Raw genomic sequence first — 136973 nt, 5'->3', positions numbered from 1 at the left:
GTCATCTGCTGTATAACCGCCGTGTTTGTGCACACGTAACTCTGCGCGTGTGATGCGGCTCTCGAACTATTTGGCTCAGACTAAAAAAATGGCCCTTAGTTGAAAGGTTGCCAATCCCCTGGTAATACCAAATACTAGTGCCATCTATTGTTCGACATTATCTCGTTAGTGGCCGTCCATAAATGACATCACTCACCTGGGGGGGGGGGGGGGGTCAGACATTTGTGACGATATGTGACGAGTGGGGGGGGGGGGGGTTTGAGAAATCTGACGTCGCATCAAAATGCGCAATTTTAAATAAATATAGACAACACGTTCTACTTAATTAAATAGACTTTTTAATAAATGTTTTCTCCAACATCAGAGTGCAGCGCCACATTAAATACGCACTACATTACTACAATGACAATAGTTTAAAGCGATTTGAAGCATGTTTTTTTGGGGGGAGGGGGGGCAGAGCTTTGTGACGTCATATTTGAGGGGGGGTCTGACTTTGTGTGATGCCGTGTGACGAAGGGGGGGGGGGGGTGGAGGTAAAAAATCGTCCAAAATCGCGTGACGTCATTTATGGACGGCCCCTTAAGATATGAACTTAATTCTCGTTCGGGGCTTTTTATTTGCCGTCGGCCGAAACGAGAATTGTCGTCGGCTTAACGGTGTCCGACGTTTGTCCCGATTTGTCCCGAGACCCACAAATGTATCGTTTGCGACCGTCCCACCCATGGATCCTGATTTACGTCTTGGCCACCGCCGCTGTAGAGTTCAGTGTGGAGAGGTCTTCCGTGCCACCTCTGTCTCAAACGCTGGTGGGCCCTGCAGCATCACGGGTGGGGCATTGTGCCAGACAGAGGGAGTCACGTTTATAAAGTTTATTCCACTCCCCCTGCCTCCAATTGAGCTACGCTGCTCTTCTCCAAGGGTCAACTCAGCCGGCAGACAACAACAGCGGCGGCAGCGGCGTCTTTAAATAGAATCTAGCCGCGGGGAAAATGAGAGCATTTGGAAGATCTACCTCGTAAGCAGCAGCTGTAGCTAATTATTCGGAAAAGCTCCCCATTTCAAAATAGGAAAAAGAAAAATTCCATGGCGAGTTCCGCACATTATCTGGCGTCGGTAGAGCGCGAGCTCCGAGTGAATGGCCGCGGCGATGTCACGCTGGTAAGATGCAGCGGGGCAACGTTTGGCGCGGTGAAGTGTTGGTGAGTTGCAGCGAACGCCGCGTGCGACGGGATCGGGTCGACCGGCGGAGCGATCGCTCTCCGCTCGCCGTGCGCCCTTGCGTCGTGTGTCCATCTCCCTCTCGGCGATTACCGTGCCAACTACCTCTTCCACTATGTCTGGCGTTCTGGATGGTGTTTCGTTTTAACGTCTTTTTATTGCTGAAACAATCGAATGTTTTAAAGTGCAATTGATGTACACGTTATTCTGGGGGGGTGGGATGTCAGAGACCATGTGTGACGGTAGTTACCTCCTTACGACGAACTGCTCGCGGACCTGCGAAAGATGTCGCTGCCGCTTTAATGCCCCCCCTTGGGCGTTCACTCAAAATAGGTCTCGTGACGATTTGAACCAGGCCTTTGAAGAAAAATGTATCCATCATCCCCGGGTACTTGGACCATTGGTATTTTTTTATGGGGGTGGGGTGGGAGGGGATCTCCAAGTGAAATGCTAAAATCAACTTCACACAGATTGCAGTGTATTTTTATAGAACGCCGTGATCACGATTGAACGATTGTTGCCCACGGGGCCACCGACGTACCACGGATGTCTCGATAATCTCACGCGCGGGAGAATGTGTTGCCGCAGCTACTGGGCTCGTTGTAAACGGAGTGCCGTCAAATGCGCAGTTCGTAATATTCGAGGTAACGCTGCATCACGGGAAGGTCCGTTCGGCGTCAAGAATGTGCAGTGGCGAGTTCCGTTGCTTGTAAATTAGCGTAGGGACGATGTGAAAGGTGTCAAAAATCACGGTTTCGGTGCATCCTGTTACTACTTGCAGTAATTGTCGTGTTGTGCTTTCTGTAAATGCACGTCGTGCTGGTTTGTCCTTCCATAAGACTTTTTTTTGGGGCGGGGGGGGTGTTAGATCGCGTAAATATAAATGTGCTGTTAAACCCGCCACCACCTGAGTTACGACGTTTCGCCGGTAATTACGTAACAACCCTTACCGATTGGCTGTGTCGGGTGGTGGTGGAGGGTTTAACGGGACATTTTTATTTACGCGATCGAACCCAAAGCAAACTCTATTGTGGATAATATCGGTCGCGAAAGCCCTACGTGTGTTTTAACTGGTTTGCTCTTCTCTGCGTGATGTCGATCGAAACACGTGTGCAGTCACGACCTTGAATGGCCTGCATTGAATGGATCGACAAGTATTAACTGTTAGCATTTGTACTCTTTAACCCGTGACTGGCACTTCATTAGGGTACTGTAAAAGGCACTGTGGTTTGAACATCGTTGTTTTAATTACTGAAATTGTAATTTGTTCATAATCAACGTTTTTGGGTTTAGATCGCGTTATTTATAAATGTGTCGTGACCCTCCACCACCCGACACGGCCAATTAGTAAAAAAGTGTCACGTTGACAAAAGACAACGTGACACTTTTTTACTGATTGGCCGTGTCGGGTGGTGGAGGGTCACGACACATTTATAAATAACGCGATCTAAACCCAAAAACGTTGATTATGAATAATATTGGTCAAGAAAAGCGTACGTGTTAAACTGATTGTAATTTGTGTCGATGTGGGCAATTTAAATAACACAACAGCAGGATGATACATCCCACTTCATAAATCTGTGTCTATAGACGTCAGAGATTAGAAGTTTTCTTTACACAACCCATTAACCGCACGGGCTTCTGGGAGTGAATCGTTTCAGCGGCGATGATTCACTTCCGTACAAGCACACACCCTTGGACCATTTTCGACATGCAAAGTCTCATCAGCAGTCAGGCGTGCTTGGGATTAACTGTGATGAACTGGCAGATGTTAAATACAAGGACCATCTCTTTACGGATAAAATGAGTCCCTAGTCTGACGAAAAATCATACGATACTTATATCAAAACAATCATTACCGTCGTGGAGAATATAGATAATGTAATAAGTAGAGTATATTATTTCGTTCATTTTGCCATGTCACTGATCCAATGGGAATAATCCATATCAGGGCATGCGCTAGGTGTCTGCTGGGTTTGGGCCCTGCACCAACTTAATGACCCTTGGACACCACCCAAAGTCAAAATCCTTGGCGGCATGAATCACCACGGTGGCTATGAGATGTTAACTACCTCGCCTGGTGTACAGGAGGTCGTGGGTTCGATACTGACCCTGACGCCTGCTACATATTTGGTATCCGGGTCCTCCGGTTTTTCTCTCCACATTTAGAATCAACGTGCGTTTTAAAAGTATTTTCCAGCCGCTTCGTTGAACTTTCATTTGTGATAGCCAGTTCGCTTCTGAAAATGAGTTATATAGTAGATCAGTGGGCCTTGCCTTTTTAAATGTTTTATAGTTTTACCATCGCAGTGTGCCCCCCCCCCCTCCACGCACAATGGCTCGACTGGCCACACCACCCGTAAAGAGCAGGAGCCAAGTGCGATTTGGATAAAACTGCAACCGCCGCTGAAGTTCGTATTTTTCATTATTAAAAGCATAAACAATCAAAATACAAATAACACTTCACTTTTGCAAAGTGCCACCCTCTATAACCACCCTCTAAAACGTTTGAACATTTCCCCACAGCCCCCCCCCCCCCCCATTGCTGTGCCCGAGTTTTTTCTTCAATTGTTAACGCCTTTTGCAGCACTTTACTGTTGTGTATTGCCCGGCAATGTCACCAAAGTCACTGAAAGAGGTGTGTTTTAGCACTTGTGAACCCATGGCTTTTCCATGTGAACCATTCTCTATTTTGCGACGCAAATTCATATGATGTACTCAGATTTAGATGTCATCGTTGCTTCCTGCCCACAGCGTTTCTGCACAAAATCCCATGAATGTTTGTTACAGTTGGTATAATTGCTTAACGGTAGTAAAAAAAAAAACTGATTTTTCAATCGCTTAAAAAGGAATTCTGTTCAGCCGATTCGCAAAGCGCTGGGCGTTGTGCAGCAGCGATCGTGCTGCGTTCACAGCCGAGACTTTGCGGCGGTGCATACGTTATGCGACCTGATATTCGACTTGAAGCCAGTCTCTTGCCCATGCCTCCATTATCCCTTACTAAAGCGGTCGCTGCTGGGATTGGTGGTGTATTTGAATTGCACGGCGATAAAGGTCTGACCAAGCATTTTATTTTCCAATCGTCAAAAGCCACGAGTGGATTTTGACGATTGCCGGCTTTTAAATCGGTGTACAAGCCACAGCGGTGCGATTGTGGCCATGCAACCAAAACTTTGGAGCACTCATTCAACAGAGGAGGAACAGCAGAACGACACCAACTCTCTTTCCTGAAGGCTCTCGTGGTGGTGGTGGCTTACAGACCTAGACATTGGCGTTTAGCTGCCGAACATATCGCCATCGTGCGCAAGAATAGACCGCGTGCGAGGATGGTAGCCTTGCCTTTATTGATATTTACATTGAAATGCATTCATAATACGAATGACACTTTCATTTTATATAGTGTCATTCATGCTCATCGCATCCGATTAACCCTGTTGCCCGTGGAAAAGTCGGCGGCAATGCGGCCCCATCTCCTCGGATCTGGGGATCTCAACAGGGTTGAGCCTGGACAAGCGCTTTGATGGGCCACCACCGCTGCACGTGAAGCATGTTAGGTGTTATAGGCTGCTGCGGAGGGGGGGGGGGCGGCTACGTTGTGGGAAACGGTGCGGTCGAGTGGAGTCAATTCTATTGCTTTCCTCCATTGCAGCAGAGTTCGGTGCAGTACTTTGAAAGTTGAGAAAATGTATTTTGTAAAGGGCTAATATTCAAACTCAATTTATTGATACTAGAGGAATCCGATGAGCTATGAAGCTAATTTTTTCACACATGTCCAGGAGATGTGGCAGTAAGAACTGTAAAGCTCCATCTCTCTCAGCAGTATAATACAATGGGATCTTGCTTCGTTAAATGTGTGTTTCTCATCTTCTGCTCAATTGCAAAGTGCATACGATTTTTCTGGATTTGTGATGAGTTGTGATTACTTGATTAGAATCTGCCTTCCAAAGCACTGTTAGAAACTGTATAAGAGATTAAAAAGCAACTTAACAAGAACCATATTGCCTGGTGTAACTTTCACCCTTCCCGATGTAACAGTCCAGATCGGTAAAGTTCACAGTTTGGAACGTGACAAATGCACGCCGTGATTACTAAAGTCTGCATCTTGATGTCACTTTGCATTTTGAGGAGAAAAAAAAAACTAAGGTCTATGACAATTGTTGTACCAATCACAGGTCGAATACAACGTTTTAAATGTTCTGCAACATTTGCCAAGCCTTTGTTGTTTTTGAAGAAACTGTCGCTCTGATATTGTATGTATGCATGTGTTGAACATCTGTCGCACCGTGCATGGCCAACTGCTCTCCAATCGGTGTATGCTTGATAGAAATCTAATCTCAGTGGCCTTGGATGGGGACTTGTTGGTTACAGGGGCATCATCAACACTGGCAATGTATATGATCAAGAATTAACTGTTGTGCGAAATAAATTCAACATGCATAATTATATTAGCATGGTTGGCTACGTATGGTGCGAAAGAAGTTCAACATATGAGAATAGGTTTTCCCCTTTTTTCTGGCAACAAAACAGGTGTTAAGATGTTAAAACACCAAACTTAAACCTTTTACAAGGCATCATGTCTGCATTAACCACAATGTTTGTGGTCAGACCGCAAGCAAAAAAACACTGATAATATATGCATTGTCCTTGAAACTGATTGGTCCACACCAGAGACAGCTTTCTTTCAAGCCTAGTCTCAAACGTTGTTAGACCAGAGGACGCCAAAAGGCGTACAGCTCAAGTTCAACATACACACGTGTATTAGCACGGTTGGCTACGTATGGTGTGAAAGAAGTTCATCACGTACATAAGCGTAGTGTATTTAACGGTGACACACACACTTGATCTTGGAGGCAATACGTTCATTCGACAACCCCAACAGGGTAACTACATAACGCACCACGACAGTTAACTAGACCCCCACAGGGTAACTACATAACGCACCATGACCGTTAACTTGACCCCAACAGGGTAACTACATAATGCACCACGACCGTTAACTTGACCCCCACAGGGTAACTACATAACGACCACGACATTTAACGAGACCCCAACAGGGTAACTACATAACGCACCATGATAGTTAACGAGACCCCAACAGGGTAACTACATAATGCACCACGACCGTTAACGAGACCCCAACAGGGAAACTACATAACCGGGTCAGGCCAGTCACGTACTGCCTGACCCACGATCCTGAACGTGACGACCGAAGACCGAGGAGACGTCGCACGGCGGGTTGAGTCCAAGAAGACAGCCGCTATCGCTCTCGGGACCTCCCTTTTATGCTCTCAAGCGCGTGGCCTCGCTCCGCCTTTGGCCACGCCCCCTTCTGGCTCTCGCCGGAAGGTTCTCGACCGAGCATCACGTGTCCCTGGTGCCCCCCGGTCACGTGCCCTCTCGGGTTCACCCAGACTGTCACGTCCTCACTTGCCGTCTCTCTCAGACCGTCACCAGAACTTGTGCCCCCTAAGGCCCGCTTGCATGCTATACCCACGCTGGTGTCAGAGAGAGGTTCAAGGTGCACAGTTCAACTCTTGTGACAGTAGCTGGCGCTAAACACCATAGTGGCTCCAGTTATGTAACTACATATTTTCAGGGTGCTTCAAAAAAACGTTAACACTTATATGGGACTCGTTTTAAATGGAAAAAGAACGGTTAATACTACACTGTGACATGATAACAAATGTATGTTAATAGCTTCAAAAAGTCAGTCTCCACTTGTTCGCCATCGTTGTCAAAACACGCGCTTGAAATCTTCTCCAGGTGGTCCCCAGAGCCCAGAGGGCACATTTCTTGTGGTATCGTTACAAATTCTCAGAAGTGTTAACATTTTTTTGAAGCACCCTGCACATTGCATCCACATTGGTTTCCAAACTCTCGAGTCTCACGAGCCCCATGTCCGCTGCACGCGTTGGGAGCGTCCGAGTTGGTACTCGCGCGAGCTTGTGCCATGCCGTGCCAGGGGGGGGGGTGCGATTGAGGAGCCAGTCGAGACGGGCAAGAGGGGGTCAACAATTGAGGGTCACGGCCGCCGTGGAAAGCCGCAATTGGGGGGGCAAGGGGGGAACACCCTGGCAGGGATGTGTGTCCACCAAGGCCGTAGCCATGGAGTCAACATTGGGGGTAGCAAATCTGACTGTGACGGTCCCACCTGATGACGGAGACTTGTGTTGCCTCCGAAACGTCGTGATTTTATTGTTTTATTTTTATTAATTTTAATTTCATTTTTTTACCTACGTGACTTTACCGAAAGGACTAAGAGTGCACATCTTCCAGGGGGTCCCCCCTCCCTAATCTCTGCCATTACATACAATGAAACAAAAAAAGGTAAAAAAGTAAAAACAGAGCAATGTAATACAATACACTATTAGACATTATTGTAAAAAAAAAGTCCATCCCATGTGTTAGTGAATTTTTTTTTTATATTTTAGGCAGGAAATGGCAGGAAATTCTTTTTCAAACTTAGATTTTTTTTTTCTGGTTTGGGGACCCCAGAACCCCTGGAAGATTTGCTCCCCCCCAATGTTGACTCCATGGCTATGGCCTTGGGTCAGCCTATGGCTATTCCAACCCCAAATGTGGCTCATCGTTATCCACACGCGATGCTCGCCGAGCGGTGCAGAAATCGAATCTCAGTGGCTTGGGTGGGGACGGTATTTTTGGTTACAGCGGCGTAATCAAACACGAGCAATTTGCGTTATCGAGAACGAACCCTTGTGGCGAATCACTCTGCTGCAGCGGCAGCCAACCGGCCTCTCCCGAGCCGCATGTCCCTCTTTAGTCCACCGCATGCGTCTCTAAGGGGCATAACGTGAAACGTACCCCTATGGGGCCGTCCATAAATGACGTCACGCGATTTTGGACGATTTTTGACCCCCCCCCCCCTCGTCACACGGCGTCACAAAACGTCAGATCTCCCCTGAAATATGACGTTACAAAGCTCTGCCCCCCCCCCCCCAAAATAAAACATGCTTCAAATCGCTTTAAACTATTGTCATTGTAGTGCGTATTTAATGTGGCGCTGCACTCTGATGTTGTAGGAGAAAACATTTATTAAAAAGTCTATTTAATTAAGTAGAACGTGTTGTCTATATTTATTTAAAGTTGCGCATTTTGATGTGACGTCACATTTCGCAACCCCCCCTCCCTCGTCACACATCGTCACAAATATCTGACCCCCCCCCCCCCTAGGTGCGTGACGTCATTTATGGACGGCCCCTATCACGTAAGCTAAGAATAATGAATATCTCCCGTGCTGTGCCGAAAAATGTCAATGGATGCACACGTGGCTCCTTGCAGAACTTGTGGTGAATTTTTGGCTCTTTGGTCTGTGACACGTTGGCAACCCCTGCTCAACTCTCTTCCAGTTCTACGCGACGGCTGAAACTTGTCGCACGTCCACTGCGGAATTGTTGCACGCGGGCGACCTGATCTGCGTCAAGTCGTGAGGGTTTGACAGCCCCGCGTTGGTGCCACGTGGCAGGCGTCAGGGCCCAGAGAGAAGCTGATGGAGGGGGTCAGTGGTTGTCAGGACTCAGAGCTACAGAGAGAAGCTGGTGGAGGGGGTGAGTGGTTGTCAGGGCTCAGAGCTACAGAGAGAAGCTGGTGGAGGGGGTGAGTGGTTGTCAGGGCTCAGAGCTACAGAGGGAAGCTGGTGGAGGGGGTGAGTGGTTGTCAGGGTCCAGAGCTACAGAGGGAAGCTGGTGGAGGGGGTGAGTGGTTGTCAGGGTCCAGAGCTACAGAGAGAAGCTGGTGGAGGGGGTGAGTGGTTGTCAGGACCCAGAGCTACAGAGAGAAGCTGATGGAGGGGGTGAGTGGTTGTCAGGGTCCAGAGCTACAGAGAGAAGCTGGTGGAGGGGGTGAGTGGTTGTCAGGGCACAGAGCTACAGAGAGAAGCTGGTGGAGGGGGTGAGTGGTTGTCAGGGTCCAGAGCTACAGAGAGAAGCTGGTGGAGGGGGTGAGTGGTTGTCAGGACCCAGAGCTACAGAGAGAAGCTGATGGAGGGGGTGAGTGGTTGTCAGGGTCCAGAGCTACAGAGAGAAGCTGATGGAGGGGGTGAGTGGTTGTCAGGGCACAGAGCTACAGAGAGAAGCTGGTGGAGGGGGTGAGTGGTTGTCAGGGACCAGAGCTACAGAGAGAAGCTGGTGGAGGGGGTGAGTGGTTGTCAGGGACGAGAGCTACAGAGAGAAGCTGGTGGAGGGGGTGAGTGGTTGTCAGGGACCAGAGCTGGAGAGAGAAGCTGGTGGAGGGGGTGGGTGGTTGTCAGGGCTCAGATCTACAGAGAGAAGCTGGTGGAGGGGGTGGGTGGTTGTCAGGACCCAGAGCTACAGAGTGAAGCTGGTGGAGGGGATGAGTGGTTGTCAGGACCCAGAGCTACAGAGTGAAGCTGGTGGAGGGGGTGAGTGGTTGTCAGGGCCCAAAGCTACAGAGTGAAGCTGGTGGAGGGGGTGAGTGGTTGTCAGGACCCAGAGCTACAGAGTGAAGCTGGTGGAGGGGATGAGTGGTTGTCAGGGCCTAGAGCTACAGAGAGAAGCTGGTGGAGGGGGTGAGTGGTTGTCAGGGCCCAGAGCTACAGAGAGAAGCTAGTGGAGGGGGTGAGTGGTTGTCAGGACCCAGAGCTAACAGAGAGAAGCTGGTGGAGGGGATGAGTGGTTGTCAGGGCCTAGAGCTACAAAGTGAAGCTGGTTTAGGGGGTGAGTGGTTGTCAGGGACCAGAGCTACAGAGAGAAGCTGGTGGAGGGGGTAAGTGGCTGTCAGGGTCGAGAGCTACAGAGAGAAGCTGATGGAGGGGGTCAGTGGTTGTCAGGACTCAGAGCTACAGAGAGAAGCTGGTGGAGGGGGTGAGTGGTTGTCAGGGCTCAGAGCTACAGAGAGAAGCTGGTGGAGGGGGTGAGTGGTTGTCAGGGCTCAGAGCTACAGAGAGAAGCTGGTGGAGGGGGTGAGTGGTTGTCAGGACCCAGAGCTACAGAGAGAAGCTGATGGAGTGGGTGAGTGGTTGTCAGGGTCCAGAGCTACAGAGAGAAGCTGGTGGAGGGGGTGAGTGGTTGTCAGGGCACAGAGCTACAGAGAGAAGCTGGTGGAGGGGGTGAGTGGTTGTCAGGGTCCAGAGCTACAGAGAGAAGCTGGTGGAGGGGGTGAGTGGTTGTCAGGACCCAGAGCTACAGAGAGAAGCTGATGGAGGGGGTGAGTGGTTGTCAGGGTCCAGAGCTACAGAGAGAAGCTGATGGAGGGGGTGAGTGGTTGTCAGGGCACAGAGCTACAGAGAGAAGCTGGTGGAGGGGGTGAGTGGTTGTCAGGGACCAGAGCTACAGAGAGAAGCTGGTGGAGGGGGTGAGTGGTTATCAGGGACGAGAGCTACAGAGAGAAGCTGGTGGAGGGGGTGAGTGGTTGTCAGGGACCAGAGCTGGAGAGAGAAGCTGGTGGAGGGGGTGGGTGGTTGTCAGGGCTCAGAGCTACAGAGAGAAGCTGGTGGAGGGGGTGGGTGGTTGTCAGGACCCAGAGCTACAGAGTGAAGCTGGTGGAGGGGATGAGTGGTTGTCAGGACCCAGAGCTACAGAGTGAAGCTGGTGGAGGGGGTGAGTGGTTGTCAGGGCCCAAAGCTACAGAGTGCAGCTGGTGGAGGGGGTGAGTGGTTGTCAGGACCCAGAGCTACAGAGTGAAGCTGGTGGAGGGGATGAGTGGTTGTCAGGGCCTAGAGCTACAGAGAGAAGCTGGTGGAGGGGGTGAGTGGTTGTCAGGGCCCAGAGCTACAGAGAGAAGCTAGTGGAGGGGGTGAGTGGTTGTCAGGACCCAGAGCTAACAGAGAGAAGCTGGTGGAGGGGATGAGTGGTTGTCAGGGCCTAGAGCTACAAAGTGAAGCTGGTTTAGGGGGTGAGTGGTTGTCAGGGACCAGAGCTACAGAGAGAAGCTGGTGGAGGGGGTAAGTGGCTGTCAGGGTCGAGAGCTACAGAGAGAAGCTGGTGAAGGGGGTGAGTGGTTGTCAGGGACCAGAGCTACAGAGAGAAGCTGGTGGAGGGGGTGAGTGGTTGTCAGGGCCTAGAGCTACAGAGAGAAGCTGGTGGAGGGGATGAGTGGTTGTCAGGGCATAGAGCTACAAAGTGAAGCTGGTGGAGGGGGTGAGTGGTTGTCAAGGCTCAGAGCTACAGAGGGAAGCTGGTGGAGGTGGTGAGTGGTTGTCAGGGCACAGAGCTACAGAGAGAAGCTGGTGGAGGGGGTGAGTGGTTGTCAGGGCACAGAGCTACAGAGAGAAGCTGGTGGAGGGGGTGAGTGGTTGTCAGGGCACAGAGCTACAGAGAGAAGCTGGTGGAGGGGGTGAGTGGTTGTCAGGGACCAGAGCTACAGAGAGAAGCTGGTGGAGGGGGTGAGTGGTTGTCAGGGACCAGAGCTACAGAGAGAAGCTGGTGGAGGTGGTGAGTGGTTGTCAGGGCACAGAGCTACAGAGAGAAGCTGGTGGAGGGGGTGAGTGGTTGTCAGGGACCAGAGCTACAGAGAGAAGCTGGTGGAGGGGGTGAGTGGTTGTCAGGGACGAGAGCTACAGAGATAAGCTGGTGGAGGGGGTGAGTGGTTGTCAGGGACCAGAGCTGGAGAGAGAAGCTGGTGGAGGGGGTGGGTGGTTGTCAGGGCTCAGAGCTACAGAGAGAAGCTGGTGGAGGGGGTGAGTGGTTGTCAGGACCCAAAGCTACAGAGTGAAGCTGGTGGAGGGGGTGAGTGGTTGTCAGGACCCAGAGCTACAGAGTGAAGCTGGTGGAGGGGATGAGTGGTTGTCAGGGCCTAGAGCTACAGAGAGAAGCTGGTGGAGGGGGTGAGTGGTTGTCAGGGCCCAGAGCTACAGAGAGAAGCTAGTGGAGGGGGTGAGTGGTTGTCAGGACCCAGAGCTACAGAGAGAAGCTGGTGGAGGGGATGAGTGGTTGTCAGGGCCTCGAGCTACAAAGTGAAGCTGGTGGAGGGGGTGAGTGGTTGTCAGGGCTCAGAGCTACAGAGGGAAGCTGGTGGAGGTGGTGAGTGGTTGTCAGGGACCAGAGCTACAGAGAGAAGCTGGTGGAGGGGGTAAGTGGTTGTCAGGGTCGAAAGCTACAGAGAGAAGCTGGTGGAGGGGGTGAGTGGTTGTCAGCGACCAGAGCTACAGAGAGAAGCTGGTGGAGGGGGTAAGTGGTTGTCAGGGTCGAGAGCTGCAGAGAGAAGCTGGTGGAGGGGTTGAGTGGTTGTCAGGTCCAGAGCTACAGAGAGAAGCTGGTGGAGGTGGTGAGTGGTTGTCAGGGCCCAGAGCTACAGAGAGACGCTAGTGGAGGGGGTGAGTGGTTGTCAGGACCCAGAGCTACAGAGAGAAGCTGGTGGAGGGGATGAGTGGTTGTCAGGGCCTCGAGCTACAAAGTGAAGCTGGTGGAGGGGGTGAGTGGTTGTCAGGGCTCAGAGCTACAGAGGGAAGCTGGTGGAGGTGGTGAGTGGTTGTCAGGGACCAGAGCTACAGAGAGAAGCTGGTGGAGGGGGTAAGTGGTTGTCAGGGTCGAAAGCTACAGAGAGAAGCTGGTGGAGGGGGTGAGTGGTTGTCAGCGACCAGAGCTACAGAGAGAAGCTGGTGGAGGGGGTAAGTGGTTGTCAGGGTCTAGAGCTACAGAGAGAAGCTGGTGGAGGGGGTGAGTGGTTGTCAGGGGCCAGAGCTACAGAGGGAAGCTGGTGGAGGTGGTGCGTGGTTGTCAGGGTCCAGAGCTGCAGAGAGAAGCTGGTGGAGGGGGTGAGTGGTTGTCAGGGTCCAGAGCTACAGAGAGAAGCTGGTGGAGGGGGTGAGTGGTTGTCAGGACCCAGAGCTACAGAGAGAAGCTGATGGAGGGGGTGAGTGGTTGTCAGGGTCCAGAGCTACAGAGAGAAGCTGATGGAGGGGGTGAGTGGTTGTCAGGGCACAGAGCTACAGAGAGAAGCTGGTGGAGGGGGTGAGTGGTTGTCAGGGACCAGAGCTACAGAGAGAAGCTGGTGGAGGGGGTGAGTGGTTGTCAGGGACGAGAGCTACAGAGAGAAGCTGGTGGAGGGGGTGAGTGGTTGTCAGGGACCAGAGCTGGAGAGAGCAGCTGGTGGAGGGGGTGGGTGGTTGTCAGGGCTCAGAGCTACAGAGAGAAGCTGGTGGAGGGGGTGGGTGGTTGTCAGGACCCAGAGCTACAGAGTGAAGCTGGTGGAGGGGATGAGTGGTTGTCAGGACCCAGAGCTACAGAGTGAAGCTGGTGGAGGGGGTGAGTGGTTGTCAGGGCCCAAAGCTACAGAGTGCAGCTGGTGGAGGGGGTGAGTGGTTGTCAGGACCCAGAGCTACAGAGTGAAGCTGGTGGAGGGGATGAGTGGTTGTCAGGGCCTAGAGCTACAGAGAGAAGCTGGTGGAGGGGGTGAGTGGTTGTCAGGGCCCAGAGCTACAGAGAGAAGCTAGTGGAGGGGGTGAGTGGTTGTCAGGACCCAGAGCTAACAGAGAGAAGCTGGTGGAGGGGATGAGTGGTTGTCAGGGCCTAGAGCTACAAAGTGAAGCTGGTTTAGGGGGTGAGTGGTTGTCAGGGACCAGAGCTACAGAGAGAAGCTGGTGGAGGGGGTAAGTGGCTGTCAGGGTCGAGAGCTACAGAGAGAAGCTGGTGAAGGGGGTGAGTGGTTGTCAGGGACCAGAGCTACAGAGAGAAGCTGGTGGAGGGGGTGAGTGGTTGTCAGGGCCTAGAGCTACAGAGAGAAGCTGGTGGAGGGGATGAGTAGTTGTCAGGGCCTAGAGCTACAAAGTGAAGCTGGTGGAGGGGGTGAGTGGTTGTCAAGGCTCAGAGCTACAGAGGGAAGCTGGTGGAGGTGGTGAGTGGTTGTCAGGGCACAGAGCTACAGAGAGAAGCTGGTGGAGGGGGTGAGTGGTTGTCAGGGCACAGAGCTACAGAGAGAAGCTGGTGGAGGGGGTGAGTGGTTGTCAGGGCACAGAGCTACAGAGAGAAGCTGGTGGAGGGGGTGAGTGGTTGTCAGGGACCAGAGCTACAGAGAGAAGCTGGTGGAGGGGGTGAGTGGTTGTCAGGGACCAGAGCTACAGAGAGAAGCTGGTGGAGGTGGTGAGTGGTTGTCAGGGCACAGAGCTACAGAGAGAAGCTGGTGGAGGGGGTGAGTGGTTATCAGGGACCAGAGCTACAGAGAGAAGCTGGTGGAGGGGGTGAGTGGTTGTCAGGGACGAGAGCTACAGAGAGAAGCTGGTGGAGGGGGTGAGTGGTTGTCAGGGACCAGAGCTGGAGAGAGAAGCTGGTGGAGGGGGTGGGTGGTTGTCAGGGCTCAGAGCTACAGAGAGAAGCTGGTGGAGGGGGTGAGTGGTTGTCAGGACCCAAAGCTACAGAGTGAAGCTGGTGGAGGGGGTGAGTGGTTGTCAGGACCCAGAGCTACAGAGTGAAGCTGGTGGAGGGGATGAGTGGTTGTCAGGGCCTAGAGCTACAGAGAGAAGCTGGTGGAGGGGGTGAGTGGTTGTCAGGGCCCAGAGCTACAGAGAGAAGCTAGTGGAGGGGGTGAGTGGTTGTCAGGACCCAGAGCTACAGAGAGAAGCTGGTGGAGGGGATGAGTGGTTGTCAGGGCCTCGAGCTACAAAGTGAAGCTGGTGGAGGGGGTGAGTGGTTGTCAGGGCTCAGAGCTACAGAGGGAAGCTGGTGGAGGTGGTGAGTGGTTGTCAGGGACCAGAGCTACAGAGAGAAGCTGGTGGAGGGGGTAAGTGGTTGTCAGGGTCGAAAGCTACAGAGAGAAGCTGGTGGAGGGGGTGAGTGGTTGTCAGCGACCAGAGCTACAGAGAGAAGCTGGTGGAGGGGGTAAGTGGTTGTCAGGGTCGAGAGCTGCAGAGAGAAGCTGGTGGAGGGGTTGAGTGGTTGTCAGGTCCAGAGCTACAGAGAGAAGCTGGTGGAGGTGGTGAGTGGTTGTCAGGGACCAGAGCTACAGAGAGAAGCTGGTGAAGGGGGTGAGTGGTTGTCAGGGACCAGAGCTACAGAGAGAAGCTGATGGAGGGGGTGAGTGGTTGTCAGGGTCTAGAGCTACAGAGAGAAGCTGGTGGAGGGGGTGAGTGGTTGTCAGGGGCCAGAGCTACAGAGGGAAGCTGGTGGAGGTGGTGCGTGGTTGTCAGGGTCCAGAGCTGCAGAGAGAAGCTGGTGGAGGGGGTGAGTGGTTGTCAGGGACCAGAGCTACAGAGAGAAGCTGGTGGAGAGGGTGAGTGGTTGTCAAGGACCAGAGCTACAGAGAGAAGCTGGTGGAGAGGGTGAGTGGTTGTCAAGGACCAGAGCTACAGAGAGAAGCTGGTGAAGAGGGTGAGTGGTTGTCAGGGACCAGAGCTACAGAGAGAAGCTGGTGGAGAGGGTGAGTGGTTGTCAAGGACCAGAGCTACAGAGAGAAGCTGGTGGAGAGGGTGAGTGGTTGTCAGGGACCAGAGCTCCAGAGGGAAGCTGGTGGAGGGGGTGAGTGGTTGTCAGGGATCACAGCTGCAGAGAGAAGCTGGTGGAGGGGTGAGTGGTTGTCAGGGCTCAGAGCCACAGAGAGAAGCTGGTGGAGGGGGTGAGTGGTTGTCAGGGTCGAGAGCTACAGAGAGAAGCTGGTGGAGGGGGTGAGTGGTTGTCAGGGACCAGAGCTACAGAGAGAAGCTGGTGGAGGTGGTGAGTGGTTGTCAGGGCCCAGCTCACTCTGCAAATCCTTTGGGTCGACCTCCGTGTCGTCATAGTCGCCGTATGTTCACCGCTGCTCTTAAGATTAAGTTGGTCAACAGGCCAGAACCACGAAATCACGCTTCTGTGAGTCGCAATGCTCGCGCTCGATGCGATGTCAAAACACGATTGGCACTTTGTAAATCAAGGTGAATGCAGTTGCACCCAGCATCACGTTTAGTTCTCCGTGTAAGTTGACGGCATCATTCATTTTGTGGGGGGCACTTGCTTGCTTTGTTTGGAAGTGTGCAGCGCACAGTGGGAATTGCAAAAACAAAGATCCCCCGTATGGTCTTGAACAGGCTTTTTTGGGGCAAGTTGCTGTTATGGCACACGAGGGGGTGGGGTGTCCAGCACCACGCTCGGCCGCCTTTGTCTCTCCAGTGGCGATGTGCGTACACACGCACGAGGGCAAATGCTGCTAGCGAACACAGACACACAATCTCTTTCAATCCTTCCACTTGCTCTTTCTCAAAAGTCTCCACAGCAAACCACTCTCTCCTTTTTTTGTTACGATCAGAGGAAACAAGAACATGCTCGGTGTAGTCGGCACTTTGCTTCGTTCATCATTTAGTTTTTTTTATGCTTTGCTTTATGTAACCCCCCCTCCCTGCCATTACCTCCCATGGCCACTAGTCCACTCGGACTGCAGGCTGACTCCCCTGTCATTACCTCCCATGGCCACCAGTCCCATCTCACTCACAACTTATACCCCTGCCATTACCTCCCGTGGCCACTAGTCCACTCGCACTGTAGGCTGACACCTCTGTCATTACCTCCCATGGCCACCAGTCCCATCTCACTCATAACTTATACCCCTGCCATTACCTCCCGTGGCCACTAGTCCATTCGTACTGCAGGCTGACTCCCCTGGCATTACCTTCCATGGCCACCAGTCCTGTCTCACTCACAACTTATACCCGTCCCATTACCTACCGTAGACATCAGTCCCTTCGCACTACCAGCTGATACCCCTGTCATTACCTCCCATGGCCACCAGTCCCTTCTCACTCACAACTTATACCCCTGCCATTACCTCCCGTGGCCACTAGTCCACTCACACTGCAGGCTGACACCCCTGTCATTACCTCCCGTGGCCACTAGTCCATTCGTACTGCAGGCTGACTCCCCTGTCATTACATATTTGTGGATACACTTACATTTTTCGATCATCCGACTGCGATATGAAACATTGCAGTGCAGCCGCAAACGTGTCGGTGTATTTATATCGCCAAATAGCCGTGCGTAGCTTATGCTCATTCTCATATACATATTTTAAGCCGTTAATACAGACCATTTTATTTATTAGTGGAGATATTTTTCAAAAGTGTCATATATTGCTTGCTGTCTAAAGTAAGGCGTTACATTCTGAACGTGTGTGTCTATTTTCTGTCATACAGTGCAGGACAATACAGTTATTTCCCCGTACCTCTCTCTCTTGATAAATTAGCAATGAATTATTAATGTCAGGAAAGTCGTGGCCAGGTGCCTAAGAGAGCTCGTAACATGTCAAACAATTAGCTTCACTTGCCGTTTTTCCTTCTTCCCCTTAAAACACTCGCTTATTTTACCTTGCTTACACGAACTCCTCGCCCTCCTTTCCCCCTCGTTAACACCGTGATCCCCTTTTCCCAACTTCCCCTACCCATTTATCACACTCACTCCAGCATCATCATCATCAACCGCTCGCTGTCACTTTCCCCATCTTTTATTTCACGAATCCTCGTCAACTTATCTTATCAATCACAACTGCTACTGTAAACTTAGCTAATTATTTGTTACGCGCCTGAGTCAAGACGCGAAAATTTAAAATAATATGTTGCCCCAACCGGCACTTGATGAGTTTCTCCTTCCAAACCAAAATATGATTATCCCCAAACACTTTCCCTGCTCAGCCTGGAGTTCTGTTCACAATTTTCTTGGTGACTTATAACCGCACGAGGAGTTGTGTGTGTGTGTATATACAGGGTGTTTCAAAAAGCAGTACTGCTTTGAAATTGGGTCGATTTAAAATCAGTACTGGTCTGAAATTGGGTCCATCTTTTTGAAACACCCCGTATATTAAAACGTGGGTTGTTCACAATTTGGATAGTACAATTCATATGAAAACGGATTTGGTCAGGAAGAATAAAGAGCCGATCAAAGTGTTTTTTATTGCGTTGCTAATGGGACAAGTTCTTAAAAGCTCAGTGTATTGGTTCCCATGAATCGTGAAATGTGCTCATTACTGAAGGAAAAGCGTATGCAGTCATTGGCCCCACCTACACCGTATCCTTCACTCAAAACTGCTCTAGAGGAGTTTTACACCCCTAGCTGCCACTGCTATTCAGTGGCCTAAAATGAAATGTTTTCGTTCCGGATGACCGCTGCAACGTATGATCTTGTGTTTTGAGTGAGTGTGCTGATCTTTGAAGGTGCATTTGAAATATTTTGATACTCCTACTGATGCTCCTGCTGTTGTGGAGTGACTCATGCAGCCAGCTATGGCTATAGGGTTTTGTGGTACATGTTGTTTGTGTCGTTTATTGTGAAATTTCGGTCACAGTTCCTATGATCACTGTTACATTGCTTATGGATTTATTTTGGTGATTTCGAAAACGTTTTTTGGTTTGGCCATGTTTGTTTGTTGTAGTACGGAGTTAGACTGATGGCTTTAATCTAAGTTGTCTTGTAGTTGTTGTCGTTTGACTTGCATCCCACTGGGATTTTTTGCACAGCGTTGGTGTACGGTGCTTTTTTTTCTGGAAGACTTTGCAGTTTTTTCCTGGATTTTTCTGTTTGCGCATAGTCACTTTAAGATGTTTTCTTGTTCATGTTTTAGTTTTTTGTTTGTTGCGGTTGCACCCGATTCAAGAGCCGAATGGCTCACAGGGCTATACCAAATAAATGAAACTGAATCCGCAAGACTCCGTGACGTTACATATAATCAATGAAATATTCATAAGCAATTAAGTATTTTTTTTTAAGTTGCTTCAACTATTATTTGTATGACTGTTTAATGAGGTACAGAGAATTGTATGCTATTATGTTTGATTTTTATTATTTTATTATATTCCCTTCTACGTGACTTTACCGAAAGAACCAAGAAGATGCTTGTAAACATGTTTGTTCCCTACCCCTGTCTCTGTTGGTGTTGGTTACATGGCGTGTTTAGTTCATCATCATCATCAAAAACACGTGCTCACAATGGAGCAAATTGTTTCGGCCGCATCACCAGGCCCTGGAAAAAGACACGGGTCGCGTCGCCCTTGCTTCTTACCTTAATGCTGCTTTGCTCGGGGAAACGAACTTCTGATTCTGACACCATGCGTGTGATTCCAGTGTGATTAACTGGGGTCAATGTTCGACCTCAGCCTGCACGGGGAATACTTCGTCAGCCCAAAAGCACGGACTTAGAGGACTGAACGCAGCTTCTCAAGACATCCAAACAAAAACAAAAAACTCGACGCTTTAGTCACAAACATTGTGGACTTTAAGGAAAATATGTATATAATGGGTGACGTTGTGCACATATGCTATGAATAAGGCTCATTGGCCGAAACGTCGCCTATGATATACGTTTCCTTGTAAGGCCATGGTGTTATTGACGGATGTGTTGAGTTTTTGTTTGTGGATTGTAACTCGAGCACCGCTGAAAATGCTGCAACGGCATCACCAGATAATTAGTTTGAATTCTCAGACACCGGTTTGGTCCCGTAACCACGTAACTTTGTAACCCCTAAAATATCCCTCATCAGATATTTCCTATGTTTGAAACTAAGCCGTAATTATAATATGTTTGGGGGTGACACACATCTCCCCCAACATTCAAATATGCTCAAAATGTCCCCCCAACATATTGCTATAAAATAGATTTCTGTTTATATGATTGTGGTTATGGTTGCACTTTATTAATCCCTAATCTCTGCCATTACATACAATGAAACAAGAAAAGGTAAAAATTCGAGTTAAAGCTTTCATGACTGCAGGAATGCATATTCTTGGTTATTTCGGTAAAGTCACGTAGAAGGGAAATAATAAAATAATAAAAATTTAACATAATAAAATACAATTCTCACGACGTTTCGGCCACAACGCAAGCAGCCGTCTTCAGGTGAAGAAACAGAGCCGTCGGAAAGACAGCGTCTTAATGACGCCATTTTCAAATTTAGATTTTTTTTTCTCATTAAGAATCTGTCTTTCCGACAGCTGTTTCTTCACCTGAGGACGGCTGCTTGCGTTGTGGCAGAAACGTCGTGGGAATTTTATTGTATTATGTTTTAGTTTTATTATTTTATTATTTCCCTTCTACGTGACTTTACCGAAAGAACTAAGAATAAGAAAAGGTAAAAGAGAAAAAAAAACAGAACAATGTAATATAATACACTATTAGACATTATTGTAAAAAATTAATAAAAAGTCCATCTCATGTGTAAGTGAATTTTTTTTATATTTTAGGCAGGAAATGGCAGGAAATTAGTTTTCTGGGGGGGGGGGACCCTAGACCCCCTGGAAGATTTGGTCCCCCCCAATGTTGACTCCATGGCTACGGCCTTGCCCTGCAGTCACGAAAGTGTCATGTCAAAATGTAACCTACACAACCGGCCTCGACATCGCCTCGTGGCCACTGTGCGTACTGCATCTCGTGGTGGTGGTGGTGCGCAACCCAGCTGGCGGCACGAGTTAATAGGCGCTGCTAGCTGACAGCACTTGCCACCGACAGTCTGTTAAGGCTACACGGGGGATCTGTGTCTTTATTTTGTTGTTGTTTGTGGTTAAGCGGTAGTGCAATGGTTCGTGCGTTGCCCTGCGAACCCGGCGACCCGGGTTCGATTCCAGCTCACGGTCACCACCGCCGGCGACGATTCTCTCTGAACCGGTCCTGGGCCTCCCCACTAGGTCGACTCAGCCTCAAAATGAGTACTGGGGGAGACAAACGCGGCCGGGAGTGGCGTTGGCCACCCACCCCCTCGTGCGCCGTGCCGGCCTTCATAGGGTTGCTAAATAGGGCAGCTGAACGATTCGGGGAAAATATCTACAATATCATCTTGGTTCTTTCGGTAAAGTCACGTAGAAGGGAAGTAATACAATAATAAAAATAAAACATAATAAAATACAATTCTCACGACGTTTCGGCCACAACGCAAGCAGCCGTCCTCAGGTGAAGAACAGGGCTTTGAAATCGAAAAATATCTACAGTAATTGAGATTTTTCTGACAGATATTGCGATTTGATTTGCGATTAAATTTGTTACAGTCAAGCTTCAGTTCAATATTCACTGTGTAATAGATTTAAAACACGCGATGGAGCATTACCACATGATACCATCACAATATGAACTGCTCTATATATTCTAATGCGATGAGAACTTACAATATATTAATTGCTTCCGGCATGTATTTATTTTAAAAAAAAGTATTGAAATACTGTACAACAATCAAACATAGAACAATTGTTAAGGTAAATAAGTAAAATTATAATAATACAAAATAAAATAAATCCAGTAAGTAATAGGACTTTTCAAATAGCAAAAAAATCGCAGCCTTTGCGATTTGCTAACCGCATTGCTTCAAATTGCAATTTCGATTTGAAATCGATCAATCGTTCAGCCCCCAGTTGCTACACGCTGACAGCACTTGCCCCGACAGTCCGTCACAGGCTACACGGGGGGCCTTTGTCTTTAGTGTTTTTCTCGGTGGGCGGAGTCCGACGTCACGGGGGAGGGGCCACCGGCTTCAAGGTGACTCGGCCAGCTCCATCCTCCTCCTCCTCTCTCTGTCGTCGCTTCCTCGCCATCGTCACCACCCTCTTCCATCCTCCTCCATCACCATCGTCGTCGTCTCTGGCTACAGCGCGCAAGGCAGTGGGAGCGAGAGACACAGACAGAGAGACAGAGACACAGAGAGAGAGACACAGAGAGAGAGACACAGAGCGGCTTCACGAAGCGAAGGAGGTTTCGCGACGCGAGATGTCTCTCAACAAGGTGACCATCGACAAGGTGGACGTGAAGGGGAAGCGCATCCTCATGCGGTGAGTGTCTCGCTGTGTGTGTCTGTCTCTGTGTGTCTGTCTCTGTGTGTCTGTCTGTGTGTGTCTGTCTGTGTGTGTCTGTCTGTGTGTGTCTCTGTGTGTGTCTGTCTGTGTGTGTCTGTCTCTGTCTGTGTGTCTCTGTGTCTCTGTGTGTGTCTCTGTGTGTGTCTCTGTGTCTCTGTCTGTGTCTCTGTGTGTCTGTCTGTGTCTCTGTGTGTCTGTGTTTCTGTGTATCTGTGTCTGTCTGTGTGCGTCTGTGTCTGTCTCTGTGTCTGTCTGTGTGTCTCTATGTCTGTCTGTCTGTGTCTGTCTGTCTCTGTGTGTGTCTGTCTCTGTCTGTGTGTCTCTGTGTGTGTCTCTGTGTGTGTCTGTGTATCTGTGTGTGTCTGTTTGTCTCTGTCTGTCTCTGTGTCTCTGTCTGTCTCTGTGTCTCTGTCTGTCTCTGTCTGTGTGTGTCTGTGTGTCTCTGTGTGTCTGCGTCTGTCTCTGTCTGTCTCTGTCTGTGTGTGTCTCTGTCTGTCTCTGTCTGTGTGTGTCTGTCTCTGTGTGTGTCTCTTTGTCTGTCTGTGTGTCTGCGTCTGTCTGTGTCTGTCTCTTTGTATGTCTGTGTGTTTCTGTGTGTCTGCGTCTGTCTCTGTCTGTCTGTGTCTGTCTCTGTGTCTGTCTGTGTGTGTCTGCGTCTGTCTCTGTGGCGGAGCGCTACGAACCCCGTGCCCCTCACCCCCCGCTGCTTCCATTTCTCGCTCCACGGCCACCCAACAACCACCCACAACGATCACCCGAACCGGTTCACGGGTCTCCCCCCCCCCTAGGTCGACTCGGCCTCAAACGAGCTACCCCGGTTACGGGTGCGGTGTAAAACGTCGCCACGGGGGGGTGGGAGGGGAGAGACAAAGGCGGTCCTGGCGTGGTGGGTGTTGGCCACCCCACGTGTGCCGACACTTCAATGGCCTTGCTGCTGCACAGTCTGGGCGAGTCGCTGGCAGCTGGGGGAGCTTTGTCTTTGTGACGTCATTGGGGAAGACAAAGGCGGACGGGGTGGGGCGTGGTGCCAGCCAAACCCATGGGACTTGATGGGCGATCGTCAACCGATCTCGCCCTCCAGGTTGACCTGATGCTTATTATGCGGTAACCAAATAATACAAAGTGGCAATTGAATTGTTTTATTTTATTTCAGGGACCACTGAGGGTCACCATAGAACGTCGGCCGAACGTTGCGTCAACGTCGCCCGAACGTTTGGCCCAACGTTGGGACACCACATAGCACACACAATGTCCGTGATGCTGTCCAATGTTTTAAGTCTTTTGATGGTTTGCCCCGGAGTGACCGCCATAAGCTTCAAGTGTCAAATCTGAGTGATGGGGTTTTACAGTAACAGTTCTTACATTACCCCCGTTAACGGCGCTGTCCCAACATTCTATGTAAAAATAGATCGATTCGCACTAATATTAACGGAGGCGCCTATTAATAAACATTGACATTTTAAAAGCGGAGAGCCGTGGAATGCGACGGTCAGCAACGAGGTCGCCGTCTCTGGAAGTTGACGGACCCCCCCCCCTCCCCCAGAAAATCCCCCTCTCGGTTATCGGTTCTCTCGACCGGTTACCGGTTCACAGCCCACGACCCGTGGCTGGTTTGTGAATAATGCGTCGAGCGGCGTTGCCATTCCTCGAGGGGATTGTTTCCCTTCGGTCCGTCCGCCCATTTCCGCATCGATGGCGATGATTTTTTTTATTTTTGAAAGCGTTTGAGGCTTTAGTATTAACGCGGCTTTAAAGAGGAGGAAGAATAAGAATGGGTGGTGGGGGGGGGGTGCAGACTTGTCTTCAATTCAGAAGGGAGGCGGGGCGTGGTGTTGGCGCGGCAACTCTGCAAAAAAAACATGAAACGTCGGGACGAACGTTGCGGCAACGTTGCCCGAACGTTGGGGCCCAACGTTGGGCAGGACGTTGGGCAGGACGTTGGGTCAACGTTGCATATTTGGTGGACGGCGCGCTCGCTACGTGGAAGGCGCATCCCAAATGAGCATGAAACGTTGGGGGGGAGGCACCAACGTTGGATGATTGAACAAGTGGGGGGCCCACCAACGTTGGATTAATTAACAAGGGGGGGGGGGGCAACGTTGGATGAATGAACACGTGGAGGGGGGCCCAACGTTGGATGTATGGACAAGTGAATGACTTTGCATGGCTGCTCGGCACCACTGCGCCAGTTGATTCACTTCCCCCCCCCGCCCCCCTCTGCACCCATTGCGCACGCGTGCGCCTATTTATTAAACAAACATACACACGCACACAGCAAGTAGCGACCTCGTCAATCCACTGCTGCTTGAGGACCTCCCAAGACCAAAGCCCGCACGAACCGCGCGTCAACCTCTCCGACAAGGCCGCCCGAGCATGAGACGTGGGCGCGAGCATAGAAGTGCAGCACAACGATGGATTTTTGCTGCGACCACGGCAGCCGATTTAACGCGTATTGCCATACCCTGGTGCAACGTCAAGGGTGGCACAGTCTGGTTTTTAAATCCTTTATATTAAGTTCACTTGCTTGCTTGCGCGCTTACGACCGTGCAAATCTTTCGGTCGTTTTTTAACCCACTTCCCGTGATCCAATCGAGCTGACATTTTGCACACAGACTCGTTGTGCGTGACAATTTATTTTCGTGGCCCCGAGTACGATAGCAGCACCGACGAGGAAGCAGCCTAAGCCTATCAGAGTTTCGTATTCATTAAACCAGGTTTTAATTCCCAGAAATCGGGTTTAATTGTAGTAAAGAAAAAACCCGATGCCTGCCGCTGGAAAAATCGGGTTTTTTCCACCCATGAGCTACATTAGTTATGGGCCGTCCATAAATGACGTCACGCACCTTGGGGGGGTGGGGGGTCAGACATTTGTGACGATGTGTGACGATGGGGGGGGTGGTTTGAGAAATGTGACGTCACATCAAAATGCGCAACTTTAAATAAATATAGACAACACGTTCTACTTAATTGAATAGACTTTTCAATAAAGGTTTTCTCCTACAACATCAGGGTACAGCGCCACATTAAATGCGCACTACAATGACAATAGTTTAAAGCGATTTGAAGCATGTTTTATTTTGGGGGGGGGGGCAGAGCTTTGTGACGTCATATTTGAGGGGGGGGTCTGACTTTTTGTGACGCCGTGTGACGAGGGGGGGGGTCAAAAATCGTCCAAAATCGCGTGATGTCTTTTATGGACGGCCCCTTATATAGCATGGCTTCACTGGGGTGTTGGGCGCCCATCAATCACTGTCCATGATCATCAACTCTGCCTAGGGTCCGAGATCTGACGAGATTGGGCACGTTTCAAAGTGATTCGGTCATGAATCAACCTGAAAATATTCCTACAGTGGGTGGCTTCGACAGGACACCCTCTGGACACCCGTTACCCCACTTGTGAAAAACCACATGCATCCCACGAGCATGTTGTACAGTCTGCAGCACCGGCATGGAATCGGCGTGTAGCCCCAGTGGGGGTCGGCTACCAAAAATGACAAGGAGGGGCATTTTTGTTTTCGGATTGGGTAAAAATTAGAAGAAAATCCGCAACATCTCAAGAGCCGCAATGCATGGTGGTGAATATGAGAGGGTGGTCCTTAATTAGCCGCGTGTGCGGCTACTGATTCGCAGGTTGCCGAACCCTGATCCATGGTAAACCGGATTCCCATGGTGAAACTGGTCTTTTATGGTAAACTGGACTCCTATGGTGAACTGGACTCCCATGGTGAACTGGACTCCCATGGTGAACTGGACTCCCATGGTGAACTGGACTCCCATGGTGAACTCGATCCCATGGTGAACTGGACTCCCATGGTGAACTGGACTCCCATAGTGAACTGGACTCCCATGGTAAACTCGATTCCCATGGTGAACTGGACTCCCATGGTGAACTGGACTCCACGGTCATGGATTGGCAACCAAAATAACAAAAAGAGACATTTTTTATTTTCGAATTTCCAGAGCCGCCACTGCAGTCCCTTAAAGAGTCACCGCACGCCACTTGGCTAAGCTGCCGCAGGCTGCTGACCCCCCGGCCACCGCCAGGAATGCGACAGAATTTGGAAGCTTGGCAGATTTTAAACTTGGATTTCATGTTTGGATGGGCAATCACCATGCATGGCTGGTTGATACAGAGTGGACAGTGTAGCAAATGGAATTGTTCTGTACTGTACTTCGATGCTCATCATATCAACGGTCCCCACCTTCAACTTACACTCACCAACGTCATGAAGCATGGCGAGAAATAACTCCCTCATCTAGTAGGGAAGGCTGTACATGTGTAGTGACACAGCGCCGACTGCTGCGGTGGACAGTGCACACGCCGTCGAGCACATACACGGCTGTGTGTGCCGGCAGGGCGGAGGAATTGGGGCAAGGGGAGGCCCCTGGAACCATCTAGTATGTTCGAGAAGGGAGGCGCGGCTAGGGCGGAGCCAGGCTGCGCCGAGTAGAATAAAAGCAGCGGAGAGCGAGAGTTCCGGCCTGCCGGTTCTGGGAGTGGACTCGTTCCGACGTCGCAGCAAAACAACAGCAACAAGAACAGTCCCAGACCAAACCAAGACAACGACACGCAGTCCGTCAATAAAATTGCACATGACGGTACTGCGTCATCCGCGGCCACCGCCGAAAAACCACGGGTCTTTAGCGAGCGCGGTGCCAATCTGCTGCGAGATGGAGGCCGTCCTCCCCACATCGTTTTGGTCGCGGGAGTTTCGCGACCATAGGCGTCGCCACACCCGCTCGTTCATTTTGTGTCCGTCGTTATCGACTTGGTCTGATCGTTGACGACCGTTCGTGTGCACTGGTCCACGCGCGGTCAGTCCACGGGTGTAAATTATCGGCTGTGCACGGCTCCTCGAGCAGTCCAACCACATATAAACATGCATCACTTTGCCGATGGGTAGACTGACCTTAAGCGATACTGTAACAAGTGACCTTGGATAACAAACAGTATTCAACCTTTGTCAATCGACTGCTGGAAAGAAGGCCTCTGCCACATCATTTCAGTCATCGTGGTCGCTTGACTACTGCACCACGCCAGTCAGTCAGCATTGAAGGTTGGGGGGGAGGTGGAGGGGTGGCAGAACTGATTCGGATGTCCACTCCGCCGCTGGCTGGGAATCAAAACTCAGATGGCCAGATTCAGAGTGCGGTGTGAGAAACCCGGGCGCTGCCACTGCACCATATGCGTATATGTCCAGACCAACGTAGGCTTGGCCTTATTGCTGAATTCAATGAACCTACTTCATAGTTCTCCGTAATATCACTTCACAACGTTAGCAAGGTGGCAGGTGGTTCGTTCCCCTTGTATGAACCGCTTGCCCTTGCGTTGTGCTGCGCTCGCATGACTGGAATAAATAAGTAAGGTCACCGGAGCTGCGTGTAGCGGTGCACGTCCTCAAACCGCAGGGGATTTCAGGGAGCCGCCCATCCCTGCCCTGCCGAGCCCTGCCCAGCCCAACTAGTTCTGCCCTGCCCTACCCTGCCAAGCCCTGTCCAGCCCTCCCTACTAGCCCTGCCTTGCATCTCGAGTAACTCGAGCCCGCGCAGGAATTTGCCCGCGTTGCTTTGGCGTGGAGCCGTTTTGGCAATAGCACGCGTGGGGACGTGGGTGCAAAGTACGGTCCTGTTTGCAGTGGATGCTCCCGGATAGGACGCATCACTGTGACCTCTTTTCCATGACTGGGCTAATGTCTCTGGAAGCACGAAGAAGTTGTCATTGGGCGATATTCATTTTTTATAAGGCAATTTACACAAAGGTCTGCACTTTTATCAGATTCTTAGATGTCGTAGCTGCGACAAAGTTGTGGAACCAACTGGTGATCGCGTCTCTGGCGATCACCACTGCCATCTCTCTACTCTTTTAAACATACATTATTGAGGTCGAAATAGCACAAATGCGAATCCATATAATTGTTTTGTAAGATCAATTGGTTTTATTTACTTTATTTTTATTTATATCGTGCCTAATAATTGTTGTATAACTCTTGTAACTGTGACTGTCTGCTGGCCGAGTCACCATTGAAAAATAACTGTGTACAGAAAGCTCAATGGGTAATCTCCTTGGATAATACATTTCTGATTCTGCGAGGCATCCCCGATGGCCAAATCGCCCAGAATGCGCCAGACAGCGGCAACTAGGCAGGCTGGAGGGCTGGATGGTGTTACAGGCTGCCGTAGGGGGTTGCGGTGTCAGCAGAAGGCAGTGCCGCAACCATTCATTGTCGTGCTGTACAATGCTGCCCACCTATACAGCCGTACTTACCTGCGTGGTGAAGTATTGTCAAATAACCTGCAGCACCTGCATGGCCTGAATCCAGCAGGGGATTGGCAAAGGGCTCAAAACCATTACTGTATCATGAAAGGGTGGAACAGTGTTAAATGTCAGCCTGCCCATTTGCTAAATTACACCTATATAATGAAAACTAAAAACGATGAAATATTTTGTGTCTTACCAGGTAAGGCCCACTGAGCTACGTGGCTCTTTTTCAGAAGCGACCTGGCCACAATTGATGACTCAACGAAGTGTGGAATTTGATAGCAGCCAAATACTCTTGAACGCACATTGATTCTAAATGTGGAGGGAAAAACCGCCAGAGGACGCGGAGAAAAATCCACGCGACCACGGGGAGAGAGACACGCAAACTCCAAATGTACAGGCGTCAAGGTTGCGATCGAACCCGCAAACTTATTTGCTTAGAAAGTGTGGCTGACATTGGAAAGTATCACCTCTCTATGACTCAACATTTCATGATTCATTTGCTCCAACGCATAGAATTAGCAGAATCAGTCGAATGATTCACTTCTGGCAGCACAAGAAGCGTTTTTTTATTTTACAGGAAATGCTGCTCGCTATAATTCGGCACACGGAGCGGGGGTCTTGAGTTGAGTCTTTCTGCGGCAAACAGAATTCATGAAACCATGGTGATTATCATCGATATCTCTTCTGGGCTTGGCTGGGATGTCCACCGTGTGTGTGGACTGGAGCATTGCTTTTCGGTTTGTGGGAAGGTGGCAGTGCAGTAGTTGTCGTTCATGGAGACCAGCCTGGGAATGTGGAACTTTCCACCTGTGCTTAATTTCTATTTTCGATTATTTACCTCCTAAAAAACCCTGCATTAAGTACTGGACTGCCGGCCAAGGGTGGGGGGCAATGTGTGGATGTTGAAAACCTAGCCTGGTACGGACCGCCACGCCGGATCGGCTGTGTTGTGATTTGACGGCGTTTGCCTGTTTTGCAGGGTGGACTTCAATGTTCCTATGAAGGGGAAGGAGATCACCAACAACCAAAGGTAACTATTGCCACGAAGAGCTGCGCTGTCGTCCTATCGGAGCTACCGCTACCCCTTGGCTCATTTCCCCTCTCCGGATGGCTGTGCGTCACTCGCTCGCACGCAGCACACACGCTCCCTGCTGCCGTTCCTTGGAATTCCCACCTACTCCTTACGATATGACACGGTAACAGTAAACTGCGATGCCTTTGCGATGAGCATGGCATCGAGGCTTTTGAATGGGTCGTGAGTGGCGTGAACGAGGTACGGACGTCGGCACCTACGAGTGAGATGGCAAAAGACAGAAAAGAAACTCGACACGTTCGTCAATAATAACGCTGTGCGTGCGCGGCCTGAAAAGGAAACAAAATACGCAAAGTGGGCAATGTTTCGTACAATGGCCTTTCTTCGTCGCACGATTGAGTTTGTCGTCTACGTTACTTGTGCTTGTTCACCACCAAGTCGCGCTCGTACCGCCGTCCGGCAATGTGCCCACGCGCCTTCGATCACCCGTCGTTGCACAGTTTATCCCGGCGTCAAACACCTGCCGCACTTTTGCCGCGGCGCTTAGCGCGTGAGTGCGATTTAACGCCGCGCGACGGGAAAGAAACCCTGAACGCGAAAGAAAAGCCCCAGACCATTCCGCTGTCAATATTCTTGTCATTGCTCGGCTTGTTTGCCCAGAAAACCCTCACCGAGTCTCATGACTGCTTTCCAGGAGGGTCCTGGCAGGGTTTCGCAGTAGCGGGGGTGGCAACAGTTTATAAATTAAAATTTAGTACTTTTCGGTGTAATTGTTTTTTGAAAATTGGCCAATTGTTCGAATGATCCCCACCCCCCCACCCCCATAGGTATTTTCAAACTGAAATAAAATGCGTTCCTATTCCCAGTTGTGCATGTCAAACTTCTTTCGCACCGTACGTAGCCAACCGTGCTAATCGGGGGTGCGAGGGAAGGACAACAAGCTAAACACTAAAAGCAGTTCGAAAGAATTTCGTTTCCAATCGAGATTTTAAAAGTGCATAGCTCCAGTGGCCTCCGTGTATCCGTACCGGAGGTTTCGGTTCGCTCGTGTTTGGGCACACACCGAGAAACTAACACCGTAGTCACGTCCGTGAAGTCGCCGCGTGTTTTGACTGGGATCTCTCTCGTCCAGGATTAAGGCGGCAGTGCCGAGCATCCAGTACTGCTTGGATCATGGGGCCAAGTCGGTGGTCCTCATGAGCCACCTTGGCCGTCCCGACGGGGTCCCCATGCCCGACAAGTACTCGCTGGGACCTGTTCAGCCCGAGCTGAAGAAGCTGCTGGGAAGGTGGGGTTCTGTGTGTGTGTGCGTGTGTCTTTGTGTGGCTGCGTTGGCTGGGTCATGTAGCCCGCATGCCCAGTCACCACATGCCTAAACAGCTTTTGTTCGGCCCGGATCGAGGGGGCTAAACGGGCGCGGCACGGGCTAGAGAAGAGATGGAGTGATGTGGTACAGGAGGACGTGGAGCTGAGTGGACTTGCCGATTACTGGTACCAGCGGTGTCAAGATCGGCCTCTGTGGAGGAGGCTCGTGAAGGACGCTACTGGGCAGTTGGAGGCAGTCGCCCTCCAACAACAACGGAGGGCGGAGGAGCGACGCCCACAACAACGAGCGGAGCGCCGGGTCTAAAGCACAGCAAGTTGGCACAGTAGGGGGCACAGGTGGTGCATCAGCCAGTCATCTCGGTCATCTCAGTCAGTCGACCCGTGGCACCTGGGTCTGCCCCGTGACCTCCTGCCAGCGGGCGTTCGACACTTCACGTGGCCTCAAGGTGCACATGGCCTGGCACAAGCGTCGTGGTGACGTCACCGCCACTTAGTGGCGCATGGCGGTTGTTGTTGTTGTTTGTTTTTTGGGGAGCGGTGGTGGCCCAGTTAGTGCAAACCTAGCGACTCGAATTCGATTCCCGCTCACGGCCAACACCAATGACGATTGTCTGAACCGGTCCTGAGCCTCCCCGAGGTCAACTCAGCCTCAAATGAGTACCTGGTGCATTGTGTAAACATCACCACTGGGAAGAAAAAGATGGTCGGGCGTGGTGCTGGCCACCCATCCGCTCGTGTGCCGTGCCGGCCTTCATAGGTGCTCGCTAACAGCACTTGCCCCAACAGCCTGTTAAGGCTATACGGGGGATCTCTATCTTTGTTTCTTTATTTGTGGGGAGCAGTAGTGCAATGGTTAGGGCGTTTCCCTACGAGCCCGGCGACCCGAGTTCGTTTCCCGCTCACGGCCAACACCAGCCAGTGACGATTATCTGAATGGGTTCTGGGCCTCCCTTGAAGTTCCTCGGCTGAATTACTGAAGTTGTCTTTCGAATTCGTCACCAGTGGATATTTTTTTTTTTATCATGCGACGGTTTCGGTGAACCAGGGAGCGGAGAAAATTCAGGGGGAGAGTTCACGTTGAATTAAAGGGTGATCACGGAGGGAATGTTCAATCGCTTCGATGAGACAGGGCGGCAGTGCAACGCCGGGCAGCGGACCGTAGCTAAGGCTGCGGCCGCGACTCTTTGTCCGTTTGCGATCGAGTGAGAGTTACGCGGCCGGTGCCGTACCTGTTTGCGACGGAACGCAGGGACGTGCAGTTCCTGTCGGACTGCGTGGGGCCCGAGGTGGAGGCGGCGTGCGCCAACCCGGCCACCGGCTCCGTCCTGCTGCTGGAGAACCTGCGCTTCCACGTGGAGGAGGAGGGAAAAGGCAAAGACGCCGCAGGGAACAAGGTGCGTGGGCTCCCCCCCCCCCCTCTCCTCCCCTGCAGTCTACGCCACTAGCCCATTGGCACCTCTCTGGCCTTGCTCAGTGAGTCGTGCGTGTCGGGGTAGCTCTGGGTTTGCAGTGTTGGAAATATGCCTTTTCTAAAAACTTATATTAAGAGGGATTGTGACGATTTTTAATGGAATCGGTTTTTTTTTAGATCTGCATTTAGCGCTGTGGCACCGACACGGGGGGGGGGGGGGGTGGCACCTGCCAAGGGCGGTGAATCATTACAAGCTGGCTGGGGTTTAAAGGTTCAGCAGTAGAGTTCCAAGCTTAGCTATATTTTCAACCTCAGGATATCAAAACATAACTTGAGCATAAGAAGCGCGGACCCTTGGCGACACAGACGGGGAATAAAGGTTAATAGGCCCTCGACTGAGTGTGTGTGCGGGCGACGCACGCCGCCCGCACACACACTCACGCAAGTCTCGAGCAGAAGGAAGAAGAGACCTACGACACTGAACTCCTACACACACACACATACACACATAGATCATAGACATACACTTTCACGTAATACTTTTAATCACACATTTAATCACACGTACGATTGATCATATTACACTTACAATTAATTAACATGAAACACACACGCACACGTTTAATTATTTTATTATTTTCGCATAATTTGCATACTTACATAATTTCAGTCGCGTGCGGGGAAAAAAATGACCTGAGGCGCCCTGCCACCGGACGTCACAAAGGAGCCGAGTGTCTCTCAGTTCCGTGGTCGGTGCAAGACGCATCTGTTCAGACTCGCATTCCCGTAAAATATTACTATTTTATTTACCGCTTATTTTTCTCGTGCTATTCGTTAGACCCGGTAGCACTTCATTTTGCGTGCGGCCGCAATCTACTTTGCTCAGTTGGTTATTAGCCGCTGAGGTCGTGGACGGGTTTCTGTCTTCACCCCTGTTGCTCCGTGTGCCCCCTGTGACCGTTTCCGTTCCGCTGTAGTGTGCACCGATGCCCACTGTATGGAGGGTGATATTGGCTCGTAAAATAAAGAACGATTGATCGACTGAACACATCACTTGAACTGAACCTGGTACGCTCCATCACCGTTAAGCCTTCGTGCAAAGGTTGTGAAGAAGCTACCGGCTGTTGCGTACAGAGGAAGAGACGGCCCCCCACCCAATACGGCAGTCATCCCTGTAATTGTGGTTCAGCTTGTGTGTACGTATGTATGTTGAACTTCTTTCGCACAGTACGTAGACAACCGTGCTAATCAGAGGTGCAGGGGAAGGACCTTGGTTTGGGTGTGCAGTGGTCAAATGTTTTCGCTGTTGTCTTATACAGGGTTGTGAGATGCAGTTTTGCATGAACGATGCTACGTAAAATGTGATTATGATTATAAGTTGTACATATCACTCGTGACTCATGTTCGCCATGGCCGGGAATCAAACTCAGTTTTCCGCGTTCATAATGCAGCATGGAAGCCACCCCTACACCTGGTCCAAGGGGTGCGATGTGATGGCTGATGGCGGACGGGTGAGCCCGTTAGATGTGAGTGTGTGGGTGGAGGATCTGTGGTGGGTGTTGTGTTAGAACGGTGTTCTTCATTGCAAGGCCCGGGGTCCCTGGTGGCCTCTTAGTGCGGCCCCTGACAATACACAAATGTGAAAACACCCCACCATCATCATCGTGCTGTCTAACCCAAAGGTTTCAATTCAAATGTGTGGCGGCCCTCGCACTGAGATGTCTTCTCGGCCAAAGTGGGCCCACCCCCCCCTCAAATTGAGTGAAGACCACCACGTTAGCAGCACCTTGTTTCCCCTCCCGCGCTCGCAGATCAAAGCGGACGCGGCCGCCGTTGCGAAGTTCCGAGCGTCGCTCTCCAAGCTTGGAGACATCTACGTGAACGACGCGTTCGGCACCGCCCATCGCGCGCACAGGTACGTCCGCACGTGCGCCCTGGTGAACGTGTGCCCGGGTGAACGCACACCCGGGTAAAGGCGGCGTGGCATGAGTCACGCGGGGGGGGGGGGGGGCCTCGATCACTGGCAGTGAGCGAGCCAGCGTCCGTGTCGTGTTAACATGTCGCGCGCGCAAGTCAAGATTATATCCGGGAGTTAATTTCACCGTTGATTTTCCTCGAAGTGTTGTAAACGTTGCATCCGACTTTGCAGCAGCAAGACCAATTGTGACACTGTACCGTGCTGATGAGTCCGACCTGAGGACGAAACCAGCCCGCAGTTGTGCATCACTGCTGCTGATGCTCAAATTTTATTTTGACGGTGATCTAAGACGCAGGACCACGATGCACCTCTTTGGGAAACGGTGATGGCGATCTTGTTGCAATAGGCGCCGTGTAAAATTAAATTACCGCTTGATTGACTGACACCAGGGATGCTGCCTTGCTGCGGTACAACGTACGATTCAAGATCCACGATAATCGTATCATCAGTTATGCAAAATATCATATTGTGATTTATAGTTGGTCATTTAATTTGTCTATTTCATTTTCTGACAGACTAGAAAATAGCAACAAAGATCGAAATAATAGTTTAACACATTGGATCGCAATAATAAAGTAAAAATATTACTTTCACCCATCAACTTAGTGCATGGAGAATTATTTTTAAGAGTAACAAACTGCCCCAATTATTATATTACATCACAATTTTCTGACAGCATGTGCGTTATAAACATAATTTTCACTCTTATTTGAAGCACCAGGCGAGGTAGTTAACATCTCGCCACCAAATTGCCCTTCCGCTGTAATCTTTTGCCTCGACTTCTGCTAGACGTCTCAGCATCGATATTGTGCGTAGTTCAAAACAAGAAGGACGACAACCGAAAGTGATTTTTTTTTCCCCCCTTTTCTCGTTCCCGCGCGGTCGCGGACAAAACGCGGGTGAAAGCCTCTCGGGCGAGTTTTGCGAATCGCGGTCTGCTCGTGTTTTCTCTCCCCCAGCTCCATGGTCGGCTGCGACTTGCCCATCAAGGCGGCCGGATTCCTGATGAAGAAGGAGCTTGACTACTTTGCCAAGGCTCTGGAGAAGCCCGAGAGACCGTTCTTGGCCATTCTCGGAGGGTAATGAGCCAGACCCGGCCATCGATTTGAGCGATGTGAATTGTGTGGTTGGTGACGGCGAACGATAACCTTTCGAGGAGCGGCGCGCTGATGCGAACGATCGATTAACGCGCTCCGTGGCTTAATTGGTGCACCATCTTCGCGCCTCTGAACACTTTGCGTGCATGATAATTGTTTTTTTACCCTTCTATCTGGCAACAAAACTGACACCTTTTTACAAGGAGTCATGTTTGCATAGACCGCAATACCTGCAGTCATAATACAAACAAAAGAACATAACTCTGATAATGTGCACTGTCCTTGAAGTTGATTGGTCCACACCCGAGACAGCTTTCCTTAGAGCCGAGTCTCACATGGGTTGGACCAGATGACGCCAAAAGGCGCACTACTCAAAGACAATGCACCACCAGAGTATGAGAGCTCGGGGCAAGCATCTTCACTATGGGAACCTCATTTGCCAGATAGAAGGGTAAAAAACCAATTATCATATTTTTACTGGCAAATGAGGTTCCCATAGTGTACTTTGCGTGCAGTTGTGAAACCGTAGATCAGAGCGGTGCACACGCTCGCCTATTCGCTCATCTATTTATTGCGTCCCCCTCGTGTTTAAACCGGCAAATGTGAAGCGTTTTGATGGGGAGAGTAACGCTTGCAATGCATCTGTTGCATGACCTGAGCAGGGCCAAGGTGAAGGACAAGATTCAGCTGATCAACAACTTGCTGGACAAGGTGGACGAGATGATTGTGGGTGGGGGCATGGCCTACACCTTCCTCAAAGTCCTGCACAACATGGAGGTGTGTGTGCACTCAGGCGTCTTTCTCTAACAAAGGATGAATGAATTTCGATTTAAAGCTTTCGTGACTGCAGGGATTCATCTTCTTGGTTCTTTCGGTAAGGTCACGTAGAAGGGAAGTAATAAAATAATAAAAATAAAACATAATAAAATAATTCTCACGACGTCGTAAAATAATAAAAATAAAACATAATAAAATAATTCTCACGACGTCGTAAAATAATAAAAATAAAACATAATAAGAACCAAGAAGATGAAAGGATTAATTATAATCATTTTGACTTGTTACGTGCGCACATTTGTGCTCGCCCTTGAAGAGAGTACTTGTGTGTACTCATGTTTAACTTCTTTCACGCCGTACGTAGCCAACCGTGCTCATCGCAGGTGCGGGGAAGGATAACTAAGCACAAAAAGGAGTTGTAAAAAAAAATGGGAACGAACGACTCGGAGGCACGAGGAGCCCCACCGCGCACGAGCGGGGAAGGCAGCGGCCAGGCAGCGAGACGGCACCAGCATTTGCACCCAAGCTCTGCGGTCCTCCGTATACGAAGATGTTTTCGGCCGAATAGTGTGAGCGTTTATATGCGTGGGAGGAAACCGGAGTACCCGGAGAAAACGAGATTGAGGGGTCCAGCTGGAAATCGCCAGGTCACCTTGGTTGACGTTACCCGCGGTGTAGCAACGGAGTGGTGAGGAAGGAGTGGTGAGGAAAGAGTGGTGAGGAAGGAGTGGTGAGGAAGGAGTGGTGAGGAAGGAGTGGTGAGGAAAGAGTGGTGAGGAAGGAGTGGTGAGGAAGGAGTGGTGAGGAAGGAGTGGTGAGGAAGGAGTGGTGAGGAAGGAGTGGTGAGGAAGGAGTGGTGTGGAAGGAGTGGTGAGGAAGGAGTGGTGTGGAAGGAGTGGTGAGGAAGGAGTGGTGAGGAAGGAGTGGTGAGGAAGGAGTGGTGAGGAAGGAGTGGTGAGGAAGGAGTGGTGAGGAAGGAGTGGTGAGGAAGGAGTGGTGAGGAAGGAGTGGTGAGGAAGGAGTGGTGAGGAAGGAGTGGTGAGGAAGGAGTGGTGAGGAAGGAGTGGTGAGGAAGGAGCGGTGAGGAAGGAGGGGCTATGTTCATGTATCGAGTCTCAAGCTGTGACACGCCCCGTGGCGTAAGTTTTTATAGTACGCACAGAACGTATGAATGACCGATGCATTCATTTATTTGTTTAATCAGCTTGACATACGGTTTGATTTGTTTTCCTATAATTGTACAATTCTCAACGATTGATTGCGGATTGTAAAATCCTTTCTTTTTTTATTTTCACTTGATCGAGGGTTGGCACGTATTCTTAAACGGCAGGGCACCATCTGCAGTTGCAACGTTGTGAATGAGCTCTCGTTGGAACTTCTTTCGCACCGTACGTAGCCGACCGCGCTCATCGAAGGCGCTTACCAGGCCTCTCCGCGTTGAGACTTGGGACGGGACGAGATCCGTCCTCCGAGCGGGAGAGCTCCAGCTCTCGTTGCCCGTGTGACTCGTCGCCCCCGCGTGCTTGCGCCAGATTGGCGGGTCGCTGTTCGACGAGGAGGGGGCGGGCATAGTGCGCGACCTCATGGCCAAGGCGGAGAAGAACAAGGTGACCATCACCCTGCCCACCGACTTCATCACGGCGGACAAGTTTGACGAGAACGCCACCACGGGCACCGCCACGCTGAAGACCGGCATCCCCGCGGGGTGGATGGTACGTCGCGAGCCTGCACCACAATCCGTGTGTAATGATGTTCCAGGAGACTGGACGCCAGGGTTTGGAGGCACACGTATTTATTCCGTGTCGGTACAGCACAACACTGACATACAACCCTGGAGGGGGTATCGGCCCCCTCACCCGTCTCACTGGGGATACACTCTCTAGCTACGCCTAGCCTACCCCTGGGTCCTCCACTAACGGGCTAGGGGAGGCTAGCTAGCCGACACTGGTAAGTCGGGCTCACGGTACCCGGAGTCCCAGACCAGCTCTTACAAGAGCACCGGCTCTGGCTCTCGGGACCACGCCGCTGGCTCGATCCTGTTCGGCCCTGATAAGGGCGGCGATCCAGGGGAGTCCAGGGCTCTATCTACGACGATCTTCAGCCTTCACTGGTTATCTTCAACATCTCTCCCTGAGCCCTCCGGCTCATCCCCTTTTATACCAAAACCCCCGCTGAGGGGTGGGGCCCCGGGGGATCCCAGCTCCGAGTCAGCCCCCCAGGCTGCCCGATGCGGACGTCGCTGGGAGCACCTCCCCGTGCACCGACATAGCCACGCCCACTGTGTTTCTTTCTGATCCCATTCTATAACAGCCCCTCCGTAACACCCCTACACGTGAAAGGGAGCGTCCATAGCTCATCGAATTCCTCCAGTATGAATAAAATAATCTGATTATGATGTGATGTCGGATCGTCGCTTGTCAAAACGGTTGTTGCGGAATTCCCAGAGCAGGGATTTTGCCAAAAAACAATTATTGGTGAGCGGGGGCTAAAACTCTCGACACTTGAGGATTCCCGGTTTCAATCGCAGGCAGTGGCCGAAACCATTTTGAACGCACGATCTCAGCGGTGCTGGGCTCAGTGCTCTGACCTCTGAGCCGCCCTGAGCAACCCCGTATAAAAAAACGTGTTCAATGGATAATTCATTCACCACAGAAGCATGCGTTCCGTACGTATGTGTCGCGCTTGCCGTCAAGTGTCCATAAAGTCGCTTGAAACTCTGCTAAGCTTTAGGCTACGAAGCTCGGGGGGGGGGGGGTGGGAGGAGCCCCTTTGGACAAATTCAACAATCCTGCCGTGTGTGTTGAACATTGCCAAGGTGTACTTGACAGCCGTGAAAGTTGGCGGCGTCACCGATCGGTGTGGGTTTTGTATTCAGGGCCTGGACTGCGGACCAGAGAGCGTGGCCAAGTTCACGGATGCGATTGGGCGAGCACGTCTAATCGTGTGGAACGGGCCCGTGGGCGTGTTCGAGTTCGCCAAGTTTGAGGGCGGCACCAAAGCCGTCATGGACAAGGTCGTGGAGGTCACCAAGTCTGGCTGCATCACCATCATCGGTGCGTTAGAAATAAACATTTCTCTCCCCCTGCCGCTCTCATTGACATGCTAATTTCTCTGCCCCCCCCTCTCTCTCTATATAATGCCTCGTCACAGAGTGTGGCTTTTTCTCCGGGTCCTCTGTTTTTTTCCCTCTATATTTAGAATAATAAGCCACTGAGTTGAGACATCATTAGTTGCCAGGTCGCTTCTGAAAGAGCTATACAGCTCAGTAGGCCTTACCTGGTAAAATAAAATAGTTTCATACATCAAGTCAAGTGAATGTTTTCTCATGCTTCCTCAAGTGACGCAAGTTTCAAGTTGATTTTGTTTCTCACCTGTTTAAAACAACATATTAAAATAAACTAATTGTGGTGTCATCGATAAGACATTTCCAATGTAGCCTCACGGCCTTACAGAACACCCCGTGTTCACATTGTTTGCTGCCCCCCGTGCCCCCCGCCTGTCCCCTCGCGCTCACCTGCTCTGCCGTTACCCGTGTTGATGGGCAGGTGGAGGTGACACGGCCACGTGCTGTGCCAAGTGGGACACGGAGGATAAGGTCAGCCATGTCAGCACCGGTGGAGGTGCAAGCTTGGAGCTGCTGGAAGGTGAGCTTGACAAGTGGAGAGGAGAGGACCCAAGGTCAATGCGAGATGAGGAAAGTCGGACAAAGTTTGGGTTTGGCTTTGGCTTGAGTGGACAGTGGACAAAGATGGTCATTCGAGGCTCGGTCCCAAGAAAGCGATGGCAAGACAGAACCCAGAAGAACTCGGACTCGATGTCGCTGTTGTTGCCTGGGCAGGGCTCGGGTGTGGGACGGCTCCTCGCAGGAACTGCCAGAAAACGGAGCCCTGTGGCGTAGGAGAGTCCATGCCGCAACCAGCCCTCGGGATCGAGGAAGGCTAGAAGCGGCGACAGACGATAGACTGTAGCCATACTTTTAGTTCTTTCGGTAAAGTCACGTAGGTAAAAAATGAAATTAAAATTAATAAAAAAAAATATATGTTTTTATTTTAATTCAATTTTTTACCTACGTGACTTTACCGAAAGAACTAAGAGTATGAATCATTGCAATCACGAAAGCTTCAAATCTAGAATTAAACTGTAGCCAGTTTGGAATTGGATGGGGTTCAGTGAAGGGAGAGCTGCTCAAAAGAGGTGCGTGAGTTGGCACATTTGCGATGGAGAATTTTAAGCCTTGAATGAAGGTGATGAAATTCCACCACCCTGAATAGGCACAAGCACGCTCTGGGTGGTAGCCGGGAGGAATGGCTGCATGGGAGCTCATTGGGTTTCTCAGGCAGACGATGGCCAAAAGGTGCCCTTCTTGCAGATTGTAGTGGGCGAGAAGTGGCTCAGCATTGACTGAGTGGACATTTAGCTGGGTGAAGTGAACAGGAGTTGACTTATGCTGCTCGAGGAGGATACCGTACAGCGGTGGAGGTTGTTGAGGTGAGATGGAGTGGTTGTGGCATAGGGGGCGTGGTGGAGATTGCCTTTGAGTCGTCGTCATTGAAGAGTGGGCAGGGGAAGAAGACATGGGGTTGTGTTAGTTGATGTGAGGCAGCATTGGATGTGGAGGTGATGGAGGATGTGTGGGGGGGTTTGGTTGGCTTCGTTTGTTCATTGAATCCTGGTAGACAGTTGTGGAAATACCCAAGTCTGAGCATGCAGGTTTTTTTTACACGCTTTTATTTAACTCGCTCTGTCTGTCGTTGTTGTATCCTCAAATCTTGTAACTCAATTTTATCCCACTTCTCAATGTGGTATCGACTGCAAACTTGGTATACTTATGTCATACTGATGACAATACTATATTCTATCATAAAAAAAACATTTTAAAACATTATTTATTATATGTTATGTTTCGGCTTGGGTCTAATTGTCCACGCTAAACTCACGTTGGCTGTAAATCACCACGGTCCCTTGCGTTATGGCAAGCTTCAGGGTCACTTCCTGGAGTCGTGGAGTTCCATTACTAGTACGGTACATTTCATTAAAGCGTGTTTTTTTTATATTACTAATTCCATTCCTGGTGGGACCAGGCCAACAAGATGCCTTGAGACATGCTTGTTTCAGCAAACGCTGCCTTTGGCAGTGCCCTGTTCGTGGTAACTCGACCATCTCCACCTCCACCGATTTTAGCTCTGGCATGGATCCCAATTGTCTGGATTACATGGCTAAAGATAGTAATTCGGAGAGAAAAAAATCAGTCCGATACAATTTCTTCTTTTGGGCAGTGGCTGTTCTTCAGACGAGTCCTTTTATGATCATTTGAATGATTCCAAGTCGTTAACTTTGACATTTGATCGAAGATATACTGGTAGGAACCTCCTGGTTACACCAGCCCACAGGGGATTATTGTGTCCGTCGTGCATCCAAAAATGGGAGGGGTGGAGAGGGGAGGGTGGGGAGGGGTTGGGTAGGGAGGGGCTGGGTGGGGAGGGGCTGGGTGGGGCTGGGTGGGGGGTGGGAGGGGTGGGGCTGGGTGGGGAGGGGCTGGTCACCCCGTGGTGCCCTTATAAAACTCAACGTTTAACCTACTCACGCCAGCTTGTACCCGCCCTCACAGTCAGCCATATTTGCGGAATACACCACGCCGCCGTTGACCCTGGCCATTGACCGAGCAACCCAACGTTCCTACCAGCTCCCTCCGCAGGAATGTGTTTAAACAATGTTAACCGTGAAACTATGAAGCTTTATAGCTTGCATTTCTGTGTGGTTATTTTTCAACAGGGGAGTGGCAGTGTTAGTGGTTAGCGCGCTGCGCTATGCACCCAGTAACCCGAGTTCAATTCCTGCTCACAACCAATGACAGTGGCGAATATTTGAACCAGTCCTGGGCCTCCCCTAGGTCTACTGAGCCTTTAATGAGTTCCCAGTGATCTTTTAACATCAGCACTGTGGGAGACAAAGGCGGCCGGGCATGGTGCTGGCTACCCACCCCTTCGTGTGCCGTACTGCCCTTCATAGATGCTCGCTTACAGCACTTGCCCAAGCGGTCTGCCGAAGGCTAATACGAAATGTCATTGTTTCTCTTTTGTCTGTATTTCTACAGGTAAAGTCCTTCCTGGTGTAGCTGCCCTAAGTGCTGCTTGAAAAGGGATCTCAAAAGATGCCTGCGATGCGCTTCGTCCCATCCAACATGCCGAGCAACGATGTCGTCTTGTCACTCGCCTGCCTTGACCACACGTGTTTTCTCTTCAGCGGTGCAAATGGTGTCGAGGCGTTTATTCCATTAACAACACGACGCCTGTGTCATTTTGACGTGAGGTTTGCTTGGTGTGCTTTTAGTTGCGTGCAATGCGGAGCGCTCGGAGCCAACTTTATCCCGCTGTCGATGCCACCGGTAATCTTGTGCAACGTTTCCTAGCATTTCAGTATATTTCGTGGTCTGACATTGTCGTATCATAGTTCGTGCGAGCACGTCGCCAATTAGAAAGTGCTCAATTCACGCCGCATCCTGTGCAAACACCGACCGTGTATTAAAAAAAAATATTCCGCTCGGATGCATTCAATACTTTGACCTAATGTCCTCTGCTGTGGTGCGCATTGACTGACCCTTGTGCAAAAGATGGGATGTACCTTGCTTGAGCTGCAGTAATGTCCACGTGGTTTGGTTTCACCAATCAGAGTTGTACGTGCTGTGTGATATCGCTCTGCCCATTTCAATCACACAATCACCCTTGCTTGAATTGGGAACGTTTGTTTGTTGTGTTGTCATGTTGTACGAATAAAGTGTGATGTGCAGTGCAGTATACCTACGTAATCTTTTTATAGGTTTGTTGATCGAATACTTTGTCTAGAAAGTTCAACTCCACATTTACAACACAAATAGAAAGGCCAGGTTATAATACATTAGGGGGCTTAATATGTTTCCAAAATCGTTTTTTATTGTTCCCCTTCAGAGAATTGTCAATCTGGTAACATCATTCTTAGCATTATGGAGGGACAAAATTCGAAATCCAATGCTTGTACTGCCAACTCCTTGCCATCCCGCAGACAGCCCCAACCGTCCACATTCTCGCGCTCGCCATGCAGTCTCGCATTCAAATACAAAGCAGGCTCAGCCCTGGCATTGTCAAACATCTTTAATCGGGGAAGACGACTGAAACGGTGACTTTTTCATAATATAGGTTTTTGGGTCAGATCGCGTTATTTATAAATGTGTCGTAACCCTCCACCACCCGACACGGCCAAATAGTAAAACATCTGTCACGTTTTTCAAAGGACAAAATAATTCACTTCTTTAGCCCACCGATGTGCTGAAGAGAGAATCAACAGCACCGTTGGGCTAAAGAAGTGAATTATTTTGTCCTTTGAAAAATGTGACACATTTTTTACTATTAGGCTGTGTCGGGTGGTGGAGGGTTACGACACACTTATAAATAACGCGATCTGACCCAAAAAACTATATGAATAATATTGGTCGCGAAAGCCTACGTGTTAAATTGACGGTGACTTATTGTCAAAGTTGTAACAGACATACGGGGGGGGGGCTCGATGTCTGTTAACTGCCTTGCCTGGTGTACAGGAGGTCGTGGGTTCCATCCCATGCCTGACGCCTGTGTATTTGGAGTTTGCATGTTCTCCCCGTGATCACGTGGATTTTTCTCCATTTACCAACGTGCGTTTAAGAGTATTTGGCTGCTATAAATTTCCACGTGGTAAGCCACTTCGTTGAGTTATTATTTGTGGCCCAGGTCACTTCTGAGAAGAGCTACAGAGTTCGGTGGGCCTTACTTGGTAAGATAGCTCCAGGGCCTTCAGGCGATATCTGTCACCAGGCTGGATACTGAGTAATGGTGCAGCGACATCAAGAAAATAATACTAGTAGGAACCTCCTGGTTGCACCAGCCCACATGGGATTATTGTGTCCGTCCGTCGTGCAGGGAGGGGCTGGGTAGGGAGGGAGGGGCTGGGTGGGGAGGGTGGGGGTGGGTGGGGAGGGGCTGGTCACCCCGTGGTGCCCTTATAAAACTCAACGTTTAACCTACTCACACCGGCTTGTGCCCGCCCTCACAGTCGGGCATATTTGCGGAATACACCACGCCGCCGTTGACCCTGGCCATTGACCGAGCAACCCAACGTTCCTACCAGCTCCCTCCGCAGGAATGTGTTATGTGGAGGAGGATATCTAGGCAGGAGCAGGATCGTGACATGGGCATCGCTTCTTCAAAGGAGGTGGACGTGGAAGGCGAGTGCTGTGTTCACGTGCGCAACTTCATCTTCGACTCGTGTTTATTCACTAAATTTCAGAGGGTGGGGAGGCGGGGGAGACTCACCAATAAGAAGACATCATCAGTGAGAGGGTTGCCACACCACTTGAAACAATTTGGGGGTTTGGACAGCAGCACGATGATGGTGGCCTCAAGAGGCCGTGGGGCCTTTCAATGAAGAACACTGTCCGAGACGTATCCACAACGTTTCATGTATGCGTAGTGGGTACAAACCAGAGGGAGACGTCTCTCTTGGAGGCAAGGCTGTAATTACAATATTCAAATATGCTCAAAATGTCCCACCAATATATTGCTATAAAGAAAATGATTGCTATGCTATGTAAATAAATACAACAATTTGCTAAACCTTGGCCACAATATCTGGACTTGTCTTCATATAAATCAATGCATGGATTTCTGTTTATATGATTGTGGTTATGGTTGTACTTTATTAATCCCTAATCTTTGCCATTACATACAATGAAACAAGAAATGGTAAAAAAGTAAAAACAGAGAAATGTAATACAATACACTATTAGACATTCTAAAAAATAAATAAAAAGTCCATCCCATGTGTTAGTGAATTTTTTCAAATATTTTATGCAGGAAATGAGTTTTCAAATTGAGATATTTTTCTGGGTTGGGACCCCCCTAGACACCCCGGAAGATTTGGTCCCCCCCAATGTTGACTCCATGGCTACGGCCTTGCTTGGAGGCAACACATTTATTTTCCAATAGCGATACAGAACACAGAGGGGTACAGCCCCTTCCACCCACTACACTAGGAAGGCGTATCCTCCTCACTGGCGTGCCCGAAACATTCGGGACTAATGTCTGTAGGGTCCTCCGCTATCGGGGTCTAGGGAGGCTATCTGACCCGACTCAGCCAAGGTCATTGGGTCCGGCTCTGCATCTGGTCTTCAGGGCCGTCTTCAGGGCACCCTCTTCATCTTCGAGTGATTTTCGAAAAGTTTATTGGTTTGGCCATGTTTTTCATAATCAACGTTTTTGGGTTTAGATCGCGTTATTTATAAATGTGTCGTAACCACCACCAATTAGCAAAAAAGTGTCACGTTGACAAAAGACAAATAGTTCACTGCTTTAGCCCACCTGGTGTGTTGAAGCGTGAAACGCGATCTAAACCCCAAAAACGTTGATTATGAATAATATTGGTCGCGAAAGTCTACGTGTTAAATTGGCCATGTTTGTTTGTTGTATGTCAGAGTTAGACTGATGGCCTTAATCTAAGTTGTCTTGTGGTTGTTGTTGTTTGACTTGCATCCCACTGGGATTTTTGCACACAGCGTTTGTGTACGGTGCTTTATCTGCAATATTTTGCTGTCTTTTCTTGGATTTTCTGTTTGCACATAGTTACATAGTCACTTTAAGATGTTTTCTTGTTCATGTTTTTGTTTTTTGTTTGTTGCGGTTGCACCCGATTCAAGAGCCGAATGGCTCACAGGGCTATACCTAATAAATGCAACTGAAATGAAACTGAATCCCATTCCCCCTCTGATCTCGGTCGACAACTGCCCGTCCCATTCAGGGGTCCGGCTTTTATACCCGTTCCCGGCTCACTCAGCCTCTAGCCACTCCTCCCTTCTGGAACCGTCTAGAGGTGCCTGGAGTGTGACGTCATCCCCCAGAACCCCCCCCCCCCCCTATTGGGGTCAGGGGTCAGTGCCCCTGAACCAGGGCTACCCTGGGGGGTGACCTTGGCCCAATGGCCTCACTAATCTCCATCAGCCTCCCTTCTGCCCCCTGTTGACCCGAAGCCTGTAAGTCGTGACAATTGCACACAGCGCTCAACGATGCCGCTACTACATCTGTATACATTAAATTACAAAAAAATTAACCCGTAAAAACAAAGTTTTTCACTATAAATCCTTTATATGCGTGGCGGCTAGAGTCCTCTCGTCCTCTGGCTTGAGATGGCTGTCACCTATGGGTCAGATGATTGCCTGCCACCATTAAGCAATTGGTAATTAAATATAATTATTTTTTCCTAAAAAGTGTAAAATTTAGGAAAAATTTTTTCACGAAAATAAATTGTCACGCACAACGAGTCGGTGTGCAAAATGTCAGCTCGATTGGATCACGGGAAGTGGGTTTAAAAACGACCGAAAGATTTGCACGGTCGTAAGCGCGCAAGCAAGCAAGCAAGTGAACGTAATACATATAAAGGATTTAAAAACAATGTTTACTGTACTCAACACGAGTCTACAGCAGTACTCTTCTAACACGAATTATACAGGGTGCAATGAAATGCAGTACACGAATAAATAAAACCGCCCACCAAAATATTGTACGTAAATTATATAGTATATACTATTTGTTTATTTCGGTAAAGTCATGTAGTTAGAAAAAATAACAAAAGGGCAGATAGGTTTATTAAATCCTTTATATTAAGTTCGCTTGCTTGCGTGCTTGCGTGCTTGCTTGCTTGCTTACGACCGTGCAAATCTTTCTGTCGTTTTTTAACCCACTTCCCGTGATCCAATCGAGCTGACATTTTCCACACAGACTCGTTGTGCGAGACATTTAATGTTCGTGAAAATTTTTTTCAAAAATGTTACACTTTTTAGGCAAAAAAAAATTATTTTACATTTATTCAAATACAACTCATTTATGGCTTTACGTCACAGTGTAAGAGCCCAGAGCGTAACCCCTCCACAGGCCGTGGCGGAGTAGCGCAGTTGGTAGCGCCCTCGCTTCCCATGCCAAAGGTCGCGGGATCGATCCCCGCGTCCTCCACAGGCGAATATATTTTTTAATCCTTTATATTAAGTTCGCTGCCACGCATATAAAGGATTTATAGTGAAAAACTTAGTTTTTAAATCCTTTATATTAAGTTCGCTTGCTTGCTTGCGTGCTTGCTTGCGTGCTTGCTTGCGTGCTTGCTTGCTTGCGTGCTTGCTTGCTTGCGTGCTTGCTTGCTTGCTTGCGTGCTTGCTTGCGTGCTTGCTTGCGTGCTTGCTTGCTTGCTTAGGACCGTGCAAATCTTTCGGTCGTTTTTTAACCCACTTCCCGTGATCCAATCGAGCTGACATTTTCCACACAGACTCGTTGTGCCAGACAATTATTGTTCGTGAAAAAAAATTCCCCAAATTTTACACTTTTTAGGCAAATTTTTTTTTATTTTACATATATTCAAATAGAACTTATTCATGGCTTTGGCTGAACGTCAGAGTGTAAGAGCCCAGAGCGTAACCCCTCCACAGGCCGTGGCGGAGTAGCGCAGTTGGTAGCGCCCTCGCTTCCCATGCCAAAGGTCCCGGGATCGATCCCCGCGTCCTCCACAGGCGAATATATTTTTAAATCCTTTATATTAAGTTCGCTTGCTTGCTTGCGTGCTTGCTTACGACCGTGCAAATCTTTCGGTCGTTTTTTAACCCACTTCCCGTGATCCAATCGAGCTGACATTTTCCACACAGACTCGTTGTGCGAAACAATTAATGTTCGTGAAAAAAAATTCCAAACATTTTACACTTTTTAGGCAAAACATTTTTATTTTACATATATTCTAATAGAACGCACAGTGTAAGAGCCCAGAGCGTAACCCCACCACAGGCCGTGGCGGAGTAGCGCAGTTGGTAGCGCCCTCGCTTCCCATGCCAAATGTAGCGGGATCGATCCCCGCGTCCTCCACAGGCGAATATATTTTTAAATCCTTTATATTAAGTTCGCTGCCACGCATATAAAGGATTTAGAGTGAAAAACTTTGTTTTTACGGGTTATACTTATTACGGGTTATACTTATTTTTCTATCTACGTGACAGAGACCTCTGTCTTCGTAACTGACAGAAGCAACTCGTGGCGGTAGCCTCTGTCTCGGTGACAGGAAGGGGACTTCGCAAAGACCCGAGGCTGTGTAAAACAGCGACCTCTGTCTTCATAATAGACAGAAGCAACTCGTGGCGGTAACCTCTGTCTCGGTGCCATGATGCTCAAGTGACCCGAAAACAGCGACTTCTGTTTCGGAGACGAGGGGAGCGGTGGCGCAGCGGTTAGCGACGTCGAGTTCGATTCCCGCACACGGTCAACACACACGAGTGACGATTATCCGAACTGGTCCTGGGCCTCCCCTAGGTCGACTCAGCGTCAAATCATCGCCGCTACTTAAACATGTTTTGTTAAATTGTCTTTGCATTTTATTTTAGTGGTACAATGTTGTGATAGGTTTGAAATAAATACGGTTTACTCGGGGAGACAAAGACAGCCGGGCGTGTGCCGTTCCGGCATTCAAGAGGCTCTGCTCGCTGAACAGCACTTGCCCCAAAAGTCCGCCACAGGCTACAACAACACCGGGTATCTTTGTCTTTGGTGGCTGTGTGAGTTGTGAAAACAGCGACCTCTGTATCCGGGGGGGGGGGGTTGTAACAGACAGAGGGAACTAAAGAGACGTTGCAACGTTACGCGATTTCCCGACAGCCTCCGCGCGCGCCCCTCGTTTAAAAAATCGCCGAGTTCGTTACCCCGCGAACATCGCAGCAGCAGCGGCGTTAACATCACAACAACAACGTTATTATTACAACAACAACAACAGCAGCAGAGTTACAACTTCTTCCTTGGCCGTCAACCTTCCGAGCGGGAACGCGAGCAGCCAAGTGAAGGTTCGTGTCCGCGTCGCTGACTTGGCCCACGACTGCCCGCCACTTGCACACACAACATACACACTACACACACACTACACTACACACATTACTACACTACACACACTACACACATTACTCACACCCTACACTACACACACTACAACAACAACAACCGCCATTCGCCACTAAGTGGCGGTGACGTCACCACGACGCTTGTGCCAGGCCATGTGCACCTTGAGGCCACGTGAAGTGTAGAACGCCCCCTGGCAGGAGGTCACGGGGCAGACCCAGGTGCCACGGGTCGACTGACTGAGATGACTGGCTGATGCACCACCTGTGCCCCCTACTGTGCCAACTTGCTGTGCTTTATCCACCCGGCGCTCCGCTCGTTGTGAGCGTCGCTCCTCCGCCCTCCGTTGTTGTTGGAGGGCGACTGCCTCCAACTGCCCAGTAGCGTCCTTCACGAGCCTCCTCCACAGAGGCCGATCTTGACACCGCTGGTACCAGTCATCGGCAAGTCCACTCAGCTCCACGTCCTCCTGTACCACATCACTCCATCTCTTCTCTAGCCCGTGCCGCGCCCGTTTAGCCCCCTTAATCCGGCCGAACAAAAGCTGTTTAGTCATGCGGTGGCTGGGCATGCGGGCTACATGACCCAGCCAACGCAGCCTTGCCTGCCGGAGGAGCTCACCGATGGGACTTTGCCCAGATCTTTCAAGGATTTGTGAGCTCCTCACACAATCCAGCCTGCAGGTTATACCCAGGATGGATCGTAGGCAGGCCAGCCTAAATGTTTCCAACCGGCGAAGATGCTCCATTAGGGGGGTCCACGTTTCGCAAGCGTAGAGAAGGGAGGGAATGACCGTGGCCGAGAAGACCTGAAGCTTTGTGCGGAGCGACAGACCAGGTAGCTTCCACACAGCGTTACGCAACCGATGAAAAGATATTGCCGCTCGACTGATTCGGAGTGAGACCTCTGCTGATAAACTGGAGCCGGTCATGAGCACACTGCCCAGGTATGGGAAACTCTCCACTCTCTCCACAACTGCCCCATCACTGATTGGGAGTTGTGGGGGTGGAGTGTCCGATGGTACAAAATACCCAGGCAGGTGCTTAGTTTTGGTGGGGCTAATGGTAAGGCCCCACCTCTTAGTGGCACGCTCCAGTCTCAGCAGCAGCGTCTCCAACTCCTCTTCTGAATGAGCAGCTATTACCAAATCATCGGCATACATAACGTGGTTGACCAATAGGGAGCCATCCCTTGATCGCACCCGGGCGTCGATCAGCCTCCCATTATATCTGTACCAAATGGAAATTCCCCCGGTACAGCTATTGAAGGCTTCACGAACTACGCAGTCGAAATAGATGTTAAATAATGTGGGAGCCAGAGGACATCCCTGTCGCACCCCAAGGTGTACAGGAAAAGGCTCCGACTCCCGGCCACGTAGTTTTACCCGGGCCCGCTCACCATCATGAAGGTCCTTAATGATCGTGAACAGAGGGTCAGGGACTCCGAAAGCACGAAGAACAACCCAGAGCCCAGGCCTACTGATGGTATCATAGGCCTTGACCAGGTCAATAAAGCAGAGATGTAGGTCTTGTTGGAATTCCCTACACCTCTGCTGTAGCAGACGGACAGAAAATATGGCATCTGTGCAGGACCGCCCTTTCCTGAAACCGCATTGGGGTTCCGCAAACCTCTCTTCTGCGTGCCTAGCAAGGCGATGTTGAATAATCCTTGCCAGGACCTTTCCCGGCACACTGAGGCGTGAGATGCCCCTGTAGTTGTTACAGTCTGTGCGGTCCCCCTTCTTAAAGAGGGGGACCACCAGGGCATTCTTCTAATCCTGCGGAACCCGTCCAGTGGTCCAGACTGTTGTTATGATGTCATATAGGGCAGTCTGTGCACAAACGCCACCCTCCACACACTACCCTACACACACACACTGCACACACACTATACACACACTGCACGCACGCACACACTGCACGCACAGTACTCGCACACAGTACTCACACACAGTACTAGCACACAGTACTCGCACACTACGCACACAGTACTCGCACACTACGCACACAGTATTCACACACACTACGCACACAGTATTCACACACTACGCACACAGTATTCACACACTACACACACACACGCTACACACACACACGCTACACACACACGCCACACACAGTATTCACAGACTACACACACAGACTACACACACACTACACACACAGTATTCCATAAGGAAACACCGCCACTACACGCGTGTGCCCTGTGCCAGGAGGACGCCTCGAGTCACCGTCACAATGTCCAAGTCTCTGGGACGTCGCACCTCCACGCTGCCGCAGCGGGTGAAGGCGGACGGCAGCATCAAGAGCCTGGCCACTCCGCAGAGGTGAGGCACCCGCCGCCATGACTCCAGCCGGGATGCCCCCGCCACCGCCAATTCCTGGCTCGCAGATTTTCTCCCTTCTCCACCTCCAATTCCTGGCACGCAGATTTTCTCATTTCTCCATCTCCAATGCCTCACTCACAGATTTTCTCCTTTCTCCACCCCAAATGCTTGGCTCGCAGATTTTCTCCTTTCTCCACCTCCAATACCTGTGTTGTGAGAGGCTCATCGTGTGAAATGTATTTTACCGTGTTATGTTTTCTTGTGTTGTCGACCTGTGGAAGTCTTCCTTAGTGCTGCTGGTTTAGCAGATGTGTATGATGATGTGCACGATGCTACATGCGATTGTCTCTGTGGGTCTGGTGTTTGTGTTGGCAGTGTGCGCAAGAATCGCCAAATGCCTCTTGGGAACTCGTCCGCTTCGAACCGCAAAATCAGCTTCTTTGGAAACAGGTAATGTGACACGATATGACACCACGACAATAAGATGACACTGTGACACGACATGGCACGAGAAGACAACGTGGCCTAACAAGACATGACACAATCACACGACATTACAAGAGATGAAACGATGACACAACATGGCATGTGATTACACCTTGACATGGTGCACGTATGCACGTTGAACTTCTTTCGCACCGTACGTAGCCAACCGTGTTAATCGGAGGTGCGATGTAATCTCATCTGACATGAGATGACATTGCCCCAAAGTGACATTAGATGACGTAGATTTGAAGTTTTCGTGACTGCAGGAATCAATACTCTTTAGTTCGGTAAAGTCACGTAGGTACAAAAAAAATAAATCACGACGTTTCGGGCGCAACACAAGTGCCCGTCATCAGGAAACAACCACAGGTTGTTTCCTACGTGACTTTAACGAAAGAACCAAAGAGTATTAGATTACGCGTTCAATTCTGTGACGCTGTTACATGATGTGACACGTGATGGCATGTGGCATGAGATTATATGATGAGCAGATTTTTCCTCAATTGTGATCTCTGCCCTGGATGAACTGAGTTTTCCAAGAGCAGTATGCGGAGCGAACTGCACGAGTACACAACGGTTTAATTTGGACGTAAGATGTAGAGCTACCCGACTCGCGTTCACTCATTATTGCACACACACCACTTGTCTCAAACGCCACGTTGTTAGCTGATGCGGGCAGCCGGTGGCTTACTTGCGGTGTCATTTCTCGATTGACGTTTTACCTTACTTAACGCGGGGGTTGCATTCCTGAAAATTTCTGCATAAAGCGAAGTATCATTAAGCGGGAGTAATTTTATTCTTTTTATTCTTTGGTTCTTTAGTTCTTTCGGTAAAGTCACGGTAAAGTCACGTATAAAGATCTTTATACGTGACTTTACCGAAAGAACCAAAGAATAATTCCTGCAGTCACGAAAGCTCCAAAACTAAGAGGGAGTAATTTTCCCAAAGAAATAATGGTGAAGGTGGGCGTGCCGTTGCAGGCCGTAATTCGATTATCATTGTTATCTGTATATATGTTCAACTTATTTCGCACCATATGTAGCCAACCGTGCTAATCGGAGGTGCTGGGGAAGGACAACAAGCTGAACACAATAAGCAGTTCTAAAGAAATTAGTTTTCAATCTAGATTTCAAAGTATATAGCTCCATACTCTTAGGTTTGATACAGTAAATTTAGCTGTGACGGTCCCACCTGATGACGGAGACTTGTGTTGCCTCCGAAACGTCGTGATTATTTTATTTTTATTATTTCTATTATATTTATTTATTATTTTTATTTTCCTACGTGACTTTACCAGAAAAAACCTAAGAGTATGAATCCTTGCAGTCACGAAAGCTTCAAATCTAGAATATATAGCTCCAGTGGCTTCCTAATATCGGAAGGAAGGACGTTCCAGACAGCCGCAGAAGTGCATATGAAAGCGCGCGATACAATGACCATCTTTCTTCGATGGTTAGCCAAAAGCCGCTGTTAGGATAACCGGAGTTTGCGTAATGGTTTAGGCTAGTCTGCTCTTGTGTCCGCGTTAGTTTGCTTGCCCATGTCTGTTTCTTTTTTCCCCATTTGTCGCTCTCTCTCCTGTTGTTGCTGCACTTCTCTTTTCTCTCTCTGTGCATCGTCCCTTCATTTCCTGTTTGATGAAATTCTGATATTGGGTCTATGTATTTAATGATATGAAAGCGTCACATGATTTCAACATTGACCGACACGCAAGATGATGTGTACATGAAGTACATGACGAGTATCGTAACGTCACCTACGATAATAACATTATATGACGCCTCAAGATAGCATGAGCTGTTACAACATTCCACCATAGCACGAGGCGGCGTGTGTTTGCATGCCCATGCCTGTCTTTTTTTCTCTATTTGTCTCTCTTTCCCCTTGTTCCTGCATTTATCTTGCCTCTCTCCGTACGTGTTCCTTCAATTCCCACGTGTTCTTGTGTCTCCACGTGTCTCCCTCTGTCGCTGTCCGTCCCTGCGTCTCCGAGTTTTCCGTCTGTTCCTCCGTGCGACCTTCATGTCTAGCGTCTCCACTTGTTTCGCAGCAATCCCCGATGCGCGTCTATGCATCTCTCCCCACGCCCCCCCCCCCCACTCCGTGTGCGTTTCTCCTCCCCTTGCCTTCCCACACATCTCAGTGTGACACGCCACTCGAGTCAATATGGAGCAGTTGGGGGATCTGAGAAGGTCAAGGACACACGCCCGCTCCATGACAAGGGCTTCCAGCAGAGGACGGTGAAGAGTCTGTGCGAGGTGAGGGTTGGGGGAGTGGGGGAGGGAACGGAGATATTGAGGAGGAGGAGGAGATGTGGCGGAGAGGCAAGACTGTTAAAGACGGAGAGACTGGGGAAGGGAAACGTGGAGGAGAATGAGAAAGGGGAGAGAGATTGAGGTGGGGAGAGGGCAAGGGAGGATATGTAATACAACAAACACATTCAGGTACTATTTTATTTTTTGAACGGAAACAGACATCAACCGTGGGGCTGTGTGAATCTCCTTCGATTCCTATCTGGCAGCCTCCTGCTCGATGTGCCACATCACCGCCTTTGAGCTCCCCTGCATGTACTGAGCCCGTTTTGCAACATGACCAAACTCCCACAAGGCACTGCACAACGTGATGTAGCTGTAGTACCAGAGCGATGGCATTGGCCACAGTGCGGAGGGCAGAGAGGGCTGCGGCCCAGCTGTGGGTCCGTGGTAGGGCCACACGGATGCCTATGTGACCAGCTGCAGTGCAGTCACAGCACGTGGAGGGCTGTTGGTCCCCCATGTCCAATCAGAGACCCTTATCTCAACCACGGTATTAGCTCTGACAAGGTAATCCGCGTGTGCCAGTCGTACGGTAGTATTGTCACTTGAGGGCACTATAATGCTGCTTCTAAATTCAGATTCTTCGAATTCGGGCTTATTTTTCTCATCAATAATGCATGAATGTCAGAGTAGGTATGTATCTACTGGGATTGTAAAAAAAATAAAAAATCCTTGCCACATGAAATATAAGTGTATGTATGTCTGCGTGTGTACGTGTGTCTGCGTGTGTACGTGTGCCTGCATGTGCCCGCGTGTGTGTACGTGTGCCCGCACGCGTGTTTGTGCTTAGTTCTTGAGCGAGCATGATTGCCCTTTGGTCGTGAGCCCCCGTGAGCTGCAGGCTCCGTCCACGAAGCTCTTCCTGCGCATCTTTGAGTTCATGTGCAGATTCCTGGACCCCGACTACAGCCTCCCCAGCAGTAAGGTTGACGAGGAGGTGCCTCGTCTCTTCAAAGAGTTCGGGTGAGGGGAAGGCACACACGTGTGCGCGTGCACGTGTGTGCCTGTCTGCCAACGCACGTGTCTCTGCATGCCATGTGTGTGTGCGTGTGTCTTTGTCCCACCGTATGCAACAGTTAGCGCACTGCGCTGCGAACTCGGCGACCCGAGTTCGATTCTCGCTCACGGCCAACGCCAGTGACGATTATCTGAATCGGTTCTGGGCCTCCCCTAGGTCGATTCGGCCTCAAATGAATACCTGGTGCGATGTGTAAATATCGCCACTGGGGAGACAAAGGCGGATCGACGTGGTGCTGGCCACCCACCCCCTCATGTGCCGTGCCTGCCTTCATAGATGCTCCCTAACAGCACTTGCCCTAAAAGTCTGTTAAGGATATCCAGGGGATCTTTATCTTTAGTGCTGTGTTGTGTGAAAACAGGGACCTCTGCCTCAGGGATTGACAGGAGTGACTCGTTTGAAGTAAATTTTGCTTGATTAGGCGAAAACTCAGATCGGCACGAGTCTCATTTGCAATTGCAAAAGCTAAATTACAAAAGAAAAACAAATATTAATTGGAACAAAACCGTTGTCTTTGTTCTGTGTCTGCAGGTACCCATTCACACTGTCGAAAAGCGCCATGTACACAGTGGGGGCACCGCACACCTGGCCTCACATCCTCGGTGCCACCCTGTGGCTCATGGAGCACATCAAGGTGCGCACGCACGCTATATACACACACACACACGCTATACACCCACACACGCTATACACCCACACGCACGCTATACACCCACACACACACATTGCTATACACATGCTATACACGCTATACACACACACATACACACGCTATACACCCACACATACACACGCACGCCACACACACACGCACGCCACACACACACGCACGCCACACACGCACGCTCTACACACACGCACGCTCTACACGCACGCTCTACACACACGCACGCTATACACACACACGCACGCTACACACACCCACGCACGCTACACACACCCACGCACGCTACACACACCCACGCACGCTACACACACCCACGCACGCTACACACACACCCACACACGCTACACACACGCTACACACACGCACACACGCTACACACGCACACGCTACACACACACACACACACACGCTATATACACACACACACGCTATACACACACACACACACGCTGTACACACACACACGCTATACACACACACACGCTATACACACACCCACACACACGCTATACACACACCCACACACACGCTATACACACACCCACACACACACACGCTATACGCACACACACACGCTATATACACACACACGCTATATACACACACACACGCTATATACACACACACGCTATATACACACACACACACGCTATACACACACACACACGCTATACACACACCCACACGCTATACACACACTACACACACACGCTATACACACACGCTACACACACACGCTATACACACACACACACGCTATACACCCCACACACGCTATACACCCCCACACACGCTATACACCCACACACGCTATACACACACACACACGCTATACACACACACACGCTATACACCCCCACACACGCTATACACCCCCACACACGCTATACACCCCCACACACGCTATACATACATACACACACACACGCTATACACACACACACACACGCTATACATACATACACACACACACGCTATACACACACACACACACGCTATACACCCACACACGCTATACACCCACACACGCTATACACCCACACACACTGTACACCCACACTATACACCCACACACACACACTATATACACACACACACGCTATACACCCACACACACGCTATACATTCTAGATTTGAAGCTTTCGTGACTGCAAAGATCCATACTCTTTGGTTTTTTCGGTAAAGTCACGGTGGCTAAAAAGAAAACAACTAAATTTAATCACGACGTTTCGGAGGCAACACAAGCCTCCATCTTCAGGTGGAACCGTCACAGCAAAATTACTGTATCAAGTGGAGGGAGCTGTAAGAGACACGACCTTACACACACGCTATACACACACACACACGCTATACACACACAAACGCTATATACACACACACGCTATATACACACACGCACGCTATACACCCACACACACGCACGCTACACACGCACGCTATACACACACGCACGCTATACACACACGCACGCTATACACACACGCACACTATACACACACACGCACGCTATACACACCCACGCACGCTACACACACCCACGCACGCTACATACACATCCACGCACGCTACAAACACACCCACGCACGCTACACACACACCCACGCACGCTACACGCACACACACGCTACACGCACACACGCTATACACACACCCACACACACGCTATACACACACCCACACACACGCGAAACACCCACACACACGCTACACACACACACACGCTACACACACACACACACGCTATACACACACACACACGCTATACACACACACACACGCTACACACACACACACACGCTATACACACACACACACGCTATACACACACACACGCTATACACACACACACACGCTATATACACACACACACGCTATACACACACACACACGCTATACACACACGCTATACACCCCCACACACGCTATACACACCCCCAAACACGCTATACATATGTAATAAACGACTGGACCACGATGTCTGGCTCAGTGTCCTTTATTATTCGGTTCGTGCTGTACACCCACACGGCTGTCTTTACTCTGTAGCTTCTCCACGGTGCTGACTCCAATGTCGGCCCGATCCACAACAGCAGCTCCGCTGCTGTTTCTCTCACACAGCCCCCCTTGGCTGTACTCTCTGCTGCTCTTCTCCCTCCGCAGCTCTCACAGCTTCTTGCTCTCTCTCTCTCTCTCCGCAGCTCCTCCTGGCAGCCACACCGCTGCCTCTAACAAGCAGCCCCCTCTCTCTCTCTCTCCGCAGCTCCTCCTGGCAGCCACACCGCTGCCTCTAACACGCAGCCCTCCTGGCTGTCTCCTCCCCAGCTGCACACCACTCCGCAGCTTCCTCTTATCTTCGGGGTTGGCTCCCGATCGCCGTCGGCGCCCCCCCTCTCCACACTTGCCCGCGTGGCCTCACTCTTTTCCGCTCACACCCCGACTACCTTCCCCTTCCGGTTTACCCGCTTAAAGCCCCGAACCTTACCCCCCACGTCACATGACTCCACCCCCCGTGACGTCACCTCCGGAAGGTCGCTTACGCCCGCATTACACCACCCTCCCCCGTAGAAAAATCCCAGCCGACCTCGGCTGACCAATAGCAAATCGTAATGCGGCGAACCGAGCTTCCCCCCCTAAAGGACACTAAGCATATAATGTAACAGCAAGAACAACAACAACGCAATCAACATCAACGATCGTACAAAAGCATGCAATAAATACAACTGTAAGAAGAAAATAACAAGACAGCAACAATCAACGAAACGTAAGCGATTTGGAACGTGTGCGGGTCGCCGGCCCGTCCCGGACGGTCGGCGGCCCACTCGCAGAACGGGAACGCGATGAAAGTCGAGGAACGACAGGGGGTAATCCCCCTCTCGCAGCTGGAAGTCCACCGCCGTCCCGTGTCTCTAAAGAGTTAGTCTTGGGCTCGTCCTGTGACCGTGCCCGCAGCTGGGTCGGAAGGGCTGCAGGGCTCGAAGGTCCCGCAGACCTGGCAGGCGTCCTCCGAGCAGGGCCCCTCGTCCCCCGCAATGTCACGGCCGGCCTGTCTGTTTCGGAGGATCTTTAGCCGACTTGACCGGTGCCGAGGCCTCCTGCTGCGGCGGAGCCGGGAAGCGGGCCCAGCAGTCTCTGGCGTAGTGGCCCCTACGCCCGCAGCGGAAACATTCGGCCTCGTTGCGCCGAAGCGCAGGCCTCGCCTCCTGACGGCCCCGTTCTGGTAGCACCGCGCGCGGTCTCGGCCCGCCGCGTCCCGTCCATGGAGCGGAGGCGGCCGTCAGTTGTTGAGGGCCCCGGTCATCCGGAACATAGACGGCCTGCGCAGGGTTCCACCCCAGCGCATCCCCTTCTTTGACGGGCCCCCCCGTCCACGCCGTCACTTGTTTCCAGCGACGGAGGTTGAATTGCGCATCGAGACACTTAGCAGCCATCCGGGAAGTTAGCTTCTCATGCCCACACACAGGCATGGGGATCCCTAGATCCCGAGACAGCTCCAACATCTTCCCTAATATGAGAGGCTCAAGCAGGTCCTGTGGCGTCTCAGGATAAGCTGCCATGGCCAGCTCCAGCACCGCACCCCTGAACGCCACGGGCGACTCCTCTGGTGCTCGTTGTCGTTGAGCGAATCGCCGATGCGCATCATCTGGTGGCTCATAAGCATCGGCCATTTCTTGAAAAACACCACATAAAGTTGCCTTCTTATCGGTCGCTATGGAACGGAAGAATCGGACAGATTCGTCGTCCAGGAGAGTCGGCAACACCTCCAAAGCCTCCGCATCGGTCCATCTTGCTGTGCGTACCGCCGCCAAGAAGCGGCAGGCGAACGCGCTCCAGTCCCCACCGACGGAAAATTCTTTAACTGTTGTAAGGTGGCGACTCCGACTCCTCTTCCCGCCGTCTTCCAATGGTGGTGGTTGTGATGGCAAATTCAAAATGGCGTCGGCCCGCGGCGTGGCCAAGATGGCGGTTTGGCGCCACGGAGCGCGCAAAATGGCGGCCCCTTGCCGCGTGGGCAATGGCGGCGGCAGGACAGGCAACGTGGCGGCCCGCGGAGCACCACTTGCATCATCCATCGTCCCTGGCGCGACGAGATGGCATAGATGCGCCAGGACGTCCTGAAGTGCCTCCAGTTGTACCGCCATCGCTTGCCATCGTTGATCCGCGTCTGATGATGTCGACGGACCCGCCACCGCGCCAACATCCTCCACACCCGTTCCCGTGGTCGCCTCAGCCTGGCTCTCCTCCACCACCCCAACAGGATCCGTGGTTGGAGGGAGTTCGTCGTCGTCGGACGAAGAAGCCGATGCAGGCGCCGGATTAACTTTCTTCCTCACTTGTTTCGACATGCCGTTGCACTTCCGACACCAGTGTAATAAACGACTGGACCACGATGTCTGGCTCAGTGTCCTTTATTATTCGGTTCGTGCTGTACACCCACACGGCTGTCTTTACTCTGTAGCTTCTCCACGGTGCTGACTCCAATGTCGGCCCGATCCACAACAGCAGCTCCGCTGCTGTTTCTCTCACACAGCCCCCCTTGGCTGTACTCTCTGCTGCTCTTCTCCCTCCGCAGCTCTCACAGCTTCTTGCTCTCTCTCTCTCTCTCCGCAGCTCCTCCTGGCAGCCACACCGCTGCCTCTAACAAGCAGCCCCCTCTCTCTCTCTCTCCGCAGCTCCTCCTGGCAGCCACACCGCTGCCTCTAACACGCAGCCCTCCTGGCTGTCTCCTCCCCAGCTGCACACCACTCCGCAGCTTCCTCTTATCTTCGGGGTTGGCTCCCGATCGCCGTCGGCGCCCCCCCTCTCCACACTTGCCCGCGTGGCCTCACTCTTTTCCGCTCACACCCCGACTACCTTCCCCTTCCGGTTTACCCGCTTAAAGCCCCGAACCTTACCCCCACGTCACATGACTCCACCCCCCGTGACGTCACCTCCGGAAGGTCGCTTACGCCCGCATTACACATACATACACACACACACGCTATACACCCACACACGCTATACACACACACACACGCTATACATTCTAGATTTGAAGCTTTCGTGACTGCAAAGATCCATACTCTTTGGTTTTTTCGGTAAAGTCACGTAGGCTAAAAAGAAAACAACTAAATTAAATCACGACGTTTCGGAGGCAACACAAGCCTCCATCTTCAGGTGGAACCGTCAAGCAAAATTACTGTATCAAGTGGAGGGAGCTGTAAGAGACACGACCTTACACACACGCTATACACACACACGCTATATACACACACACACGCTATACACACACACACACGCTATACACCCACACACGCGCTATACACCCACACACGCGCTATACACACACACACGCTATATACACACACACACACGTGTGCGCGTGTAACCCTGGGGATCAAATCCACGTTTCGGCCGTTCACTGCTTAAACCAGGGTGTCACGTGTTGCAATTTGGATGGTTTCAATCTGGTGACCGATAACTGCACAAGAAAACCGTACTGTTAAGTTGTATTTCACATAGTTTAGTACTTTGTGTTAAGTTTGTTGTCATTCCCCCGCACCTCCGATGAGCACAGTTTCCTGCGTGCAGTGTGAAAGAAGTTCATAAAACACATATATATAAAGCACTGTAGAAACGAACTTTCAAATGTCACGTGACATATTTGCCGGGCGGCGCACGCCTGGAATCCAGCACTGTAGAGGCAGTGAGGATTGGTGCATCCCGCAGCCGTCGAGGTGTAATACCCTGGATTGCCAGGCGGAAGGCAATGAAGCAACAATGTGGGCTCCCACCTGTTTCTTTTATAAGGGACACTCATCCCCCCCCCCCCCCGCACTTGTGGGTTTTCTCCGTGTACTCCATTTTCTTCCCACGTGTAATTGGCCAATACCATCTTAATATGTAGTGGACCGTAGAGCTTGCACGATTCTTGGTGCAATGTGTAAACGTCATCAGAAGGGAGACAAAGGCGGCCAGGCGTGGTGCTGGCCACGTAGCCACCATGTGTGCCGTGTTGGCCGTCATAGATGGTCGCTAGCGGCACTTGCCCCAACAGTCCGTTGAGGCTATACGGGGGGGGGGGGGGGATCTTTGTCTTTGTGTGGCTGTATGTAGGGGTGTGCGCTTAATTTTTCCTTTGACCTGCAGATGACGATCGGAGTGTCGGAGTCGATAGCTCTGTTTCCGCCCATGTTATTTGCGAATGAAGAAGAGAGGATCGCTTACATGGAGAGGAAGGTAAGCGGGCACTGTCGCTTTCGACGGCACGGCACACGAGGACTGCATCCGTACGTCTCGCTGTTGACAAAAAACACGGAGGCAATCTCCCCACGGACAACGAAAAATAAACGCCGGTCGTATTACCCTCTTCTCGTGTCTCCATCGAGAGAAGCGGTGGAGCATTGATTGCTCCGTTTCACAGTGAAGTGGTGCAATCTTGATTTGAAGCTTTCGTGACTGCAGGAATCCATACTCTTTGGTTCTTTCGGTAAAGTCACGTAGGTCATCAGGTGATGACGGACGCTTGTGTTGCGCCCGAAACGTCGTGATCTATTTTATACCTACGTGACTTTACCGAAAGAACCAAAGAGTATGTGAAGTGGTGCAATTTAGTGCCTTGAAACATGGTAATAATTCGGGGCTCTCTTCCTGCCCAGGTTTGTGGGGAGAGATTATAGATGTTTTTTTACAGCACGGCTGGGCTTTAAAAGAATCAGAATCTTTATAATGGAGGAATCCAATGAACTAGAAAGCTCTTTTTCCACAGATGTCCAGTTGGGGCGGGTCAGATAGTTCCAACGACAAACAAGATGAAAACACGATAGGAGCGTGAAATCATGAATATATATCTGTTTATTTTACCAGGTGAAGACCGCTGAACTATTAGCTACTTTATCAGATGTGATCTGGCCACAAATTATGGCTCAACGAAGTGGCTTATCACGTGGAAATATATGGAAGCCATAGTATTAAATTAATCAATAATGAGTATACCCGGTCATCGAAGATTGTGGTTAATGGAACAAAACCTGTAACGTATAGGTCAATCGGGCAAATGTGTCTTCCTAAACCAGTGGTTTCCTATCATACATATTCAAGTGGGAGAGCCCTAGACAGGCTTGAGTCTTAGTAGCAGGTCCCTGCTGTATATCCTGGTGTTGTTAGAGGCGAGGGTCATCTTGTACGGCAGCATTGTTCAAACTCATTGTGTGCGTGCCGTCTTTGGACAGAAATGATATTTGATTATCTGTCGTAATGAAAAGGGAGCCTAGTCCGTGACTGAGGACATCCCAGACTCGTGAGGACCCGGGGCGATTTATCAACCCAACACGGGGGGCGTTAAGAGTTAATTCGATGAGCAGCTTCTTCATCCATGACGGAGATTGCCATCGTCATCCCAGTTCAGAGGAGTTCCATCGTAAAAGCAACTGTTAAATCGGATAAACCCCTGCCCCTGGTAACATATATTCACCCAACGGTTCAATGCAGGATCTTCCCGAAAGTCTTGATTCAGTGAACCTTTCCGGCGATAAGACATAACGTTTGAATTTGTGGTGATGTCAGAAATACTGAAAAATGTATTTGCCCTAAACGTCACTAACTCTGTTTAACTCGTAGGCTTTCGCGACCAATGTTATCCATAATCGAGGTTTTTTTTTGTGTTAGATCGCGTGAATTTAAATGTCGTCAACCCTCCACCACCCGACAAAGCTAATTAGTCAGGTTGGTCACGTAAAGCAAACATGCCAATTCGTTACTAGTTCAGCACAGGAGGATTTCTCCACAACTCTGCCTGCCGCCTGATGAGACTGGTTGTACCTACCGGCAAAACGACGTGCTCGAATTGTAAATGTCGTAGATTTACTCTTCGAAACGCACCGGTGTGCTGTACTAGTAACGGATTGGCATGTTTTGTTTACATTTACAAACCTTACGAATTGGCTGTGCCGGGTGGTGACGAGTTTAACGACACGTTTTTATTCACGCGCTCGAACCCAAAAAAAACATCTGTGGTCATTCAATAATAAAAATGAAAAATGTCGCCTTGCGTGTCCCGCCTCTGCCAGATCGACGACGATAACACGTGCAGCGCCTACAACAAGTTCATGGAGGGAAACGACGACTTCACTTACGAGGAGAGCAAGGTCAAGAACGACCTCAGTGAGTGCTGGCACTCGATTTTGATCTGGATTGATTTTTTTTGTATTTCATAATTTTTATTGTATTTCAAACGTGAGCTCGGCACAAGAGCACGAACCGCAACGTGAGGATGGGGGCACAGGAACTCCACGGACAGAAGTCCCAAACTCTATGCTGCATTGTTTAGAGGAGGGGAAAAATTTAACTAAAACTGAACTAAACTTATTCTTTGGTTCTTTCGGTTAAGTCACATATAAAGATAAAATAATAAATTAAATAATAGCATACTACGACGTTTCGATTGCAACACAAGCAATCATCATCAGGTATAAAAGAAATAGCAACAAAAATCTAACCAGAAAACTATAGACAGACCCACAAGCAGACAGACATCACAAAGACACACAGAGAGAGAACACATATCGGCAGAAAGATACGTCGTCTCTCTCTGTCTTTCTTTGCGATGTCTGTCTGCTTGTGGGTCTGTCTATAGTTTTCTGGTAAGATTTTTGTTGCTATTTCTTTTATACCTGATGATGATTGCTTGTGTTGCAATCGAAACGTCGTAGTATGCTATTATTTAATTTATTATTTTATCTTTATACGTGACTTAACCGAAAGAACCAAAGAATAATTCCTGCAGTCACGAAAGCTCCAAAATTGAGACTGAACTTAACTGTTTTTATTTAACCAGGTAAGGCCCACTGAGCTATGAAGTTGTTTTTAGAAGCGACCTGGCCACAAATGATAGCCCAACGAAGTGGCTTATCACGTGGAGATTTATAGAGGGGAAAAACCGGAGGAGCCGGAGAAAAATTCACGCGATCACGGGGAAAGAGACGTTTCCAGGCGTCAGGATCCCGATCGAACCGACGACCTCCTGTATTCAGGCGAGGTAGTTAACATCTCACCATTGTGGCGCCTTGCCTAGGTGTGGACCGCGAGTCGGAGCAAGTACTTTGAAATGGGGAGGGGAATATCAGCGAGGAAGAACTAAAGTTGAGGGGGTTGATCTGGATTTTAATTAAAAAATCTTTATTCCAGCCCATACCTACGATTAAACTTTGTCGACTGTAAAGCTAGAAGAGGTGGAGAGGCAGTGGCGAGTGCGGGCGGGGAAGCTCTGTGAGCTCAGGGGGATCACGGCGACGGTTTGGGGTGATGCGCAGACTCCTCAACGTGGTCATGTCAATGGGACTGAGTGACGCTTCACATCTGAGCTGCATTAGAAAGATGAGTCTTAAGCTTCTTAGGTCCTGGTTGGAGGCCTGGCATCTCCACGGACTGCCTCTCTTTCGCTTCTGAAATGTCTGTGTGGTGCCTTCTATGGACGTTGTTTTTAGTCTGTCCTCTGTACAATGTCCGCTCTTGGATTCTGATGGAAAAGTTTCTCGTTGCTGCCAATGTGGGTTTTTTTTCCTTTTCGAATTGGTCTATTTTCACAATGCCTGCCAATATTATTCCTATTTTAGCTAAGAAACAAACAAACTCCCTTCTCTGCACAATAAGTAAAATGTTATGTAGTCAATTGGTCCATCAGCCTTCTGGACCAGTGTTATCCAGCAGTATTTGTGTAAGCGAGCAATATTAATGTGAAGAGAAGGATGGCGTTTTTCTAATTTATATTCAAGCCCATAGTGGTCCACAGCGCAGGATGTATGTGTGTGTGTGTATACATGATTTCTCTTCGCCTGGTCATTGATAAGAGCTCTGCGCCCCCTGAACGTTTTCTTAATAGCTGTGATCGACTGATTTCTGTTGCCGACTGGTGGTTGACGATGAGGTGCGCCGCTTTTGCCACAAAAAGTCTTTCCCGTGAATTGTCTCGTGGACGGAATGCAGAGGAGCTGTACATGGTCGACGAGGATCAGCAGAAAGCCTTGAACGCTGAAAATGAGCGTCTGGAAGCGGAGCTCCAGTACCTCCTCATGGAGAAAGAGAAAGCCCCGGTTTGTGCCTCGCGAGCCATCCCTTGATCCTTTTGCGCACCCGTCCGATTCCACGGCCCGTCCAGGATGAGTCCACTGACAGGGTGGGGGGGGAGGTGTGCCGCCAGGACAACGCCTTTATTTATCGTACACATTTTCGGCAAAAAAACAAAGGCGCAATGTAACTGGTGTCGGGACAAATATCCCTAACACTGATAATGTCCTGGGGTTGGGGGGGGGGGGTGGTGGTAGGGGATGTATATCAAAAGAATACAGGTAGTCCCCGACTTATGATGGAGATGCGTTACGACGACCCCATCGTAAGTCGAAATATCGTAAGTCGAAAATGGCCTAGCCTACCCAGGAGTCTTACAGAATGGTGATAATTTTGCAAAACAGAGCAATTTACCGTACTGTATAAACTATATACTGTATGTATTTATTAATTACAATACTGTATTGCACAGTAAAATTTTAAGTAAATAACAAGGTAAATTCTTAGCCTACCTACATGAACTGCAATTTCATGGAAAGTTTTTTCAGGAAACAATCCTATCTGCTATAAAAAACTTTTAACATGCATTGAACGTATGTATCGTATCGTGGTAACCCTAAAATGAAATCGCTAAAGCTATGTATCATACCTGCATTGAACGTATCGTAACGTATCATATTCTCTTGTACTCACCAAGATTCTGTCCATCGTCTGCATACTTTAACGATGTTAGGTTGTTGAAGGCTACATTAACTTAGTTGTCGGAAGAGGAGGATGCCGATGATAAAGTACAGTATTGTACCTCGTACGCTGCTGCGTTTGCCTGCCGCGCGAAATAAAAAATATTTTACAATTTTGTCATATCGCTATCGCCATCGTAAGATCTAAATATCGTAAGTCGGAGACTACCTGTATTTGAAAAAAGATTCCAGCTATTATTTACTCAATTGGGATTACAAATAGCAGTATCAGCACCCTACTTCGACAAGGCCTTCTTGATAAAGAGCCTTGAAAAAAATAACTGGTGCTGGTAATCCGGGATGGTGGAGCACAGATTTCCTTGTGGGCTGCGAGTCTCCGAGCGTGTCTGGACTGTGATGTTCTGGTGTTGATGGGAACGATGATGATGACGTGGTAGTGGTGGATGATGATGCTCGTAGTAGTGGGGAGCGTTAGTGTAGCGGTTAGCGCGCTGCGCTATAAACCTAGCGACCCGAGTTCGATTCCTGCTCACAGCTGACACCAGTGACATTTATCTGAACCGGTCCTGGGAATCCCCTAGGTCGACTCGACCTCAAATGAGTACCAAGTACGGTGAGTAAACATTGCTACTAGGGAGGCAAAGGCGGCCGGGCGTGTTGTTGGCCACTCACCCCCTCGTATGTCATGCCGGCCTTCATAGGTGCTCGCTAATAGCACTTGCCCCACCAGTCTGTTCCACCACAAAGAATCCCCAGGCTTCTGTGGCCGTCTGGAATGCTCTTCCTTCCGATATTAGGAAGCCACTGTAGCTATGCGCTTTTAAATCTAGATTTAAAACTAATTTCTACTTTAGTGTTTAGTCTTTTTGTCCTTCCCCAGCACCTCCGATTAGCACGGTTGGCTACGTACGGTGTGAAAGAAGTTCAACGTACGTACGTGTCATCTCCCAGGATCGCCTTCAAGCTCTCAAGCTGGAGAAGCCGAGGCTGCTGCGTGTGATGCTGCAGACGCAAAGCTACGTGTCGGACATGCAGGCTCACTGCCAGGTGCTAGACCAGAAAGTCGCTCGGAGCACCCAGGAGATGGAAGACGCCGGTAAATAGCCCCACACCTGCGAGCACCTGGGTTCACACCCCTCGGCGATCGTACTCTTGTCAGGGCCAGGTCGGCACTTGCGCGATAACCCCGAAGCACCGATGAGACTTGCGGCCTTGGGCGTTCCACGTTTCGGGCTCGTAATGGCCACCAACCCCAACAGCACAGCAACAGGCTGATGCGCACATCTTCATGAAAAGAAAATCAAAGACACAAGCGAAAGTAGTGCGATTGTGGCTATGCAACCCAAACTAAGGACCATATAATAAAGCACTGTAGTCTGCGCTCATTCAATGGAGGAACAGCACACCTACATGAACTGTCTGCTGAAGCCCTCTTCTGGCTATCAGACCTCAACATCGACATTTACCTCCTCAAAATATTGACAATACGCAAGAATAGAGTGGCCATGTCAGGCTATTGAGCCATACCTCTCGGGATCTAGGTTTGAGCCACGATGGTGCTTATGGTTTTTTTTCCCAAGCTCTCTGGACCTGCGGACCACTGCCCACAATGCACCACTAACACACGAGCCTCATGGCGGTACCCCGGGCCATAGTACCCAGGCTCTCGCATAATGATCCGTGACACAGTAGTTTTTAGTCTGTTGATTGTCGGCGACGCGGCAATCGACTCCTCTTGACGAGCTGTACACGATGCACGGCTGCAGTACATACGAGCGTTCAGGGTTTTGGCGCGATCGTCCTCATTGCGTTTTGACATCGCCGCGTAGCACTGATTTCGGATTGATTGGTACCCCAGTTGCGGAGTTAAGTACACCCCTGGAAAAAATAGAAATAAAATATTTAATTGCCTTGGCCATTTTGTATTATTGTGTATTCCGGGGTACCGCCATAAGGATCATATCTTCCTAAATTAAAACAACGCTCAAAGCAGTGTAATATACGTATTAAAAAGCTACAAAAGTAAATAGTTTGCTTTTGTGTTGACTCGCGTTCGTGACGTTGCTGATGCTGCTCGGTTTTTTTTGGCAAAACGAATTGTGGCATCTGCAAAAGTTCCGTGGGCCACTTCCCACGGCCATGCTAACATGTTGGGGATCACTGTTCTACGAGTTCTCATAATGGCTCTCTGCTGAGCCAAGTCAGCCCCTCAAGTCCTTGGTTTGAGCACTGGGGCTGTGTCTCACGCTCACTTTAAGTGTACTCTTAGTTTTTCGGTAAAGTCACGTAGGTAAAAAATGAAATTAAAATTAATAAAAGTAATAATAGAAATAAAATAATAAAAATCACGACGTTTCGGAGGCAACACAAGTCTCCGTCATCAGGTGGGACCGTCCCAGCTAGATTTGCTGTACAGGACTAGTTGGACCTTAGCTTCAAATCTAGAATCACTTTAAGTGGTTGAATATCATTACAGCGGCTCTGTGTTTGTGGCTCGGTATTTCCAGGGCGTTGTGATGCTACTAAAGGTGGCGATGTTGCTGACGGTGACGAAGGCAATGGTGGTGGGTTGTTGCAATGCTAACGTTGATAGACCTGTGCCGTCGGTGACGTCATCGTGCGCGGTGCGTTTGTTTGGCAGCGTCGGAGCTTCTGTCCATGAGGAAGGAGACCGAGAGACTGGAGGAAATCTACGCCCGACAGGAGATCACTCCCGCAGACGTGCAGAGACTGCGGTATCCACCACAAACGCATCCACAACCATCATACTCTTTGGTTCTTTCGGTAAAGCCACGTAGGTGTATAAAATAAAATGAATCGCGACATTTCGGGTGCAACACAAGCGTCCGTCATCAGGTGATCAGGTGATGACGGACGCTTGTGTTGCGCCCGAAACGTGATTTTTTTATTTTATTTTCTACCTACGTGACTTTACCGAAAGAACCAAAGAGTGTGGATTCCTGCAGTCACGACAACTTCAAATCAAGACATCCACAACCACAGCCCTCCCCCATATTGACTACAACTAGAACCAGGCAGTTTCCGGCACTCCCGCAGCCACGTCTGGGTGACTGGGGCAGGACCTCCAATTTGCACGCTTGGCTACTTAGGGGCCATCCATTTAGTACGTACGCATGGAGGGGGGGTTAACCCAAATGCGTACGCTTGCGTATGCGGGAGGTCTACTGATAATGTACGCATAGGAAACGGGGGGGGGGGGGGGGGGGGTGAAGCCTCGATAATAATTTGTCTACATTGGCCTTGAATTGAGATATAGTCCGGCGGTGTGGACTATCCGTTTGCTTAAACACGTTAAGATTATGAATCCTTGATCGTTTTTGTGTGGATTAAATATCGGCCGTTCGATAGGATTCGAGGGGGGGGGGGGGGCTGGCGTCAAGCGTACGTACGCAGGTGGGGAAGGAGGGGTGTAACAAGTAAACCCGTAAAAACAAAGTTTTTCACTATAAATCCTTTATATGCGTGGCGGCTAGAGTCTTCTCGTCCTCTGGCTTGAGATGGCTGCCACCTATGGGTCAGATGATTGTCTGCCAGTATTAAGCAATTGGTAATTAAATATTTAATTTGTTTTCCCTAAAAAGTGTAAAATTTTGGGAATTTTTTTTCACGAACATTAATTGTCTCGCACAACGAGTCTGTGGAAAATGTCAGCTCGATTGGATCACGGGAAGTGGGTTCAAAAACGACCGAAAGATTTGCACGGTCGTAAGCAAGCAAGCACGCAAGCAAGCAAGCGAACTTAATATAAAGGATTTAAAAAGTACGCGTGCTTACAGGGAGGGGGGGGGGGGTCAAGTTTTGACAGATTTTTGCGTACGTGCTCAATGGATGGCCCCTTACAGTACGAAAGAAGTTCCACATACATACAGGACTAGTTAGGCCTTGGTGAGACTGATGTCCACTCAGCTCAATCTGACATCAGTCCGCTAACCTCTGCTGATGTGGATCTGCATTCACGGCAATGACCCCCCAACCCCTCTGTCCTTTTCCGTTTTATTTACGATGGACGTTCGTGTTTATTAAAGAGAAGGCTTTTACCTCCATGCCAAATCTCATTTTTACATTTCGCCTAATGTTGTTGCGTTTCCCTTCACCTTCCCCACACACACACACGCGCGCGTCGTGTTATGCTACGTAGAGGCTATAATGGAAGGCGACGAGAGCACGGACGGCGTGCTTTTTAAATCCTTTATATTAAGTTTGCTTGCTTGCTTAGGACCGTGCAAATCTTTCGGTCGTTTTTTAACCCACTTCCTGTGATCCAATCGAGCTGACATTTTGCACACATACTCGTTGTGCGTGACAATATTTAATTATCAATTGTTTAATGCTGCCAGACAATCATCTGACCCATAGGTGGCAGCCATCTCAAGCCAGAGGACGAGAGGACTCTAGCCACCCCGATGCCACGCATATAAAGGATTTATAGTGACAAACTTTGTTTTTACGGGTTTATTTTTCGTCAGTCTAAAATCAAACCATGCCACATCGTTGACTTGCTAGAGTTGAGAGCCACTAATTCTACTCGTGCACGAAATGATGGCAATTTGTTCTGGAGCTGAATGCCAATGTCGAGGTTTGCTCGCCACCCAAGAGAGGGGGTTTACGCTGACGGCAGGCGTGGCAACGGCGGTAGCCGGAATCGTGTGTCTGGCGACCTCAACGTCCTCCGTCCTTCCCGCTGCTAAGGCGCAGGTCTGTGCGTCTGCAGGTGCGAGGAAAAAGAACTGCAGGCCATGCAGCGGACGATGGCGAAGGAATGTGAACACTCGGACAAGCAGTGCTGGGACATGGAGATGAGCCTCCACCGGATGCGGGAACGGGTACGAGGCTAGGAGACCCCTGTTTCAGCGACGACATCTTGAGATATCTACGGATTTTGAGAAGCGATATCGAGCGATTTGACATGCATCGAGAGTGTAGGAGTTGGGTTTGTTGCGTGTGCACTCTTGTGTGGGGAGTGATAGTACAGCGCTGTGCTAAGAGTTCGATTCCCGCTCACGGCCAACACCAGCAACGAGTATCTGAACTGGTCTTTGGCCTCCCATAGGCCTTCATAGGTGACTACTCGCTAACGGCACTTGCCCCAACAGTCTGTTAATGCTCTAGGGTGTATCTTTGTGCCCATACAGGTTGGCCAGCAGCACCTCATCTATCAGGATGTTGCTCGCAAACTGCAGCTCATGCCGGCCACAGCAGACAACACGGGCGGGAAGGACTTGGACCTCAGTCTTCACTTCCACGAGCAGCCTGGGCAGGCCCAGCAGCATTTCCTCCAAGTCGTGAAGGTGAGAGGGGAGAGAGAGTGGATGGAGTTGAGATAGAGGCAGGAGGAGAGACGGTACGAGAGGAGAGAGAGTGGATGCTGTGAAGATCAAGCAAGTGGAGGGATAGAAAGAGATTGTGTGTGTGTTTGCTAACAGCGTTTGCCCCAACAGTCTGTTAAGTCTATACGGGGGATATTTGTCTTTGTGCGTGTGTGTGTACACGCGTCTGCGTGCGTTTGTGCATGTCTGCGCACAGGTGCAAAATCGTTAGCACTCTGCTCTCAAAATTTGACAATGTGAGTTTGATTTCAAACCATGGCCACAGTGGCGAGTGCTATCTGAACCTCCCCTAGGTCGACTCGGCCTTAAATAAGTCCCTGGTGCGGTGTGTCAACATCAGCTCTGGAAATATTAAGGTGGCCAGGCGTGATGCTGATAACACCACCGCCTCCTGGTGCGCCGTGCAGGCCTGACTGCGAACAGCACTTGGGCCAAAAGTGTTGAAGGCTGCACGGGGAATCGGTGTCATTGTGCTTTATAGACCGCAGCTTTGTGCCACGGAGGGCACGTCATTCGTGAGGTGGTTTTACGTGATTTTATCCAAGTATTGGTTGCTGTTGGTAACATGCCTGTGGTGTTTGATGTCATCTCCCTTTGTCCGTTATACCTTCCCTCGATCTCTCCCTTAGCCCATGATTACATCGTTCATCGGGAAAATTAAGAATCAAATCCAAACCGCGCAAAGCCAAATCGTGATGAAGAATACGGCTCTTGAGCAGGTAAGAGGGGCACGAAAGTGGCGGATAAAACCCTCGGCGGAGCCGTGTCTCGGAACTCGCGTGGTGAAACAAAACCCGTTCTCAGGACCCTTGGGCAAAAATCACGTGTTTGCAGAAAGTTGATTGATATTTGGCAAAGGGGGCCTTTTCTGCCACTGAAAACGTTGACCAATCGGCTTTTCTGCAATAATAGGCATCGAACCTCGGATATCTTGATCCTATCATTTCTTATTATCCTATTTGAGGAGGATGAGGGAGAGCGTTTGCCCTTAAGGCGGCAGGGTGTTTCGCCTGGCATGTAGGCGCGCGGTCTGTCCCAGTGGGTTTGGGTTGCGGACCACCGCGTGTCTTCCTGTCCAGCGTGTCTGGCACTGCTGCGGGATCGGTAGAAAGACGAGGCTGTGGATCCGCAGGCCCAAATTTGTGGCCTGTGCCTCGACCTCAGTCCACCCGGCCTCTGTAGCGGCCTCCCCCTTGGCACGGGCCGGGTGGAGTCCCGGCAGGAGGGTGACAGAGTGAGCGTGCGGGCGGGAATGGTCACCCCACGAGTTTCCGCAGCTGACGGCCCCAACTGACCGGTGGAGGGAGTTGGGGGCATGGCCCAGCGGCCGGTGAGGGCGGCGATGATGACAGAGGCTGACAGGATGGAGCGAGGAGAGGGTTGAATTCAGGCTTGGGTAGTTGCACTGCTTCAGGCGGAGGGTTGGACACTCCGTGCGGTATAGCACTCACCCTCGGTTGTGTGCAGCTGATCGGCAGACTTTCTGGGAAGTGAGGAGGCAGAGTTTCCTACTCTCTCACGGGGGCCCCCTACCACAAGACTTTGTGCACAGATTCTTGGTCATACAGAGAATGTACCTAATCAGTACTGATTGTGGATACTGCCACAAAGCCTACAGAAATCTATCATACTGCAGAATTCATATTTTATTTTTTCTGTAACTTACAGCTTTTATAAAAAAAAATAACAACTCATTTGCGAAACTAGCAATCTTCCCCGTGGGTCTCTTGTGCAGTAAGGGAAGTGAAGAAAGAGGCTCGTGGTGCGTGCGAGAGAGAAGCTGAAGGAGCTGTCGCCCACAGGTGCTGTCGCTGATCTCCGACCGGGAGAAAGACATCAAGAAGTTGGAGTTTCAGCTGCGCATCCTGGAAGACAGCCTCTCGCTGGAGACTGAGGTGCGACGGCGGTGCCGTGGGCTCACGAGTCGGCGCTCCGGGCTTTGACGCCAAGTGTTTTCGAATATTTTACTCGTTCGTATTTTTTCCCACCAATATGCATTTAGTTGAATTTGCTTTGCTTTCCAGCTTTCCGATGTATTTTTTATTAGTTTGCTAAAACTTGTAGTTCTTTTCTTATTTTCACTTTTGTTGAGCAATGATTTTACAAATGTCACCGATGTCCCGAGCGTGTCTGCACTGCGCTGTTCATCTGTGGCGGATGAGCCAGTGTCCATTCGCGCGCAAGTCGGTGTGTGCACGCGCGCCTGTGTGCGTGCACGCACATGAACGCACTCGTAGCAAGCGGCATGATTGAGCCTGTGTTTGTAGCTTTGTGTGTGTCTCAGACACAAACAGGTGACGTCACCACCACTTCCGTGTCGAATGGCGGTTGTTGTCTTCGCATATGTGTGTGCGTGCGTGGAGTGAAAGTGTAGCGGTTAGCGCACTGTACTACAAACCTGGCCACCCGAGTTCAATTCCCGCTCACCGCAAACACCAGTTACTATTATCTGAACCGGTCTTGGGCCTTCCATGGGTCTACCCGGCACTGGGGAGACAAAGGTGGCCAGGCGTGGTGTTGGCGGCCACCCACCCCCTCGTGTACCACGCCGGCCTTCAAAGATGTCCGCAAACAGCACTTGCCCTAAAAATCCGTTCAAGGCTATGCGTGGGGGGGGGGGGGCGGCGATCGTTGTCTTTGTGTGCGCCTGCAGGCGTTTGAACGTGAGGAGCGACGCCACCGGCAGGAGATTGAGGATCTCGCCCACTCCCACTCGGATATCCAGAAACACGTGGACGACGGGATCCAGGAGGCGATGGACGAATGCAAGAAGCTGGAGGCTAAGTGAGGACATGCGCACAGAGCCGAGGGCAGCACCAGTTCTAGCCCTCACTGAGGGGGCACAGCAACTGGGCTTGAACAGGGATACGTGTGTGTATGTGTGTAGTGCGTGTGATTGTGCACGCTCCTTGTGTGTGTGTGTGTGTGTAGAGTGCGTGTGATTGTGCACGCTCCGTGTGTGTGTGTGTGTGTAGTGCGTGTGATTATGCATACTCCGTGTGTGTGTGGAGCGGTACGGCAGTGGTTAGCGCACTACGCTTCGAACCCGATGACCAACAATTCGATTCCCGCTCGCAACAAATTGAACCGGTCCTGGGCACCCCCCAAGGTTTTCTCACATTTGAATGAGTACCTGGTGCAATGGGTTAACATCACTACTGGGGAGACGAAGACGGCTGGCCATGGGTGCTGGCCACCCACCCCCTCGTGTACCGTGCTCGCTAAGAGTAATTTTTGAAGGCTATGCGGAGGATCCTCATGTCGTTGTGTGCGTGCGCAGTGTAAAGGAGAATATGAAGCAGATGGAGATGCAGCGGCATGCGAGCCACGTGCTCCTGGGAGACGTGACGCTCGCCATCTACAAGCACTTCACCTTCTTCGAGGTGCGGCCACCACAGCCCCTCGTGCGCCCTCCGGCCTGGTCTTGTCGTCAGTCCCTGGTGTTTGTAATCTTTTTTTGGGGTTTTGTGCCGATTTGTTTTGTCGTTTTTGTGCTCCCTGTTGCGTTGAGCTTTAATTTGGCTCCCTCCGGTTTAGCTGAGATCTGTAGACCACATTTTTCACGGTGGCGAGATGATGTTTTCGATTGAAAACTCATTTCTATGAAACTGCTTTTTGTGTTTAGTTTGTTGTCCTTCCCCCACACCCCCCGATCGGCACGGTTGGCTACGAAAAAATTTCAACGTACATGCATGCAGGTAGTCCTCTACTTACGATGGAGATGCGTTACGACGACCCCATCATCGTAAGTCAAAAATGGCCTAGCCTACCCAGGAGTCTTAAAGAATGGTGATGCTTTAGCAAAACAGAGCAATTTACAGTACCGTACTGTATAAACTATATACCGTATGTATTTATTAATTACAATACTGTATTGCACAGTAAAATGTAAAGTAAAAAAAAGGTGAATTCTTAGCCTACCTATATGAGCTGCAATTTAATAGAAAGGCGGGAGATGCGTTCAGTACATCCCGGCAGCGTCCCAACGTACAGTATCGTACCTCGTACGCTGCTGCATTTGCCTGCCGCGCGAAATTTATTTTACAATTTTGTCGTATCGCCATCGTAAGATCGAAATATCGGACCATCGTAACTCGGGGACTATCTGTATATGTTAACTCCCTCGCCTCGTAATGGAGGAGGTTATGGGTTCGATCCCGACAATGACGCCTGCTGTATATTTTGAGTCTGCATGTCTCTCTGCCTGTGGTCGCGTGGATCTTTTTCTGGGTCCTCCGGTTTTTTTCCCTCCACATTTAAAAACGTGCGTTTCCAGTATTTGCCTGCTATAAGTTCTGACATGATGAGCCATTTCGTTGAAGCTATCATTTGTGGCCAGGTCGCTTCTGAGAAATAGCTACAGAGCTCTGGGCCTTACCTGGTAAAATAAAAAGAGTTTATAGTTTAGTTTGATGGGACATGTACGCGTAAACGATGTATATCTTGAAAAATAGGTCACATTGTTTTAAAACTATCTGTTTGATTGTGCAAGTTAACCTTTAATGACCGTCCTTTATTCGCGAAGTCAAAGTGTCAGTCAAGAGCCTATCATAGCCACCGCTATTAATGCCACCAAGCGTCTTCCCCCACGACTCTTGCACACCTGGCACCCCACCTGCAATGCGTGGTCACACTGATGCGCCCTCAAAGGTTATCCCCGGCAGCCTTCCACTGCGCTAGCTTGTCGCATCCGAGTGTTGCGCCATTTGCTCCCTCGTGACAACCTGTTGTCTTCCATCGTGCACACACGTGCCCCCCCACCCACCACAGGACAATTACGGTCGGTGGCTATACAATTACAGAAACTATTTTTTATTCAACTCAGGAGGTATGATAATGATGATGGTTATGTGCCATTCTCTTTTGAAGCAAGGGAATGATGATGACAGTGTGGTGAATCGACACCTAACTGCAGTTTTGAACTTGAAATATTTCCGGTCTGGAGTCACAATTTAACAGACAAATATCCCCGCATAGCCCGAACAGAATCTTGGGGCCCGCGCTCCGAGTGAGCACTAAGGAAGGGCTGGCATGGCACACGAAGGGTTGGTGGCCAGCACCAAGCCCGGCTGCCTTTGTCTCCCTAGTGGTGTACGTTTGTTGAACTTCTTTCGCTTCGTACGTAGCCAACCGTGCTTTTCTGATTTAGGTAATCGTCACTGACGTTGGCCATGAACGAGAATAGGACTTGGGTAGCGGGGTTCATAGCGCAGCATGCTAACCGCTACACTAACACTTCCCGTACTCTACGCCGTGCTACACACTCATTACACATACACAGAACGGTTCCGTCGGTTGTCATAAAGCTTCGGAGAATGTTGCAATTGAGTTAATCTGGCGTGACGGAGCCCTTCCAGGAACGGGGCAGGCAGGCGGGAACACAATTGTGGTGGAATGCACTTGAATTGTGTACAAATTGCACAATTATGCCCACCTCCCACTTATGTCCCACTCCCTGACCCTTTCTGACCGTGGTCTCAAATCACACATAACACACTGACTCCATCATCAGTCTTGAGGGGTCCGCTGCATAACCATTAAAACCCAGGTCACTGTGTCACCCTGTCCTCACTCTCCACGTGGTTGCAGAACTTGATGGAAGACTTCAAGCAGCGCGTGCAGAAGGAATATGAAACGGAATGCGCCGCCAACCCGCTCGCCAAGCTCCTTCAACTCTCCCCGGCGGAGCAGGATATGATGGCCATTATTAGCATACAGGATGGCGGGCTGCAGGATGGTGAGGGGCAGCAGGAGGAGGGCACTGCCTACGATGGGAACAGAGAGTGAGGGTGGGATGGGAGTGGTAAAACAAACATTGGCATGGCGGAAATGCAGATGTGTGTGTGTCTGCTTTGACTTTTGTTTCATTCTCTTTCATTGTTGTTCCCGCTGTTCTCAATGTGCCTTGCAATCTCTGCCTCGTCTGTTACAAGTGTATTTTAAGCCTCTCCTAACAGTTTACCCAAATGCGAGTGCAGATTGTTTTGTTTAAAACGTGGTAATGTGGCAATTGAAACCAAATTATTTTTTTCTTAAGTCCTGCATGATCCTAATGGACATGTGTGAAAATGAGTTTGATAGCTTATCGCATTCCTCCAGTTTTTTTTAATTCTGGTTCTGAATGCACGGGGACTGAAATTCACACTTCGACCTGTTTGCCAATACCACGGTGCCACTTGTGATGGCGGCATATCCTGTTTAAATGTACATGCTTAGAAAGTAGCCCGTTCCGGTTGTGGAAAACTTTTTTGAAACTTTGCAATGATGGCTTTTTGTAGCCTTTTAATACGTATAAGAGTTAAGCAGAGCCCAATTATAAAGTTGCGTTGTTTTTTTTTCCTCTCTCTCTCTCTGCTTCTGATATTTCACACCGGGCCGTAATGATGAGTTGGGCGATCTTGACACAGACGCGCCCGAGGGTGCCACTCGTCAACTCGCGCGTGTGTGCGTTTTCTCGGCGATGATAGTTTTTGATGGTTTCCTAACGCCTCGAAATCTCCGAACCCTCACTGTGCTTGCACAGAATAGCACATGCGCTTACATCGCCTCTCTAATCTTGTTACGGATGATAATGGAGTGGAGTGCTTTCTTAACTGGTGTATCATTTTAAAGTATTGAACGTTAATAAAGTTGAAAAAGGTGAGCTGTAAAGTGTACTGCTTCAGGGGATATGTGTTTGTCCAAGACGGTGTGGAAGCTTCAGGGGATTCGAGAGTGAGCGGACACGGTTTTACCCGAATCAGCAAATGCGTTGTAAAGTTAACGTTTCAATAACAGCAGATATGGGTAGATAGAAGAAAACTCAACATGTTCGTCAATATCATTGACATTCCTCAAAGACTGGTAAAACCATCAGAACATCAACAGCAGGCTGATGCGCACACCTTCGTGAATGGAAAACTAAAGACAGGCCACAGTAGTTCAATTGTGCATTTGCACCACTGCCAATGTAACAGCAGCGCCGATGTGTTAAACAAATTACTCTTTGGTGTAATTCCAATTCACCAAGATGTGTAATTCCTGCAGTCACGAAAGCTCCCAAATCAAGTTTATGTTTATTGGAAGTGGGAATGTTCGTGTTGGCTGCAATTCTCATGTTTCCGCATGGCATGAGCAGAGACCAGAGACTTGCCTCTCTGGCATCAATAAGGAAATTATCTGCTGGGAGCTCCCTCCGGTCAAGTCAGATGTTGATTGAAACGGAGTAAAATCTCAGGAATTTACAGGGTCGTTTGAGGTGAAATCCGAGGTGAGGCTGTCAGTGACGTGAAGGGTGGGTTGAGGCGACGCGCATCGCTCCGTGCTATTAATGAATTGACGTCTTGCGAAGCGACGCAAGAAGGTGGAGATGTAAATCTGGGTTTTACTGTGTTTAGGGTAGTTATGCGTATGTTAAGTGAACTGCAGTTGGACGTTTGAACTGTCAATGTTCATTCGTATTGGAAGTTGCAGCATAGCCACACGCACGGAAGAAAAAAACCAATCTATTAAAATGTGAAATAAAGTTTGGCAAACGCATCGTGATATTCGTAATATCGTATCGTGGAAATTTATATCGCGGCAACCGGAGCTTTAAACAGGGGAGGATACTGGGTGCGTGGCGTCACACCTCCGATTAAACACGGTTGGCTACGTACGGTGCGAAAGAAGTTCTTCCGTGTACACAGACTACAGATAAGGGACATAGGCACACGGAGAGAAAGGCACTGGCTCAAAGGACCCCCCCCCCCCCAAATACAATGTTGGTGATGTGTTTTTTTTACCAAGGGTCAAAGGTGTGGAACTTAACATACGGGATATTCAGCGGTCGAGCACAACAATAACTTTGGCTGCACGCGGCTTTCTCCTGCCCCACAACAGACAGCCGACAGAGATAGATGTCATACGACAACACCTGGTGATGCATGGTGGCTGGTGGCCGCTCATCCCAGAACTTCCCAGGCTCGCACCTGTTTAGCTTCACGAGATGTCACGCGATGCGGGGGGGGGCATGCCAAGTGCTTCGGTCGTGAGCGAAGAAGTGGTCCTGGATAAATAAAGAACATTGCTGTGACTGTTGTTGCTATGACTGACTTTGTGGTCAAGGCGAATGTGAGGGCGTGTCGGCTATCCTCAGGGCCACCCCCCCCCCCCGAACTGATGGTTCGGGTTGTCGTCCCTGCCCTCATCAAAGGGAGCAAACCCCGGGGCACTGGCACTGAATTCCAATGTTTGAGGAGAGCAGACGAGGAGGGGTGTGGTGAGGGTCGGGGTGGAGGATGGTGAATGGAGGGATGTGGGTGGGTGGAGGATGGAGAGGGTTGGGAGGATGGAGTGTGAGGGTTGAGGGTTGCAGGATGCTGGATGGAGCGGTGGGATTGTAGGGTGGGCGGGGGGTGTAGAATGACGTTGGGGTGGGGGAAGGGGGATGGAGGGTGGAGAGGATGAGGGTGGTGGATGGAGTGGAGGGGGTGGTGGGAGGTGTAGTGGACGGGGATGGAGGGGGTGGTGGGAGGTGGAGTGGGAGGTGGAGTGGGGGGTGGAGGGCGTGGTGGAGTGGGGGGTGGAGGATGGAGGGGGTGGTGGGAGGTGGAGGGCGTGGTGGGGGATGGAGGGGGTGGTGAGGGAGTGGAGGGCGTGGTGAGGGAGTGGAGTGGGGGTGGAGGATGGAGGGGGTGGTGAGGGAGTGGAGGGGGTGGTGGGGGATGAAGGTGGAGGGGGGTGGTGAGGTAGTGGAGGTGGTGGGGGGTGGAGGGCGTGGTGGGTAGGGTCGTTGACGTCAATGAACGTCACCTGTGGGGCGCGCCTAGGAGCACATTCTTGCGCTGATCCAGGTGTCCGACGCACATCCACACGGCTGGGTTTGACTCCGGGAAGAGGCTCATCCGACAGGTAAGGCTCTCGTCTGTCTGCCTGTGTGGGGGGGGGGGACTGGAGATTTAGTTATGTCGTGGCCATGCGAATCAAACTACGGCGCGCGCATCGTAAAGCCACCGTGGCCCTGAGCTCATTCAAAGGAGCTGCGAAAACGACCAAAAAAAAACGACACCAACTCTCTCGCGAGCGAACCTCGTCGTATGCACGCGTGCACGTTTGCACCTCGAATCTCTTTCGCACCGTACGTAGCCAACCGTGCAAATCGGAGGTACCGGGGGAAGGACGTTCGAAAGAAACGAGTTTGTCAATCTCGATGATGATTTTAAAGTGGCATCACAGGTCCCAGTAAGTTTCCCAATATCGGAAGGGAAGAGCGTTCCAGACGGCCGCCAGAAGCGCTGAGCGCCGTCTCTGTTCGTCGTCGCTGCGAGGATGACCGATCGGATTTCGCGTGATGATGATTATGGTGGTGGTGGTAGTTTTCGCTCCTTGGCGAGATCGGTCAAGGTGCCGTGGTTTCATTTGTTTGCAAGCACTTTGTGTGTGTGCGCGTGTGTGTATTTATATAATGAGCGCGACCTTATCAACGCGTTCGTTCGGCAACCAGAAGCCAATTCAGCTCACCGGACGGACACGGTCTCGGATCTTGCAGTAGCCCCCCAAACCCCCCCAACCCCCCCAGAGTGCTGTGTAAACGCTGCCCACCGCAGCCTTGTTAATGTCGTGGCCAGCAGCAGCATCAGCAGTAGCAGCAGTAGCATCAGCAGCAGCATCAGCAGCAAATGCAGCAGCATCAGTAGCAGCAGCAGCAGCATCAACAGCAGCATTAGCAGCAGCAGCAGCAGCAAATGCATCAGCAGCATTAGCAGCAGCATTAGCAGCAGCAGCATCAGCAGTAAATGCATCAGTAGCAGCAGCATCAGCATCAGCAGCATCAGCAGCAGCGGGACCTCGACATTTGCGTCGAGCTCCATGAACCACGACGCTCCTGTTGCTGCTGCTGTTGCTGCTGCTGCTAAAATCGTGGACGAGAACAGAGTCGCGATTTGCTGCCAGCGTCTGTGTGATGAGAGGCGAATGCCCTTCAGTGCATCGGTCACGGGGATTTGTTGACTCTTAAGAGAGCGCGCCGCGACTCCAGATCTCGGCGATGACGCATCGGGTTCGCGACAACATCTAGCACACGACTATAATACGTGGAAACCACGATAAAACCTCTATATATGCTCTTAGGTTTTTTTCGGTAAAGTCACGTAGGTAAAAATAAAATCAATAATAAAAATCATAGAAATAAAAATAGAAATAAGATAATAAATCACATTTGATTTATTCTTTTATTTCTATTATTTCTATTATTTTTATAACAAGAAATCACTTTTTATTTATTATTTTATTTCTAATATTATTTCTATTATTTTTATTATAATAAATCACATTCGATTTATTATTTTACTTCTATTATTATTTCTATTATTTGTATAATTTATTTTCTTTTTACCTACGTGCCTTTACCGAAAAAACCTAAGAGTATGCATTCTTGCAGTCACGAAAGCTTCAAATCTAGAATTAACCTCTATATATATAGGGGCCAATGGTAACCAAATGGGGTTCACTATAATGCCTGATGGATTAGTTATAACTTATGGAACTCTAGCAATGTGTGTATGTTGTGAACTCCTTTCGCATGGTACGTAGCAAACCGCACTAATCTGAGATGCGGGGTGTACTTGCAATGTACAATGCAGCCTTGCTAACGCATGATAACGTATGGACCCATGGTAACACACGTTCCCCATGGCAACGCTTGGTAACGTATGGACCCATGGTAACACACGTTCCACATGGCAACGCATGATAACGTACGTACCCATGGTAACACACGTTCCCCATGGCAACGCATGGTAACGTATGGACCCACGGTAACACACGTTCCCCATGGCAACGCATGATAACGTATGGACCCATGGTAACACACGTGCCCCATGGCAACGCATGGTAACGTATGGACCCATGGTAACACACGTTCCCCATGGCAACGCATGGTAACGTATGATAATGCACAGAGATCCGTGGTAAGGAGCCGTCCATAAATGACGTCACGCGATTTTGGACGATTTTTTACCCCCCCTCGCCACACGGCGTCACAAAAAGTCAGACCCCCCTTCACATATGACGTCACAAAGTTCTGCCCCCCCCCCTCCCCCAAAACCATATTTCCATTTTGAAAATAAAACAGGCTTCAAATCGCTTTAAACTATTGTCATTGTAGTGCGTATTTAATGTGGCGCTGCACTCTGATGTTGTAGGAGTGTTGTTATAACAATTAGTGTTGTTATAACAATTCTATATTTAGATTTAAAGCTTTCGTGACTGCAGGGATTCATATTCTTGGTTCTTTCGGTAAAGTCATGTAGAAGGGAAATAATAAAATAATAAAAATATTAAACAATAAAATTCGCACGACGTTTCGACTGCAACACAAACAATCATCATCAGGTGTGAAATCCACAGCAAGAAAATTTGAAAAAAGTGGCGGTTTTTTATGTTTATTATTTTATTATTTCCATTCTACGTGACTTTACCGAAAGAACGAATAATATGAATTCTATATGTATTTAAAGTTGCGCATTTTGATGTGACGTCACATTTCTCAAACCACCCCCTCGTCACACATCGTCACAAATATCTGACCACCCCTCCCCCTAGATGCGTGACGTCATTTATGGACGGCCCCTAACGCATGTATCCATGATAACGCAGGGGTCCCGTGATAACCAATGATAACACACGATGACACGTACAATGTGTCGTGTGTGTCCCTGGCATGGACTCATAATAGCAGTCGTTCTGCAACGAGATTTGGTCATTCGTGGCATTCGAGTGACGTTGTTTCTGCACCGATTGCAACATTTCATTTGCGCTCGGCATTTTCGGTTGCCCCAGACCACTTTCGCCGATGAGACTCGCCACCACCTGGTGTCTTGGAGCCTTCACGTGGTGAAACAAAATACGTTCGCTTTATTTGTAGAGCGAGCTTGCGTACAGGAGGGTTATAAAGACCCTTCCGTGATGTTGTTGAGGTGTGGCGCCTCGTGGCCCAAAGTTCAGTCCCGAGCTGCCATCCGTTGGATCGTTAAATAATCTCCCCACGTTTCATCGAAATCGTCGCATCCGCACCCTCATGGCTCTGACACTCCTCATCGAAGGCACCGCCGGAGCCATCGATCGCATCGGAACATCATCAAACAGGCCCGAGTGCTGCTCCACATCTTCTTCGTGAACGGGGGAATCAAGGGCGCAGTCCGTAGCGCGATTGTGACCATGCAATCCGAACTATTGGATCGTAGTGTAAACCCGCAGAGGGGTACAGTGCAGAGATAGAGAGACAGATTCGGAGAGCTTCAGAGACCCAGAGCGACACATAAGAAACTCCGAGATGCATACTCATAGAGATGCATCGAGACCCATAGAGATTCATGGAGATACATTAAGAGCCACAGAGGTCCATAAAGATTCACAGAGATGCATTAAAGACTGGCCACAGCAGAGCAAACGGTGGCCATGCAATGCAAACTATGGATCATGGCAGTAAACATACTCTTTGGTTTTTTCGGTAAAGTCACGTAGGTAAAAAATAAAATACATGAAAACTAAATTAAATCACGACGTTTCGGAGGCAACACAAGCGTCCGTCATCAGGTGAGAAAGCATGGCCTACTGCTGATGCAAACTGTTTTAAAACTGTTTTAGGCCATGCTTTCCCACCTGATGATGGACGCTTGTGGTGCCTCCGAAACGTCGTGATTGAATATAGTTGTTTTCATTTATTTTATTTTATACCTACGTGACTTTACCGATAAAACCAAAGAGTATGAATCATTGCAGTCACGAAAGCTTCAAATCTAGAATCATGGCAGTAAACCCACTGTGGTCTGCACTTTTTCAAAGGAGGAGGAGGAAGAGCAAAACGACACGAACTCTGAACAAGATTCGAAGCGTTCGTGACTGCAGGAATTACTCTTTGGTTCTTTCGGTAAAGCCAAACTTTCGATTTTCTTGCTCTAAACCAGGGGTGGGGAACCTTTTTTCTGCCAAGGGCCATTTGAATATTTATAACATCATTCGCGGGCCATACTAAATTATCACCTGAAAAATTAGCCTGCTATATTTGGTCAAACATTTAATTAACACACCCCTAATGTGATGGCTGGAACTGCTTCTCTTTGGTGAGGCGTGTGATGTTAGCTGGTGTTTATGATGTTGCTACTCGCAACTGCTTTTCCAGGTTTGCTCCTAGATTTATTGCATTTCGAGTCCCGCCTGCGGTTGCCTTGGCAGGGCAAGACCCATATGATTTCGAACGTTCCCCACCCCTGATTTAAGGCCTCGGCACAGATTCGTTGTACTTCAGTTTGTCTTGGTGAATGTCTCGCTCAGTGTGCTGTTGCTTAACAACTCAGGGTTGTGTTGCTGAGCAACTCAGGGTTGTGTTGCTTAGCAACCCAGGGTGCTGTTGCTTAGCAACTCGGGGTGCTGTTCCTTAAAAACTCAGGGTTGTGTTGCTGAGCAACTCAGGGTTGTGTTGCTGAGCAACTCAGGGTTGTGTTGCTTAGCAACTCAGGGTTGTGTTGCTTAGCAACTCGGGGTGCTGTTGCTTAGCAACTCTGGATGCTGTTGCTTAGCAACTCGGGGTGCTGTTCCTTAAAAACTCAGGGTTGTGTTGCTGAGCAACTCAGGGTGCTGTTGCTTAGCAACTCTGGATGCTGTTGCTTAGCAACTCGGGGTGCTGTTCCTTAAAAACTCAGGGTTGTGTTGCTGAGCAACTCGACTTGGCAGGGCACGCTCGAAGTTTTCTAGGAGCGGGAGCTTGGGACAATTACAGACTCTCATGGCTATCAAAGTCTGTAATTGCCCCAAGTTCAAACCCAAATGTTATGATTAGTCAAACGCAACTTTTATGATTATTTGTGTTTAGTGTTGGGCTAATGAGTCTCAAATGACATGCGGAAACAACCACGTGCAAAAAGTGCAACCCAGGGTTGCGTTATGCAAAAACCATCGGCCTCTCCTGAACAACGGCATTTTGACCCGGATTGCCTCAGGTCGCCTTCGAAATGTATTTGAGCAAATGCCACCAAATTGACAGCAGCAGCAGCAGCAAGGATGATGCCAAAACGGAAGTCTGTGGACCGATTTCGTCCGAGCCAGGACTCATCGGCGCAAGTGAAGTCACCCACGCTCACCGCTTCACAGCGTGCCTCGGGACACCTTCATACGGGGAGTGTGCCCTTCCACCGCTATCCCAGTAGACATGGAATATTCGGCAAACTTGGTCAAACGTGTAAAACCGCATGCCAACGTTGGCCCAAGGTTGGCATGTTCAGCGGCGCAAGTAAAGTCACCCACGCTCACCGCTTCACAGTGTGCCTCGGGACCCCTTAATACGGGGTTGTGCCCTTCCACCGCTACCCCAGTAGACATGGAATATTCGTCCAAATGGGTCCAACGTTGTAAAACCGCATGCCAACGTAGGCATGCTCACTGAGATGTGAGGCTCATTCATTTCGAGTCGACGGAGCAAGACGCTCGGGTAGCCAGACTTTATTCCGAGGATTATTATGATTCGGAGGGCTAATGCCAGGGCTCGCCGGCTCGCTCACAATGGGCAGGGTTCACGGCTAATGCCACGCTTGCGGCCAAGTGACCCGGAAAGCACCTGGTCTCCTCAGCCCTCTGGAGATGAGCAGAGTTGGAATGGGCGACCGACTCCCTCCCCACCCACCGCCACGCAAGCCGGCTTGCCAGAGGCGGCTGTGGCGACGCATTGTGGTGCTGTACTGTACTTCCGTGCTCCCACGTCTACGCCTGCCACCTGTAAGCAACCCGCATGCCGTGCGGGATGAAACTCATCCAGCGGTGGATAGATACACAGGGGCTGTTGGTACATTGGCCTGAAAGCACGTGTGTGTGTGCGTGTGCGCTCTTGCTGATCGACGGCACTCAGCTATTCATTCATCCGTCCTCTGGACGAGCACGAAGCCCGCGACTCTATGGGAATCCCAAATCTTTGGCGCGTGGTCGTGACGGGTACTGCAAGATCTGACCGTGTCCTCCGTCCGGTGCTCGCCGAGCTGCATTGGCTTCCGATTGCCGAGCGAATGCGTTAATAAGGAAGCACTCGTTACCCACAATCTGCTTGCCACAAATGAAGCACAATACCTCGCTGATCTTGTCCAGGAGCATGAACCATCATCGCGCAAACTTTGGTCACCCTCGCAGCAGCAGACGGCGGTCACCGCATTGCGTGGCGCTTTCTGATGCGCTTCTGTGGCCGTCTGGAACGCTCTTTCTTCCTATATTAGGACGAACCGGAGCTTTGCGCTTTCAAATCAAAATGAAAACTCATTTCTTGAGAACTGCTTTTTTTGCTTTCAGTTTGTTGTCCTTCCCTCGTACCCCCGATCCCCACGGTTGGCTCCGTACGGTGCCAAAAAAGGATACACAGAAAAATTGCTGCCTGAACAACACTGCCGGTGCTGTTGACCAAAGTCACCAGAGTTCTCCCGGCCGTGATCCTCACGAGTTCGGTAGAACTCGTGCGTCGCGCCCTCACTTCCCACTCCGCGTCTCTCTGTCAGCGGAGGGCCCCAGCGCTCCCCACTCGCACTCGGGGGGTGCACGTCAGCCGTCACGCAACAACGACCGCCATTCGCCACTAAGTGGCGGTGACGTCACCACGACGCTTGTGCCAGGCCATGTGCACCTTGAGGACACGTGAAGTGTCGAACGCCCGCTGGCAGGAGGTTACGGGGCAGACCCAGGTGCCACGGGTCGACTGACTGAGATGACCGAGATGAGTGGCTGATGCACCACCTGTGCCCACTACTGTGCCAACTTGCTGTGCTTTAGTCACCCGGCGCTCCGCTCGTTGTTGTGAGCGTCGCTCCTCCGCCCTCCGTTGTTGTTGGAGGGCGACTGCCTCCAACTGCCCGGTAGCGTCCTTCACGAGCCTCCTCCACAGAGGCCGATCTTGACACCGCTGGTACCAGTCATCGGCAAGTCCACTCAGCTCCACGTCCTCCTGTACCACATCACTCCATCTCTTCTCTAGTCCGTGCCACGCTCGTTTAGCCCCCTCGATCCAGCCGAACAAAAGCTGTTTAGGCATGCGTCACGCACGCACACACAGCCTGCAGGCCATGGTGAACTACCACAACGGTGCACGTTTCATTGATGCGCCGACACGCCGACACGCTGACTCGTTGACACACCAGCGCACGGACAACCCAGGTCATGCTTCGGCCTGGACACGCTGGCACACACCGGATTCCCTGGCACCATCTCGCACATCTCTCGTGCGTGCTTTTTGGAGTGTTTTTTTTTGGTCATGCTGCTTGTGAACTGCTGCCAGCAGGATCGCCAAGTGACTCACATCGGCGTCTTACGCGAAACAGACGTGTAATTCAATCTAGATTTGAAGTTTTCGTGACTGCAGGGATCCATACTCTTTGGTTCTTCCGGTAAAGTCACGTAGGTATAAAATAAAATAAATTAAATCACGACGTTTCGATTGCAACACAAGCAATCATCAACCTGGTGATGCTCATCAACCTGATGATGATTGCTTGTGTTGCAATCGAAACGTCGTGATTTATTTTATTTTATACCTACGTGACTTTACCGAAATAATCAAAGAGTACAGACATGTAAATTTTTATACTCTTTTCGCGTCGTATTTTTTCGCGGCGATTTCGAGTCCGTGCCTGTGGGGGGATTTTCAGTTTTGTCGGCTCGTAAAAAAAAAATCCGCTCACTGTATCTGGTGATGGCCAAACAACATCTCAATGTTGAAAAATTTACCCGCAAATTATTCAATTGGGATTCCACTCTACACGTGGATATTGAAGCCCCGCACTGAGAAAAACTTGGCAGGACCCACCTTGTGGCATGAACAAGAATCTTGCACCTCAGTGTCCTGAGTAAACAAGCATCATAATAATAACTCAAATCATTAGCATCATTGTGGAGGATATACGAAAATCTGCCGATGAGACACTGTTTGTCGAAACCAGTCCGGAGTTTTTCTTGTCTTGAAATCAACGAAGTCCGTGTTTTGCTCATGCGCTATATCATAACACTGGTCAACAAAAAAAAACATTTTTTCTGGCCTGGACTTTTGCAGCTGTTTTAGACTAATTTCAGGGTGCTGATTCCAAATCTGATCTCAGATTTGCTCTATCACATTTCATTTTTATGCTATCGGCATACCCCATTTTCATTGATTTTACCCGAAATTAACTCTGTCACTTATGATTGCAAGTTGTTGCGAGTCAGTGACTGCTTTAGTGTTAAAATATGGTGCTGTATTTTTAGGATAGTGTGTTTATAATATCATTTTATGTAGATATCCACATTTATTTAATATTTTTCTTCTGCAGTTTTTATTGAAAATGCAATATTTAATATCTCAAAAACCTGATGTGATAGACAAAAACTGATGCCAGATTTGGAATCAGCACCCCAAAATTACCTTAAAACTGTTGGAATACCTTATGCCAGAAAAAGTGTGTTGACCAGTGTAATAATTGTGATTTTTTTATTAGGTGGAGAGAAGCGGATACGTGAATGAGACTTAATGCCTTCTTATTTATTTTGTTCATTATAATTACGATGATCATTTAGATTCTGCGTGTACATGTGCAATTGGCCGTGTGTTTGTGGGCTGGAGTTAAAACCAAACTAAATTATTGTATTTACCAGGTAAAGCCCCACTGAACTATTAGCTTATTTTCAGGAACGACCTGCCCACAAACGATAGCTCGACGAAGTGGCTCATCAACAAAATTTTGAGCGGTCAAATACTCTAAACGCGTGATGCTGATTCTAAATGTGGAGGGAAAAACCGGAGGACCCGGAGAAAAGTCTACGCGACCATGAGGAGAAGACACACACTCCAGATATACAGGCGTCAGGGTCGGGATCGAACCCAACGACTTCCTCCATACCAGCCGAGGGAGTTAAAATCTCGCCACCGCAGGACAATTGAGTCCACATATCTCGGCTAAACTGGAGCAAGACAAAGTTAAGCCCCAACGCACAGGAACACAAAACCGAGCAAAACAATCGACACGAAACAACAGCTGACAGACACGCAAAGGATTGGCACAAGACCAGGCACAGATGCAAGGATGTCCGTGGCGGAATAGGGACCGTCCATAAATGACGTCACGCACCTATGGGGGGGGGGGGGTCAGAAATTTGTGACGATGTGTGACGAGGGGAGGGAGGTTTGAGAAATGTGACGTCACGTAAAATGCGCAACTTTAAATAATGATGATTGCTTGTGTTGCAATCGAAACGTCGTGATGTAATTTAATTATTTCTATTTTTATTTTAAATTCTATTCTTATTTTTATTTTTTCACCTACGTGACTTTACCGAAAGAACCAAAGAGTACGTTTAAATAGACTTTTTAATAAATGTTTTCTCCTACAACATCAGAGTGCATTAAATACGCACTACAATGACAATAGTTTAAAGCGATTTGAAGCATTTTTTATTTTTGGGGGGCAGTGCTTTGTGACGTCATATTTGAGCGGGGGTCTGACTTTTTGTGACGCCGTGTGACAATGGGGGGGGGGGGGGGGGGTCAAAAATCGCGTGATGTCATTTATAAACGGCCCCATAGCAGGCGAGGGAGATGACATCTCAACCACCACGGCGCCCCCAAATCTCACCAGAATGGTGACACCAGTTTAGTCCGGGGCTTTGGAACCGTGCCTCTCGCAGCCCTGTGAGCCATTCGGCTCTTGAATCGTGTGCAACCGCAACAAACAAAAAACAAAAACATGAACAAGAAAACATCTTAAAGTGACTATGTGACTGAGTGCAAAGAGAAAATCCAAGAAAAGACAGAAAAATATTGCAGAAAAGCACCGTACACCAACACTGTGTGCAAAAATCCCAGTGGGATGCAAGTCAAACAACAACACCAACCACAAGACAACTTAGATTAAGGGTATCAGTCTAACTCCGTACTACAACAAACAAACATGGCCAAACCAAAAAAGTTTTCTAAATCACCAAAATAAAGCCATAAAAGCAATGTAGCAGTGATCATAGGGAACTGTGACCGAATTTTCACAATAAACGACATAAACAACACGTACCACCAAACCCTGCAGCCATAGCTGGCTGCACGCGTCACTCCACAACAGCAGGAGCATCAGTCGGAGTATCAAAGTTTTTCAATGCACCTTTAAGATCAGCACACTAAATCAAAACACAGATCATACTTGGGGCTCTCTCGCTCCCTCCGTCCCCCCAGGCTGCCTGCCGCGTGCGATGCGCGTCACCCGCGTGAGCCGAGGGCGTGTTCGCGGCCCGCATGGCCGTGGCTCGAGCTTTATTAAATCATTCGTGATTTGTTTGACAGCCGACAAAGCCACCGAGCTACCGGGCGATGCATCTGATCTTCCGATAACCATCGACTCAAGAAAATGTAATGTTCGCGGCCTGCTTCCCCGACCCCCAACACACCGCCGCAATCGTTGCACGGAGATGAGTTCTCGTGGAACAATGCAACCCCCTTTGTGTGTCAGACAACGACCCGCGGAAGTGGTTATCGCATCGCAGAACTACTACCTGTAATAAGAAGTTCAACTGATAAGGATAGGTGTGACCCTTTCTGGAAATAAAACAGCCGTAAAAAAATCTAGATTTGAAGTTTTCGTGACTGCAGGGTATCCATACTCTTTGGTTCGGCCTGGACACGCTGGCACACACCCGTTTTCCTGGCACCATCTCGCGCATCTCTCGTGCGTGCTTTTTGGAGTGTTTTTTTTTGGTCATGGTGCTTGTGAACTGCTGCCAGCAGGATCGACAAGTGACTCACATCGGCGTCTTACGCGAAACAGACGTCTAATTCAATTTAGATTTGAAGTTTTCGTGACTGCAGGGTATCCATACTCTTTGGTTCTATCGGTAAAGTCACGTAGGTATAAAATAAAATAAATCACGACGTTTCGGGCGCAACACAAGCGTCCGTCATCAGGTGGGACAACCATAGCAAGAAACAATTGCTGAAGTGGGCGAGAGAGCTGCCGTGACAAGAGGCTATATAGGTGAGAGAGGGGGGGAGGAGCAAGGGGGGAGAGATAGAGAGAGGAGGGGGGGCGCTGCGTAAAAATGTTAAAGCATAAAACCGAAACCTTTTGCAAGGAATCCTGTCTGCATTCACCACATATACTCGTGGTGAACAAGCAAACAAAAACACACTCTGATAGTATATGATGCATTGTCTATGAAACTGATTGGTCCACACCAGAGACATCTTTCTCTCGAGCCTCGTCTCAAACGGTGTTAGACCAGAGGACGCCAAAAGGCGAACAGCACAAGGACCATGCCACTCTCAGGGCATTGAGCGTCCGGCGTGAGCAGCTACATCATGGGACCTCCCTTGCCAGGATAAAAATATAAGAATATGTCTTACACTTTCTGGCAAAAAATAAACCAATTAAATTATCATGACGTTTCGATTGCAACACAAGCAATCATCATCGGGTGTGAAAACCACAGCAAGAAAATTTGAAAAACCGCCACTTTTTTCAATATCTTAACACACCTTGTTTCATTGCCAGAAAGTGTCAAACCTCTTCTAATATTTTGATATACCGGCAAGGGAGGTCCCATGGAGTAAGTTCAAATGGTTACATACTGCCGCAAAGTATCCACTCGCCCTCGGAGACTTAGAGAGGACGACTCGGAGATACAATGAGAAAGCACAGACTATGAACGTTGTACTTCTTTCGCACCGTACATAGCCAGCCCTGCTAATCAGAGGTGCGGGTGAAGGACAACAAACTGTAAACAAGAACCAGTTCCAAAGAAATTGGTCCTCGATGTAGGTGATTTAAAAGGGCATAGGCTTCCTAATATCGGAAGCAAGAGCGTTCCAGACGGCTGCAGAAGCGCATCTGACAAGCGGGAAGGCACCAGCAACCATGGGGTGAGCTGGCGCTGTCAACAATTGCCCAAACTCTGTGGTCCTCTAAATATGAAGGTTTTATCGGCCAATAAAATGAGCATTTATACATGTGACAGGAAGCAGGAGTGCCCCGAGAAAGCCCACGCGGGCGAGGGGGCAACGCCATATCCCATAGAGATTGAACAGGTGGAGTCCGAATTTTGCTGTACCGCCTTCTCCTGGCAATCGAGGGTATGGCTTCTCCCCAACACCCATGGAAAGGGAGTTTCACAACATCTCTGTGTGTGAGCCACCAGTGCTCGAATACAGGGGTGCATAGCTACCACCGCCCCTTCGATTGACCATTATCATGCACCAGTACCTGCAATCCGTACTTGGGATCGGAATAGAACGTGGGAAATACAATCGTGGAGATTACTAGAGCAGAAGCAATCGAATGCCGCATGTTCCAATGACATCCTGTATTGATGGCTCAGCTGCCATTATGATCACATTCGCAAATATGCTCTTACTGTACCGTAAATATTAGCTTTAGCGCAAATAGTGTAAAACAACATTCGTCACACTGATCAGTCGCACTACCTACTATGTTGTATGTATGTTGAACTTCTTTGAAGCCAACAGTGCTAATCGGAGGTGCGGGGATAAATATATATTTTTATAACTGAAGAAATATATAATAGGTTTATGTTTCGAGCAGGGCCATTGCGAAGGGAGGCCAGAGAGATTATTGTCGGAGCCCTGAGAAAACTGAGACGTCTTTTTGGAAAATTCACCCACGAACACCTTCGCATTGATTGACATAGGGCAATTTCGCATTGGCTGCTGTTGAGCGGTGTTTGCTTTCGATCATTCGAACCGAGCACATTGTGTTTAAATTCATGTAAAAGAAAGAAAAAAAACCCCAGCAAAAACGGGGGACACGCGTGTCGGCAGGAAGTGGACAGAAACCGCATCTCGCAAAGATGCGGTGCCGCTCGCAAACAGGACGAAGGCGACGCGCCTCCCGTCCGTATACACGCCGGGCGTGCGTTCGTGCTACGTGACCACCTCCGCACTTGCATTCACAGCGTCCTCAGCCTTGGCGAGACCACCGCTTCCAAAAGGCACTGAAACGTGATAGTGTAATAATGTTTGTTCCGAGCACTCAGCGAAATGTGCAACACTGCACGTATTGCTGGGCACGAACTCAATAGCTTTTGAAACTGTGGCCGTCCCTTTAGGCAAGTGTGAAACAACTGTAAGACCGGTTTCACGCATATTTTGTGGTCAAGAAAGGTCCTTGGCTGTATTACATTACGGGGCGTAACGATGGATCCATTCTTTGACTGCAATCCATAATTTGACACGGATCAAATCTTACGAATTAGATTCGATTTTTTATTCGTGTGTGTGTTGTGAGGGCAGCGGTGGAACAGCGGATGACGCAATTCCATGTGAATCAAGCAGCCCGAGTTCCATTGCTATCCACGGATAATGAACGATATCCGAACCGGTCCTGGCCTGCCTCCATCACCGATCTGTGGTCCTCTCCCACGACTGACATGGGATGGAGATTGAGGCCTTCTTTCAGCAGTGGATTGACAAAGGGTTCCGTGTGGGGAGAGGCGGTATTATGTGAACTATTGAGATAATAACTTTAAAAAAACGAAACGAGTTCGTCGATACCACCACATGTGTGGCCTTAAAAGAGAAAACAAAAATCCATAATAGGCGACGCTCTGGGCAAGGGCAGCGCTATTGGCGGATGTATTGAGTTTTCTTTGTAACCTGTGTTTGTGCACCAAATATGTAGCGTGTAAAGATAATTAGCTCGCGTGATCCCGCGGCAAGCCGCTCAGAGGTGTCACAGTGCATCAAAAACGTTCAAACAATTCCAAGTTGGCCCGGGAATGCGTCGCGAAGTGAAGCACGTAAAAAGAAAAAAAATATTTTTTTTTATAATGTGATTCTTATTACGCCATATGTTATATTTAGCGCTGCTCTCCCAACTCTAGGTCCTCCGGTTTTTTCCCCTCGACATTTAGAATCAACAACGTACATTCAGAGTATTTGTCTGTGATACATTTCCACGCAACGATAAGCCACTTCGTTGAGCTATCATTTGTGCTAGCCAGGTCGCTTCTGAAAAAGAGGCACATCGCCTTACAAGGTAAAATAAAAATGAAAGTTAAGAAAGCTATCCACTCCATCCAATGCCAGATTATCCGAGTAGCAAAAGTAGCGACATATGCTATGGGCCCCACACTTTCAAGGGCCCCGCGCTAAATGCTTTCAAGCTATCAATTTGCACTTGCTCTATTACTATAGTACTATACCGCCTTCAACTTTAACGAACGACTGGGTGTTTAAGGTTAGCGATTTGTCATATTATCTGGCTGTAAAGCAAATGAAAAAATCGAATTACTTTACTATACAAGTATTTTTTTTATATTTTTAAAAATGTCAGGCCTCTTTAAAACATACGCTTCAGGCCTCGCACTAGCTTAATCCGGCACTGACTCCACTTCCCAACCGTCTCTATGTACACTGAAGAAGGCCATACGCAGTGTTTATCAACAAACGTGCTGAGTTTTTCTTGTTGTTTGCGCTCGTACACCACTGCCAACGCAGCAGCAGCCTCGCCAAAATAATTTCGTTTGACCCTCGTATCGACGACCTGCGACACCGAAGCGTTGCCTAACGATGGCGACGATGTTGACTTTGTCCTCGTCGGATGCTGTCTGTTCCGCGAATAATGCAGACGCTGCCACCGCTGCCACCATCGCCACTGCTGGCCCCATGGCGTCCATGAACCGTCACACGGGCAGCGGCGAGGGCATCGGCTCCATGAGGCGCCTCCCTGCGCGCTTCTCAACGCTCCCCTCACTCCCTGGCGGCGGGCGGCTCAACGGAGGGCCCGGCGGGGGTGGCTCGGGCACCTTGGGGCGCCCGTGGGGGGCGACGATGGAGGGGGGCGCGATGGGGAGCCCAGGGAACGGCCCGGCGATGATGGAGGGGGGCGCGATGGAGATGTCCCCGGGAGGCGGCGGGGGCCCCTTGTCGCCCACGGCGTACGACGTGCGCACCGAGACCTTCGAGCTGCCCAACATCTGGAGCCTGTTCGCCTTCAGGAACGTGGGCAACGCCGGTGGAGAGGTGAGGTGGTCGTGGTGGCGGTGGCGGTGGTGGCGGTAAAGTTCACGTGCGGGCGGCGTGACCGGCCGCCCGGGGTCACGAGGCCGGTCACGAGGTCGGTGGCCCCCGGGCGAGAGCCGCAAAAGAGCGGGAAGCGGCCCTGCGGTACTGGCTTGTAGGCAGGGTGCGGGCCACCTTCAAGAGTTTTGTCCCAGGGCGGTGTCAAATCGTTGAGACTCGGGAAAAGGGGGGCGGTTGTTGTCAAGTTCTGGCAAGACGTCATCGGCACGCGGAGGCAGCGATGGAACTCGAGGTGGGTGGTGGGGGCATGTCACTCTGTTGTCTCCTTGCACCAAGGGACAATGTCAACCACGTGCAGCCTCCTTCCAGTGATGAATTCATAATGAGCGAATGAACTGCCGCAGCATAGGTGGCACCGCAGTTGTGGGTAGTGGCGGGGGTGGGGGGGCTATCGGATCACATCCCCACTCGGCAGACTGGATTAATAATAATTGGTGAGCGTTTTTATTGTTCCACAGTTTTGTCCTGATCGCGATATCGGTTGTCGTGTCACGGGACAAAGAATCCCTTTCAGATCTCGCGCAGAGCAGCCGCCCGCACCCCTCCACGTTCGATTTCGAGAGCAGTCCACGGAAGTGGCTACCACAGGGCTACATTTTAAATCCCTTCTTCAAGCGACACTTCGGTTCAGACAGTAGAGGGCGGTGCTTTGCCACACGCCCTGCCACTAAGAGCAAACTTTCGTCACGTGACGGTCAAACAAACTAATTTAGCCAACTTAAGTGCGATCATAACTTTTTTGTGGGTGTGTGTGCAATTATTGGTAACGGGAGGCGATGCTGAGGCCATCCACTCGTTCCACTGGAAGAACGCCTCACTCGTAAAATGGCGGCACGGCCCACGTAGAGAGCTATTCACGTTACAGTGCAGTTTTTTTTTCTCTGCCCCGGGGAGAAATCCTCTTACAAAAAACACCACCGCGCCGTGTGTGTGTATTATTAATGTGTGTCGTGTTTCAGCCGCGGCGTGTCCACTGTTCCTGCGCTCTTCACCGACCCGCATTGACCAGCGTTGGTCGAGTATTGGGTCAAAGGGCAACCACCCGACACACACGAGGCATGGGGGAAAAGCCCTGATCCCTGAACGGTGGACTGGCGGACGTTATGTCGTTGTTGTCTTGAGTCTTTGAGCCAGCCTGGGCCAGGACTGAACGGGCATTTCACAGTGCGCATTTTTCACCCAGGCAACCCAGAGCGCAAACCAACTTAGACGTCTCACGACTTATCCCGATAGTGACAAAAGGCGCCGTACGCTTTACATTTTTATAAACGGGTGAATTAAGATTCCCAGCATGTCACGGCCGGTCTTGGTGGGGCATGCCGAAGCCACCTCGCCCTGCAATCAGTGCCGGATTAAGCTAGTGCGGGGCCTCTAGCGTATGTTATAAAGGGGCCCTAAATAAAAACAAAGGTAAATATGAAAGCACACATTTTTTACTTGCATAGTAAAGTAATTGTATTTTTTTATTTTTAATACGGCCGAATAATACGACAAATCGCTAACCTTAAACACCCAGTCGTTCATAAATGCTGAAGGCGGTATAGTACTATGGTAATAGAGCAAGTACAGAATCACTGAACCAAAATTGATAGCTTCAAAGCATATACCGCGGGGCCCTAGAAAGCGCGGGGCCCGTAGCATAATTATGTAGCTACTTTTGCTAATACGATAATCCGGCACGTGCCGTCGTGTTGGGCTTTGGGGGGGAGCGGCGGCGTAGTGGTTCAGTGCACCGACCACGCTGTGAGACCCGACGGACCGAGTTCGATCCCTCCCGCTCACAGCCAACACAGGGTGGCAAATATCTGAACCCACTTCTAGGCCTCTCTTAGGTCAACTCGGCCTTATTGAATGAGTACCTGGCGCAGCGCGTAAAATAAAAATCGGTACTTGAGAGACAAAGGCGGCCGGGTGTGGTGCTATGCCGGCCGGCCTTCTCGATTTGAACCATCCGTCCCTCACAGAGGTGGTAGGGGAGAGGGGCAAGAAAACGCTTTGATAGTGTGGAGAAAACATGCACTGTGTGTGTGACATTAACGCCAACTGCTGGTGATGCAATCTTTTGAAAGTCGATGCAGGTGAGAAAGACGGTTTGCTCTGGTTGCTGAAACGTTGTGTCTGTTATTACTTTCGAAGTGTACTAAATAGAGAGTTTAATAGATGAGCGGCGTTTATTTTGTTTATTGTCAGGAGACCGTGCCGAGTGCAATCTTCGACATGATTCGTAAAGCGTCAAGGAAGAGTGAAATATAGGACGGCACGATGATTGATCCGTTGTGATCCGAACTGTAAGGATAAAGTTACGTTGCCATTTGGGACTTCCTTGAAATGGAAACTGACCAAATTCATAAAGGGGTTGCCCAAAAGCTGGAGACATAAAATCCAGAGTGGAAAAAGGACTTTGCAAATATGGAAAACCCATTTCGCCCTGACGGCCCCCCATCATTGTCTTTCATACCGCTCGCTGAATATCTCCGATGTGTATAGAAATAATTTCAGCTTGCCCCGCGCCACCACACGTGACCATAAACGAGCTGGAAAGCAGTCCCACTGAGCCGGCACCAACAATTACCCAAGCTCTGCAGTTCTCTATATACATGAAAGTGTTCTCGGCTAATGAATGAGTGCTTAAATGTGGGAGAAAAATCCAGAGCCACGCGTACGAGGGGGAAACACTCGATTTCCATACAGAGGAAACTGGTGGAGTCCACATTTTTTTGCTGTACCGCCTTCTGGCGAGCTTAAGGCAGGGCTCATCCTCGACGCCTACCCACGGGGAAGGGATTTTCACCACATTTGCGTGATCCACCAACTTTCACCTCCACAATGTTGGGTTACAGGCTGTGTGCATAGCCACCAGCGGCCAATGACAAAGCAAAAAAAGACAAAGATCCCCCGTGTAGCCTTAACAGACTGCTGGGGCAAGTGCTGTTAGCGAGCACCTACACTGTATGAAGGCCGGAACGCTACACGTAAGGGGTGGGTGGCCAACACCACGTCCAGCCGCCTTTGTCTCTCCAGTGGCGATGTTTACACACCTCACCAGGTACTCATTTGAGGCTGAGTCCACCTAGGGGAGGCCCAGGACCGGTTCAGATAATCGTCACCGGTGTTGTTCGTAGAGCGGGAATCGAACTCGGGTCGCCGGGTTCGTAGCGCAGCCCACTAACCGCTACACTACCGCTCCCCACGCATCCACACGCACATACACTCACGCACACACACGCCCAGGTGCGCGCGTGGTGGAAAGCGTTTCATGACTGACAATCCATGCGCGCGTGGTTTTTAGCTGACCCCGGGCATGTCGGCACGCGTGTTCCCCAGCAGGTGCGTGCGCGAGGCCCCGCGGCCCTGCAGAGGAACGTGAGCTTCCACCGCTCCAGCTCGCGCTCGCGGGCACCCGCGCCGTCCTCCTCACGCGACACTCTGCGCAGCACCCTCGACACCGTAAGCCAAGGCCGTCATTATAATATATATTGGGGGGGGACACACATCCCCCCCCCAGTATTCAAATATGCTCAAAATGTCCCCCCCCCCAATATGTTGCTGTAAAATTGATTTCTGTTCATATGATTGTGGTTATGGTTGTACTTTATTAATCCCTAATCTCTGCCATTACATACAATGAAACAAGAAAAGGTAGGAAAAAAAACCAGAGCAATGTAATACAATACACTAATAGACATTATTGTAAAAAATAAATAAAAAGTCCATCCTATGTGTTAGTGAATTTGTAAATATTTTAGGCAGGAAATTCGTTTTCAAATTTAGATTTTTTTCTGGGGGGGGGGGACCCCCAGATCCCCTGGAAGATTTGATCCCCCCAATGTTGACTCCATGGCTATGGCCTTGCCGTAAGCCACCGACAGCCGATCGTCGTCGACGTCGGCCACCGCCGCGGTAGCCGTGGCGATAGCCGATGCCGGCCGCCGCGTCAATTCCCATGGTTTTGAGCTACCGTCTGGCCGGCCTTGTTACCCCACACGTGGCCGTGCCCATGCGCGATCGACACGGGGCCCACTCGACTCCAGAGACACGGAGTGCTGCTGCTGCTGCTGCTCTGAGAGAACTGGCTGTGGTAGAAGGACGCTTACCGCTGCCCTTTGCCAGGCAAGCGCAATAGTCGTAGCTGTCACGGGTGTTTTTTTGACGCCGTGTTTTCTCGCCGTATCGCGAGTTGTTCGGCACGATGTTTCGCTCCGCGTGCTGGGAGCGTCTTGGGGAGCGTATCAGCGGCAAATATTTGATCTGGTGGCCAGGCCTCCCCTAGCTTGACTGAGCCTCATACGGAGCGCCTGGTGTGGTTTGTAAAGATTGGCGCTGGGCAGACAACGAAGGCGCTCTTGCCTGAAAGTCGGTGGGTTTGAGCAGACCGCATCTCTCGAAGAGGAGATGGCAGATGGACCAAGACTGGTTCGTGGAATGACAGCAAATGTAGAGAATGTGCTCGTGGCAGACGTTGGATGAGAGAGGCGAGATAAAGTGGGGCAAAGCAATGAAGAGATTTAAAGACTTGCGTCAGGAAGACAGCGGTAGTACAATTATTTTCTTTGGCAATTGTGGACTGTGACACTGGCGCGCACGGCCTACGACTGTTTGACAAATTACATCATGGGATATTTAAAAGTCCACCGCGACGCAGATGATGCGCGGTGCGTTAACAGTTAATGCACGCGGCAGTATTAACCGGGGCAGCCACCGTGCTCGAACCGCGTGGACGCCTCTGCAACGAGCGGCGAACACCGCCTCCATCGCCGCCGCCGCTCAGCCCCCGTTACCTGTGGACTCCGTGCAGACGCTGCGTCTCTTGCGGGGCGTGGGGCTCTCCGATTATGAGGAGCGGGAGTTCGAGGCGAGCATCCAGGACCTGGCGAACCAGGTGCGAGAGATCGAGGCCGAGGAGCGCGGAAACGTCGACAGCAAGGTGAGCGTGCGTGTGTACGTGTGTGCGTGCGTGCGTGCGATCGATCGGAAGCAAGTGTAAGTCAACTCAATAATTGTGCTGAGCTGCGTGATTTTTCAACCCTTTCCCCTTCGGAGACTTCTGCAAGTTGCAGAGTGGGTGTCCCCGTTCACCACTGAATCTTGAGAGGCGTAGTAGCACCGTTGCTTTTAAAGACATTGTTCCGTTCTGATGACGTAGATGTATGTCATCGGAATGGAATCGGAATGGCAAAGGGTTCATCCTCTCATGCACGAGCCCTTACAAGCAAACGCATTGGCTGCGTGTGATTTTGGTCAACGGAACGCCCCCTTCCAAACATGCGGAGAACATTTTTTGAGTTAATTGTCCACAATATTATTGCAACGTCCATTGCAGAGGACGTCTGTCACATTCTCCACCACCAGGTAGGCCACGCTAAGTTGTCCATGACCAGGTGGCCACGCTGAATGGAGAAGACTGCACTGGGGGCGGAAACGCCATCACATCTTTCGCAGTCCACCACGATGGACACAGTGCATGAAGCGCTTCATATCGGATATAACTCTAAATTTTATGCGATAAAATTGACAATGCATTTCACTCGTATATCCGTGTGTTTGTTTACTTATGAGCCCAAAAGTCACCTTGTACCTCTTTAAAGTTCCTGTAGCTTTATTTTGTAATCGTACTGCTCGAGCCAACTTGCGCTGCCGGGAGTGTTATTGTTCAACGTCGACTCATGCTCGTGAAATGTTAATGTTTTATATTTCTCGCGTGAAGCTGTTGTTCCGCTCTCACTTCTATTCACTTTGTTGCCGCACTTCACCGGATGGCTTTTTGACATTTCAGTGACCCAGGCCAATCCGAGTCTCGAATAAGACTCCAAATGAGGCTCGGATTGCCCTCTCCGAGTTCTCACCCGGTTAATCGAACTCAACGCAAACGCAGTACCGTTGGCGGTGTGCCGTGTGTTTGTGTTGTGTTGTGTTTCCACAGCGTCAGCAGCATCTGCTCGCCCGGAAGGAGATGCTTTTGGTGAACCTCATCCTCATCCAGAACGACCTCCTGGGATACAAGGCCCGCGTGCAGGGGCAGCGCTACAGCCAGTGCGTTCAGGCCACACACACACACAGAGCCGCTCGCGTGGACGTGACTCAGTCTGACAAAGTCCGCCCCGTATAGCCGTGATGAATGTTGGCGCAAGCGCTGTTAGCGAGTAGCACCTATAGAGGCCGAAACGGCACACGACGGGGTGGGTGGCCAACGCCGACTGCCTCCCCAGTGGCGACGTTTACACACCGCATTGGGTACTCGTTTAAGGCTGAGTCGACATAAGGGAGGTCCAGGACTGACTCAGATATTTGTCACCGATGTTGGCCATGAGCACACATCAAACTCGGGTTCGTAGCGCAGTGCGCTCACCATTACACTTACCGCTCCCTGCTGACTCACAAACACACTCGCCCTCACGAGCAGAACTGACCAAGTGTTAAGTGCATTGGACGGCAGGGTGACGCAGTTTTAGCACTTGTGCCTCACGGCGAGAAGGCCCTGGATTCGATTCCCGACTCGGGCACCTTTCTGTGTGTAGTTTGTATGTTCTCCCCCTGTTCTGCATAGGTTTCCTCCGGGTTCTCCAGTTTCCTCCCATAGCTAAAAAAAACATACAATGTAATAGGTTTTAGCTGTGAGAACATCCCAATGCTGAACAGTTACCTCCAAACTACTCAATAGGGATGAGGTGGGAAAGCAACTGCTTTCCCATGCTTGTGTTGTGCCCGAAACGTCGTGATTTATTTTATTTTCTACCTACGTGATTTTACCAAAAGAACCAAAGAGTATGGATTCCTGCAGTCACGAAAGCTTCAAATCAAGATTAAAAACTAAACGTTTTATATTACTAGGTAAGGCCCACTGTTTAGCAGCGACCTGGGCATAAATGATGGCCCAACGAAGTGGCTCATCATGGGAAAATTGATAGCAGCCAACTACTCGAAAGCATATTTCTAAATGTGGGGGGTAAAACCGGAGGACCCGGAGAAAAACCCACGCAGCCATGTGGAGAGAGAGACACGCAAACTCAAAATATGCAACAGGCGTCAGGGTCGGGATCGAACCCACGACCTTCTGCATACCAGGAGAGGTAGTTAACATCTCCTAGCCACCGTGCCGATACACGGGTGATGTGGACGGGTTTGCTGGCCGCTCATTGTCGTGGTGCCCATGGGTGCGGATGCGATTGTCTAGGAGCAGCGACGAGCAGGACTGGGTGTTTGAGGAATCGACGTCGAAAGGGAGCGGAGGCGGAGGTGGAGGAGGTGGAGGAGTCGTGGAGCAGAGGACGAGCGAGAGCTGGAAACGTCGCGTGGAGAAACCGCCGACCACTTCGTACACCGCCAACAACCACACGGTATGCTGCCTTTGAACATCCACATACGGCTGACATTGAGGTGGTCGGGCCCGGTGATTCACAGTTGAACAGTACGTTGAATGCCATCACAAACACGTCTGTGTTGAGGATTTTTTTTTATTTCTTATGCTTTGTCATCTTGTTCTCATCAAGTATTTCCTTGCAGCGGTTTGGTAACAGAGAAGTCTCCGAGCTCACCAGTTCATGAATGGGTGACCTCGTGTGCACTTGTATACAGCCGTAGAGATTTCCCTGCGAAGACGCCACGGTGGTGAGATGTTAACTACCTCACATGGTGTAGAGGAGGTCGTGGGTTCGATCCCGACCCTGACGCGTGCTGTATATTTGGAGTTTGCGTGTCTCTTTTTCTTTCCGTGGTCGCGTGGATTTTTGTCGGGGTCCTCCGGTTTTTCCCCCCACATTTAGAAACAAGCGTTTGGAGTATTTGGCTGCAATACATTTCCATGTGATAAGCCACTTCGCTGAGCTATAATTTGTGGCCAGGTTGCTTCTGAATAAGAGCTATATACAGTAGCTCAGTGAGCCTTACCTTATCTGTAACACCTGGGATTGTGTTGTGACTGACCAGCAGCGAGCCCTCGATACTTAATAAAGAAAGTCAAAGTCGTTTCGTGTCCGAATGAGCATCGATGTGGCGCTCATCTCGTGTTTACAGCCCTGAGCCGGTAATGGATATTTCACATTCCCGTGGCCGGGGCGAGCCGATCCACAAGGCAACCACTGTTGACTTCCCCACAAATTGGTAATAATTGTATCGACAGCGGAGGGGTAATGAGTCAACCCCTCAATCAGGATTTTAATTTGCAACTTTCCGATGGCGTGCCATTCGCTCCACCGCCTCAAAGTGCACCTCGCCTGGCACACGCGCTGTGGTGGAATTGCTGCCACTTGGTGGCGAATGGCTGCTGTTGTTGCTATTGAAGAGTTTTTTATTATCTTTTATTTGAGAGTCTTAGCGCCACTTTCACGGGCTGACCTTGACTCCAGCACACCTTCGACGCAATAAATAAATAAACTCGGTACTGTTTTTTTTATTACCGAATAGTGCACAAGGAAGCATGTTTGAGACGCATTCTTCGAATTTCACTGAGGTACAGAAATAGGCTCATGCACGTACGAGAATAAATGATCCTTATGGCGGTACCCCAGGGTACCAAATAATAAAAAATGGCCGAGGCAATGAAATATTTTATTTCTGGGACAATATTTTTGTCCAAGGGTGTACTTAAGTCCGCGATTGGGGTACCAATCAATACGAACTCAGTGCTACTCCGCAATGTCAAAACGCAGCGAAGACGATCGCGCCGAAACCCTGAACGCTCGCACGCACCGTGGTGGTGCATCGTGTACAGCTCGTCGAGATGAGTCGATTGCCGCATCGCCGACCATCAACAGACTAAAAATGACTGCATCGCGGAAATTGTGCGGTTCCCCGGGGTACCGCCATAAAATTCATATGGCGGTTGACGATTCAAACTGTCGAGAGGAGTGAGCGAAGCTCGGGCAGGATGCGTCCTGGCCAGAAGCTCGTCCGGAAGAATGCCCGCCGGGGAGATGGAGCAATGAAATCTGTTCGTGAGCAGGTATCGGGTGCTTTATCACAGCGCAGGGTCGAGAGAGGGGCTGAGGTGGCCTTCCATCCAGCAGTAGATTGGCTATGGCTTATGATGACGACGGTGTAAATGTATATTAAACTTCCACGTAACGAGCGCGCAACATTTTTACTTTTTATTTTATTTTACATTTTTAGAAGTCGCAGCAGGGGCTTCAAAGCGTGCCGTACAGTAAAATGTATACAGAGGATGGGGAAAACCCATCTCCAGTGCACCCAACATAGCTGAGAAAATCGGTGAGTTTTTAGTTCGTGATTGGGAAAAACTCGGTGGCCAGGCGCGGCTCTTCAGAGCGTTCCAAATCTTTTGTGCCAAGGGCCGACAAAGCCCGCGCTCCGAAACGTCTTTGACAAAGCGCGGATGACAGACAGATAGGGAGCACGGACGTCACGGCATGAGGACCTCAAACTCCTTAGGAGGGTTTTAAAAGCTGCCGTTTTTATCGGTCAAATGTCGAGGCGATTGCTCGCTTGCAAAAGAGTGCTCCGTGGAATAAAGCGCAGAAGTTTTCGACACAGCATCCCTACCCCCCCCACCAAGACGAATCTCCACTGGTGTGAATCGGCGTGTGCGAAGGCGCGCCCTAGCCCCGGGGGTTGACGCACCGGTGACCTCACAGCACCAGCAGCAGGGCGAGCAGCCCAGCCCGGTCCAACGGGTGTGACGAGCTCAACCTGGTGGCTCTGGCAGGAGGAGGAGGAGAGGGTTGTGGCTAGCATATGAGGGGGCGGGGGTGTTGTTGTGGCTGTGTGGTCGAGGGGCCCCCACTGGCTTATCGTGGGAAGGCGGCGAGGTCTGAGTTGGTGGTGGGGTGGTGAGGTTAGTGGGTGGAGATGGCGGTGAGGTGAGGTTGGGTGAGTGGGTGGGGATGGTGGAGTAGATGAGGTTGGGTTAGTGGGTGGAGATGGTAGAGGTGGTGGATGAGGTTAGTGATTGGGGATGGTAGGCAATGGCGGAGGTGATGGGCAAGGTTAAGTGAGTGGTGATGGTTGAGATGGTGGCATGGTGAGGCTATTGTGTGGAGGGCGGCTGAGTGTTAGTGGGTCAGGACGGTGGAGGGTGGGTGAGTGTTAGTGGGTGGAAATGGTGGGTGAGGTTCGTGGGTTGTGACTGTTGAGATGATGGCAGGGTGGGGTTAGTGGGTAGAGATTGTGAATGGGATTAGTGGGTGGAGATGGTGACAGGGTGGGATTAGTGGGTGGAGATGGTGAATGGGATTAGTGTGTGCAGATGGTGGATGGGATTAGTGGGTGGAGATGGTGACAGGGTGGGATTAGTGGGCGGAGATGTTGACAGGGTGGGGTTTGTGGGTGGAGATGGTGGATGGGATTAGTGGGTGGAGATGTTGACAGGGTGGGGTTTGTGGGTGGAGATGGTAAATGGGGTTAGTGGGTGGAGATGTGGGATTTGGCCTCCGGCCACACGCACGCGACTGGAAGGTTCTGACGTCCCGGGCCACGTTCATGACGGTGCCCTCCTCGCGTGACTTCCCTCGATTATGCCGTGCCAGTCGCTTTGCCTTGCCCGACCTTTGTGCTGCACCGCCCGATCTGGCGAGGTGCAAACCGCCTGCTCCGAGCAGGCGACAGACGATCCGCCTGCGGTCGTTTTGGGCGGGGGGCTGACAAATGAACGAGCGTCAGAGCGTCCCTCCCTCGTACAGAGCGGGGGGGGGGGGCAGAGCGGGGGGGCATGCACGACACACGAGAGCAGGCCTGCATCGTTACGCTTTTCTGCTCAGCGTTTAACGATGTTGAAAGTTAGTTTAAAATAATTGACTGTGTCACATCCGCCCACCGCTCACGATCAATTCGAGTTGTGTATTGCTGTAGAATGTTGCAAGACGAGCAGTTCACTTGCACTCACTCGTTCACAAGCAAGCCTGGCTGCTAATGAGACACCGTGCGTCAAAATGGGTCCAGAGTTTTGCTCGTCTTGCGGTGAATGCCGCTGTGAAAGTGTACACTCCCAGAAGGTCGTGATGGGATATACGTGAAAATAAACACATTCCTGCGGAGAGAGCTGGTAGGAAAGTTGGGTTGCTCGGTCAATGGCCAGGGTCAACGGCGGCGTGGTGTATTCCGCAAATATGGCCGACTGTGGGCGGGCACAAGCCGTCGTGAGTAGTTTAAACGTTGAGTTTTATATGGGCACCACGGGGTGAACAGCCCCTCCCCACCCAGCCCCACCCTCCCCACCCAGCCCCACCCTCCCCACCCAGCCCCTCCCCACCCTCCCCACCTAGCGCCTCCCCACCATCCCCACCCAGCCCCTCCCCATCCACCCTCCCCACCCAGCCCCTCCCCACCCTCCCCACCCAGCCCCTCCCTCCCCACCCAGCCCCTCCCTGCACGACGGACGAACACAATAATCCCCAGTGGGCTGGTGTAACCAGGAGGTTCCTACCAGTATATCAAATTGTCCCCTCGTCTATGACGCTGCAGGGTCTGCTGACTCAACACGCTTCAGGTCTGGCCCGATTCATGGCTTTCTTTTAAATGAAACTAAAACCATACATCTTTCATTGTCAACTTCTCACGAAATGTGTGGCTTCTGCTGCCTTGCCAATTAGCTTTAATGGCGATGTGGGCGTACAAATTGGCACGGATCACAGCTTCGAAGAGTTTTGAGCCGAGTCTTCGTTTGGCCTGAAGCCTGCCTCTGTCGAACAAGCATTTCGTGGATAACAAATAGTCGTGGAACGCCCCTTCCTGGGGGCGTCGAGGAGGCCTCCGTACCGTGGCTGGCCAGGAGAAGGTGGCACAGCAACATGTGGGCTCCATCTGTTCCACCTGCACGGGGTTAGAAGTAACGTGACTTACGGGAGGTTTGAGTTGATTTAGATGAGTCAAGTTTTGATTTGAAGCTTTCGTGACTGCAGTAATCCATACTCTTTGGTTCTTTCAGTAAAGTCACTTAGGTTGAAAATAAAATAAATAATCCAGCAGTGGAACTGCTGGATTTGATATTTTTTTTCCGCCTGAGGACGACCGCTTGTGTTGCGATCGAAACGTCGTGATTCATTTTATTTTATGCCGACGTGACTTTACCGAAAGAACCAAAGAGTATGAGTCAAGTTGTATCTCGTACTTCTTGTGGTAAACCCGACCCATAAAATTGTCGGAACGCCTTCTGCCACGCATACAAATTAATTCTTGCAATTCTTAATGGGCTCATAAATTATTTTGCTCATGGGCCAAGTGGTTTTAATATATGAAACATTCATTATAAATTTATATCCATCGAACATGCAACGATAGCGGGCCTGCGTTACACTTAGGCAGCATTCAACGTTTATATCCCTGACCGCAACTGCATCAAATTAGTTTTTTAATTGTCTTGAAGACATTCTACGGTAATCTCTCGGTTAATTTATCGACGAGTTTCCTGTATAAATACTCGTTTAAACTTTCCGGTTCCAACATTTTAAACTGTTTTAATAGCGCAGTTTTTTTGGCTCTTTTTTTTGACAATTTATTTGTGTGAATCGTGCAATGTGCTACGAACTCCGGTTCCCAGAGTTCGATTCCGGGCCACAGCTAATGTCAGTGGTGGCTATCTCAGCCATTCATGGGCATGTAAATTAGTGTCTGGTGCAGTCTGCAAACAGCAGCCCTGGGGAGACAAATGTGGCAGGGCACAAGAACAACAACAACAATAACCGCCTTTCACCACTAAGTGGCGGTGATGTCACCACTGCGCTTGTGCCAGGCTATGTACATGTTGAGGCCACGTGAAGTGTCGAACGCCCGCTGGCAGGAGGTCACGGGACAGACCCAGGTGTCAAGGGTCGACTGACTGAGATGACTAGCCGATGCACCACCTGTGCCCCTCCCGGGCAGGGCACGGTGCTGGACACACAACAGATTGTGTAGGCTAACATTGGAGATCTTTATTTAAACACACGTGCCATGTGTACCCATGTGTGTGTGTGCGCGCGCAAATGTGGTAGTGTAACGGCTAGTCCACTGCGCACGGAACCTGGCGAGCCGAGTTCGATTCCCACTTGCGGTCACCCACACCACTGAGGATGATCTGAACCGGTCCTGGGCCTCCCCTATGTTGACTCAGCCTCAAATGAGTACAGTACCTGGTGCGGTGTCGTAAACATCGCCACGAGGGAGACAAAGGCGGCCGGGCGTCTAGTTGTCCACCCACCTCCTCGCGTGCCGTGCCAGCCTCCATGGGCGTTACTCTAACAGTGCTCGCCCTGACAATCCGTTAAGGCTATCGGCGTGATCTTTGCAAGGCCGTAATTATAATAAATATTGGGGGGTGCACATCCCCCCCAATATTAAAAAATGCTCAAAATGCCCCCCCAATATATTGCTATAAAAATAATAAAACAACAATTTGCTAAACCTTGGCCACAATATCTGGACTTGTCTTCATATAAATCAATGCATAGATTTATTTTTATATGATTTTGGTTATGGTTGTACTTTATTAATCCCTAATCTCTGCCATTACATACAATGAAACAAGAAATAGTAAAAAAGTAAAAACAGAGGAATGTAATACAATACACTATTATACATTATTGTACAAAATAAATAAAAAGTCCATCCCACGCGTTAGGAATTTTTAAAAATATTTTATGCAGGAAATGAGTTTTCAAATTTTTCTATTTTTCTGGGTTGGGACCCCCAGACACCCTGGAAGATGTGGTCCCCCCCAATGTTGACTCCATGGCTACGGCCTTGGATCTTTGTGTGCAGATGAGAGGCCGGGCGAGCAAGGTGGAGGTGACGCACACGGAGCCGCCGCGACCCGCCATGCGCCTGCCCTCCCCGGCCACCCCCACGCCCCACGAGCAGCACTCCGTGTCCCCCCTCGTGTCGCCTCCTCCGGTCGCTCCACCACCCCAGCACCAGTTCCTCGTGTCCCCCGCGCCCCCCAGCCCGAAAACGGTGGGTGCACCATGACCATGGCGACGAGTTCACATTGTATGACCACCCCCCCCCCACCTATTATCCCCCCCATTCAGAGTATTTGGCTGCTATAATTATCCACGTGATAAGCCACTTCATTGAGTTTCTCTCATTTATGATGGCCAGGTCGCTCCTTAAAAAGAGCTCTACAGCTTTAGTGGGGCTTACCTGGTAAAATACTAAGCAATTATTTAGTTAATTCTTGTAATATGTTTGCCTCCTCATCACAGTTACATCGCTACTTGCTGTTCCTGTGATTGCTGTTCCTGTGAACTTCCACAGGAATTCAGTCTACCGTTTCATCTCATCCACACTTCAGTCACCACCACTACCACACTTCAGCTCACGACAACATACCCACCCACTCACTCGCTCACTAATCGATCCACCCAACTACTCACCAAACCACTCGCCCACCCATGCACTCACTCACGCACTCACCACCCACTCACCACACTGCAGGTCACATCGCTTCCCTTTCTGCTTTTCTCCTCGCACCGCTCCACTGGAATTCCCTCCTCCCATCACTGTCTATTTACCCCGAGCCCTTATGATATCATACTCTTTGATTCTTTCGGTAAAGTCACGTAGATAGAAAATTAATAGATCACGACGTTTCGATCGCAACACAAGCGACAGTCTTCAGGTGATAACCTTGCTCGATTCACGCAACGTATCGACTCGTATCTATAACAACGTTAACAGCGCTGTTTGCCGCTTTTCGCTTGTTGCTTTGGGCCCGCACTCAGCAACCACGATTTGTAAAAAGTAAGCGTTGTATTATTATCATCATTGTCAGCGAAGCCATCACCATCTCCCAGTATCGCGATGTAACGATCCATCCAGCCTCTGCGCACGAGATGATTTCACTGCTCCATCTCCTGCTTCTTGAGGCACGTTGTTGCGTTGCTTTTGATGAGTGAATTCAGTTTTTGAAAATCACTCCCAACAGCCCATTTATTCGGCAAAAGCAAAGTCTGCAAAACTATTGGGGTGAATGAAAAACATTGCGCGGCAAATTCGTTTTGGTTTAGTTTTCATCATCTTGGCCATATTCTCGTATGTGGAGTTTCGTTTGCCACGCCGGCCCATTCCGCTCGCAGCATTCGCCCCGTGCGCCGTGCCGGCCTCCCTAGGTGCCCGCTCACGGCACTTGCCCCATCAGGGCCTAAAAGAGCCACGCGGAGGATCTTTACCTCGGTGTTTCACGCTGTGTGCAGCTGTCGCGGCAGCACGACGCGCTTCTCAGCCAGGAGCTGCAGCCGGTGAGCGATCTGCTGGGAGAGCTGCGCGGGACGTCGAGCGAACTCTACACCTGCCTGGAGACCAACGTGCAGGGCCTGCGTACCAGGTGCTGCCCCCCCCACCACCCCCTCTCTGCCATCACCAAAGACAAAGATCCCCCATATAGCCTTAACAGACTGTAGGGGCAAGTGCTATTAGTGAGCACCTATGAAGGCCGGGACGGTACACGAGGGGGTGGGTGGCCAGCACCACGCCCGACCGCCTTTGTCTCTCCAGTGACGATGTTTACACACTGCACCAGGCACTCATTTGAGGCTGAGTCGACCTAGGGGAGGCCCAGGACCGGTTCAGATAATCGCCACTGGTGTTGGCTGTGAGCGGGAATCGAACCCAGGTCGCCGGGTTCATAGCACAGCGCGCTAACCGCTACATTACCACTCCCCACTCCGCCATCACCAAACAGACACACACAAACAACAACAACAGCCGTCATTCACCACAAAGTGACGATGACGTCGCCTCAAATCATTTGCCAGGCTAGGTGCACTTTGAGGTCGTGTGAAGTGTCCAAGGATCGCTGTTTGGCAGGAGATGATTGGATAAACCCAGGTGGAACGGGTTGACTGATTGAGACAACCGGCAGATGCATCGCCTTTGCTCCCGACTCTGCCAACTTGCTGTATGTTAACCGCCCGGCACTCCGCTCTTTGTGAGCGTCGCTCCTCTGACCTCCATTGTTGCTGGATGGGCAACTGCCTCCATTCGACGAGTAGCGTCCTTCATGAGCCTCCTCCAAAAGACAAAGACCCACACGCTCTCGCTGTATAGCAGGGCTTACACACGAGATGCCGCCCCCCAATAGCCATACGCTCACTGGCAAGCGCACTGGGGTTCGATGAGAACTCATCGATGCCGCGTTTCCACCACCATTGGGAAGGGTGGCGGCTCGCTGGCACTGGCCAGGTCCCCCATGGCAGCCCTTACCGCCGTGACGTGGCACGCCGCTGGCTCGGCAAGGCGGCAGCGTGATTCCTACATTCAGCCTCGAGGCTAAGGGCAGTCTACTGGCACCGACCTTACAGAATTATTTGAACACATTGCAAATTTGTAAGTGTAGTGGGTTCAATTGAGGCGCACATTTGATCTTGGAGACAACACGTTTATTCACTATCTCCAACAGGTAACTCTTTACTTAACTGGATAACGACTAAGGGTGGTGACCACCACGAGTAACTATATACACTTGGAGGGGTGACCAGAGACCGAGGACCCACGAAGACGGAGGATTTCTTCCCAGAAATGAACAACCACAATCCCCGTCGGGACTCGGCTTTTATCCGCTGCGGCGTGGCCAGGCCCCCCCCTTGGCCACTCCACTTTTCCAGATCCTTCTCGACAACTCAGGATCCACACCACGTGTTCCTCTCGCCTCCTCCCTGGTCCTCGTTACCACCTCATCCGGTCACGTGCCCCCTTGGGTTCACCCAGACTGTCATGACCTCACCAGACCTTTTCCCTGGTATACTCACTCAGGTGCCAGGGAGAGGCTCCGCACATAGAGGACCACTCACTCGGTACTGTCGCTACACTATAGTGACATCATCTATGACACTACATAAGTAAAATAAAAACCCCTCTAATTTGGCCTTCTATCCATAAGCTAAGAAGCCCAAAGGCCTCTCCCTCCTATTCACCACCCTGTTTGTGGAAGCATGTTTATTAGTATGTTGCGTTGTGTATGCTGGCGTGAGGCTGAGCTGATTGTGATGTTGGTCATTACCGGTGACGTGTCCCAATGTTAGCGAGTTCGTCGCGCTTTGCAGAGGTTCGTGGTTGGAATCCAGCGACCACCCTGATTATTGCTACTATGTGTGGTATGAACCGTAATAATACTACGCGTCATCTGCTTCACTCACATTTGACGTTATGACCCCGTGACGATATTCGCAAGAGTAAGCCATCGTGTGCCAGCGTCAGGATCTGTATTTGCCAAATTTTAAAACTCCATCGCCGATTACTCAATTGAGGTTGTGTGTAGCAATCATCGCCCCCTACTGGCAAGTTTTACAAAAAAATTATCATTGCTATGTATGTTGAACTTCTTTCGCACTGTATGTAGCCAACTGTGGAGGTGTTATTACCCTGATCCAAGTCGCTCTTGCAAAAGAGACTCTTTCCTCGTCTCTCGAGTTCTCACGCAGTTCAACAATATCAACTTGGTGTCCCGAGTTAACACTCAACTGAGATCACTAACTGCAGCAACATTTCTGCTTTCTAGGCTGAAATCCCTGGACAGCCCAGCGATAAAGGTAATTGAGTCCGATGTCTGTGCATGAGCGCTCACAAGGAATCAGGATGCGGGCCCATAACGAAACACATTCACCACACTCTTGATCTACAAGGTGGCCCAAAAGGCAGGACACACAGGACTATTTAATTTAGTTGAACACTGGTGTTAAAATATGTTTTATTTTTTCAGGTTATATTTTTTCAATTGTCATTATTCGTATTTATTTTCTTCTTCCCGTTCGAGTTACCTCAAATCTGTCGTTGACAAAACTCGACCAAGAACCTCGAGCGAATTGAGACAACAAAACTTAATTGATGAATGTTCAAAGATTTACACGGCTATAATATTTGTTTAAACACCTCTAAATTTATTTCAAATAATAATTCGTGGATGCATTCATGTTAATGGAAGTCAGTTTGAACATTTGTTAAAATACATTAAATAACCCGATGTGATATATATATAATAACCCTATGTGTCCTGGTTTTTGGGTCACCCTGTATGCACGACACACGGGCGGCGCATTCAACACAACCGGCATTTGCTCTTTTGAATAACGCAGAGAGCAGCTGGATATTTACGAACGCTCGTGATAACATGACGACGGTGCCACGGCTGCTGTGTGACCATGCTTCACCGTGCTGGTCACATCACGGGTTCATAGCTCGGTCTGATAGCCATTTCCAAAGGGTAAAGGGGCAGCCCTGGGATTTCTTACTCGTGTCACCTCTGGCGGAAGGGTCGCTGCTGGCCCGAATGGCTTCCGCTAAAGGGGGGATCAAGAGAGCCCAATAGTGGGAGCGGCAGAAAGCTTCTCCAGGCGGTATTCGGTCTACTCTTCCACACTGAACAAACGTCCGCGAAGAGGTGGACGCGCCCACACTTTACCCCCACCACCCCGCGTGACCTGCCAGTCAACTAACTGCGGTGAACCAATTTTTATTGCTGGGTGGGGTCGGGGTAGGGAGGGGGTGGATTTGAAAAACTGGCACCGTCGTTTCCACTGCCGCGCCGGGGTGACCTCCGCACTGCGAGTAATATGCGCTCGCAGACACACCATGCAAGCTCGCCCTGTTAGTTATATCCCCGGAAATTTCCACCACATCAAGAGTAGAGAAGGAGCGAGCAGAAGCGAGCTGCGTGGAGGAGCAGAGTCTGTTTCTCAGCGGGCGGCGGTGGGGCAGAGTGGGGAGGGATTCCGTAGTTATCAACCCATATGGTTTACCCGTATTCTTGTACAGCCGTTTCAATACGGGCAAACATTTTTTTGTCTATTTGTTTGTGTTTCTCCCTTGTGATGGGACTTTGTAGAATGAACGTTGAGATTTATAAGGGGCACGGGGTGACCAATAAGGTCTGAATTGGTCTGTAATGAGGTAGGTACTGATTAGGTGGTTGACAGGTATGGGATTCAGAGTGGGAGTGGCCATACATAAGTCACGTGATTTGAGATACAGAGATTATCGCGTCGTGGAATCGGGAATAACCGCCTCTAGAGCGGGAGTTGACGTGTCCGCGTCGCCCCGCCCGCAGAACGACGTCGACAACCTCGACCTGAAGATCCCGGGAGGGACGTCCGACACGGTGCGCTTGCACCTGCGGGGACTGCTGGAGGTGAGGAGCATCCCGTGCGTCCACTCGCACGCACAGCACCAAAACGCATCACCACTCGCCCACCGCCCCAAGTGGAGCAGCTATCGAGTCGTGTGCAGGCGGTGCAACTGCACCAGGCCCAGGCAGCGGAGGGGCCCAGGCAGAGGAGGGGCCCAGGTGTTTGGGCTAAAAGTCGGATGGGTGGGGGAAAATGGAATAGCGGCGTTACCCCATTTAGACCCTTACATCAGGGCCTATGCCAACCATGCTACGCCCACCGTCTCTCTGTCGTTTGAATGAAATGTCACGATTCGGGGATTGTGATTCAAATCAACAATCGATTCGTGTTGTCTCGTTTTCACTGCCCTCCTTTGCATTGTTTCTCGTTTCTTCTGTCCAGCCCGTACAGTGGTTAGCACACGGTGCTAAGAACCCGCCCAACTGAGTTTGATTCCTGGCCATTGCTAACGGCCTTGGGCCCCTCCTCTAGGTCAACTCGGCCTCAAAAGAGGCCACACCACCCTCTCCGCCCTTTCCGTGTGCCACGCCGGTTTTATTTGGTGTTCGCTATCAGCACTTTCCTGACAGTCTGCAAAGCTAAAACGATCTTTACATTTACCTTGCGCGTGCACGTGTGCATGTGCATGCATATATCCTTAGAAGTTATAGCTGCTTATACACAAGCTTCAAGTTTATTGAGTGTTAAGGGCACTGAGTCACGAACCCTCAGTTACTGAGGAATCCGTGGACGAGTTAACTCATCCACTAAGTTCCACGGGGATTTGGGTTGCAGGTGAAGTCGTCCATGGAGAGGGCCATGAAGCTGGTGATGGGGACCTTCGGGGCGCTCACCAACGAGCTCGCCCGTCTGCAGGATGACGTCCGGGTAAGAGGCCACACAAGGGGCCGGTTTAAAGTTATACCGCAATGTCTGTGGGAGGCTCAATCGGCACGCGTGGGGGGGTGCTGGCCACACCTCCCTCCATCAACCCCGCCTACTTTTACATAACCACGCCCACCCCTGTTCTGTCTGACATTGGCTCCGCCTGCTGTTCATAGGCCACTACTCAGGTAGTACCCCTCCCCCCACTACTCAGGTAGCACCCCTCCCCCTACTACTCAGATGGCCCCACCCACTACTCAGGTGGCCCCACCCACTATTCTAGTAGCCCCACCCACTACTCAGGTGGCCCCACCCACGACATAGGTTAGCCCTGTCCACTGCTCATATAGCACCGCCAAACACGATCTGCCGATCGACTCACTGTTGCGGAGCCATTTACACGACTGCGTGGACATAAGTGGAGGGATTAAAGAAATTAGCAACATCGTTTCAACTGCCCTGCAGGGAGATTGGACCGGCAACCTCTGGATTACAATTCCAGACCACTATTACAGCAGCAGCGTCGTGACAACTCTGGACAGCTTTAGAATTGGTCGTGGAAATGTGGGATTAGAGACTTATTGAGGTGCCAGTGGCTGTGCTTTTCAATGTTATCACCTCCACGCACGACCCCTCGTGTGTCACCAGAGCTCGGAGAACGCTCGCTTCCACCTGTCCGAGGAAGCCGTGAAAAAGGGGCAACTCGCCGAGCAGTACTCCCAGCTGGCGAGCAACCTCCAGAAAAACAACCTGGAGCTGCAGGTACAGACGCGGAGGAGAAGCTTTCTTCGCAAGCACCAGTTTCAATAATCGGCTGTGAAGTGCGTCAGGGCGTGCCGGGCAGACTGGAGGATGACCGGAGTTTGCATGACGGTTTACGTTCCTTGACAAGATCAGCAAAGTATTGTGGTTCATTTGTGGTAAGCACTTTGTGTGTAACGAGCACGTCCTTATGTATTCGTTCGGCAACCGGATCTTTGTGTTCTGTGCGTGTACGTGAGCAGCAGTCCCTGGCATCCGGCACAGCTGACTCGCTGAACCTGCAGGAAATGAAGCGAGCGTTGGATGCGGCGCGGAGCGAGTGCGAGTCTCTGCAGCGTAAGAACGAGTCGGTGCTACAGCAGCAGAGGCAGCAGCAGGAGCAGCACCAGGCACAGGTATAACGACAACTATGGCAGCCGATGCCCTTTAACGCAGCAGATGGAGAGACGTTGTTGTTGACATTTTGCTCCTCCGTGAAACCGAGACGGTGACCGGCTGTCATGCAAATCGGGAGAGACGAGCACAATTGCTAATTTTTGAATATTATATTTTTGTTCAATTAGATTTAAACGGGAAAATGCAACGGATGCAGTGTCAGGCGAATGAAGGGAGGCTTTTTAACCGGGCGGTTGTGACGACACACCTCCGATTAGCGCGGTTGGCTATGTACGGTGCCAAAAAAGTTCTACATACATACGTAACACTTGTGTTACTTTACAGCAAAGGGCCTGTGTTGGATTCCCGACTCGGGTGCCTTCCTGTGTGGAGTTTGTATGTTCTCTCCCCATGTTCTGCATGGGTTTCCTCCGGATTACCCAGTTTCATCCCATAGCTAAAAAAAGTACAATGTAAACAGAATCGGTTAAACTGAATACTTAAAGATTACCTGCAAAACACTCAATTGGGATTGCACGTATAACTCATAGCTCCCTGCTGGCATATCAAAGCCTCAGGTCACATGAGAGGCCACTCTTGCAAATGAGACTTCCCCTGGTCTCTTGAGTTCTTACCTGGTTAAACAACATAAACTTTAACTGGAACTTACACTAACTGGCATGGTGAAGTATGGTCATATAAACCCCCAATGTGACATGGGAACGTTCCCATACAGCAGTGGAATGATGCGCACCACATTGGCGGTGTGGCGACGTTACGGATGGCAGCAGCGTGGACAATCGAGCGATCCGTTGATTTCGATTCTCAATCTCGTCTTGGCATTCCGTTTACGATCGTTTCAGCTCATGTCCCTGAAGTCGGAGAGGGAGTCTTCGAACCAGGCGTCGATGGAGGAAATACGACGCCGCTACGAGTCGCAGCTCGCTGACCAGGCCGCCGAGAGGGACAGGGAGGTGTCCAGCATGAAGGTGATGCAGAGGTCACGGGGTCAGGGGTATTGAGACAAGGACCCGGCAAAAACACGGCTCAAACGACGCAAACGTTTCTATGAACTGGAATTCCTCCTGCAGCGGGGTGTGGGGTGGGGGGGAACCCAGGGCCCATGGGTAACACACGGCCAACAGCTTCACATCACGCGTTCTGTGCGTGGTCACGTGAGGCCTACCACTTGAAAAGGGCCCACAGGCCATATTTCCACCACTGCGAGCATCTTAGCTGCAGCGGGTGGACATCAGAAGTAGGCAGTATTTTTTGAGCTGCCAAAACTGCGCCGCTGATTTTGTCGCGCTTCGTTCACTTCCGTCACTGCAACGGCCTCTTGCCCGTTACCCCCGTCAATCCTATTCAGCTCTTTGGCTTCTCACGACGTGACTTATTTTGAACGAGTAAAGTATTCAGAGTAATCTGTCCGAGACAACTTGCGTGTTTTTGCTCCGATCCCGATTCCCTTTCATTACATCGCTTTGGCCACTTTGGTGACGCAGGGGGTCGCACACGGCGAGCGAGTCTCTAATCCTGCTCTCTTGAAGTCTCACCTGCCTGCTTTAACAAAATGAACGTGAAACGTGATACATGATATGTTTGAATGAGATGGAATTGGAACAATAAAGGCTTAATCCAGCAAAATAGTTCTACATTGAAAAGATTATCCCCGTATAAAATAATTGCAGTCACGATGTCGCATTCCGCTTAGTCGGAGTCGTTTGCAACGAGCGTAGGAGTGGTGAGTCCGCGCGTGTAGACGCCATCGGCTAAACGCGATTCTCCTTTCTCACGAAGGCCTTGATTAAAACGGTACCGACTGTGCGCCCAATCTTGACCTGGTGAGAGAAGAGACGGCTTCTCTGTCATTGTCAGTGCTTTGGATTTACCACTTTGGGAATTATTTAAATTATACGCCACATCACATCTCACCTTATTTTATCCACATTTTTTAGGAAGCTGTTCATAGGATCATGGAAATATAGGGTCCAATAATAAAGGGTTATTGTGGATGGAGGGTATACCTTGTTCCTCGCAACCGAAAGAACCAAAGAGTATGGATTCCTGCAGTCACGAAAGTTTCAAATCAAGACTAGAGGGGGAGAGATTTAATAATGACGATTGAAGGAATTGAGCCATGTGGTTCTGCGAGCTCAGCCTCCACTACTTGTGTCTCAGTGCTCCCTCACTGTGGCTGTACAGAGGTGGAGGGATTTAAGAGACCCGTCCCGTTGTTTTAACTCCCTTGCCGAGAGTTCCAACCGACAGCCTCTGGATTACGAGCCCAGAGTGCTTTGCTGTCGCACTCGGCCAGCCTGGGGGACTATCGTGATGGGAGCAAAGATGTGGATGATGCTTGGTTGCGTGCACGTTTGTGTGTGCGTGTGTGTGTGTGCGTGCGTGTTTGTGTCGATGGGTGGAGATCGGTTATGTGCAACTATAGTGTGCACCACAAACCCGGCGACCCGAGTTTTATTTAGATTCCTGCTCACAGTTAACACCAATGACGATTATCTGAACCGATCCTGTGCCTTCCCTAGGTCGACTCGGCCTCAAATTAGTACCTAGTGCGGTGCGTAAAACATCGCCACTGGGGAGACAAAGGCTGATAGGCGTGGTGCTGGCCACCAACCCCTTCGTGTGCCGTGTCGGCCTTCATAGGTGCTTGCTAATAGCACTTGCCCCTACAGTCTGTTAATGCTAAACCGGGGATCTTTGTCTTTGTGTTGCTGAGTGGACAGCGGAAGTGTAGCGGTTATCGCATTGCGCAATGAACCCGGCAACCCCAGTTCAATTCCCGCTCACGGCCGCCACCAGTGACGATCATTTGAACCTGTCCTGGTCCTCCCCTAGGTCGACTCAGATTCAAATGAGTACTTGATGTGATATGTAAACATCGCCACTGCGGAGGCAAAGGCGGCCGGGCGTGGTGTTGCCCAGCCACCCCCTCGTGTGCCGTGCCGACTTTCATAAGGACATTTCCCGGACGTCTGTGAAAAAGAGCTTCATAGCTCATCGGATTTCTCCCAGGAGAAATAAAGATTCTGAGAGATGCTCGCTTAACAGCACTTGCTCTGACAGTCTGTTGAAAGGTGGGGGGGATCTTTGTCTTGTGCAGATGAGGATCGAGAGCTTCCAGCAGCAGAGCCAGAGCTCGAGCCAGGGCAGTGACCAGCGCCTGGCGGAGCTGCAGCGCACAATCTCCCAGCAGGAGCAGATCATCGCCACGCTCCGCGAGGTGACACATGGTCCATTTCTTTCGCACTACATGTCCGTTGTCAAAATAAGAACAGGTGTTTGTCCTTTCTAGAAAAAAAAGGAGTTGTGTTAAGATGTTCAAACAGCAAATAGAAACCTTTTGCAAGGAATCAAGTCTGCATTATAACCACAGGTACTTGTGGTGAACATGCAAACAAACATGCTCTGACAATTATATACATTGACACTCCATATATCATTAGAGCATGTTTGTTTGGTTGCTTCTGAAAAAGGCATCTATTTGGTATTTGAACATCTTAACACCTATTTAATTGCCAGAAAGGTTAAAACCTATTCTCATATTTAATACTTTGATTCAAGCAAAGATATGTGCCATAGATGTCTCCGTTGTTGTCTTCTCCACCGTTTATTTTCTATTTTCCACCCGATCGTACTGGGTGGCCATCGCGTCACGGAGCAGTAGTGGAGCAGGATGTGACCATGCTGTGTTGGAAGAGAAAAAAAATTAACGTTGACTTTGTTTAACCCGGTGGAAATGCAAGAGACCCAAGGGGGATGTCTCATTTGCGAGTGACCCGGGGTGTTAGTCCGCCAGTTGGTGGCGACGATTACCACTTCCTACAATCCCAGTTGAGTCATTTGCGGTGTAAATTTTTTAATTTGGTAAATGTGGACTCTGAAGCTGGTGGCACACAATGGCCTGCTCTTGCGAATGACGTAGGGGTGTCGTGAACGTCCACTTTGAGCGATGCTGGCGGTGGCTGGAATAATTCCGGCAATTACTACTTCCTGTCCGCATCCTTAAACCCTTAACTATCCTCCCCCTTCCCCTTCCTAACCTCGCCCTTCTCTTTTCCTATCATTACCCTTCCTTGCCATCCCTTCCCCTCCCCAATACTCAAACTCCAACCCTTTTCCCCATCAGCCAATATTAATGTAAAATGTATCATTCTTGTCAAGTGCTTTGACACAAATGCAACGCAAAAACCTAGATAAAATGAGAAATACACACCGCAGTAATAATTATTACTGGTAACTATTACTGTGGTAATTATTAGTAATTATTACTGCCCGCCCTAATAATAATTAGAGCGGGCCGCTGGATTCGAACCACGAAGCTCCACAACAAGTGGCGAATGCACTGCTTGTGAGGCCATATCAATGCCCTATAGAAGCGGATATCACAAAGCTACCTCCACCAATCACAAAGTAGCCCCGCAGCTGCCTATGACAATCTACCATGCATTGTGATCGCCCACTTTCCAGGCTCAACTTCGCTTGACGTCCGAGATGTGATGAGATTCGGTGCATTGCAGGTGATTTAATTATTGGACATTGCTCTATTAAGACAATGGGATGACCAAAAATAATATAATAATAAACAAAACAGAACTTAAAGAGACAAAGAAAACGTAATTCTTCAGCTGAATCATGGCTCCAAATCATGCTACTAATTACTCTTGTTGAATTGCCGGAGAGGTGGATGTTTACAGAGACTCAAGATTCTCTTTCCGGAAGGGTCCTGCGAAGTTTTTTTCACTGGAGGGGAGCGATGTTGCTACTGCTCTCTGCGATCTTGATTAAGTAATTTTTCAGGAATTTTTCACCATTCAGATATTTTGGCCAATACCGGTTACACTGTGCGATTATTTTAGTTATGAGAGGAAACAAGGAGAAACTTTCGGAAATCCATGCAGAACAGGGGGAAAACATACAAACACAGAGGGGCGTCCGAGTCAAGAAACGAACCCGGGTGCTTCTTGCTCGCGTGGCACAAGTGTTACCATGACGTTGCTACCCTGCCGCCCGACATGTGTGAACTTGTGTGTCTGTGTGTGCAGAGGAGGTGCTCGCTAACAACACTTGCCTCAACAGTCTGTTAAACCTAAACGAGGGATCTTTGTCTGTGCACAGGAGATGGAGAGGTTAAGGATGTCCATGAGCCAAAGGTCGTCCACGCAGTCGTCCACCGTGGTGAACACCACCGTCAAGTAAGGACCCCAAGGCTCCTGCAGCGAGTGCCAATTAAATATAATGGGTGCTACAGCGTCGAGATGTTGTCTCCCTCGCCTGGTATGCAGGCGGTCGTGGGTTTGATCCTGACCCTGACGCCTGCTGTGTAGTTGGTGTTTGAGTGTCTCTCTCTCGCCGTGGTCGTGTTAATTTTTCCGCGGGTCCTCTGGTTTGTCCCTCTACATTTAGAATCGTGCATTTAAATGATTTGGTGGCTGTGCATTTCCACATGATAAGCCACTTCATTGAGCTCTCCTTTGTGTCCACGTCACTTGTGAATAAGTAATATAAAAAAATACTTTTTTAAAAACACACTTTAATTAAATGGACCCTACTCGTAATGGCAGAAATCCACGACTCCAGGAAGTGGCCGCAAAGCTTGCCATAACGTAAGGGGCCGTGGTGATTTACAGCCAACGTCAGCTGAGCGTGGACAATTAGACCCAAACCGAAACATAACGTTCAAAAATAATGTAAATGTTTTTTTTATGATAGAATATAGTATTGTCATCAGTATGACATAAGTATACCAAGTTTGCAGTCGATACCACATTGGGAAGTGGGTTAAAATTGAGTTACAAGATTTGAGGATATGACGACAACAACAGACAGCGTGAGTTAAATAAAAGTGTGTAAAAAGAGCGATGTAGCTCAGTTGAGGCCTTGCCGGATAAAATAATAAATAGTTTAGTTTTTAGTTTAATGTGACCTCGGCCGCTCGGACCGAACTCCACGAGCGCCGTCCTCCTCTCCGTGACCGCCGCTCTTTCTTGCAGGCGGGAGACGGAGTACCCGTATCTGCGCCTGGTGCCCACGTACGGAGAGTGCGTGTACAGCAACTACTCCGTGCAGGTGAGAGTCCCCCCCCACCCCCACTCTCCGCTACTCCCCCACGATGGTTCAATGTGGGGGCTGGGGGTCTTCTTGTTGGAGCTCCTTCCTCTGTGTGTGTCTGTATGTGTAAACATTGCCACTCGGGAGACAAAGCAGGTCGGGTGTGGTGCTGGCCACCCACCCCCTCGTGTGCTATGCCGGCCTTCATATTTTCCCACAAACAGCACTTGCCCCAACAGTCTGTTTAGGCTACACATCAGCATCGTTGTCAAGCTTCTGTCTGAAAACAGATGGTTGACAACAGGGGCATATTTTGGAGGTCGCTGAGTGCCTCTCCTGCGCAGAAGCTGCGAGATCTGGCCAAGCGTAGAGAACGTTGGCCGCGAGGTGCAGCGGTGGCGTCTGCGGCTTTGGCCACGATGACGTCTCGATCTTTGGCCATTCCCCCGACCCCTTCCGCAGAACGCTGGACACCACGGAGACAGCAGAGTCGCGAGCGAGAAGGCGACCAAGACCGTCCGATTTGCGTAATCCGAGAGAATCTTCTAAGGGGGAAACGCATGGTGCCACGTCCACACGCGGGAGCGCAGACTCACCAGGAAATAACTTGCCCCAATGGTCAGCAACCAGTACATCAACTGGGCATGTATGGGTAACCCTCTACACACAACAACAACAACGGTTGCCAATTGCCCGCTAAGTGATGGGGATGTCACCACGGCGTTTGTGCGAGGCTTAGTGCACTTTGAAGCCATCGCGTGAAGTGTCAAGGCTTGCTGTGGCAGACCCATAACACCTGGGTCTGGCTCCCAGGTGTTAATGGGTTAATTCTACAAATTAGCACACGCAGTTATGCACTCAAATGCATACACACGTCCTCGCGCACACACGCACGGATGCACAGGTTGCTGGCCAATGTCACTCTTCAACGTGAACAGAAGCACCGCAATGCTTTTGGTGCAGGTCAATTGGGTTTGGGTTTCTGAATTTTCTTAATTATTCTTTTTATTTAGCTTTTTGTACACTTTAATGTGTTAACAAAAAAATAATTCCTTTTTTTATTTGTTACTGATTAGTAGATTAGTCAAAGAATAACATCATTTTGGGGAAACTGAATGTCAGGTGAGTGGCGACGCATTCAATGGCACTTGGATTATCTCAGTTAGCTACGTACGGCGCGATGGAAGCTCAACGTGGGTATACACTTCTACACTCCCGCCAGCTACACCGTCTCGTTCATCCCAACCTCGGGGGTGGAGGGTTGGCACTGGATTCGGACGCGGAGAGAACTCCGCACCCCCACGGCCTGCACAGTACCCAGTGGCACGAACCACGAGTCCTGCTCCCCGTGCATTACGCCAATGCCTACACTGCACTCATTGTTGGGGGGGGGGGGGCTATTTGACCATACTTTACCACGCTGGTTCGTGCGGGTTGTCTAAAGGCAGGGGAGGCATAGACGTGAGGGCATAGTAGCGGTGCGATTGATGCTGCTGTGCCGCCACACCTCTGGCTGCACACACTCAGCGTAGCTCGTGACAAATGGCCCGGAATGGGTGCGCGATCTCAGGAGCTAAGCAGGTTAAGCCTGGCAAGCGCTAGGATGGGCGACCGCCGTGCATGAAACAGGTGTCACAGGCTGCGGTGTGGAGATGCGTGTGGCGTGACCAACGTGTGTTGAGAAATACGTTAATAAATAACGCGGGCCCATTCGTTAATTTTCAAAGGTTATTTTTAAAACCCACATTGTCTACGTTCTTAATAGTGTAATGAAATCCATGCGTTTTAGCGCTTTACTGAATGAATGCTATTGTAATGATGCAGTCAATCATTTATCGCAGAAGGCATGGAGGACCCTGCAATGGAATATTTGGCCAATTACATTAAGGAGTGTTGGTCGTGTCGAATGGAAAACAGGATTACCCATAATAAAAAACGCACAAGACGGGAGTAGCAATCAAAGGCCCACGCAGATAGAATCCAGAATTTGTACTGCCATTGCTGGTCACCTCACAGCCCAAGTCTTACAACACCTGGCATTCAGTCACCCACAAGATTATCCCAGGCGGTGGTGGTTATACAATGCCTATAACCTAGTCTGGGAAAACTAGACGAAAGACCCATGATCAGGGGAGAGACAATAACTGACCACACGTAGGAGGGGTGTCTGTATACAGATTGTCCTTGGCAAAAACCAGGCTTACGTGGCTGTGGAGACTACTTTCGAGGACAGTGTTTGAGCTGTGACTTCGTAACCCTTTCGAGGACTTTTCAAGATAGATTTGAGATGCAATTGACATTTTCAAAAATGGCAGGGCCTAGCCTTAAAGACTGAGGAATCGGAGCTACCGGCAGCAGTCTTGAGGGCATTAGAAATGCTGGAGGCATTGACGGTGGCCTGAATTGAAGCCCCGTTAATGAAAGGGGTGACACGTTGAGATATGAGTTTGATGGGTAGAGAATCAAGGATAGAAATATTATTTTAATCGATTTGTAGAATTAGTACATGCTACTTTTTAGCAAAGTGGTTTGCCCACCTCTGTGCAGTAGCGCACTACGACGAGCTATAAAGTCTTAACACGATTCAGCATTTGCTTACTTGTACCTCTTTTCCACTGTAGACTTGAGCTTCGACAGAGCAGAGCCAGCCAGGCTGTTGTTTTTTCCATGACAGAATCCGAGCCGTGCTGTTGACGTCACACGGAATTGACTATGTTGAGTCGCATGTAGATGACGCGGTGACACTGTCCTCACGGCGTACTAACTGACGTCACACACGATGAACAAATCATTTGCCCTGGCCCTGTTTGGCCATGTATTTAACTCGGTGAGAGCAAGAGGCCAGAATGAGTCTCATTTGCAACCGTGACCTGGGGGAATCATTCCGCCAAAAGGGAGCAATGATCCCTTTGCATCGTCCTAAATGAGTAATTTGCGGGTACTTTTTGGCATTTCGCAGATTTGGACCCTAATGCCCACACACGTTGGGCCACTCTTGTTACTCGCATCAGGGGATACTCAATGTCCATTTAAGCAGAGAGCATGGTATTATTGTGTTTGTTACACCGGCATTATAACAATCGGGGCGGCTGGTTGATTCGAACCTCGAACCTCTGCAACAAGCGGCGAACAAGCTACTGGAAGGGGCCACGTCCATCGCATCAAGTTCTCCAGGAACGTATCGTGAGGCTCGCGTACCGCTGCTCAGTTCTGGCTCTGCTCGGCAAATGGCTAGTGGAAAAACCATCCAAATACGGCGGCCAACTAATATCGCCAGTGGAAAGAGGGGTATGGTAATTAACACTGGGTTTTGTACACGGGTGGTGAGGAAAATGGTTTAAGTATGTGGACACGCGCGCGCTCGTTACGCTCCGCTTTAGTACTTGCACGCTGCATGCCTGGCGAGGTGGAGGTTCGACGAGTTTGTAAGGGAGGTGTCGGGGTGTTTTCCGTCCATTTGGCAGCGATTGTCAACACGCTGTTCATGTAACTTGGCCAAAATAAACAGAAGTCTGCATGCATCTTTAATTAGCCTGCTCTTCATTTACTTGACCACGACAGTTCCTAATACCAGCGGCCTGTGTATGCACAGTGAGAACTGGGAACTGTTAGGACTGCGGAAGATGTTCCATTGAAACTTCAGCATGAATCCAAGTCGACTAAAGTGGGCTCAGGGGGCTCATACCATGTGCTGCAGCTCCCAAGACGTCTCTTTGGCACACCGAACTATGTGGCCTCACGGCAGGTGCTGGAGTTGGCTCCACTTTCACTGTGGCAGCACGTCGTGGCAAGCGGACCTCCCAGGCGTGCTCGGGTATGGCACGAATACAACTCACTCGGGTCGCCACCAAGTGGCGAAGTGACTACATTATCAGTGGTGGAGTAACGACATTATCAGCTCAGGGGGTGCGGTAATCAGTCTGGTGGGGCCCCAATATCTGATTTGTCTCGCACGGTCGCACCCAGGCTATTATATATCGCAGACTTCTCTTGCCTACTAATAACGTCGTCGTTACACTCACGGTCTCGAACATTTATTGCTGTAGGGGCGCTCAGCTTTCGCAAAATGAAACCACGACTACAGCTCCATAGTAACATCTTTGCAGTATTATATTACCGCTCGAATTATATTCAACTAAAAAAATGAAATAAATTTTTATAAAAATTAATTTAAACCATGTTTTAAATAAGTTTTTATTTTTTGATGCTGTTGAAAATTAATCTCATGGTTGTTATCAAAGGCACCCCCCCAAATCATAGCTTTGGCTACCGAGGGGGGGGGGCAAGGCACCCCCTGCCCCCCACGATAGTTATGCTTCTGCTGCCACTTGGTTAGAGGCAACCTAAAAGTTAAGACATTGCCTGCTCAAATGAGACAAGACAGCGATCATCTCCTGTTTTACAGCAATGAGCCTTTTATGGAAATTTCACATTCCTATGCTAGACGCGAGTATCTCCATCGTCGGACAACCGTTGTTGACGTTCCCACAATGTGGTACTTATTTTATGGACCCTGTAGGGATGATGGACTGAAACTCAAGATCATTTTAATACAGTACTTGCATTCATATTGTACCCATGTCTGATCACGCGATTGTTTAGCCTAAGGGACCTACTAATGGCAGCTGTCCCTTTGCAAGACAAAGTGAACAGAGCACCGGCCTGCAAGTGGGCATTAATTGGTCTGCCAGTAGGTTGCAGTGTCGCTATTTGTTATTCTGATTAAGTAAGATGTGGCCAGTCTACTTATGCCTGGTTTCCACTGCCATTGGGAAGCCGGCTCTGCCGGCCCAGTAAAGTACTGGCCCAGCACAGCACCTAGGCCCAGGTCTGTGTCCCAACTTAATGCACCATGTGGCTCCATGAGCTTAAACAACAATACTTATCTTCTTGGTTCTTTCGGTAAAGTCACGTAGAAGGGAAGTAATAAAATAATAAAAATAAAACATAATAAAACAATTCTCACGACGTTTCGGCCACAACGCAAGCAGCCGTCCTCAGGCGAAGAATGAGACATTATCAAGCTAGGAGCTTATATAGGTGTAGCGAGGAGGAGCGCCTTAACAAAAAAATGTGCATATGAAGAGGAATTTCAGCATACCAATGGGCAATGCGTAGGAGGGGGGGCGGAGGGGTTTCAAAGTCCCATTATGCCCATGCATTATGCAGGATCAACAGCACCACGGGGGGGCGCAAGGAACAACGTTAATAAAGGAAAGGAATGTTAATGATATGTAGCTGCATTTACCAAACAACCACGTAGAAAACCAAAGTAAAAAATACATAAAAAAAAACTAAAATATAAACTGATACTTACTATACTCTACAATAAGCTGAGTTACTAACAACAAATAATAAATTACAATTCTACGTCGTAAGAAGTATATAATATACTTCCATCTAAACTTTATTCTCTTAGCATATACAGTACTATATACTGCCATAGATAAACCCAACATTAAATTATATACTGTATTGCTGTAAACAACCCTATACTTTATACATTTTAATATAACACTATGTATTATTCAACTCACCCTAATGTGTATCGAAATGGTTTATTACGTCCTTCCAATGATTGCTAAGCCTGAATCCATCTTCTCGGTTAAAATTGTCTCTGTGTTTGTATATGTGGATCGCCTCATGAACGAATCTCTCATGATAGTCAGATGGCTTGCAGAGAACCTCCGTCTTGGAGAAGTCAATGTCATGTGAGCCCACTGAGTTGTAACAGTGGTCTGCCACGGCTGAGGTGTTTGTCCTACCGTGTTTTAGATCAGCTTTATGTTCACGAATGCGGTCTGAGACGTGTCGTTTGGTTTCCCCAATGTAACTGCTACCACAGAGGCAACTTAGTTTGTAGACGCCAGGGTACTGTATGTCTGGAATCACATCTTTTACAGACGGTACCAGATCACGGATTTTATGTACTGTGTTGAATCGGACCTGGATCTTGTGTTTAATCAGGATTTTGGAGATCTTTTTTGTGACCCCAGCAATGTAGGGTAAGGTGATGGTCTTGAAAGGCTCCTCAACAGGATCCTTCTTAATGGTTGGAGTGATGGCTTTGCGGATTGTGTAGTCGGAGTAACCATTAGCCTTAAGAGCTTGGCGTACGTGTTTGAGTTCACTGGAAATGTGTTCATGGTCGGAGATGCATTGGGCTCTATGATATAGAGTCTTGATGAGGGAATTCTTCTGGGATGGATGGTGGTGGGAATCCGGTTTTAGATAAGCATTCGTGTGGGTGGCTTTCCTGTAGACAGAGTGGCTCATTGAACCATCAGGTTTCCTTTTGATTAGGACATCCAAAAAGGGTAGCTTGCCATCATTTTCGACTTCCATGGTGAATCTGATGGCTGGGTGTATGGAATTGATGTGGTCGAGAAATTGGTCTAGAGCAGGCCGGCCATGTGGCCAGATGACAAAAGTGTCGTCTACGTACCTCTTCCATAAGGTCGGGCGTAGAGTGGCAGTCTGGATGGCGTCCGTCTCAAATTTCTCCATGAAGATGTTGGCTACAACCGGAGATAGGGGGAGCCCATTGGGGTGCCCTCAATTTGCTTGTAGAAGGTTCCATTCCAGGTGAAGTATGTATTGGTTAAGCAGTGTCTCACCAGGGGGGGTACCCCAGCATTTAGTCCTTGATGAACCAAGTCTTCAATGATTGCGATGGTGTCGGGCACAGGCACCTTGGTGAACAAGGAAACCACATCAAAACTGACAAGCAGGTCGTCTGGGGACAGGGCAATCCCCTTGATTGTCGATACCAGGTCAGTAGAGTTTAGTACTGCAGAGGTGGTTTTTCCAGTGAAAGGCCGTAGGATTTCGGACAAAAAACGAGCCAGTTTGTAAGTGGGGGAGTTGATAGTAGAGACAATGGGACGAAGAGGTGTATCTTCTTTATGTATCTTTGGCAAGCCGTACAATCTTGGTGGCCTGGCTGCAGAAGGTTTCAACGAGAACTGTTTGGTCTGATCAATTAATGCGGTTGAAGCAGAAATGATGTTGTTGGTTTTGGAGACGAGGCTGTTGGTGGGGTCTCTTTTTATTTTTGTATAGCTGCCATCGTTGAGTAGTTCTTGAATTTTGTTGTTGTATTCTATTTTGTCCATGATGACAGTGGCATTGCCTTTGTCGGCTGAGAGGATGACAATGTCATCCCTCTTTTTTAATTGAGCTAATTCAAAACGCTCATCTTTGCTGATGTTGCTAGCTGGCATCTTAGCGTTTTTGAGGGTTACAGAGATTTCAGATCTTGCTACGTCTGCAGCGATGTGACTCAAGCCCTTGAGAGCTACATCTACTCGAGCAATTATATCATTAACTGGTATGTGTCTAGGTGTGACTGCAAAGTTTAGTCCTTTAGCTAAAACGGATTTCAAACCTTCAGAAATAGGACTGTTACTGCGATTAATTACGACTTTGTTAACATCTAGCTTTTCAATGTGTGGGTCCGGTTTCTTGTTTGAGAGGCGGTTGAATTTGGAAATCAAGTTGTCCTTACATTTAGTCGACATAGCGGCAGCTGAAGAGGCAGTCATTTTTTCCACGTGTTCCCAATCCGATGTGGACATTGTTGCACTCAAAGATAAGTGTGATTTGTAGAGTGTCTTGTCTAACTGATCTAGTTCGGTGCGTGTAAGTCTAATTTTCTCTGAGATAAGAGCTAAGCTAGTTCTAGACAGAATTCGTTTCGCATTAGAAGAAGTTACAGCAGCAGATGTTAGTGTAAATGCGTTTGGTATTACCTTAGAGTCGCGGCATCTCTTCAGGTATGCTAAAATTCCTCTTCATATGCACATTCTTTTGTTAAGGCGCTCCTCCTCGCTACACCTATATAAGCTCCTAGCTTGATAATGTCTCATTCTTCGCCTGAGGACGGCTGCTTGCGTTGTGGCCGAAACGTCGTGAGAATTGTTTTATTATGTTTTATTTTTATTATTTTATTACTTCCCTTCTACGTGACTTTACCGAAAGAACCAAGAAGATGAATCCCTGCAGTCACGAAAGCTTTAAATCGCAACAATACTTAGCTTTCCCCCACCCTGGATAAACTACAGGCAGGTAGGATTTAAGAAACTTGCACCATGATTGCAACTGCCATGCTGGGAGGTCGATTCAAACCGTCGACCTCCATATTAGGAACTGGGCTAGTGCTAATGATTGCACCATGACAGTGCCCTGGCTAGGGTAGGTGACCCTTGTCAGGAATCGCTTTAATTGGTTCTGTGTCACAGCTTCTGAGCTTGAGAGATACATGCTAAACTTCAGGAATACCTACAATTGCACATGCGTGGCTTTCATAGAATGAGGTATTTACACAAAAACCTACGCACAAATCTAAAGGGGTCCTTAATCTTCCCCTCGAACACTCAAACAATATCGCGGACCACTGCCAGGAGATCCATCACCACCATCAACACCGGTGCCACCGCCACCACTGCTGGTGCCAAAACCACTTAGTAAGGCAAACTCTATAAATTTGTTTGGGAACTTCACTGGTCAGCCACCACTGGATGATCCACCACCACCCCCGTGTCTGCAGGCCGATCCACCACCGGCAACGCCACCTAAGCACCCGCCACCTAAGCGCCAGCCACCACCGCCATCCGATCGACCTCGATCACCACTGGTGACAAAATAGCCCAAAAAGACCCAATAAACGTATATGTAAATTACTTCCAATAGACCCAGTCCTTCCTGATCAGGAATCCTTATTCCTTAGGCCCACTGCCTCCTGATCAGGAATCCTCACTCCTTAGACCTGGCTGTTAATTTTAATAGCCACTAACTGAAAATCGGCAGGCACAACCCACACAAGGATATCTAAACTGATGTTCAAAATGTTAATTTTGTTATGTTCTAAACCCGTCGAGAAATAAATTGTTGGACCGTTAAGTGTCGTCATTACACTTTCGATGTTTTGCTTTCAATGTTGTGTTTGTAACGCCGAAATAATTGCCACATTTTGCTTTCTATAGAGCATTGCTGGGAGAGGGAGGACAACTGTGGAAGAAAAAAACCGGAGCTTTGTTTGGAGTGATAGGCCATGTAGCCTTTTTACAGCATTATGCAGCAGAAAAAAAGGTTATGCCACTCGACTGATTCAGAGTAAGACCTCCGCTCTCAAATCGGAGCTGGTCATAACGAAACTGCCCAGGTATGGGAACGCTTACACTCTTTCCTTAACTGCCCTATCATGCGGAGTTGAAGGGGGTGGGAGTACCGGAAGACATAAACTATCCAGGCAGGTACTGCTGTGATTTGATAGGGCGTATGGTAAGCCACCATCTCTCGTTTGTATGTATGTTGAATTTATTTTGCACCGTATATAGCCAACCACACTAATCAGAGACGCTAACAAGGTGCGTAGAGTCGGGAGGGGCTTGGGTCGAGACGGCTCAAGCCCTTTTATGGGCAGGGAGCAGTGGCGCGAGACCCCCCACCGGGGGAGGGGTGGTGGGGGCGGTGTCTCTGCGGTCACGTGCGTGGCGTTTTTTAAAATTACCTCAGAGGCGAGCGCGAGCCGGTTATACACGTTTTATTATTATTGAAATTTGCATAGTATATAACGCAATTAAATGTTACAACTAATTTGCAAAGAAAGCGAGCCGCTTGTGTTAAAGACATGAGTTAAATTTCGACAAAAAAAACCCATAAATAATAATACAAAACAGAGAAGCGTCCCTGAGGAAAATATAAACAACAACAAAGACGGGCAGACAAGTGTCTGCCCAACACAGATTCGTCTCGGCACGCACACTCCTCGTTTCGTACACCCCTCCATCCGACATAGCCAATGAATGAAAGTTGTCATGTCGTGAATAACACACACTGTCAGTTTATTCATGCGTGAACAGCAGAAGCAGCGGCAGCAGCAACGACCACGCGAGAGAGAAGTCCACACAGCACCCTGAACAATCGAGTTCCCCAGTAGACGTGGAGAGTGAGGTTCATAACGCCGGTCTGTTACGTCACAAGCAGCGTGGCTGCAGTAGCCCACGTGACCGTGCTCTAGGGGAACGCCCCCACTGGAACGTCGCGGTGACGTCACTATAGTGGACGTGACGTCACTCTTGCGACGCCACTCAGTCACAACGGCCAGACACGCACAGCAGCTCCCAAGCGAGGATGGAGTATCCCGAGGTGCTGCTTGACCTCTTATGGCGAATGTTGTACAACTGGATCAGCACTGTAGGAGGAGAAGGAGATGTCTTCGGGAATCCCTGCGACAGCTGCCCTTGCGAGCTGCCCCCAAAAGCTAACCACTCCATGGGCATCGACGCAGTGATGGCTGCAATCTTGGCGTTAATGGCATCGTCCGTGATGTTCTGGGCCATGCTCTACTTTTATGTCCGCAATAGCTACAGTAAGTGCGTATATCGGTCTCTACGTGAGTCATGAGTCTCAAGGGCTATGTGTGAGTCTGTGTTTCTGTGCACCTCAGTGGCTCTATGTGTCTAAGTATATATGTGCGCTTCTATGTGTCTCTGTGCATATCTATAGGTCTCAGTGTGTGTCTATGTGCACATGTGAATCTCTGTGCAAGAGATTCTATCGGTCTATGTGTGTGTCCATGGGACCGTGTGCCTGTTTATGTGGGGAACGGTGGGGTAGCGGTTAGCGCACTGCATTACAAACGCGATGACCCGAGTTCGATTCTTGCTCATGGCTAACACCAGTAATGATTATCTAAACCAGTCCTGGCCCTCCCTGAGGTCGACTTAACCTCAAATGAGTACCTGGTACAGCGTGTAAAAACATCGCCACTGGGGAGACAAAGGCGGTCGGACGTGGTGTTCACCACCCACCCCCTCATGCACGTGCCGGCCTGCATAGGTTTTCAATAACTGCACTTGCCCCAACAGGCTGTTAAGGCTATATGGAGGATGTTTGTCTTTTTGTTTCCGTGTCAATGTGTCTCTGTGCGTGTCAGCGTGATCAGAGCGTGTTTATGTGTCTATGTGCTTTTGCGGTTCTCCGTGTAGGTGAGAATATTCATTTCAGTGTGTTTATTGGACTGCATGCACATACATGGGTCTCATTCTAAGTCAATGGATCTCTGCAAGTCTAAGTGTCTCGGTGCACATCTATTTGTCTCGTGAGTCTAAGGGTCTATGTGCATGCCTGTTTATCTGTATGTATGTATGCACGTGTGATGGGGCAGTTGTGGAGAGAGTTTGAAGTTTCTATACTTGGGCAATGTGCTAATAACCAACTTCAGTTTGGCAGCCAAGGTCTCAATCTGAATTATTTGAGCGGCATTATATTTCCATGAGCTGTGTAACACTGTGTGAAAGATACCTAGCCTGTGACTCCATACAAAGCTTCGGGTCTTCTAGGCCACAGTTATAGCCTCTCTCCTCTATTCTTGAGAAACGTGGAGCCCTCGAAAGGAACATCTGGGCCTGGTTTGATACATTCAGGCTGGCCGGTTGTAGAGAGAGACTGGATTGTGCGAGCTCACAGATCCTTTGAAAAATCTGGACACAGTCCCATCATTGAGCTCCTCCAGCAAGCCAGGCTGCGCTGACTGGGTCGTGGAGCCCAGCCAACTGGACCTGGACCGTACTGAGACTGAGCACAAGGCGGGAAGGGGGGCGCAGGCATTGACTCAGACATGATCATATTTTGCCTGTTTCAGCTGCACCTTCATTTAATACAATAACATATTCGCAGGCATTTTACACAATTGTCCGTACGTTTTTCTCCCTCGTTCCATTTGCGAGATCCATAAGATGACCGACTCTTGCATTTTAACACCTGTTTTATTGCCAGAAATAGTAAACCTATTCCTATTTCTCATACTTTGATACTGGCAAAAGTTCCCATGATATAGCTGCTCACTCCGTGCTATAAATGCTCTGATAGGGAATTGTCTTTGTACTATTCGCCTTTTTGCGTTCTCTGGGCTAATACTGGTGAGGCTAGGCCATAAAGAAGACTGTCTCTGGTGTAGGCCAATCAATGTCAAAGACAATATATTATCAGAGGATGTTCGTTTGCATGTTCTCCACAAGTATGTGGTTAATGCAGATTTGATTCCTTACAAAGGTTTCTATTTGTTGTTCGAACATTGTAACACCTGTTTTATTGCCAGAAAGAGTAAAACGTATTCTTATTTTTTTTATACTTGTGAATTATGTACGTAGATATAGTTCATGGGCTTGTGGACAGGCAAGATATTGCTATTGCGAAGCCGTAATTGTCACAGCCCTGATGTGTTATATGTCTTTTTTGGTGAGACTGAAAGGATGTACATTATATAAGCGATATAGTTTGAAGAGTTGCGATTATTCGAAGGCTAGTGTAGGGGCTAATGTTGACCAAACTGTCTATGATTTCCTTCACCCAAGGATACAAACGGGAAAATTCGGAGCTCAATCTGCAATCGGAGATGATGCGTCGACAACTCAAGGAGCTAAGGAAAGCCACGGCCATGGTCTCCACCAACACCACCACTGCCTCCAACGTCACCCTGATAGCTACATGCAGTTCTGCCGCCACCATCGGGGATGCTGCTGGGAGATGCATCGACACCCCAACCCCGACTGCTTCTGGCATATCATTCACCCCCACCGCCATGGTGGCTGATGTTGGCAGATATAGCGCTGCCACCCCGGATGCTGCTGGCATCTCCAACGCCGCCACCACTACCCCAGCTACTGCTGGGACATCCAATGCTGCCACCCCGGGTACTGCTGGCAGCTCCCTCACCACCACCACCAACCCAGCTCATGCTGGTAGATGCACCACTGCCTCACCAGCTTCTGCCGGGATATCCACCACCACCATCAACATTGGTGCCAACACCACCGCCTGTGCCAAAACCAGCAGGATCACCAAATTGCGTAATTTCGTTCACGAACTCCACTGGTCGGCTACTACTGGAAGATCCACCGCTGCCACCCCTGGGTCTGCAGGCCGATCCACTGCCGCCACCCCAACGTCTGCAGGCCGATCCACTGCCGCCACCCCAGCGTCTGCAGGCCGATCCACCGCCGCCACCCCAGCATCTGCAGGCCGATCCACCGCCGCGACCCGTGCGTCTGCAGGCCGATCCAGAACCGCTACCCCAACGTCTGCAGGCCGATCCACCACCGCCACCCCAGCGTATGCAGGCCGATCCACCACCACCACCCCAGCGTCTGGAGGCCGATCCACCACTGCCATCCCTGGGCCTGCAGGCCGATCCACGGCCGCCCCACCAGCTTCTGCAGGCCGATCCACCACTGCCATCCCTGGGCCTGCAGGCCGATCCACCACCACCACCCCAGCGTCTGGAGGCCGATCCACCACCGCCATCCCTGGGCCTGCAGGCCGATCCACGGCCGCCACACCAGCGTCTGGAGGCCGATCCACCACCACCATCCTTGGGCCTGCAGGCCGATCCACCACCACCACCCCAGCGTCTGCAGGCCGATCCACCGCCGCCACCCCAGCGTCTTCAGGCCGATCCACCGCCGCCACCCCAGCGTTTGCAGGCCGATCCACCACCGACACCGCTGGGTCTGCAGCCGATCCACCACCACCACCCCAGCATCTGCAGGCCGATCCATCTCCGCCACCCCAGCGTCTGCAGGCCGATCCACCATCACCACCCCAGCGTCTACAGGCCGATCCACAAACGACATCGCTGGGTCTACAAGCCGATCCACCACCACCACCCCAGCGACTGTAGTCCAATCCACCTCTGACACCGCTGGGTCTGCAGGCTGATTCACCGCCAACACCCCGGCGTCTGCAGGCCGATGCACCGTCGCCACCCCAGCGTCTGCATAGTCAATACCCGTTTCAAAATACAATTGTTGGACTTTGAGATTCTTGCATTACGTGTAGTCATTCCACTTTCGATGTTTTGCGTTCAATGTTATGTGTGTGTAGTGTTGTAAATAACAGATGAATAAACCTATTAAAGCACACACTGGTTTATTGTCTTTCTTCCAACATGGTCCCTATACACACACAGAGGGATATGCGGTTCTCTCACCCGTAGCGTAAGGAGGTACAGCCTCCGTACCTGGTGGGACCTACACACGGGTCTGGCTGCTAACCTAGGGAGGTACAGCCTCCTAACTGGTGGGGACTATTCTCCGTCTAGCCGCTACCCTAGCGTCCTCCGGCTGGGACCTCGGGGAGGCTAGCTTGACCCACCACTGGCTCGGTGGGTCCCCTGACCACAGGTCACGCC

General features: G+C 49.9%; 3 protein-coding genes across 4 annotated transcripts; all 3 read left to right on the top strand.

The window, feature by feature from the left end:
* The first annotated feature begins 21593 nt into the window (after positions 1-21593).
* LOC144736321 (phosphoglycerate kinase-like) lies at positions 21594-42595 on the top strand. Its single transcript, XM_078618982.1, has 11 exons — positions 21594-21896; positions 29162-29212; positions 30348-30503; positions 31791-31935; positions 33764-33867; positions 34890-35009; positions 35690-35804; positions 37337-37516; positions 38680-38857; positions 39350-39448; positions 41899-42595. The coding sequence occupies exons 1-11, from the start codon at positions 21835-21837 to the stop codon at positions 41937-41939; spliced, it is 1251 nt and encodes a 416-aa protein (XP_078475108.1). The 5' UTR covers positions 21594-21834; the 3' UTR covers positions 41940-42595.
* A 5882-nt stretch (positions 42596-48477) lies between these two features.
* On the top strand, positions 48478-78274 carry NDC80 (NDC80 kinetochore complex component). The gene is made up of 18 exons (XM_078619013.1): positions 48478-48672; positions 50937-51050; positions 51426-51500; positions 53680-53794; positions 54642-54814; positions 55401-55503; positions 61660-61749; positions 63579-63672; positions 65494-65600; positions 67227-67371; positions 68917-69010; positions 71008-71119; positions 71429-71584; positions 72253-72342; positions 73426-73518; positions 74277-74407; positions 74904-75006; positions 77213-78274. The coding sequence occupies exons 2-18, from the start codon at positions 50962-50964 to the stop codon at positions 77408-77410; spliced, it is 1968 nt and encodes a 655-aa protein (XP_078475139.1). The 5' UTR covers positions 48478-48672; positions 50937-50961; the 3' UTR covers positions 77411-78274.
* Positions 78275-80395: 2121 nt separating this feature from the next.
* Positions 80396-126307, top strand: LOC144736251 (uncharacterized). 2 transcript variants are annotated; one of them, XM_078618873.1, is made up of 18 exons: positions 80396-80494; positions 95209-95603; positions 98991-99110; positions 100459-100587; positions 101584-101693; positions 102835-102997; positions 109350-109541; positions 110783-110913; positions 113086-113116; positions 114631-114711; positions 115484-115576; positions 116222-116335; positions 116578-116730; positions 117574-117699; positions 119832-119951; positions 121847-121923; positions 122722-122797; positions 123242-126307. In XM_078618873.1, the coding sequence occupies exons 2-18, from the start codon at positions 95247-95249 to the stop codon at positions 123308-123310; spliced, it is 2142 nt and encodes a 713-aa protein (XP_078474999.1). In that variant the 5' UTR covers positions 80396-80494; positions 95209-95246; the 3' UTR covers positions 123311-126307. The 2 variants fall into 2 exon arrangements, with proteins under 2 accessions (XP_078474999.1, XP_078474998.1); XM_078618872.1 differs by having other exon boundaries at positions 98988-99110.
* Positions 126308-136973: the final 10666 nt, after the last annotated feature.

Source organism: Lampetra planeri, chromosome 60 (assembly GCF_965212315.1).
Source record: "Lampetra planeri chromosome 60, kcLamPlan1.2.h2, whole genome shotgun sequence".
NCBI classification, from domain to species: domain Eukaryota; kingdom Metazoa; phylum Chordata; class Hyperoartia; order Petromyzontiformes; family Petromyzontidae; genus Lampetra; species Lampetra planeri.
The sequence above is the reverse complement of the archived record's forward strand: the minus strand, read 5'-3'. Positions and strand labels throughout refer to the sequence as shown.

Bases quoted from the DNA above. Each gene is read 5' to 3' on its own strand.
- LOC144736321 (XM_078618982.1), top strand. From the start codon at position 21,835: ATGTCTCTCAACAAGGTGACCATCGACAAGGTGGACGTGAAGGGGAAG. The intron at 21,897-29,161 runs GTGAGTGTCTCG...CCTGTTTTGCAG, and splicing joins GGGAAGCGCATCCTCATGCG to GGTGGACTTCAATGTTCCTA. The intron at 38,858-39,349 runs GTGCGTTAGAAA...GTTGATGGGCAG, and splicing joins TGGCTGCATCACCATCATCG to GTGGAGGTGACACGGCCACG.
- NDC80 (XM_078619013.1), top strand. From the start codon at position 50,962: ATGTCCAAGTCTCTGGGACGTCGCACCTCCACGCTGCCGCAGCGGGTG. The intron at 55,504-61,659 runs GTGCGCACGCAC...TTTGACCTGCAG, and splicing joins GGCTCATGGAGCACATCAAG to ATGACGATCGGAGTGTCGGA. The intron at 71,120-71,428 runs GTACGAGGCTAG...GTGCCCATACAG, and splicing joins TCCACCGGATGCGGGAACGG to GTTGGCCAGCAGCACCTCAT.
- LOC144736251 (XM_078618872.1), top strand. From the start codon at position 95,247: ATGGCGTCCATGAACCGTCACACGGGCAGCGGCGAGGGCATCGGCTCC. The intron at 101,694-102,834 runs GTGCGTTCAGGC...GCGATTGTCTAG, and splicing joins CAGGGGCAGCGCTACAGCCA to GAGCAGCGACGAGCAGGACT. The intron at 110,914-113,085 runs GTGCTGCCCCCC...TCTGCTTTCTAG, and splicing joins GTGCAGGGCCTGCGTACCAG to GCTGAAATCCCTGGACAGCC.